This window comes from Ovis aries, chromosome X (assembly GCF_016772045.2).
Source record: "Ovis aries strain OAR_USU_Benz2616 breed Rambouillet chromosome X, ARS-UI_Ramb_v3.0, whole genome shotgun sequence".
NCBI classification, from domain to species: Eukaryota; Metazoa; Chordata; class Mammalia; order Artiodactyla; family Bovidae; genus Ovis; species Ovis aries.
In genome coordinates, this window is record NC_056080.1 from 88,748,234 (window position 1) to 88,892,412 (window position 144,179).

At 38.8% G+C, this 144,179-nt stretch overlaps 1 pseudogene; it reads right to left on the reverse strand.

Moving 5' to 3' along the window:
* Positions 1-20,061: 20,061 nt before the first annotated feature.
* Positions 20,062-75,047, reverse strand: LOC114111651 (tRNA pseudouridine(38/39) synthase-like; annotated as a pseudogene).
* Between the last annotated feature and the right edge of the window lie 69,132 nt (positions 75,048-144,179).

Sequence of the window (144,179 nt, forward strand, 5' to 3'; positions counted from 1 at the left end):
TTTTGCCTTACATCGACATGAATCAGCCACAGGTGTACATGTGTTCCCCTGGTGCCAAACCCCCCCTCCCACCTCCCTCCCTATCCCATCCCTCTGGGTTACATTGAAACATGTATATTAGCATATGTGAAATAGATGACCAGTCCAAGTTCATTGCATGAAATAGGGCACTCAAAACCAGTGCACTCAGTTTATTTTTTAAAATTAAAAGCCCTGTAATACTAAGGGTGGGCTTCTCTGGTGGCTCGATGGTAAAGAATCCACATGTAATGCCGGAGATCCAGGTTCAGTCTCTGGGTTGGGAAGATGCCCTGGAGAAGGGAATGGCAACCCAATCCAGTATTATTACCTGGAAAAATCCCACGGACAGAGGAGCCTGGCAGGCTACAGTCCATGGGGTCACAAAGAATCAGACGTGACTGAGCATACACACAATACTAAGTGTGTTAGTTATCACCTGCTGTGTAAAAAAAAAAAAAAAAATTACCTCAAAGCTTCTTGGCTTGCATCAACAGAATCTATTATCTCCGAGTTTCTATGGGTCAAGAATCTACATGCACCTTAGCTAGTCCTCTGGTGCTGGTTGTCTTATATGGCTACCTCATCTCAAGTCTCAGTTGGGAAGGATCTGCATCCCTAGTTGGTTCCTGATAGCATGCAGTTCCTTGCGGTTTCTCACACTGGAAGTTCAGGTACTCAGGACATGTTCCTTGATGTGTAGACCTCTGGGATGAGCATCTCACAACACGATTTTATTAGAACGAGAAGACAAAAAGGCAAGAGACACTGACAGCAGCAAAGTTCTAGCACGAGGAAACTTAACCATGTTAATAACATTCTATGGTTTTTCTCTGGATTCCAGTGATTCAGCTCAGTAGAGGCAAGTCAATAGGTATAGCCCACACACAAGGGAAGTGGATTACCCAAGATGTTAACATCAGGAGACTGGGATTATTGAGAGTCATATTAGAAGTTGCTTCCACACTGAGTATTGAGAATTATGTAGGAAAATAAGTAATACAGCATTCTATTGGGTAGATAGATTTGGTACCATCATTTTGGAGAGCAACCTGACAATATTTAGGAAAAAAATATTGCTTGTAGTCTGAATGTTTGTATCCCTCCAAAATTCATAACTTGACACTCTAACTCTCTACCTGTGATGGCATTTGGAGGTAGGGCTCTGCGGAGGTAATCAGAGTTGGATTATGTCATGAGGATGGGGGTCTTATGATGGGCTTAATGCCTTAGAAAAAGAGGAAGAGACAGGGGATAGTCCTCTCTCTCTTTGTGTACCCACTGAACAAGGCCATGTGATGACATCAGGAGGAAGAAGGTCCTAATAAAAACCCCAGCTATGCTGCCATCCTACTCTTGGCCTTCCAGCCTCCAGAACTGTGTGAAGTAAATGTTTGTTGTTTAAGCCACCAGTCTATGGTGTTCTTTTGTAGCGGCTTGAACAGACTAAGGATATCCATGACATAGAAATTCTATTCCTGAGTATATATTCCAGAAAATATATGCAGAAATCCATAAAGGGACATCAATGAGAATGTTTCTTATAACGTTGCTTGTGGCAGAGGAGTGAAAGTAAACATAAGAGTCCCTCAAGAGAGGAAAGAATGAACAAGGGATACATGGGATATTCATTCTAATGGAACATGATGCAGTATTAGAAACAATGAACTAGGAAAACAGAGAACTGCATAAGTTGAACTTCAAAGTATAAGGTAAGAAACAGAACAAGAACTATGGCACAATGCACCACATTCAAACACACACATATTTAACAGGGCTATATATTTCACAGGAGTACAAACATACATGAGGGTGTAATTCAGACACAATAGAGCAGATGCCTAATGGTGGGAAGGAAATGGGTGGCATACTCCAGGATGAAAGAAAAACAGAAAAAAAAAGAGAGAGAGAGAGAGAGAGAGAGAGAGAGAGAGAGAGAGAACCTTGTAAAACTCAATGATGATAATATGGCTAGAGTCCAAGAATAGAATAAAAGTAAAAATAAAAGCAACCTTCATGACTGGGCAGTTAATTCTAATCCCTGTCTTTAAGTTGCAGAGCTGGCAAAAATAATTTAATCAAAATTAGCAGGCTTTAATGCCAGTTGCCTTAGGTAGGGAGATGATTATTTATGAGAAATGTCTTTTTAGTAGTTTGCAAGGCTCATAGCTCCAACAATATTTAAGTTCAACTATATAGCTTTTGGAGGGATTTTGTGTAAAATATCCAAAACTCTAATAATTAAGGGTGGGAGATATCAGAACAAACCACTCAGTAGGACAGAGCCTTGGAGACTAGCTCGGAGGAAAAGACTCTTTCTCTAGCATATGTACCACCACAATTTAACATGGGGATATGAGGCGGGATGGCGGTTCTGCTTAGGAAGACTGTTGGGGTGTTAAAGAAAGCTGCTTCTCTATTAACTGAGCCATCTTAGCTTCATTATCATCCCCTCCATTCCAACCCCTTGAGGTGTCAGGAATGATTTGCTGAAATGTCTAAGCTACATCTTGGTCTCCCCTGCAACCTGTCCTACACACAACGATGTCATAATTTGTGCTTTGTGATGTCCAAGCCCCTCCATAGCCACCATTGGCTAGGGGAGTGCCTTGCTGACCAATCAAAACTGAAGGGTGTGGCCCCTTCATTGTTCCGGGGGGCCATACATATAGCGTGGTCAGTAGGCCTGGGGTAGACCACTGGGAGGCTTCAGTATGGCCAAGGCGTCCCGAAAACCATCAGAGCCTAATACAGAGACAGACCAACCTACCTCAAGTTCCAAACAGGGGAAGATGAAGAAGGTTCCCGGTCAACCCAAATCCGAAAATGGTGGCAAAGTAAGATGACCCTACTCAAGCTACTCTTTTTTTCACTGATTACCTCTCCCCCAAGAATCTTACCTTTGCCCTGCCTGGCTCATACCCGACCCCTACCGCACCTCAGCCCTGACTCCTTCTCATGAAATCTCCCATTCTGTCAATATCACATTTTCTACCCCCTAAACCACTGTCTTCTTGGCCTCACTCTGTTGTCCTGTTGTCCTTCCAGGCACTGAAGAAAGCCACAAAGGTTAAAAAAAACCTTCAAAGGACTTTGAGTAAAAAGGTCTCTGAAAAACCTACCAGCTCTATAAGAAAGTCGAAAAAAACTAGACAATCAACAAGATTCGGCCATTATCACCGGTTGAATGAGACACTGCGTCAGAATGATCCAGCGCAGAACCAAGAGGAAGTGCCGAAGCCCATCAGTGGAAGAAAAGACCTGGGCAGCCAGGTTACTTCAGAGTGAGACCAGGGACCTCAGAAATATCCATGAAGTCTGAGAAATTGCCAAGTGTGTACACATTGAATTTTACAGCAACAGGGTACACTGATGGTAATTCAATAAAAATCAATTTGTGAAAAGTTGCGTGTGTTTCTCCGAGTTCTCTTGTGGTGGTGGTGGTGGTTGGGGGGGGTGGTGGTGGGGGGGGTGGTGGTGGTAGTGAGGAGGAGCAGGGAAGGAAGGGAAGAGATGACTGTGTGAGGAGGGAGGGACAAGGGTCCTGCAGGGTTGGGGGCCAGACTGGCAGAATCACAGTTAACCAGACAGTGGGGGGAAGAAAGGCCTCAGGACGGAGTGCTGAAGACAAATTTCTTTAACACTTCAACCCACAAGCAAGACCTAGAAGGGCTCAGTGGTTTTGTATCTAGTAGGTGGCTGGAGGAGGGGCACAACAAAGTGTAGATAACCAGAACGTATGTGGTTTGAAGTGTGTGTTTTGCGCAGTCACTCAGGCACATCCAAATGTTTGTGACCCCCTGGACTATCGCCCACCAGTCTCCCCTGTCCACGGGATTTCCCAGCAGGAATACTGGAGTGGGTTTTCATTTCCTTCTCCAGGAAATGTAGATGGCAGTATCATTCCAAGAAATAGACAAATCTCTTCTAGGCCACCCCGCTTCCTAGAAATGTGGGTGATGTTTCACCCTATGACGTCAGCAACTACAGGTCCTCCAAAAGGCCAAAAGATCTCACTCTACTAAAAATTACTGATAGGTCCCTAAGGGCAGGAGGAGAAGGGGACGACAGAGGATTAGATGGCTGGATGGCGTCACTGACTCAATGGACGTGAGTCTGAGTGAACTCTGGGAGTTGGTGATGGACAGGGAGGCCTGGCGTGCTGCGATGCATGGGGTCACAAAGAGTCGGACACGACAGAATGACTGAACTGAACTGACACCTAAAGCAAGAAGAATAGGAAGAAATGAAGAACCCCAAGATTAGTAGAAGGTAAAAAATCTTAAAAGTTGTGTCAGAAATAAATGCAAAGGAAAGAAAGAGACCATAGCAAAATTCAACAAAGCCAAAAGCTGGTTCTTTGAGAAGATCAATGAAACTGACAAACCATTAGCCAGACTCATCAAGAAACAAAGTGAGAAGAATCAAATAAATAAAATTAGAAATGAAAATGGAGAGGTAACAACAGACAACACAGAAATACAAAGGGTCATAAGAGACTATTATTAGCAAATATAAGCCAATAAAATGGAAAAGTTCGAAGAAAAGGACAAAGTCTTTGAAAAGTACAACTTTCCAAAACTGAACCAGGAAGAAGTAGAAAATCTTAACAGACACATCACAAGCACGGAAATTGAAACTTTAATCAGAAATCTTCCAGCAAACAAAAGCCCAGGACCAGATAGCTTCACAGCTGAATTCTACCAAAACTTTAGGGAAGAGGTAACACCTATCCTACTCAAATTCTTCCAGAAAATTGCAGAGGAAGGTCAACTTCCAAACTCATTCTATGATGCCACCATCATCATAATACCAAAACCTGACAAAGATGCCACAAAAAAGAAAACTACAGGCCAATACCACTGATGAACATAGGTTCAAAAATCCTTAACAACATTCTAGCAAACAGAATCCACAAACATACTTAAAAGATTATATATCATGACCAAGTGGGATTTATCCAGGAGATGCAAGGATTCTTCAATATCTGCAAATCAATCAATGTAATACACCACATTAACAAATTGAAAAAAAAAACACATATGATTACTCAATAGATGCAGAGAAAGCCTTTGACAAAATTCAACATCCATTTATGATAAAAACCCTCCAGAAAGCAGGAATAGAAGGAACATATCTCAACATAATAAAAGCTATATATGACAAACCCACAGCAAACATTGTCCTCAATGGAGAAAAATTGAAATCATTTCCTCTAAAGTCAGGAACAAGACAAGGGTGCCCACTCTCACCACTCCTATTCAACATAGTTTTCCAAGTTTTGGCCTCAGCAATCAGAGTAGAAAAAGAAATGAAAGGAATCCCAATTGGAAAATAAGAAATAAAACTCACCCTGTTTGCAGATGACATGATCCTCTACATAGAAAACCCTGAAGACTCCACCAGAAAATTACCAGAGCTTATTAATGAATATACTAAAGTTGCAGGATATAAAATCAACACAAAGAAATCCCTTGCTTTCCTATACACTAAGAAAGAGAAGATAGAAAGAGAAATTAAGGAAACAATTTCATTCACCACGACAACAGAAAGAATAAAACACTTAGGAATATATCTACCTAAACAAACAAAAGACCTATATATAGAAAACTATAAAACACTGGCGAAAGAAATCCAAGAGGACACTAATAGATGGAGAAATACACCATGTTCATGCATCAGAAGAATCAATATAGTGAAAATGAGTATACTACCCAAAGCAATCTATAGATTCAATGCAATCCCTATCAAGCTTCCAACGGTATTTTTCACATAACTAGAAGAACTAATTTCACAATTTTTGTGGAAATATAAAAAAACCTCGAATAGCCAAAGCAATCTTGAGAAAGAAGAATGGAACTGGAGGAATCAACCTGCCTGACTTCAGGCTCTACTACAAAGCCCAAGTCATCAAGACAGTATGGTATGGTACTGGCACAAAGACAGAAATATAGATCAACAGAACAAAATAGAAAGCCCAGAGATAAATCCACACACCTATGGATGCCTTATCTTTGACAAAGGAGGCAAGAATATACAATGGAGAACAGACAATGTCTTTAACAGGTGGTGCTGGGAAAACTGGTCAACCACTTGTGAAAAAATGAAACTAGAACACTTTCTAACACCGTACATGAAAATAAACTCAAAATGGATTAAAGATCTAAACGTAAGACCACAAACTATAAAACTCCTAGAGGAGAACCTAGGCAAAACACTCTCCGACATAAATCACAACAGAATCCTCTATGACCCACCTCCCAGAACATTAGAAATAAAAGCAAAAATAAACAAATGGGACTTAATTAAAATTAAAAGCTTCTGCACGACAAAGGAGACTATATGCAAGGTGAAATGACCGCCTTCAGAATGGGAGAAAATAATAGCAAATGAAGCAAATGACAAAGAGTTAATCTCAAAAATATACACACAACTCCTGCAGCTCAATTCCAGAAAAATAAATGACCCAATCAAAAAATGCGCCAAATAACTAAACAGACATTTCTCCAAAGAAGGCATACAGGTGGCTAAGAAACTTATGAAAAGATGCTCAACATCACTCATTATCAGAGAAATGCAAATCAAAACCACAATGAGGTACCATTTCACATTAGTCAGGATGGCTGCTATCCAAAGTCTACATGCAATAAATGCTGGAGAGGGTGTGGAGAAAAGGGAACCACACTGTTGATGGGAATGCAAACTAGTGCAACCACTATGGAGAACAGTGTGCAGATTCCTTAAAAAACTGGAAATAGAACTGCCATATGACCCAGCAATCCCACTGCTGGGCATACACACCGAGGAAACCAGAATTGAAAGAGATACGTGTACCCCAATGTTCACCACAGTACTGTTTATAATAGCCAGCACATGGAAGCAACCTAGACGTCCATTAGCAGATGAATGAATAAGAAAGCTGTGATACATACACACAGTGGAATATTCCTCAGCCATTAAAAAGAATACCTTTGAATCACTTCTAATGAGGTGGATGAAACTGTAGCCTATTACACAGAGTGAAGTAAGCCAGAAAGAAAAACACCAGTACAGTATAATCACACATACATATGAAATTTAGAAAGATGGTTATGATACCCAGTATGTGAGACAGCAAAAGAGACACAGATGTATAGTGCAGTATTTTGGACTCTGTGGGAGAGGGCGGGAGTGGAATGATTTGGGAGAATGGCATTGTTTAAACTTGTATATTATCATATGTGAGACGTATCACCAGTCCAGGTTCGATGCATGATACAGGATGCTCGGGGCTGGTGCACTGGGATGACCCAGAGGGATGGGATGAAGGTGGGGGAGGGGGGAGGGGGGGTTCATGATGGGGAACACAAGTAAACCCGTGGTGGATTCATGTCAATGTATGGCAAAGCCTATACAACATTGTAACGTAATAGACTCCAATTAAAGTAAATTTATATTTTAAATTTTAAATATAAATTTTAAATAAATTTATATTTTATATTCCAACCTAGGAATAGCAGGAAATGCTTTTAACATGTTAAAAAAGTCTCTGTAACAAATAAAATAAGACAAAACCTAGAAAAGCTCCTCCTAATAGTTACCACAACATATTAATAATGTAATGATTGTTGCTCAGTTGTGCCTTACTCTTTGCAACCCCATGGGCTGTAGCCCGCCAGGCTCCTCTGTTCATGGAATTCTCCAGGCAAGAATACTGGAGTGGGTAGCCATTCCCTTCTCTATGGGACCTTCCTGACAAGGGATCAAACCTGGAGAGTTCTGAATTACAGGCAGATGGTTCACAATCTGAGCTACCAGGAAGCCCCATAACACATTACTAACCACGTAAATTTCAGGATACCCATGTATGAGATAGCCTCTATGTCAACCTAGTACTAGAGGCCAAAATCAATGAAATCACTTCAGTTCAGTCGCTCAGTTGTGTCCGACTCTTTGTGACCCCATGGACTGCAGCACGCCAGGCTTCCCTGTCCATCACCAACTCCCAGAGCTTGCTCAAACTCATGTCTATCGAGTAGGTGATGCCATCTGACACTCTCATCCTCTGTCATCCCCTTTTCCTCCCACCTTCGATCTTTCCCAGCATCAGGGTCTTTTCAAATGAGTCAGTACTTCACATCAGGTGGCAAAAGTATTGGAGTTTCAGCTTCAGCATCAGTCCTTCCAATGAATATTCAGGACTGATTTCCTTTAGGATGGACTGGTTGGATCTCCCTGCAATCCAAGGGACTCTCAAGAGTCTTCTCCAACACACAATTCAAAAGCATCTATTCTTTGGCGCTCAGCTTTCTTTAGAGTCCAACTCTCACATCCATACATGACTAGTGGGAAAACCGTAGCTTTGACCAGACAGATCCTTGTTGGCAAAGTAATGTCTCTGCTTTTTAATATACTGTCTAGTTTGGTCGTAGCTTTTCTTCCAAGGAGCAAGCATCTTTTAATTTCATGGCTGCAGACACCATCTGCAGTGATTTTGGAGCCCCCAAAATAAAGTCTCTCACTATTTCCATTGTTTCCCCATCTATTTTGAACAATTCGTGAAACAACACCCCTAAAAGTAGGAGGTGTATGAAAAAGGAATCATATGGTGCTGGAAAACTATGTGGAGGATAACACAAGTATTGGACTTACATATTTAATATTTATCCAAAGCATATCAAAGATAAAATTCACTAACAAATAATTATTAACCATAAAATACAAAGGAATGGTAATATCAACATGAAAAAGACAAGAAATCCAATAGAATGAGAAATAATTTTAACCAAAACAAAAACACTAAATATTGAAACTTTAAATGTCTGAAACATTTGTAGTCATAGAAGTGAAAGGAGATTACACTAGCCACATTTTTTTTCCAAGTGAAACAAATGTCCTTCTTTAAAAAAATTATTTATTTTAATTGGAGACTAATTACTTAACAATATTGTGGGTTTTGCCTTACATCGACATGAATCAGCCACAGGTGTACATGTGTTCCCCTGGTGCCAAACCTCCCCTCCCACCTCCCTCCCTATCCCATCCCTCTGGGTTACATTGAAACATGTATATTAGCATATGTGAAATAGATGACCAGTCCAAGTTCATTGCATGAAATAGGGCACTCAAAACCAGTGCACTCAGTTTATTTTTTAAAATTAAAAGTCCTGTAATACTAAGGGTGGGCTTCTCTGGTGGCTCGATGGTAAAGAATCCACATGTAATGCCAGAGATCCAGGTTCAGTCTCTGGGTTGGGAAGATGCCCTGAAGAAGGGAATGGCAACCCAATCCAGTATTATTACCTGGAAAAATCCCACGAACAGAGGAGCCTGGCAGGCTACAGTCCATGGGGTCACAAAGAATCAGACGTGACTGAGCATACACACAATACTAAGTGTGTTAGTTATCACCTGCTGTGTAAAAAAAAAAAAATTACCTCAAAGCTTCTTGGCTTGCAGCAACAGAATCTATTATCTCCGAGTTTCTATGGGTCAAGAATCTATGTGCACCTTAGCTAGTCCTCTGGTGCTGGTTGTCTTATATGGCTACCTCATCTCAAGTCTCAGTTGGGAAGGATCTGCATCCCTAGTTGGTTCCTGGTAGCATGCAGTTCCTTGTGGTTTCTCACACTGGAAGTTCAGGTACTCAGGACATGTTCCTTGATGTGTAGACCTCTGGGATGAGCATCTCACAACATGATTTTATTAGAACGAGAAGACAAAAAGGCAAGAGACACTGACAGCAGCAAAGTTCTAGCACGAGGAAACTTAACCATGTTAATAACATTCTATGGTTTTTCTCTGGATTCCAGTGATTCAGCTCAGTAGAGGCAAGTCAATAGGTATAGCCCACACACAAGGGAAGTGGATTACCCAAGATGTTAACATCAGGAGACTGGGATTATTGAGAGTCATATTAGAAGTTGCTTCCACACTGAGTATTGAGAATTATGTAGGAAAATAAGTAATACAGCATTCTATTGGGTAGATAGATTTGGTACCATCATTTTGGAGAGCAACCTGACAATATTTAGGAAAAAAATATTGCTTGTAGTCTGAATGTTTGTATCCCTCCAAAATTCATAACTTGACACTCTAACTCTCTACCTGTGATGGCATTTGGAGGTAGGGCTCTGCGGAGGTAATCAGAGTTGGATTATGTCATGAGGATGGGGGTCTTATGATGGGCTTAATGCCTTAGAAAAAGAGGAAGAGACAGGGGATAGTCCTCTCTCTCTTTGTGTACCCACTGAGCAAGGCCATGTGATGACATCAGGAGGAAGACGGTCCTAATAAAAACCCCAGCTATGCTGCCATCCTACTCTTGGCCTTCCAGCCTCCAGAACTGTGCGAAGTAAATGTTTGTTGTTTAAGCCACCAGTCTATGGTGTTCTTTTGTAGCGGCTTGAACAGACTAAGGATATCCATGACATAGAAATTCTATTCCTGAGTATATATTCCAGAAAATATATGCAGAAATCCATAAAGGGACATCAATGAGAATGTTTCTTATAACGTTGCTTGTGGCAGAGGAGTGAAAGTAAACATAAGAGTCCCTCAAGAGAGGAAAGAATGAACAAGGGATACATGGGATATTCATTCTAATGGAACATGATGCAGTATTAGAAACAATGAACTAGGAAAACAGAGAACTGCATAAGTTGAACTTCAAAGTATAAGGTAAGAAACAGAACAAGAACTATGGCACAATGCACCACATTCAAACACACACATATTTAACAGGGCTATATATTTCACAGGAGTACAAACATACATGAGGGTGTAATTCAGACACAATAGAGCAGATGCCTAATGGTGGGAAGGAAATGGGTGGCATACTCCAGGATGAAAGAAAAACAGAAAAAAAAAGAGAGAGAGAGAGAGAGAGAGAGAGAGAGAGAGAGAGAGAGAGAGAGAGAGAGAGAGAGAGAGAGAAAGAACCTTGTAAAACTCAATGATGATAATATGGCTAGAGTCCAAGAATAGAATAAAAGTAAAAATAAAAGCAACCTTCATGACTGGGCAGTTAATTCTAATCCCTGTCTTTAAGTTGCAGAGCTGGCAAAAATAATTTAATCAAAATTAGCAGGCTTTAATGCCAGTTGCCTTAGGTAGGGAGATGATTATTTATGAGAAATGTCTTTTTAGTAGTTTGCAAGGCTCATAGCTCCAACAATATTTAAGTTCAACTATATAGCTTTTGGAGGGATTTTGTGTAAAATATCCAAAACTCTAATAATTAAGGGTGGGAGATATCAGAACAAACCACTCAGTAGGACAGAGCCTTGGAGACTAGCTCGGAGGAAAAGACTCTTTCTCTAGCATATGTACCACCACAATTTAACATGGGGATATGAGGCGGGATGGCGGTTCTGCTTAGGAAGACTGTTGGGGTGTTAAAGAAAGCTGCTTCTCTATTAACTGAGCCATCTTTGCTTCATTATCATCCCCTCCATTCCAACCCCTTGAGGTGTCAGGAATGATTTGCTGAAATGTCTAAGCTACATCTTGGTCTCCCCTGCAACCTGTCCTACACACAACGATGTCATAATTTGTGCTTTGTGATGTCCAAGCCCCTCCATAGCCACCATTGGCTAGGGGAGTGCCTTGCTGACCAATCAAAACTGAAGGGTGTGGCCCCTTCATTGTTCCGGGGAGCCATACATATAGCGTGGTCAGTAGGCCTGGGGTAGACCACTGGGAGGCTTCAGTATGGCCAAGGCGTCCCGAAAACCATCAGAGCCTAATACAGAGACAGACCAACCAACCTCAAGTTCCAAACAGGGGAAGATGAAGAAGGTTCCCGGTCAACCCAAATCCGAAAATGGTGGCAAAGTAAGATGACCCTACTCAAGCTACTCTTTTTTTCACTGATTACCTCTCCCCCAAGAATCTTACCTTTGCCCTGCCTGGCTCATACCCGACCCCCACCGCACCTCAGCCCTGACTCCTTCTCATGAAATCTCCCATTCTGTCAATATCACATTTTCTACCCCCTAAACCACTGTCTTCTTGGCCTCACTCTGTTGTCCTGTTGTCCTTCCAGGCACTGAAGAAAGCCACAAAGGTTAAAAAAAACCTTCAAAGGACTTTGAGTAAAAAGGTCTCTGAAAAACCTACCAGCTCTATAAGAAAGTCGAAAAAAACTAGACAATCAACAAGATTCGGCCATTATCACCGGTTGAATGAGACACTGCGTCAGAATGATCCAGCGCAGAACCAAGAGGAAGTGCCGAAGCCCATCAGTGGAAGAAAAGACCTGGGCAGCCAGGTTACTTCAGAGTGAGACCAGGGACCTCAGAAATATCCATGAAGTCTGAGAAATTGCCAAGTGTGTACACATTGAATTTTACAGCAACAGGGTACACTGATGGTAATTCAATAAAAATCAATTTGTGAAAAGTTGCGTGTGTTTCTCCGAGTTCTCTTGTGGTGGTGGTGGAGGGGGGGTGGTGTTGGTAGTGAGGAGGAGCAGGGAAGGAAGGGAAGAGATGACTGTGTGAGGAGGGAGGGACAAGGGTCCTGCAGGGTTGGGGGCCAGACTGGCAGAATCACAGTTAACCAGACAGTGGGGGGAAGAAAGGCCTCAGGACGGAGTGCTGAAGACAAATTTCTTTAACACTTCAACCCACAAGCAAGACCTAGAAGGGCTCAGTGTTTTTGTATCTAGTAGGTGGCTGGAGGGGGGGCACAACAAAGTGTAGATAACCAGAACGTATGTGGTTTGAAGTGTGTGTTTTGCGCAGTCACTCAGGCGCATCCAAATGTTTGTGACCCCCTGGACTATCGCCCACCAGTCTCCCCTGTCCACGGGATTTCCCAGCAGGAATACTGGAGTGGGTTTTCATTTCCTTCTCCAGGAAATGTAGATGGCAGTATCATTCCAAGAAATAGACAAATCTCTTCTAGGCCACCCCGCTTCCTAGAAATGTGGGTGATGTTTCACCCTATGACGTCAGCAACTACAGGTCCTCCAAAAGGCCAAAAGATCTCACTCTACTAAAATTACTGATAGGTCCCTAAGGGCAGGAGGAGAAGGGGACGACAGAGGATTAGATGGCTGGATGGCGTCACTGACTCAATGGACGTGAGTCTGAGTGAACTCTGGGAGTTGGTGATGGACAGGGAGGCCTGGCATGCTGCGATTCATGGGGTCACAGAGTCAGACACGACTGAGCGAATGAACTGAAGGACAAAAGCAATGGTTATAGGAAGCCACAAATGCAACACCGATTAGCCCACTTTATAAGGAACATGATTGGAGAAATGGCTTTCCAAGGGCAGGTCAGTGGCAGCTGTCTCTTTTCAGGGCAGGCAATGATCTACATTAAGAAAACGAAGATCATTGCATCCAGTCCAATCACCTCATGGGAAATAGATGGGCAAACAGTGGAAACAGTGGCAGACTTTATTTTCTAAGGCTCCAAAATCACTGCAGATGGTGACTGCAGCCATGAAATTAAAAGACGCTTACTCCTTGGAAGAAACGTTATGACCAACCTAGATAGTATATTCAAAAGCAGAGACATTACTCTGCCAACAAAAGTCCATCTAGTCAAAACTATGGTTTTTCCAGTGGTCATGTATGGATGTGAGAGTTGGACTTTGAAGAAGTCTGAGTGCCAAAGAATTGATGGTTTTGATCTGTGGTGTTGGAGAAGACTCTTGAGAGTCCCTTAGACTGCAATGAGATCAACCCTGGGATTTCTTTGGAAGGAATGATGCTAAAGCTGAAGCTCCAGTACTTTGGACACCTCATGCAAAGAGTTGACTCATTGGAAAAGACTCTGATGCTGGGAGGGATTGAGGGCATGAGGAGAAGGGGACGACCAAGGAATGAGATGGCTGGATGGCATCACGGACTCGATGGACGTGAGTCTGAGTGAACTCTGGGAGATGGTGATGGACACGGAGGCCTGGCGTGCTGTGATTCATGGGGTCGCAAAGAGTTGGACACGCCTAAGCGACTGAACTGAACTGAATGGTCTCCAGAGAACACTAGAACAGTGTTATCTCTCCCTCAAAAAATATTTTGTCTTTATTCCTTCCAAAGTTGCTTTTTTTCTCTGAAGAGACGACCCTTTTAGAGGGTTTTTTCCAAAGTATAATTGACATAAAATATGTTGCAGATATTATAATAATAGTTTCTTAAAGTAACAGTTTGATGAATTTGGTCATATGTGTACATTTGTTAAACCATCACCACAATTTTAAGTGAGAAAATACTCATCACTCTCAGACATCTGCCCTTCCCCTTTGAAAATTGTTCCCACTTGCCCCTTTCTGCATGCCCATACTCATATGATCACTGATTTGCTTGCTGTCTCCATGGATTACATTTTCTAGAATTTTATACAAATGGAGTCAATATGTACTCATTTTTATCCAGCTACTCTCACTCAGCCTATTAGAGTCAATGTCCTTGGGTACATCAGTAGGACATTTCTTTTTAATATTATGATTGTTTTTTTTGAGAATTTAGTAGCATGTAAATGATGCCACAGACTTGCTTTACTTTTATTAAAAAAAAAAAAAAGATCATTGTAAAGCTGTGTGCAGTCCTAAAAAATAGAGAAATACCTTATTCCCTTTACCTTAGTTTCTCCCAATGGTACTATCTTGCATATCTATAGTACAATATCACAGTCAGGAAGTTGAAAGTGTTAGGATCCATTTACCTTATTCAGCTTCACCAGTTTTACGTATACAAGCTTGTGTACATCTGTGTGTATAGTTCTATGCAATTTTATCACCTGTGTAGATTCCTGTGGTTATCACCACCACAGTCAAGATACAGAAAGTTTCCCTCCCAAGGCTCTGTCATAGTACTCATCTATATCCACCACTACCTCCTTCCCTCATGATCCCTAGAATCCAGTAATTTGTTCTTTATCTAATTTTGCTATTATAAGAATGCTACATACTTGAAATCATGTTAAATAAATGAAATCATTTAACACGTTCCTGATTATATTCTTAAATTTGGTATAAATCCCTTGAGACCCATTCAAGTAGTTGTATGTTATCATTTTTTTTTTTTTTTTTGCTTTCTGTATTGGTAATATTCTATGGTAAGAATGTACCACAGTTACAAAAACAACAACAACAACAACAACACTCACTCACTGAAGAACATTTTGGTTGGTTTGCTTTTTTGACTCATAAATAAAACTAATATGATTGTTCCTGTCTAGGTTTTTCTGTGAAATTAAATTTTTTATTTCACTGAGATAAATGCCCATAAGAGCAATTGCTGGGTCATATGGTAATAGAGTGTTCAGTTTTGTAAGAAATGTCCATACTTCTTTCCAGAGTCGCTATACCAGTTTACAATGCCACCAGTGAGAGAGTCAATTCCTAGGCAGATTGATAAGAAGTTCAGGGTCCCTAAGGAGGAGAAAGGGGTCTGAATCTCTCAAAGTGGAGATTAGTGGTCTGGAATTCTCAAGGAGGAGAAAAGGACAAACTTTTTTTTTTTCCTCTGCATTTCTTCAGTTCAGTTCAGTTGCTCAGTTGTGTCAGACTCTTTGCAACCCCATGAATCACAGCACGCCATGCCTCCCTGTCCATCAACAACTTCCAGAGTTTACTCAAATGCATGTACATGGAGTCGGTGATGCCATCGGTTCAGTTCGGTTCAGTTCAGTCGCTCAGTTTTGTCCGACTCTTTGCGACCCCATGAATTGCAGCATGCCAGGACTCCCTGTCCATCACCAACTCCCTGAGTTCACTCAGACTCGCGTTGAACGAGTCAGTGATGCCATCCGGGCATCTCATCCTGTTGTCCTATTCTCCTCCTGCCCCAAATCCCTCCTAGCATCAGAGTCTTTTCCAATGAGTCAACTCTTCTCATGAGGTGGCCAAAGTACTGGAGTTTCAGCTTTAGCATCAGTCCTTCCAAAGAAATCCCAGGGCTCGTCTCCTTCAAAATGGACTGGTTGGATCTCCTTGCAGTCCAAGGGACTCTCAAGAGCCTTCTCTGACACCACAGTTCAAAAGCATCAATTCTTCAGCACTCAGCCTTCTTCACAGTCCAAATCTCAAATCCATACATGACTACTGGAAAAACCATAGCCTTGACTAGACGGACCTTAGTTGGCAAAGTAATGCCTCTGCTTTTGAATATGCTATCTAGGTTGGTCATAACGTTTCTTCCAAGGAGTAAGCATCTTTTAATTTCATGGCTGCAGTCACCATCTGCAGTGATTTTGGAGCCCCAAATAATAAAGTCTGCCACTGTTTCCACTGTTTCCCTATCTATTTCCGATGAGGTGATGGGACCGGATGCCATGATCTTTGTTTTCTGAATGTTGAGGTTTAAGCCAACTGTTTCACTCTCCACTTTCACATTCATCAAGAGGCTTTTTAGCTCCTCTTCACTTTCTGCCATAAGGGTGGTGTCATCTTCATATCTGAGTTTATTGATATTTCTCCCAGCAATCTTGATTCCAGCTTGTGTTTCTTCCAATCCAGCATTTCTCATGATGTGCTCTGCATAGAAGTTAAATAAGCAGGGTGACAATAGACAGCCTTGACATACTCCTTTTCCTATTTGGAATCAGTCTGTTGTTCCATGTCCGGTTCTAACTGTTGCTTCCTGACCTGCATACAGATTTCTTAAGAGGCAGATTAGGTGGTCTGGTATTCCCATCTCTTTCAGAATTTTCCACAGTTTATTGTTATCCACACAGTCAAAGGCTTTGGCATAGTCGAGAAAGCAGAAATAGATGTTTTTCTGGAACTCTCTTGCTTTTCCCATGATCCAGCGGATGTTGGCAATTTGATCTCTGTTTCCTCTGCCTTTTCTAAAACCAGCTTGAACGTCAGGGAGTTCATGGTTCACGTATTGTTGAAGCCTGGCTTGGATAATTTTGAGCATTACTTTACTAACATGTGAGATGAGTGCAATTGTGGGGTAGTTTGAGCATTCTTTGGCATTGCCTTTCTTTGGGATTGGAATGAAAACTGACCTTGTCCAGTCCTGTGGCCACTGCTGAGTTTCCCACATTTGCTGGCATATTGAGTGCAGCACTTTCACAGCATCATCTTTCAGGATTTGAAATAGCTCAACTGGAATTTCGTCACCTCCACTAGCTTTGTTCATAGTGATGCTTTCTAAGGCCCACTTGACTTCACATTCCAGGATGTCTGGCTCTGGATTAGTGATCACATCTTCATGATTCTCTGGGTCACGAAGATCTTTTTTGTACAGTTCTTCCATGTATTTTTGCGACCTCTTCTAAATATCTTCCGCTTCTGTTAGGTCCAGACCAGTTCTGTCCTTTATCGAGCCCATCTTTGCATGAAATGTTCCCTTGGTATCTCTAATTTTCTTGAAGAGATCTCTAGTCTTTCCCATTCTGTTGTTTTCCTCTATTTCTTTGCATTGATCGCTGAAGAAGGCTTTCTTATCTCTCCTTGCTATTCTTTGGAACTCTGCATTCAGATGCTTATATCTTTCCTTTTCTCCTTTGCTTTTCACCTCTCTTCTTTTCACAACTATTTGTAAGGCCTCCCCAGACAGCCATTTTGCTTTTTTGCATTTCTGTTCCATGGGGATGGTCTTGCGGCCAAGAGGATGTACCCTGCGTCCGAGGTCAGTGGCCGGCGCCTGGGAGGAGCTACCCCGCATCGGAGGTCAGGGGCGGCCAGGAGAAGCCACCTAGCAACTGAGGCCAGGAGTGGTGACCTTGAGGAGCCACCCTGAGCCTGAGGCCAGGGGCGGCAGCTGGAAGGAGCCACCCATGCCCGAGACCAGGGCTGGCGGCTGGGAGGAGCAACCCAAGGAGTGGTGGCTGCACAGGCGCAGGAGGGCCTATAGGAGCAATCCCACTTTGAAGGTCAGGAACGGCGGCGATAAGGAGATACCCCTCGTCCAATGTAAGGAACAGCGGCTGTGCCTTGCTGGAGCAGCCGTGAAGAGATACCCCACGCCAAGGTAAGAGAAATCCAAGTAAGATTATAGTGTTGCAAGAGGGCATCAGAGGGCAGACACACTGAAACCATACTCACAGAAAACTAGTCAATCTAATCACACTGGGACCACAGCCTTGTCTAACTTAATGAAACCAAGCCATGCCCGTGGGGCAACCCAAGATGGGTGGGTCAAGGTGGAGAGGCCTGACAGAGCACGGTCCACTGGAGAAGGGAATGGCAAGCACTTCAGTATTCTTGCCTTGAGAACCCCATGAACAGTAGGGAAAGGCAAAATGATAGGACACCAAAAGAGGAACTCCCTAGGTCATTAGGTGCCCAATATGCTACTGGAGATCAGTGGAGAAATAACTCCAGAGAGAATGAAGGGATGGAGCCAAAGCAAAAACAACACCCAGTTGTGGATGTGACTGGTGATAGAAGCAAGATCCGATGCTGCAAAGAGCAATATTTCATAGGAACCTGGAATGTCAGGTCCATGAATCAAGGCAAATTGGAAGTGGTCAAACAAGAGATGGCAAGGGTGAACGTCGAAATCCTAGGAATCAGCGAACTAAAATGGACTGGAATGGGTGAATTTAACTCAGATGGCCATTACATCTACTACTGCGGGCAGGAAATCCCTCAGACGAAATGAAGTAGCCATCATGGTCAACAAAAGAGTCTGAAATGCAGTACTTGGATGCAATCTCAGAAATGACAGAATGATCTCTGTTCATCTCCAAGGCAAACCATTCAATATCACAGTTATCCAAGTCTATGGCCCAACCAGTAACACTGAAGAAGCTGAAGTTGAACAGTTTTATGAAGACCTACAAGATCTTTTAGAACTAACACACAAAAAAGATGTCCTTTTCAGTAAAGGGGACTGGAATGCAAAAGTAGGAAGTCAAGAAACACCTGGAGTAACAGGCAAATTTGGCCTTGGAATGCAGAATGAAGCAGGGCAAAGACTAATAGAGTTTTGCCAAGAAAATGCACTGGTCATAGCAAACACACTCTTCCAACAATACAAGAGAAGACTCTACACATGGACATCACCCAGATGGTCAACATCGAGATCAGATTGATTATATTCTTTGCAGTCAAAGATGGAGAAGCTCTATAAAGTCAACAAAAACAAGACTGGGAGCTGACTGTGGCTCAGATCATGAACTCCTTATTGCCAAATTCAGTTTTAAATTGAATAAATTAGGGAAAACCGCTAGACCATTGACGTATGACCTAAATCAAATCCCTTATGATTCTCACCAGTATTCGGTGTTATCATTTTAAAAAATATATTTTACGTCATTCTGGTTCACGTGTAGTGACCTCTCACTGAAGTTTTCATTTGCATTTCCCTTATGGTAAGTGTTGAACATCTTTTTATGTACTCTTTTGCCATCTGTATATCCTTCATTGAGATTCCTATTCATGTCTGAGTGAGTGAGTGAGTAAGTTAAGTTGCTCAGTCATGTCCGACTCTTTGCAACCCCATGGACTGTAGCCTACAAGGCTCCTCTGTCTATGGGATTTTCCAGGCAATAGTACTGAAGTGGATTGCCATTTCCTTCTCCAGGGGATCTTCCCAACCCAGGGATTGAACCTGGGTCTCCCGCATTGTAGGCAGACGCTTTACCCTCTGAGCCACCAGGGAAGTCCTTATTCATGTCTACAGCCTACTTTTTTTTAACACTGGTAGTATCAGACTTTCATGAATTTGAACACAAAGCATAGGTTTCCAGGTATACAGACATACATCTCCATTTTACAACTGCTTTTAAAAAAAATCTCAATCTTTTGGACAGGGATTTAAGAATAAACTGTTTCTTATTTAAGCAACAAGACCTTTCTTACTGTAATCTTATGGGCTTTTTAAAGAGCTTATAATCTGAAATTCTAGAACTTCTTGTAACAGTATATACACTTTGCTTTCTACACCCACTTACCAACTAGGTGGTTGTTGCCTCCTGGATTGTGGTAAGTTTTTCCATGGTTAAATGCTGTCTTAATTTCTGTATCAACACAGAGCCTCTTTGTTGGCCTCGATAAGTAATATTTTCTTCCTCTAGTCTGGCATTATAGTCCCTTTAGACTTTTTGTTTCCTCTTCATGAAATACATGTAGATGCTCATGTACATCCCCTGCTTACAAGATGCTGGATCGGGAGTCCTATCCTTGACATGTAGGATCATCTATTAGAGGCTTATAGTGTGCATTTCCTTCTACTATAATTGCAATGGTCTCCATTATGACAGAGTTTTTAACTTTTCTTTATTCTATCACTCCATCCATCTTTGGTCCTTGCCCATGGGGAACTGCAATCGAGTCCAGTCCTTCTAGCACATTCTACAGTATTTGCTGGTGGGTAACACTGAAAGCCTGAAACTCCAGTCACAAAATCCAGTGAGTATCTTGAAACTTAAAGTCTCATAGACAAGAGAAAATTCTACAGCCATACCATATTGAGGTTTCAAGGGATATTTCTCTATGCTCAGCAGCTCATCAATAGTCTGTCTTCTCCATTTCTTGGCCAATTAGCAAAAGGAGAGCTATCATACAACAGACATGATGATAAAGGAACACCTGGCCTATAATTTCAAGTTGATATATTGGAAAAGTTCTTGCCCTCTCCCTTCACTCAGGCCCTGGACTACTAGCTGTACTTGAGCAGAGAGAATAGTCCAGTGAAAATCACTCAGTTGGCTACATCCATTTACATAAGTTCCTGAAGTCTTATGTGTCATCATACTTTTGATGTTTATAATATCTAAGTCAGCACAAGGGGAAAATGGCAGTAGGTCCACTCATGATAGCTGAACATCACACTGAAGCTGAGTTCTACAGGGGCACAGACCAGTATATGGAGGTCTTGAGGGTGCACCTGATTGAAAATGTGAGGATAATGAACCTCTTTATCAGCATGGCTGACCTTGTTCCAATAAACATCCTCTGAATCCAGCTCCTTGGAAAGTAAAAACAAAGGCCAAGAGAAATCACCTTTCAGATTCACTTAATACCTTTCTTTATTCACTCTTATCAGTGAGAATTGGAAGTCAGCCTATTTTCTCCTAGTCCAATGTTGTTTAGGGCCTCCATTTCTCTTCAGTGGTTTTGTGTTCTCCTGACTGGTAGAGCCTTAGTATCCTTAGTCCAAACCAGATAGACTATCCTTAGGGCTGCATGTCTTTGGTAATGAGAACTGAAATTAAACAAACAAACAAACAAAACCAACCAAACAAAATAGCACACTTAGGGTTTCCAGTTCTCAAATAATTTTCTCTAGTGTGTGAGTCCTTCTTGTTGTTAGCCTGTTCCTTCTTAAGCCATTTTGCCTCCTTCTCCAGTTTATATACTCTTTTTAAGAGTTTCTCTGTCTGATTTCTGTCTATAATGTTTTTAGCAATAAAATGATAACCCAAGGAATAAAGGAATCATACAGGTTCACCACATGTACTTATTGTGGGTCACAGATGTAGTCCATTTTCTAGTCGGATTTTTAAATTTTATCACTATTGAATGTCAAGAGTCCATTATATATTTTTGGCCTCCCTGGTGACTCAGACAGTAAAGAATCTGCCTGCAGTGTGGGAGACCTGGGTTTGATCCCAGGGTCAGGAAGATCCCTTGGAGAATGGAATGGCAACCGACTCTAGTATTCTTGCCTGGAGAATTCCATAGACAGAGGAACCTGGAGGGTCACCATCTATGGGGATGTAGAGTTGGACATGACTGAACAACTAACACTTTATACATTTTGTATATAAGTCCTTTGTCATATAATGTTATTTATATTTTTCCCAGTCTGTAGCTTATGTTTCATCATCATTACAGTATGTTTCACAGAGTAAAAGTTATATATATGATGCTTTTGGTGTCTAAGGTCTTTCACTTGGTCTTAGGTACTGAACATCTCTAAAATTATAGAGTTTTACATTTAATCCATGATTTTTTTTAAGGTATAAGATTTGGGCTAAGGTTCTTAAAAAAAAAAAAAAAAAAACAAACTATAGATGTCCAATTGCTCCAGGAAAATCTGTTTAAAAAGGCTACTCTTCCTCCATTTTCCTTTTTATCAAAAATAGTTAAGAATATTGTTTTGAGTCTATTTCTGGGTTCTTTATTCTGTTCCATTAATATATGTCTCCATCCCTCAGCAAACACCATGCTACCTTCAGTATTGTGACTATATGGTAAACCATAATACGAGGTAGAGAGACTCCTTCCACTTTATTCTTGTATTCTTTGTAGTTTTATTATCAGAGTAATACTGGCTTCATAAAATGAGATAAGAAATTTTCTCATCCTCTTTGATTCTGTGATAGAAATTGTAAATTGACATCTACTCTTCAAGTATTTGGTAGAGTTTTCCAGTGAAATCATGTGGGCATGGGCATATTTCAGGACATAAACTACAAATTCAATCTGTTTATTGGTTATAGGACTAATTATATTGCCTGTATAACCTGGTTGGGGCAGGGGTTATGGTAATTTGGGATTATTTCAAAGGACTGATTCATTTCTTCTAATTTTTCAAGTTTACTAGTTAATAACAGCATCTACCTATTATCCATTTAATGACTGTAGGATATGTGGTGACATACCCTGTTTTATCCCTGATATCCATCATTGTCATCTCAAAGTTTCTCTTTTCAGTCTTGCCAAAGGTTTATCAATTTTATTGTTTTGGGGGGAAGAAATAGAGAAAGTCAATAAGAAAAAAAAATTCTTCCTTTCAATTTCATTGATTTCTTCTCTTTATTAATTTCCCTCCACTCACTTTGGGTTTTTTCTCTTTCCCCTATATTCTTTAGGTAAGAACTTAGGTCTCTGATTCAAGGCCTTTCCTTTTTTCTAATGTAAGCATTTAATGTGATAGATTTCTCAGTGCTACTTTAGTTGCATTCCATATATTTTGATATGTCTTTCATTTTCATTCAGTTCAATGTCTTTCTTAAAAGTTTTCCTTTGAGATTTTGTCCTTAACCTATGGATTAATTAGAAACAAACTTAATTGCCAATTGTTTAAATATCTTCCTGTTGTCTTTCATATTTACAGAATTCTAGTTTGATTACATTATGCTCTTAAAATATATTCTATAAGATTTCATTGTCTTCAACTTGTTGAGGCTCATTTTATGGCCCAGCATAGAGACTATCATGGTATGTGTTCTGCAGACTCTTGAAACGAGTGTGTACTTTGCTGTTATTGAGAGGAGTGTTATATATATATATATATAAATAAATTAGATCCTGTTGCTCTTTGTATTTTTCAGTCATTCTCTTTGCTGATTTTCTGCCTAGTAGTTCTATCATTTGCTGAGTGTTAGGTGTTTGAAGTCCAAGTATAACTGTGGCTAGGTCAATGTCCTCTTTCAACTCTTGTCAGTCTTTCCTTTATATGTATTTGGAAACTCTGTTGTTTGCTTGATACACATTCAGTTATATCTGTGGTGGATTGATACTTTAATAATCATGTAACGTCCCTCTTTGCTCTTAGTAATTTTTATTGCTATGATGTCTACTTTAAATACTAATATAGTTATTCCTACTTTTTATTTTTAATTGTGATAAAATACACATAACAAAATTCATCATCTTAACCATTTTAAAGCATGCATTTCAGTAATATTAAATCCATTTACATAAGAAATCTCAAAACTGTTTTCACCTAGGAAAACTGAAATTTTACCCATTAAGCAACAACTCCTTAGTCCCCTTTCCTCCATTTCTCCATACAACTTTCTGTTTCTATGAATTTAACAACTCTAGGTTGTTGTTGTTTAGTTGCAAAATTGTTTCCAACTTATTGTGACCCCATAGACTGCAGTATGCCAGGCTTCCCTGTCCTTCACTATTGTCTGGAGTTAGCACAGTCTCATGCCCATTGAGTCCATGATGCCATTCAACCATCTTATTCCATTGCTCCCTTCTCCTCCTGCCCTCAATCTTTCCCAGCATCAGGGTCTTTTCCAATGAGTTCGCTCTTCACATTAGGTGGCCAAAGTATTGGATCTTCAGCATCAGTATTTCCAATGAATATTCATAATTGATTTCCTTTAGGATTGACTGGCTCAATCTCGGATCGTCCAACAGACTCTCAAGAGTCTTCTTCAGGAAAGAACAAGATGGCTGAGGAATAGGTGGATGTGAAGTACATCTCTTTCCACTGATACATCAAGAATACACCTTAGACACTGAAGTGCATGCAGAACACCAGCTGAGGGCAGACAGGAGTATCTGATGAGCAGAAAAGAATATACAGAACCATGCAAAACTCAGCAGGACAAAGGAACTAGGGGGAAACACAGGAGTGTTAGTAAGAATGGACCTGCACTTGGCGGGTGAGGGAACTGAAACAGGGGTCTGATCCCCTTACTAGGGCAATGGTCTGAGTCAGAGGAGAAACATTTAAGGCTGAGAGTGAAACAGCTGATCTATGGCAGCCTAAATGGAATGAGAATCAGACAGTCCTTGGTGCAGCCATACATACAGCGGACTGGGACACAGGTCCCCTGAAAAGTGCAGCTGTTGGGAGCTGGAGTTTAGGTATTGTGTAGCAATCCCAGGGCAAGGGTTGCCACTGAATGTGGACAGACAGATCGAGGGAATGTGAGTAAGGGGATTGTGGTTGGAAATGCCTGTGGAGGAAGGCCAGACAGCCAGGGAAGCAAGGTGATACTACTGAGTCATGCATAAGGGGAAGAGCCATCACCATAGCCTTTCTCTCCCCACACTAGCATCGGGAGCTGACAAATAGAGAGGCTGGCCTGTCAGGCACCTGACTCACCGAACTACAGAGTAAGAACCCACTCAGGGTGCCCCTTTAAGTGCCTGATGTGCCAATCTACAGAGTAGGACCCCAGCCAAGGGGGCTCTTCTATATGCCTGATGCACAGAACAACAGAGAAGGACCCCAGGCACGGGAGCCCTCTAGGTGCCTGAACAGGCAGAGCTACAGAGAAAGACTGGCCAAAGAGGCCTTCTGATAGCCAGCTGCAAGAGGCTCAAAACAAAACTCTGATAGGGCCAAAACTCCTGCGGCAGAGGCAGTCTGTGTCCCAGCACACTTGGCACTGCCAGGGTCCCCGTAAGTCAAGCAGCTGTGCTACCTTTATGCTCAACTCTCACTGGGCAGAGCTGCCACAGGCAAAAAATTTCTTGCACCTATGCACACAGGGTCACTTTGGTCATGTCTGATTCTTTGTGACCCTGTACACTGTAGCCTGCCAGGCTTCTCTTTCTGGGAGGGGGTTTCTCCAGGCAAGAATACTAGAGCGTATTGGCCAATACTGATTGCCATACCCTTCTAGAGCACTATATTTCCTGCTGCTCTAGCCACCAACTCCCCTGAGTACTTGGTGCTGCCAGAACTCCTGTGACCCAAACAGCTGTACCACCTCCATGCCCAGCCCTCACAAGGGCAAACTCAAATCCTCCAGGGAAGCTTCAGAAGCAGTCCCCCGTGGACAACCCACATGCAGAGGTGCAAATAAAACCACAATTGAAACCCAGGGGCAGTGTGGTTAAGGAAGACCTGAAACCTTCCCACCAGCTGTATAACCTGTAGATTAAATCCCAGACTCTGTCTTTGGAATATATAAAAGGACACTGAAAGCACTCACAAAAGAAAATGCACTAGTTCTGATACCTGTGGACACTGTAGGCAAGAATATACAGGAGTAGGACCAGATCAGAATCTGAGCTGCCCCCACAGCAGGTCCAGAAATCAGCACAGTGTTGAAAGTATCCTAAGGAGGTGAGGTAGACTGTAACTCCCAGTGAGAGAAATGACTCTAACAGCAGTGACTCAAGAAAAACATTTATTATTCTTATGTTTAGACTTGTACTGTAGATGCTTTTGGACTTTTTTTTTTCCTTTTATCCCCCTCTGTTATCAGTTCAGTTGCTCAGTCATGATCAAGTTGGCTTTATTCCAGGGATGCAAGCATTCTTCAATATTCTCAAATCAATCAATGTGATACAGCATATTAACAAATCAAAAGATTAAAACCATATGATCATCTCAACAGATGCAGAAGAAGCCTTTGACAAAATTCAGCACCCATTTATTATTAAAACTCTTCCAACAATGGGCATAGAAGGAACCTACCTCAACATAGTAAAGACCATATATTATAAGCCTACAGCAAACATTATTCCCAATAATGAAAAACTGAAAGCATTCCTCCGAAGACCAGGAACAAGACAAGGGTCTCCAATTTCACCTCTATTATTCAACATAGTTATGGAAGTCCTAGCTATAGCAATCATAGAAGAAAAAAGAATTGAAAGGAATACAGATTGGAAAATAAGTGAAGCTCAGTGTTTGCAGATGACATGATACTGTACTTAGAAACCCTAAAGATAGCATCAGAAAATTACTAGAGCTAATCAATGAATTTAGCAAAGGTGCAGGATACAAAATCAATACACAGAAATTATCTGTATTTGTATATTCAGTTCAGTTCAGTCATTCAGTCGTGTCCGACTCTTTGCGACCCCATGAATCGCAGCACGCCAGGACTTCCTGTTGCTGGCGACGGAATGAAACACCAACAATGCAGAGTGGTTTAAATCTTTATATTTTAACACTTGATTCTTACAGCTGCTTTATTTTATATCCCTTGCACAACAACCTACAGGGCAAGCTGCCAAGCACTACGATTTAGAGACTATACAGTGCACAGGCGCAGGGCGAGATAACCTTTACCTTGACTTATTTACTGCAGTTAAGACTTTGTTTTGGGGAACTTCCTTATTAACTTAGAATCCATTTTGTCCCAGGGTCTGTTCCTTTTGAGGAATCAGAGAAACATCCTTGTGTGCAAGCAATGTTCTTTTCCCATGGGAACAAACAGGATTCTTAGCTGAACATCTCATTTGCAAGAATGTTCAGCCCTGGTTGAGTCTCATTTGCAAGCACTTCTCAACATTCCTTAAACTTAGTTCCCTACACTGGGCAGAACATCTCGTTTGCAAGAATGTTCAGCTCAGGTTGAGAGTCTCATTTGCAAGCACTTCTCAACCTTCCTTAAACCTAGTTCCCTACACTGGGCAGAACATCTCATTTGCAAGAATGTTCAGCCCTGGTTGAGAGTCTCGTTTGCAAGCACTTCTCAACCTTCTTTATACCTTGTTCCCTACATCCTGTCTATCACCAACTCCCAGAGTTCACTCAGATTCATATCCATCGAGTCAGTGATATCATCCTGCCATCTCATCCTCTGTCGTCCCCTTCTCCTCCTGCCCCCCAATCCCTCCCAGCATCAGAGTCTTTTCTAATGAGTCAACTCTTCGCATGAGGTGGCCAAAACACTGGAGTTTCACCTTTAGCATCATTCGTTCCATAGAAATCCCAGGGCTGATCTCCTTCAGAATGGATTGATTGGATCTCCTTGCAGTCCAAGGGGTTCTCAAGAATCTTCTCCAACACAACAGTTCAAAAGCATCAATACTTCGGAGCTCAGCCTTCTTCACAGTCCAACTCTCACATCCATACACGACCACAGGAAAAATCATAGCCTTGACTAGACGGACCTTAGTTGGCAAAGTAATGTCTCTGCTTTTGAATATGCTATCTAGGTTGGTCATAATGTTTCTTCCAAGGAGTAAGCGTCTTTTAATTTCATGGCTGCAGTCACCATCTCTAGTGATTTTGGAATCCCCCCAAAATAAAGTCTGACACTGTTTCCACTGTTTCCCCATCTTTTTCCCATAAAGTGATGGGACCAGATGCCATGATCTTCGTTTTCTGAATGTTGAGCTTTAAGCCTACTTTTTCACTCTCCTCTTTCACTTTCATCAAGAGGCTTTTTGTTCCTATTCACTTTCTGCCATAAGGGTGGTGTCATCTGCATATCTGAGGTTATTGATATTTCTCCTGGAAATCTTGATTCCAACTTGTGTTTCTTCCAGTCCAGCATTTCTCATGATGTGCTCTGCATAGAAGTTAAATAAGCAGGGTACAATACACAGCCTTGATGTACTCCTTTTCCTATTTGGAACCAGTCTGTTGTTCCATGTCCAGTTCTTTTGTTTTTTTTTTTAGTTTTTTATTTTTTAAATTTTAAAATCTTTACTTCTTACATGCATTCCCAAACATGAACCCCCCTCCCACCTCCCTCCCCATAACATCTTTCTGGGTCATCCCCATGCACCAGCCCCAAGCATGCTGCATCCTGCGTCAGGCATAGACATGTCCAGTTCTAACTGTTGCTTCCTGACCTGCATACAGATTTCTCGAGAGGCAGGTCAGGTGGCCTGGTATTCCGATCTCTCTCAGAATTTTCCACAGTTTATTGTGATCCACACAGTCAAAGGCTTTGGCATAGTCAAGAAAGTAGAAATGGATGTTTTTCTGGAACTCTCTTACTTTTTCCATGATCCAGCGGATGTTGGCAATTTGATCTCTGGTTCCTCTGCTTTTTATAAAACCAGCTTGAACATCAGGAAGTTCACGGTTCACGTATTGCTGAAGCCTGGCTTGGAGAATTTTGAGCATTACTTTACTAACATGTGAGATGAGTGCAATTGTGGGGTAGTTTGTGCATTCTTTGGCATTGCCTTTCTTTGGGATTGGAATGAAAACTGACCTTGTTCAGTCCTATGGCCACTGCTGAGTTTTCCAAATTTGCTGGCATATTGAGTGCAGCACTTTCACAGCATCATCTTTGAGGATTTGAAATAGCTCTACTGGAATAATATCACCTCCACTAGCTTTGTTCGTAGTGATGCTTTCTAAGGCCCACTTGACTTCACATTCCAGGATGTCTGGCTCTAGATGAGTCATTACACCATCATGATTATCTGGGTCATGAAGCTCTTTTTTGTACACTTCTTTTGTGTGTTCTTGCATTCTCTTAATATCTTCTGCTCCTGTTAGGTCAATACCATTTTTGCCCTTTATCGAGCCCATCTTTGCATGAAATGTTCCCTTGGTATCTCTAATTTTCTTGAAGTGATCTCTAGTCTTTCCCATTCTGTTGTTTTCCTCTATTTCTTTCAATTGATCACTGAAGAAGTTTTCTTATCTCTTCTTGCTATTCTTTGGAACCCTGCATTCAGATGTTTTTATCTTTCCTTTTCTCCTTTCCTTTTCACTTCTCTTCTTTTCGCAGCTATTTGTAAGGCCTCCCCAGACAGCCATTTTGCTTTGTTGCATTTCTTTTCCATGGGGATGGTCTTGATCCCTGTCACCTGTACAATGTCACGAACCTCATTCCATAGTTCATCAGGCACTCTGTCTATCAGATCTAGGCCCTTAAATCTATTCCTCACTTCCACTCTATAATCATAAGCGATTTTATTTAGGTCATACCTGAGTGGTCTAGTGGTTTTCCCTGCTGTCTTCAATTTCAGCCTGAATTTGGTATATGGAGTTCATGATCTGAGCAACAGTCAACTCCTGGTCTTGTTTTTGTTGACTGTATAGAGCTTCTCCATCTTTGACTGCAAAGAATATAATTAATCTGATCTCGGTGTTGACCATCTGGTGATGTACATGTGTAGAGTCTTCTCTTGTGCTGTTGGAAGAGTGTGTTTGCTATGACCAGTGCATTTTCTTGGCAAAACTCTATTAGTCTTTGCCCTGCTTCATTCCGCATTCCAAGGCCAAATTTGCCTGTTACTCCAGGTGTTTCTTGACTTCCTACTTTTGCATTCCAGTCCCCTATAATGAAAAGGACATCTTTTTTGGGTGTTAGTTCTAAAAGGTCTTGTAGTTCTTCATAGAACCGTTCAACTTCAGCTTCTTAAGCATTACTGGTTTGGGACATAGACTTGGATTACCGTGATATTAAATTGTTTGGCTTGGAAACGAACAGAGATCATTCTGTCGTTTTTGAGATTGCATCCAAGCACTGTATTTCAGAATCTTTTGTTGGCCATGATGGCTACTCCATTTCTTCTGAGGGATTTCTGCCTGCAGAAGTAGATATAATGGTCATCTGAGTTAAATTCACCCATTCCAGTCCATTTTAGTTTGCTGATTCCTAGAATGCCGATGTTCAGTCTTGCCATCACTTGTTTGACCACTTCCAATTTGCCTTGATTCATGGACCTGACATTCCAGGTTCCTATTAAATATTGTTCTTTACAGCATCGGACCGTGCTTCTATCACCAGTCACATCCACAGCTGGGTATTGTTTTTGCTTTGCCTCCATCCCTTCATTCTTTCTGGAGTTAGTTCTCCACTGATCTCCAGTAGCATATTGGGCATCTACTAACCTGAGGAGTTCCTCTTCTAGGATCCTATCATTTTGCCTTTTCATATTGTTCATGGGGTTCTCAAGGCAAGAATACTTAAGTGGTTTGCCATTCCCTTCTCCAGTGGACCGTGCTCTGTCAGGCCTCTCCACCATGACCCACCCATCTCGGCTTGCCCCACGGGCATGGCTTGGTTTCGTTGAGTTAGACAATGCTGTGGTCCTAGTATGATTAGATTGACTAGTTTTCTGTGAGTATGGTTTCAGTGTGTCTGCCTTCTGATGCCCTCTTGCAACACCTACCATCCTACCCGGGTTTCTCTTACCTTGGCATGGGGTATCTCTTCACGGCTGCTCCAGCAAAGTGCAGCCCCTGCTCCTTACCTTGGATGAGGGGTGTCTCCTCACCACCGCCCTTCCTGACTTTCAACATGGGATAGCTCCTCTAGGCCCTCCTGCGCCCGTGCAGTCACGGCTCCTTGGAGGTGGGGTTGCTCCTCCTGGCCTCCACTCCTGGCCTTGGGCTTGGGGAGGCTCCTCACAGGTGTCACCCCTGCCCTCAGACGCGGGGTGGCTCCTCTCGACCCTTCCTTTGCCGTTGCAGCCTGACACTCCACAATGAGGTGCCATTTCACACCAGTCAGAATGGCTGCTATCCAAAAGTCTACAAGCAATAAATGCTGGAGAGGGTGTGGAGAAAAGGGAACCCTCTTACATTGTTGGTGGGAGTGTGAACTAGTACAGCTACTATGGAGAACAGTGTGGAGAGTCCTTAAAAAACTAGAAACAGAACTGCCATATGACCTAAGAATCCCACACTGGGCATACACACCAAGGAAACCAGAATTGAAAGAGACACATGTACCCCAATGTTCATTGCAGCACTCTTTATAATAGCCAGGACATGGAAACAACCTAGATGTCCATCAGCAGATGAATGGATAAGAAAGCTGTGGTTCATATACACAGTGGAGTATTACTTAGCCATTAAAAAGAATACATTTGAATCAGTTCTAATAAAGTAGATGAATCTGGAGCCTATTATACAGAGTGAAGTAAGCCAGAAAGAAAAACACCAATACAGTATACTAACTCATATATATGTAATTTAGAAAGATGGTAACAATAACCATGTATGGTAGATAGCAAAAGAGACACAAATGTATAGAACAGTCTTTTGGACTCTGTGGGAGAGGGCAAGGGTGGGATGATATGGGAGAATGGCATTGAAACATGTAAATTATCACGTGTGAACAAATCACCCATCCAGGTTCAATGCATGATACAGGGTTATCAGGACTAATGCACTGGGATGACCCAGAGGGATGGGATGGGGAGGGAGGTGGGAGGTGGGTTCAGGAACACATGTACACCCATGGCTGATTCATGTCAATGTATGGTAAAACCAATACAATATTGTAAATAAATTAAAAAATATTTTTTAAAATATCGTATTTTAACACACATATATGGAATCTAGAAAAATATCACTGAAGAATCTATTTACAGGGCAGCAATGGAGGAACAAGCCTATAGAGTAGACTTATGGACATAAAAATACAATATGTTGTGGGAATTTGCTGTATGGCTCAGGAAACTCAAACAGGGGCTGTGTATCAACCTACAGTGGTGGGATGGGGAGGGAGATGGGTTCAGTTCAGTTCAGTCGCTCAGTTGTGTCCAACTCTTTGCGACCCCATGAATCACAGCACGCCAGGCCTCCCTCCATCCCATCCATCCCTCCTTCCCTCCCGCCATCACCAACTCCCGGAGTTCATCATCATAGGGTGATGCCATCTCTCATCCTATCATTCCCTTCTCCTCCTGCCCCCAATCCCTCCCAGCATCAGAGTCTTTTCCAATGAGTCAACTCTTCGCATGAGGTGGCCAAATTACTGGAGCTTCAGCTTTAGCATTATAGTCCTTCATACAGTCCAGACTACTGGACATTTCATGGATTCATAGGTTTGACAGAAAATGGGGAAGGCAGCAGAGGAGTCATAGCTTTGACTACACAGCTCTAGGTACCTCATATAAGTGGAATCATACAATATGTCTTTTTATAACTAGTTTATTCATTTGGCATAATGTTCTTAAGGTTCACCAATGTTGTAACGTGTCACAATTCCCTTCCTTTTTATGGCTATATCACATTGTATGTACAGACTATATCTTTTATCAATTCACTTATTAATAAAAACTTGAGTTACTTCTATCATTTGCCTATTGTGAATACTGCTGCTATGAGCATGGGTATTCAAATGTGTCTTCAAGATTCCTGCTTATAGATCCTTTTGTGTATATAGCCTGAAATAAAATTGCTGGAATATATGCCAAATTCCACTTTTTTCTCTTTTTTTTTTTTTTTGCAAAACCTCCCTATTATTTTCCATAGTGGCTGCACCAATTTATAGTCTCACCAACAGTATACAAGTGTTCAACTTTCTCCACATCAGCTTGTGCTGAGATTGAGTGCTTGGAGTTGCTGAAGTTTTTCACAATGCTGGTTTGCTATTCTTAGTTTTTGGTTGTCCCCAAATGTCTGCTCCATACAGAGAGTCTCATGATTTTGCCAGTCGCCTAGTGCCAAATGCTTTTATTTCTTGTTCATTGGTAGGTTAGCAGTATGGAGAGAGAGTTCTCTATTCTCCTACTAAAACTTCAGTCTTAGGTAGGCCCTGTAAGCATGGTCTTCATAATCGGGCTCTTCAGCATTCCTACCCTTACTCTTTGTGATGGTTAGATTGTACCTTGTTATATATCTTTTGTGGGAGATTGATTCTACCTCATCACACAGCAGTAGATGCTTACTGCATATTTTTTTTATCACCTATAAACAATTTTTTTGGGGGGCAGGAAATCATGCTGGATAACTCAGAGAAGGCAATAGCACCCCACTCCAGTACTCTTGCCTGGAAAATCCCATGGACAGAGGAACCTGGAAGGCTGCAGTCCACTGGATTGCTGAGGGTCAGACACGACTGAGCGACTTCACTTTCACTTTTCACTTTTATGCATTAGAGAAGGAAATGGCAACCCACTCCAGTATTTGTGCCTGGAGAATCCCAAGGATGGGGAACCTGGTGGGCTGCCGTCTATGGGGTCACACAGAGTCGGATATGACTTAGTGACTTAGCAGCAGCAGCATGCTAGGTAATCTTGGTGGTAGGCAAGGTTACAGTTCTGAATGAACATGTAAAAGAAAGAAAGAAAATGAAGTTGCTCAGTCATGTCCAGCTCTTTGAGATCCCATGGACTGCAGCCTACCAGGTTCCTCCATCCATGGGATTTTCCAGACAAGAATACTGGAGTGAGTTGCCATTTACTTCTCCAGGAGATCTTCCTGACCCAGGGATTGAACCCAGATCTCCCACACTGTAGGCAGACGCTTTATCGTCTGAGCCACCAGGGAAGAATGAATGTGTACCTGTGTGCTATTCGTGGAAACATCTGTATGGCCTGAAAAGTCCTTCAGTGTCACATTTAGCTTGAAACTGCTACTTTGGATACTGCTAGATACATTAGTATCTGAGAGCTATTACTGCTGTCATTATTACTGTCTGGAACACTCCAGGAGGATGGCACTTGACATTAGTTGCTTGGACTGGCGTCTTCTCTGATAGAATGTGTTTGGTACATTAATTTCTATTCATTTACTGATGATTCTATCTGCACCTATGTGCACAGAAAGAATCAAAGGCAAAAAAAAAAAAAGCTAGTGCATGCTGTGATCAGGCCTATTTAACCATTTGAGTAGTGCAGCTTTGTTGTTGTAAAAAGCAACAGTAACCTGGAGACACATTTTCCACACTTCCGTCATAAAGTTATCTCTACCATCAAGATAAGATGGTAACCACTGATCTGCCTATATAAAAGTGGCCTCCCTCATTCACCATGCATGCATTCAGTCCTTATCAGGTGGCAAGTACTCTTTGGGGTGCTGGAAACAATTATACTACAGAAATGACTGTCAAGTAACTTTGCAACTAAAAGGAAACCAGGTTCTTCAAGGCCCCCTGAATTTCACCTAAACCTTTCAGTTCAGTTGCTCAGTGGAGTCTGATTCTTTGTGACCCCATGGACTGCAGCATGCCAGATTTCCCTGTCCATCAACAACTCTCAGAGCTTGCTCAAACATATGTCCATCCAGTCAGTGATGCCATCCAACCATCTCAATTTCTGCCATCCCCTTCTCCTCCTGCCTTCAATCTTTCCCAGCATCAGGGTATTTTGCAATGAGTCAGTTCTTTGCATCAGGTGGCAAAAGTATTGGAGTTTCAGCTTCAGCATCAGTCCTTCCAATGAATACTCAGGACTGATTTCCTTTAGGATGGACTGGTTGGATCTCCTTGCAGTCCAAGGGACTCTCAAGAGTCTTCTCCAACACCACAGTTCAAAAGTATCAATTCTTCAGAGCTCAGCTTTCTTTATGGTCCAACTGTCACATCCATTCAAGACTACTGGAAAAACCATAGGTTTGACTAGATGGACCTTTGTCAACAAAGTCACATCTCTGCTTTTTAATATGCTGTCTAGGTTGGTCATAGCTTTTCTTCCAAGGACAAAGAGTCTCTTAATTTCATGGCTTCAGTCACCATCTGCAGTGATTTTGGAATCCAAAATAATAAAGACTGTCACTGTTTCCACTGTTTCCCCATCTATTTGCCATAAAGTGATGCCATGATCTTAGCTTCCTGAATGTTGAGTTTTAAGTCACCTTTTAAACTCGCCTCTTTCACTTTCATCAAGAGTCTTTTTTGTTCTTCTTCACTTTCTACCATAAGGGAGGTATCATTTGCATATCTGAGGTTATTGATGTTTCTCCCAGCAATCTCGATTCTAGCTTGTGCTTCATCCAGCCTTGCATTTCACATGATGTACTCTGCATATAAGTTAAATAAGCAGTGTGACAATATACAGCCTTGACATACTCCTTTCCCAATTTGGAATCAGTCTGTTCTTCCATTTCTAGTTCTAACTATTGCTTCTTGACCTGCATACAGATGTATCAGAAGGCAGGTCAGGTGGTCTGGTACTCCCATCTCTTGAAGAATTTTCCACTGTTCATTGTGATCTGCATAGTCAGTAAAGCAGAAGTAGATGTTTTTCTGGAACTCTCTTGCTTTTTCTATGATCCAACTAAAACTCTCTTGCTTTTTCTATGATCCATCTAAACCTTCAGAATTCCTTAAAGCTGCCATCATATCCACTTTTGAGCAGTGTGATACTCAATCTCTGGCCCAAAGCTGTTTCTTTGTTTCACTTAATCTAGTTGGTCCAGGCTGGCATTTTTAAAAGTAGTAATTTTTTTTTTCAGAATTAATGGAAGAAATACATCAGAATAAGTTAGGAAGTAAAAAGTTGTCAAACTTGCCAATTCAACGTTTCTATTCCAAATATTGTCACATTCTAAGGACTACAACAACATCCTCAGGACCTGACCATCTTCCTACTTCCTCACCTCTTGTCATCTTCTTCACTGACTGAAGTGTCAGCTAGCTGTTCACACAACCTTCTTCTCAGAGAAATACAAGGAACCATATTTTAGCTACATGACTCAGTCTTTTTATGTGGTTTTGGTCTCCAAAAACCTACATTTTTCAGAGGCAAATGATGGGATAGCGATTTTTCATCATCAATTATATCCATCATTATGAATAATTGTGTTACTTTCCAAATTTCTGACAGCATATCTTATCTCTTCTCTAATTAATAATTAGATTTAACCAAATTGTCCATTTTGATTCTTTTCAATATGACAATGTTTGGAACACTTTTAATCTATATTTTCAATCCAATAATTTATGTTTAACAATTCATCTCTCATGGTTCCTTTTGTCCTTTTAGTATTTTTAACTTTTGGAATTTTATCTTCAGTTCACTTATTTTCTTCAACTTTAATGATGCAATTCTTTTGGACTATGTATTTTCTCATATGTACAGCTTGCCCTTATTTAATAGTAATACTATTAAAGGGCTTACTATATTTCACCTTTATAAATATTCTAATATATTTATTTAATCCTCCAAGAATCTTATTGAATAGGAAACTGCATAGAGGTTTTACATTTTCTCATATTTACACAAGATCACACTAGCAGTGGATGGCAGAGCCAAACTGGAATTCAGGCAATCTGTATGCAGGTATTGTTCTCCAAATTATCATTATTTAAAAAGTACTCTAGAGCAGTTTCTGTGTTTCCCTTTGCCCCACAGAAAATTCTGGCTATGATGTGGTGGCTAATTACATTATCCTGGTGCAAATCAAGACAAATAGCAATATAAAATCCCTTTGAGTCTTCATAAACTGTTAACAACTACATTTTGGAAACCTATTTGTCAACAGGAAGAATATTTCTTGTAAAGTGTGATCATGAGTAAATATTTCAAGGAAATCTTAACACTAAATAGCAATCATCAAATTAGCTATCAAACGATCATTTCTCCTCACTTCAGACTGTGCGACCCTAAAACCCCTCCACCTGAAATATCCTCAATACATTCAATATATTATTAGGTGGTTTCAACCAGGTTTTAAGAAAAATTTCTGTTCTGCAGTAACCTATAACAAATATTGTAAATAAATATATTACTGAATTTTGAAAAACACTTTCAATGATTAGAAGCAAGGAGATATTTCTAGTCTTAAAAAAATTTAGATATTTTTTCCACTTAAAATTAACTTCCTATCAATTCTCCTTCTTGGAGAATTATGAAAGCAATGATTCAGATTTATGTAGGTAATATATCCTTCACAAAGAAGCTAAATGAAGATTTTTGTGATGAATAGCATCTAAAACAGTTTTTTTTTTCCTGTCAGTAGAAAAGAACCTACAATTGAGTGTACAGATCTATAAATAAGCTCACATTGGATTCAGTTGAATACAAATAACAATTCAACAAACATTAGCATTTATCATCATATGTGTATGCCAAGATATGGTAAGGTTCAACACTGTTTCATTCGCATGAAATTAAAAGACGCTTCCTCCTTGGAAGGAAAGTTATGAACAATGTAGACAGCAGATTAAAAAGCAGAGACATGTTCTGCTTTTTAAGCCAACAAAGTTCTGTCTAGTCAAGGTTATGGTTTCTCCAGTGGTCATGTATGGATGTGAGAGTTGGACTGTGAAGAAAGCTGAGTGCCGAAGAATTGATGCTTTTGAATTGTGGTGTTGGAGAAGACTCTTGAGTGTCCCTTGGACTGCAAGGAGGTCCAACCAATCCATCCTAAAGGAGACCAGTCTTGGGTATTCATTGGAAGGACTGATGCTGAGGCTGAAACTCCAATCCTTTGGTCACCTGATGCAAAGAGTTGATTCATTGGAAAAGACTCTGATGCTGGGAGGGATTAGGGGCAGGAGGAGATGGCTGGATGGCATCACTAACTCGATGCACATGAGTTTGGATGAACTCCAGGAGTTGATAAGGGACAGGGAGGCCTGGAGTGCTGCAATTCATGGGGTCGCAAAGAGTCGGACACGACTGAGCAACTGAACTGAACTGAATCTTTGTTCTCTTAGAGGGCTTGTATTTGTACCTTATGAGTATGATTTTTTAAATTTATTGATTTTTTAATTGAGGGATAATTGCTTTATAGAATTCTGTTGTTTTCTCCCCAAAATAAACATGAATCAGCCTCAGCTGTACATATGTCCCCATATGATGCCTTTTTAGGATACTATAACTGAAGCCAACTTATTCTATCATTATCATTACCCCAAAACTAAACCTTCCTGACATATTATAAAAGTAAATTTTCTTAAAATGGCACATAGCATTGCCTAAAAAGCAGTATTTACAAGACTATTTGCAATGTTTTATGTAAATATCTAAATAAGGAGACCAAGAGACTGACCCTTCAACCACATAAAACATGCTTTGAGATGTCTCTCTTACTACTTCCTTTCTGCTGTATTGGGCAATTCCCCTGGTACCATCTAGAAAAACATTTGCTTCCCTTCTTGTCTGTACCATTATCATTTCACTATTTGCTCTATTCCAAACAAATATTGAACAAAAATTGAAAATCAGTATATTCCAAATTGGCCTTTCAATTCTTCCTCTTTTTCAAATCAGAGAGTGGACAGAATGAAAACATCTATCAATGCTAAGTCAATAACGCTTGGAAAAAAATGTTGTTTCTTGTTTCCTTAATCACTCTTCTTCTAATTACTTCCCGAACAAAAGTCTGACTTTGAGGACTATGATATGACATTCATTTTTACTTTATCCTGAGTCAAATCAGAAGTTTCATACACTTGGTATGTCAGCTCCCACTACCTGAAAAAGTAATTTTGATAGTGGCAGCCTGAGTGATTGCTTTTAACTAAGGGTAGGGAAAGTTAAAGGGAAGTCGCTCAGTCATGCCTGACTCTTTGCGACCCCATAGACTGTAGCCTACCAGGCTCCTCTGTACATGGGTTTTCCAGGCAATAGTACTAGAGTGGATTGCCATTTCCTTCTCCAGGGGATCTTCCGGACCCAGGGATCGAACCCAGGTCTCCCACGTTGTAGACAGACACTTTACCGTCTGAGCCACCATTTCTTAGTTCAGTCCAATGCGCTGTTTTTTCACAGTCACATAAGTGAAATATTTGGCTGAGGACCACCACTGCAAATCAGTTACCCAAACCTACATGTTGTGGTCTGTTTTCTTTCTGGCCTGTAGACAGTCATGTCTTATATTGAACCATTTTGATTTGATGGAAGTTTCCTATTCATATTACAGTATTGCATTTGAATCTCTATACTGCATTTTATGAAAGAATATTATTTAGAACTTATTTTGAGCACTTCTGTAGTACCCTACTACATAAAGATTCTATCAACCACACAACATTCCCTTTTTTCAATATCACATCCATTATTCACACTCAAAAAGGCACTGAAGATAAGGCTCAGCATTCTGTGCGAGTCCTGGCTTCTACTGAGTATTGACCTTAAACATTTCTCCTGTACTTTTTGTACACAGGCCTGGACTTCATTATCCTACAAGATATTAAATTATGCATATAGAACTTTAAAATTACTCTTTTTAACCGTAATAATAATTCATTCAGAACAAGATATTTTTGTAGGTTTTCCTCCAAAAGTTATATGTTAATATGGCAAAAGAATGTCTTCATTTTGGAAGAACTTAAATACCAACTTACCTAAGTGATTAAGATGATTATCACTAACAAAAGAAAAACTGACATCTACTATACCTACTGACAGGGTGCAATAAGAAGAACACAGAATTTTTTCAGTGTTAATCCTGCCTAAAATGTTTAACCTAAATCTATCATGAGGTAATATCAGATAAATTTATATTAAGAGATTCTACAAGTGGCTTTTATTCTTTAAAAAAATTCAGCATCATTAAAGACTAAAGAAACAACTAAATGCTATGAGAGATCGAAGATGTGTCCTAAATGAGGAAATTTAACTATGAAGATTATTATTTGGATATGTGCAATTTTGACAATGGAGTTTGAGTTAGAAGAAAGATCAGAAAACTTTTTCTGCAAATGATCAATTATTAAATAGTTATAGCCTTATGGGTCATATAGCACCTGCTATAATCACTTAATTGTGTTGTTGTAGCTCAGAAACAGTCATATACAAAATGTCTCTAATATTGAATAAATAAAAAATCCCAACAATACCCTGCTTTTAAAAGATATACTTAGAGCAAAAAATAAAAATTGTTATAAATAAGGGTATGAGGAAACAAATGAGGCACATACAAACCACAAGACTTAACAGCACACAGAAACAAGTTCTTTGAACACAGTATGACTAAGGTAGTATTTAAACATGACCACAGATTATTAGACTCTTTCATTCAAGAGTAGAGTGCTATTTCCCCTCTCCTTGAATCTGCACTAACCTGGGATGCCTTCAACCAATAGAGGACCATGGATGCCACTCTATGTGCCTTCTGACTGACTCATAGAAAAAGGCAAGTCTAATTAAATCTTGAATCTCCAGGTCTTTTAGAATACTTGATGTCCAGATGCTTCCTCTGGGAACCCATCTGTCAGGATGTGAGAAGCCAAATACAGAGTCCACATAGTCACTACAGTTTACTATCCCAACTAAGCCCAGCCCATGGCTCAAATTTGAGAGAAAGTTCTAGAAGATCTTATAGATGCCTTCCTCCAGATACTCTAAGCTCTGGGCTCATGTTGTTCAATCAGTGGTATTTGCACATGGACAAGTTTGCCTCGTTTTCCACAGAATGATCCACCTAAAACCTGATTTGAAACAACATTTAGCATTTCTGGAGAATTCATTTGAGAAGAATCTATCTGAAGAGGGTTGCTATATTGATTAAAAATTAAGCTGAAGATAAGTGCCCTCTCATATGTCCTTCTTAGAATTCAATGTCAAGAAAACAGCCATTTGGGTAGCTGAAATTGTTACTTCTTTTCATCAGAAAATCACACAATATTATCTAGTGGATCCAGCTTTTTGTTTGGGCTGCTAAATTTATTTTTCTCAGATTCTATACCTCATTCATCCCAGATTCCAACCTGATTCTCTCTCCCTTCTTTATTTTTTTTTAATTTTTATTTTTACTTTATTTTACTTTACAATACTGTATTGGTTTTGCCTACATTAACATGAATCCACCACGGGTGTACATGCATTTCCAAACATGAACCCCCCTCCCACCTCTCTCCCCATAACATCTCTCTGGGTCATCCCCGTGCACCAGCCCCAAGCATCCTGTATCCTCCATCGGACATAGACTGGCTATTTGTTTCTCACATGATAATATACACCGAGGAAACCAGAATTGAAAGAGACACATGTACCCCAATGTTCATTGCAGCACTCTTTATAATAGCCAGGACACGGAAACAACCTAGATGTCCATCAGCAGATGAATGGATAAGAAAGCTGTGGTACATATACACAATGGAGTATTACTCAGCCATTAAAAATAATACATTTGAATCAGTTCTAATGAGATGGATGAAACTGGAGCTGATTATACAGAGTGGAGTAAGCCAGAAAGAAAAACACCAATACAGTATACTAACACATATATTTTGGAATTTAGAAAGATGAAAATGATGACCCAGTATGCAAGACAGCAAAAGAGACACAGATGTGTAGAGCAGACTTTTGGACTCAGAGAGAGAGGGAGAGGGTGGAATGATTTGGGAGAATGGCATTGAAATATGTATACTATCATGTAAGAAACGAATCTCCCTTCTTTAAAATAGGTTCTTGCATGTACATTAATTTATATTTGTGTGTACTAATGTTTTTCTTTTTGCATTTTAACTGTACTTCTCAAGAAATATTTTCATATTGTATCATAATCCTTTTAGAAATAGGCATGGTATAATTTTAAGTAATTCAAATCTCTTAAATACCACCTGGAAAATGAGTTATTGCCAGGCTTAACCTTCAGATAAATTTGCACAACCTTTAATCAAATCCACCAAGTCATAAGCAATGGATTTGGTTTACTCTATAGGCTGAACTGACACTTGTTTCCAAAAGAAATAAGTGATTTAAAAAATCTACTAAGCTCTTTATAGCTAATCTCAGGGTACAACAAAAATAACACAGATTCATGAGCTTATTCATCAATATTGAGCTTTGAAATATCTTGGACAAATTAGACAGCTGTGTACAACATAACTCTGAGAATTAAAATGGTGCAAATAAAATGATGTATAAAGCAATTTATTCCAAATGAACTTGCAGTGACTGCCTGAGTCTTTATTCTTTTGAGCCTTTGATCTTGATACCTGAAATGACTCAGCCTGCACATTAATAAGGTTTGATCAAAAACAATAACCTAGAAGTCCAGACAGGGGTAAATACAACTACTACTAAGAGCAGGCTTCAGTCACCCTTGAGACATTTCTGGAGATAAGAGGCATTATGAATTTTAATCAATTATTTAATTTTTTTTCAAAAAATACGTAGAGCCCTAATATCAAAAAGAGGAAAAAGCAAAATAACCTGAAGCACAGATAAGAGGCCCTAAAAAATGGTTCAAACAGATCCCATCTGACTATCTCTGTTCTGATGACTCACTGTTCTTGGTGTATTTGGTTCTACTGAGGAAAATACTGATCAGAGAGATCCAACCAGCACCCAGGAATTCATATGTAAGAAATTACATATAGAGATTAATATGAAATATTAATATGAAAGAAAGAAACCTGAAAAATATGTAAACAAGCTTTTGAAGATCTCTAAATGTAAACAAAAGTGACTTCCTTATAGGATTAAATGAAGTATTCTGTATATTGAAGCACAAAAGAGGTTCAACAACTTCTAGGAGAAAATCAAAATAGAATATTCTGTAAAATTAGTTCTTAAATTATAAACAGGTTACAGTTGACATAATTCACCATTATTTTTCACTTTAAAGTTAAAAATCACTAAATGAGTTGAAACTACTTTCTGATTTTATTGAGATATGTAAGTATAGAAATACATGTAAGTATATAAATACATTTATTATAATCTGTATAAGTATACAAATATATAATAACATATAATAACATATAACATATAAATAACATATAACATATATGATAACATATAACATATAAACATATGATCTGTATAGTATAATATATAAATATTTAAAATTGCATATATTTAAGGTTTACAATGTGATTATTTGATATCCTATACACTGTAAGAATATTTGATATCCTGCTGCTGCTACTGCTAAGTCACTTCAGTCATGTCCGATTCTGTGTGACCCCATAGATGGCAGCCCACCATGCTCCCCCGTCCCTGGGATTCTCCAGGCAAGAACACTGGAGTGGGTTGTCATTTCCTTCTCCAATGCATGAAAGTGAAAAGTGAAAGTGAAGTTGCTCAGTTGTGTCCGACCCTCAGTGACCCCATGGACTGCAGCCTACCAGGCTCCTCTGTCCATGGGATTTTCCAGGCAGGAGTACTGGAGTGGGGTGCCATTGCCTTCTCCAACTTGATATCCTATAGATCCTCAAAAATGACAGAATGATCTCTGTTCATTTCAAAGACAAACCATTCAATATCACACTAATCAAGGCCTATGCCTAACCACTATTGCCAAAGAATCTGAAGTTGAATGATTCTAGGAAGACCTACAAGACCTTCTAGAACTAACACTAATTAAAGATGTCCTTTTCATCATAGGGAACTGGAATGCAAAAGTAGTAAGTCAAGAGATAACCTGGAGTAACAGGCAAGTTTGGCCTTGGAGTACAAAATGAAATGTGGCAAAGGTTAACAATTTTGTCAAGAGAACACACTGGTCATAGCAAACACTCTCTTCCAACAATCAAGAGATGACTCTATACATGGACATCACCAGATGGTCAATACCAAAATCAGATTGATTATTATATTCTTTGCAGCTGAAGATGGAGAAGCTGTATATAGTCAGCAAAAACAAGACTGGGAGCTCACTGTAGCTCAGATCATGAACTCATTGCAAAATCCAGACTTAAAATGAAGAAAGTAGAGAAAACCACTAGGGCATTCAGGTATGACATAAATCAAATCCCTTATGATTATACAGTGGAAGTGAGAGAGGTGGGAGGGGGGGTTCATGTTTGGGAACGCATGTACACCCGTGGTGGATTCATGTCAATGTATGGCAAAACCAATACAGTATTGTAAAGTAAAATAAAGTAAAAATAATTTAAAAAAAGACAATAGATTCAAGTGACGAGATCTGATAGACAGAGTGCCTGAAGAACTATAGATGGAGGTTCATGACATTGTACAAAAGTGGTGATCAAAACCATTCCCAAGAAAAGAAATGCAAAAAAGGTAAAATTGCTGTCTGAGGAGGCCTTACAAATAGCTGAGAAAATAAGAGAAATGAAAGGAAAATGAGAAAAGGAAAGATATATCCATCTGAATGCAGAGTTCCAAAGAACAGTAGAGATATGAAAGCCTTCCTAAGTGATCAATTCAAAGAAATAGAGGAAAACAATAGAATGGGAAAGACTAGAGAGATTTCCTCAAGAAAATTAGAGGTACCAAGAGAACATTTCATGCAATGATGGGCACAATAAAGAACAGAAATGTTATGCACCTAAAAGAAGCAGAAGATATTAAGAAGAGGTGGGATTTCCCTGGTGGCTCAGACAGTAAAGTGTCTGCCTACAATGCAGGAGACCTGTGTTCAATCCCTGGGTCAGGAAGATCTCCTGGAGAAGTAAATGGCAACCCACATCAGTATTCTTGCCTGGAAAGTCCCATGGACGGAGGAGCCTGGTAGGCTGCAGTCTGTGGGGTCATAAAGAGTCAGACACGACTGAGCAACTTCACTTTCACTTAAAAGAAGCAGAAGATACTAAAGGAGAGGTGGTAAGAAAACACAGAAGAATTATACCAAAAAGTCTAATGATCAAGATAACCATGATGGTGTGATCACTCACCTAGAGCCAGACATCCTGGAATGTGAAGTCAAGTGGGCCTTAGGAAGCACCATTATGAACAAAGATAGTGGAGGTGGTAGAATTCCAGCTGAGCTTTTTCAAATCCTAAAGATGATGCTGTTTAAAGTGCTGCACTCAACATGCCCAGAAAAGTTGGAAAAATCAGCAGTGGCCACAGGACTGGAAATGGTCAGTTTTCATTCTAGTCCCAAAGAATGTTCAAACTACCACACAATTGCAGTCATTTAACAGGCTAGCAAAGTAATGCTCAAAATTCTCCAAACTAGGCTTCAACAGTATGTGAACTGAGAAGTCTTAGGTGTTCCAGTTGGATTTAGAAAAGGCAGAGGAACCAGAGATCCAATTGCCAACATCTGTTGGATCATTAAAAAGGCAAGAGAATTTCAGAAAGCAAACATCTACTTCTGCTTCACTGACTACGCTAAAGCCTTTGGCTCTGTGGATCACAACAAACTGTGGAAAATTCTTAAAGAGATAGGAATAGCAGACCATTTTACCTGTACCCTGAAAAACCTGTATGAAGGTCAAGAAGCAACAGTTAGAACAAGACATGGATTAACAGACTCATTCAAGTTGAGAAAGGAGTATGTCAAAGCTGTATATTGTCACCCTACTTATTTATTACTTATGTAGAGTACATCATGCAAACTGCCAGGCTGGATAAAGCACAAACTGCAATCAAGATTGCTGGGAGAAATATCAGTAACCTCAGATATGCAGATGATACCACCATTATAGCAGAAAATGAAGGGAGCTAAAGAACTTCATGAAGGTGAAAGAGGCTAGTGAGAAAGCTGGCTTAAAACTCAACACAGAAAAACTAAGATCATGGCATCTGTTCCCATCACTCCATGGCAAAAAAAAAAAAAAAAAAGGGAAACAATGGAAACAGTGACAGACTTTATTTTCTTGGGCTCCCAAATCACTGCAGATGGTGACTGCAGCTATGAAATTAAAAGTCGCTTGGTCCTTGGAAAGAAAAACTATGACCAATCTAGACAGCATATTAAAAAGCAGTGATATGTCTTTGCTGACAAAGGTCCATCTAGTCAAAGCTATGGTTTTTCCAGTCGTCATGTATGGATGTGAGAGTTGGACCATAAAGAAGACTGAGCGCTGAATAATTGATGCCTTTGAACTGTGGTATTGGAGAAGACTTTTGAGGGTCCCTTGGACTGCAAGGAGATCCAATCAGTCTATCCTAAAGGAAATCAGTCCTGAATATTCATTGGAAGGACTGATCCTGAAGCTCCAATACTTTGGCCACCTGATTCGAAGTGTTGACTCACTGGAGAAGACCCTGATGCTGGGAAAGATTGAAGGCAGGAGAAGAAGCAGACGGCAGGGGACGAGACGTTTCGATATCATCATCAACTCAATGGACACAAGTTTGAGTAAGCTCCAGGAGCTGGTGAACAACAGGGAAGCCTGGAGTTCTGCAGTCCATGGGGTCACAAAGAGTCAGACAGAAATGAGCGATTGAACAGCAACAATACACTGTGACAAGATTACTACCAGCAGGTTGATTGATTGATGAGAAAACAGTTATTTTGAGTTGCTCCTTAGGCATTTGACCGTATGACAACCCTACTCACAATCAAATTCTCCAAGTTTCTGCTTTGATTTTCCTTGAACATTTTTTAAAATAACAACTTAGAGATGAGTCCACAAAAAGTTAGTTATGTCCACTCCTACCATCTAGTAAGTACTAGGTGCTTGCTACCCTGTTCTCAATCTCCTGCTTGCTGATTGCTGGGGACTGTCCTGCCATTACCATTTATACTCTATAATATATAGAGAGGGGGTCAGGGGGAGTCACTCAGTGCATTTTGTAATAATCCTCAAGAATAGGTTTGTGGTTGGCCTAGTCTTCACCTTCTCCAACTTTTCCAGGATTATAGGCAATATGATCAATACAGTCCTTCTTACCACAGAAGTATTTAAGTAAAATATGAATTAATCATTGGAAACACGTGACAATTGTACCTGGAGAATTTTCACATGGTCTGCCACACACACTTGGATTCAAGACCATAACCACTGGGTGTCCACCCTCACCTGTGCAGGTAAGTGGCCATTGCATCCATTTTCCCCCAGGGCTTCAGTTTCTGTACATCACTTCTAACCCTACTGCAATATACAGAGGAATTAAATCATCTATAGCATAACTGATATATTCTTGACCAGTTATGCTACAGACGCTACTCATCCTCCTCCCCTTTTGGGCATCCTCTAGTCTGAGGTGTGGGTAACCACTGAATCACAAAGTTTGAAGAACAGTGAATGACTATGAATTATAATCCCATCAACAAAGATGAGGACCCAAGCAGAATTCAATATAGTACAAAGGAAACATATAGCAGCAGAAGGTGCTCCGATAATTATATTTCAGCTTGTTGGAAAAATGGGCATTCTCTCTCTAGTGGTGCTTCTATTTGGCACTAATAAAACAGTCAAGTGCAGGAAGCATTTCCCACAGCCATCGCTGCAGTGTGCTTTATGTCAATCCTCGCTGCCTTTTGTGTTCATTAAACTTCAGGAAACAAACACAAACATATAAAATGCTTTCGGACAGCTTCCCAGTTTACCATTTGGAACCTAGATGTTTCAATCACCTCACTCTCTGTCTGCATCAGCTGCCATGTAGTACAATGAATGAGACCAGCTGCAATAACAAATTGAGAAAAAAAAAAAAAAAAAAAAACTCCTAACATTTGCTTTGGGCTGCCTGTTCTATGGGCAAGAGCAGATGACAGCCTCTGCACCTAGATTTTTTTTAACTCCTGAAAAACTCTGACAAAAGCTTTGGTGGACAAGGAAAATATCAGGAATTGATCAAGGCTTACATCCATTTGGCATTGTTTTATGTAAAATGCACACTGGAAAACATGCTAAGATCCTTTTTGCTTCTATCCTAATATGCAGTTCAGTGACTGAAATTTCTCTCCTTCTGGTTGGGATCATAAAAACCAAAAACCTAGAGAGCAAATGTTTTGTTTGACAACTGCATTACTAAAAGATCTATGAAAAATATTAAGAACAAGTACTTTTTTATACTCATAAAAGGGCAGTGAAAAAAACTGCAAAATCACTTTTTATTTCTTGCCAAGGGCAAGAAAACATAAGTATAAAGAGCAAACCAACCACAAACAGCATGGCTATCACTACACATTCTTCAAGTTTATGCATTATGTAATGAAAAAGGCTTTCCAGAAAAACAAACTGTAAATACATCTCAGAGAAAAATGGAAATGAGGAGGAAAAAAAGCTAAGATATTCTTTTATGTAGGAATCTCTTTTCCTTCTTGGCTTCCTATCAAAGGAGAAAACCCATACAAAGGAAAGTAAATCTTTTTGAAGGGTTCTATTTAATCTAAAGAGATGATATTTCTTAATGACAATGTTGAATCAAAGATAACAAGCCAGAGAGCATGATGTACTGAAGCTCAGGGCTAGGTTCAACATTCCCGAGGCAAAAGGAATTCAGTGATAGGAGGGAGATCATGAGCTGACTGTAGCTAAGCTAATTAATTCCTTATTACCAAATTCAGACTTAAATTGAAGAAAGTGGGGAAAACCATTCGACCATTCAGGAATGACCTAAATCAAATCCCTTATGATTATAGAGTGGACGTGAGAAATAGATTTAAGGGCCTAGATCTGATAGATAGAGTGCCTGATGAACTATGGAACGAGGTTCGTGACAGTGTACAGGTGACAGTGATCAAGACCATCCCCATGGAAAAGAAATGCAACAAAGCAAAATGGCTGTCTGGGAGACCTTACAAATAGCTGTGAAAAGAAGAGAAGTGAAAAGGAAAGGAGAAAAGGAAAAATATAAGCATCTGAATGCAGAGTTCCAAAGAATAGCAAAAGAGATAAGAAAGCCTTCCTCAGTGATCAATGCAAAGAAATAGAGGAAAACAACAGAATGCGAAAGACTAGAGATCTCTTCAAGAAAATTAGAGATACCAAGGGAATATTTCATGCCTAGATGGGCTCGATAAAGGACAGAAATGGTATGGACCTAACAGAAGCAGAAGATATTAAGAAAAGGTGGCAAGAATTCACAGAAGAACTGTACAAAAAAGAGCTTCACGACCCGGATAATCACGATGGTGTGATCACTCATCTAGAGCCAGACATCCTGGAATGTGAAGCCAAGTGGGCCTTAGAAAGCATCACTATGAACAAAACTAGTGGAGGTGATGGAATTCCAGTTGAGCTATTTCAAATCCTGAAAGATGATGCTGTGAAAGTGCTGCACTTGATATGCCAGCAAATTTGGAAAACTCAGCAGTGGCCACAGGACTGGAAAAGGTCAGTTTTCATTCCAATCCCAAAGAAAAGCAATGCCAAAGAATGCTCAAACTCCCACACAATTGCACTCATCTCACATGCTAGTAAAGTAATGCTCAAAATTCTCCAAGCCATGCTTCAGTGATACATGAACTGTGAACTTCCTGATGTTCAAGCTGGTTTTAGAAAAGGCAGAGGAACCAGAGATCAAATTGCCAACATTCACTGGGTCATTGAAAAAGCAAGAGAGTTACAGAAAACATCTATTTCTGTTTTATTGACTATGCCAAAGACTTTGACTGTGTGGATCACAACAAACTGTGGAAAATTCTGAAAGAGATGGGAATGCCAGACCACCTGACCTGCCTCTTGAGAAACTTATATGCAAGTCAGGAAGAGACATATAGAACTGGACATGGAACAACAGACTGGTTCCAAATAGGAAAAGGAGTACATCAAGACTGTATATTGTTACCCTGCTTAATTAACTTATATGCAGATTATATCATGAGAAATGCTGGACTGGAGGAAGCACAAGCTGGAATCAAGATTGCCGGAAGAAACATCAAGAACCTCAGATACGCAGATGACATCACCCTTATGGCAGAAAGTGAAGAAGAACTAAAAAGCCTCTTTAAAGAGGAGAGTGAAAAAGTTGGCTTAAAGCTCAACATTCAGAAAACTAGGATCATGGCATCCGGTCCCATCATTTCATGGCAAATAGATGGGGAAACAGTGGAAACAGTGGCTGAATTTATTTTTACAGGCTCCAAAATCACTGCAGATGGTGATTGCAGCCATGAAATTAAAAGATGCTTACTCCTTGCAAGGGAAGTTATGACCAACCTAGACAGCATATTAAAAAAGAGAGACATTACTTTGCCAACAAACGTCCATCTATCAAGGCTATGGTTTTTCCAGTAGTCATGTATGGATGTGAGAGTTGGACTATAAAGAAAGCTGAGTGCCAAAGAATTGATGCTTTTCAACTGTAGTCCTGGAGAAGACTCTTGAGAGTCCCTTGGACTGCAAGGAGATCCAACCAGTCCATCATAAAGGAGATCAGTCCTGGGTGTTCATTGGAAGGATTGATGTTGAAGCTGAAACTCTAATATTTTGGCCACCTGATGCGAAGAGCGGGCTCATTTGAAAAGACCCTGATGTTGGGAAAGATTGAAGGCCGGAGGAGAAGGGGAAGACAGAGGATGAGATGGTTAGGTGGCATCACCGACTCAATGGACATGAGTTTGGGTAAACTCCGGGAGTTGCTGATGGACAGGGAGGCCTGGAGTGCTGAGGTTCATGGGGTCGCAAAGAGTTGGACATGACTGAGCGATTGAACTGAATTTGTAAACCATGAAAGTGAGCATTCTGTCTCCTTTGATGTGTAAGTACTATCAACTTTTATAAATTTAAAGTTTGCCTTAATGAGCTAAGAAGCCTATTAAACCAAGAATAACATGACCCTTCTCCTAGATTCTGATACATTTGTGGAAGAGGGGGAAACATGCATTTAAAAGATCTGAATATTTTTTTAGCCAAAGAAGCTGCCACTGAGTAGGAAAGTCCAAAATTGTGCTTGCTGTTGACATGCCGCTCTTCACATTATTGTGGCTATTTACACAAATTTTTATATTGATTTTGATAAAACAAATGTGCTTTATTTCTGTATTTATAAAATGTAGCTTTATTTCAAAATAGTCTCTTATCATGTTTTCCCTAACTCTTAAATGATAAATAAATATAAAAAAGTATTTCAAAGATGGTTAGCTTTGCTATTTTCCCATTGCTTAACTCTTATCACCCTCCAGAGTGGAAGGGTAGAAAGTGGGAAAACAAGTGAAAATGAACGGACTCTCTAGAGACCAATATTGGACACTGGTGATACTGCTTTCTGTACGTCCCTTTCTTCTACTGTAGCAATAGTTCTATTCTCCTGTTCCACTTTAAAATGTCAGTTATTTATTACTATTATTATTATTATTGGTGACTGAGACTATCAAAATCCAAATGTGTTCACTGTAAAAAATACATACAGCTTTATATAGCTAAATCTTATTAACCACTTATCATGCGGTAGTCACTGACCTAAACTATGCACTCACTCACTTCTAATTTAACCCTTACAACAAATTTAAGAGGTATGGGCCCTTTTCAAATTTTTTTAGATTTTATTTTTAATCAGAGAATAATTACTTTACAGTAAATATAGTGATGGTTTCTGCCATACATCAACATGAATCAGCTACAGGCATACACATGTCCCCTTCCTCCTGAACCTCCTTACCGAACCCAAAGCTGGTGCCCTTTTCCATTTTATAGATGATAAAATTGAGGCAAAGGAAGATTAGGAAATTTGTACTATACGGAAATAAAATTGGAATAAAAAAGACCTTGGGCTCTGTGCTGTGAAGTATTGAAAAATGTTATAATCTATCAGATAAACCATGACAGGCTAAGTTGCTTCAGTCGTGTCCAACTCTTTGCAACCCCATGGACTATGCAGTCCATGGAATTCTCCAGATAAGAATACTGGAGTGGGTTTCCAGTTCCTTCTCCAGGGGACCTTCCTGACCCAGGGATTGAACCTGGGTCTCCTCATTGCAGACAGATTCTTTACTGTCTGAGCCACTAGGGAAGCCCAATCATGACAACTATATATAAATTATGACACAAAGACCTATGTATAAAAGAATGAAATATAGCCATAGATATAAACTGAAAAGTTCCAGTCCAAATTAAGCAACTGCTTAGTCAATCAGGTGCCTGCACAAACATATAGAGCAACACACTCAGATCCTTTATATAAGGGGCTGGGGAAACAAATAATTGTGAATGAGGAGGAAAGGGGAATGGGAGAATATTACAGCAAGGAGGCAGATTGGCACACATATTGTCAAATGATAAAAATAGTGCTAATGAGTAATAGATGTGATGTCCTTTATTTAAGGGAAAACAATCCCAGGATTGGGGGAGCACAGTACCTCACAAGCAGTAGAATACCATTTCAAGGGGATTTGGGGCAAGAGCCAATTTTTTCCCCTAAATTTCTGGCCACACTGTGTGGCATGTGAAATCATGGTTCTCCGACCAGGGTTCGAACTTATGTCCCTTGCAGTGAAATCACAGAATCTTAACCACTGGACTGCCAGGGAATCATTTTTAATTTTTTTAAAATACTTTGTTTTAAAGAACATTAGAAGATGCAATGAGCTTCCCAGGTGGTGCTAGTTGTAATCAATCCACCCACCAGTGCAAGAGACATAAGAGATGCAGGTTCAATTCTTAGATAAGGAAGATCCCCTGGAGAAGGAAATGGTAACCCACTCCAGTATTCTTGCTTGGAGAATCACATGGACAGAGGAGCCTGAGGGGCTACAGTCCATGAGGTCATAAAGAATCGGACACGATCGAAGCAGCCAAGCAAAGAAGTCACAATATGGAAACAGTGTGATTGGCTAGGAGGTTGGGATTTCCTTATAAGGTTAGCAAGTTGTATTTTCTAGGGTTAAAGTGAACTAGCTAATACTGAGTTGGAAGATTGGGATTGGTATATGTTAGGTTTCCCTAGACAGGTGTTTCTAGTAAGTGCAGGCTGACTCTGCTTTAGATTTGTGATGTGGACAGGACCACTTGTGTGGTCTCCATTTTGAGGTACTGATATATAAATTAACCTTATCACTATTTATAGATTCTATGTCCCATTGCAATTGCTAGAGCTGGGCTAAGATTTATCGCTAACAATACAGAAACCAAAACAGGGTGCAAGCTAAACAACAGCACTACTGACATTTTTGACATGACATTTTTGATATGACAAATCTGTGTTTTCAAGTCTATTCTGTGCACTTGCAGGACATGTAGGCACTGTCCTCTAAATCATAGATTGGTTAACTGTAGCAGACCTCAGCCTTTGTGACAACCACGATGTGTCAACCCATTTCAAAATTCTCCCAGTTGAGGATCTCCAAATTACACAATTTATGTCACTCACCATCTTCTATTTAGAAAACAGTAATCAACTACTACAGAGTATATCTGATTCTCAATGCTTTTTTCATTGTAATGTTACTTAAATGTACATAAACAAAACTAAGTACAAATTTATTTTGTTAATTCTTACAGTACTGTAAAACAAAGTAAACTTTATAATTAAATGATAAAATCATAATACTTATGAAAGCACTGTGTGAAACACATATAATGATATTGACTGCCATGGCCTACGTCTTAGGGGCTTCTAAATACATATAATACCAAGAATTGTGTTACATCAAAATTTTTCCCATAATTTTTCTCTTGTCAACCCATTTTCAACATTTTTCTATTGTCAAGTCATTTTCAACTTTTCATTAGTACAGTATGCCATTGCATAATTTGGTCTACATTGGTGAAAATGCATAATTTAGATATGAAAACCACACCTAATGTCTCCTCAATAGTTCAAGGCTAAGTAGTAGTACTTGGTGCCAAAACAATTACAAAACTGAACACAAGTACTGACATAATATGGCAATATTCAATTAAAAGGTGGTTCATCAGGAAATTTGGAGGTCTCCAAAGGAAAAAAAAAACTTTCACAGATTCACTTGCTTCATTAATGGAATTTTTCTAAGCGATTGTTAACTCTTTATTTGTCCCTCATATGTGCAACCTAAGATAAATTACATAGTTCTTTGTGGAGATATATACCAACTTTCCAATTTAAAGACTAAGGGATACTGCTGCTGCTGCTGCTGCTAAGTCACTTCAGTCATGTCCAACTCTGTGCGACCCCATAGATGGCAGATGGGAGTGGGTTGCCATCTCCTTCTCCAATGCATGAAAGTGAAAAGTGAAAGTGAAGTCACTCAATTGTGTCTGACTCTTTGCGACCCCATGGACTGCAGCCTACCAGGCTCCTCCGTCCATGGGATTTTCCAGGCAAAAGTACTGGAGTGGGATGCCACTGCCTTCTCCAATAAGGGATACTAATAAATACTAAAAACTTAACTGAGCTATCATCAGTGTCACCAATCACATCATGTGGTAAGCATCCTTTGTATCTTTACATATACACTGCAAACAGCCCTAAACATAAAAATTGGGTTTATGTTGTTGTCATCTCCTCCTTGCATACAGCCTGACCTTATTCCTGCATTATTTTTATTTAAAGGATTCCAGTTGGCAAGAACATTCTTGACTCTAGAATAGTTTAGACTCCAGCATATTTTATACATAATCCTCTGAGACTTTAGTTAAGTTTACACAAAGCTTACTTTGTGTTTTATTTCTATAGACTAGTGAGCACTTCCCAAAGTGTATTCCTCAGAATCCTAGCTTTGCTGCAAACCAGTTGGTATTTGCAATATTATGATCTGTAAGAAAGTATATACTTTGATCATATATTTCTCATACATAGTAGTCTTTGTCTACATTTCCTTTCTCACAGCTCCCTAAACCCTTGGAATTTCCTGAGTGATAAGAATAATGGGACCATCTTTTGTTATAATATCTTGTCTCTTGTTCCCCATTCCTGAAAATGCTTCAGGGGCATGAAAGTGAAATGCCTATCTTGTTATTTACAAGAAGCTCCTTCCCACCACTACTGGCTTTATATTTAATGAGGTGACTTCTGGAAAGCACCTGAAGATGGGGGCTGCTTGCCAAGGGAAACTAACCAATGAATAGAGGGTGGAATGTTAAGTCCCACTCCCTGATTTCCAAGGAGGAGAGAGGGGCTGGAGGTTGAATCAGTCACTGATGGTCAATGATTTCATCAATTGTGAATAGATAAGATGGTTGCTATTTAGCTGCTAAGTCCTGTCCAACTTTTTGCAACCCCATAGACTGTAGCCCACAGGCTCCTCTGTCCATGGGATTTCCCTGTCAAGAATACTGGAGTGGGTTGCCATTTCCTTCTAAAAACCCACAAGGAGCTTATAGGTTGGTGTACATATAGAGGTATGGGAGGGGGTGTACCTAGAGAAGGCCAGCAAGCCCCACACCCCTCCCCCATGCCTTGTCCCACACATCTCTGCTATGTGGCTGTTCCTGAGTTACATCTTTTTATAATCAACTGGTGATCTAATAAGTAAAATCTTTCTGAGTTCTGTGAGCCACTGTAGGAAATTAGTTTAAACCAAATAAGGAACCTCTGATTTATAGCTAGTTGTTCAGAAACACAGATGATAACCTATGCTTTCCACTGGCATCTGAAAAGGAGGTCAGTTTTGTAGGACTGAGCCCTTGAGGAATGTGAGGGAAAGTGATGTTGTCTTTGGGTAGTGTCAGAATTAAGTTAAATTGTAAGACACCCCACCAGGGTCATAGAATAGGTTGTTGGATGTGTGGGTGATCCTCCTGTGGACTTGGTGACCAGAACCCCTTTTTAGTGTTCTCCTGAAAAAAATATCAATTGAAGCTGTGTAAGAAAGCAATATCAACAACCTCAGATATGCAGATGACAGCACTGTAAAGGCAGAAAGTGAAGAACTAAAAGAGCCTCTTGGTCAGGGTGAAAGAGGAAAGTGAAAAAGTTGGCTAGAAACTCAGCATCAAAAAAAACTAAGATCATGAATTCACTCCTGGCACTTCATGGCAAATAGAAAGAGAAAAGTGGTAGCAGTGATATATTTTATTTTCCTGGGCTCCAAAATCACTGTGGATGGTGACTGCAGACATGAAATTAAAAGACACTTGCTCCTTGAAAGGAAAGCTATGACAAACCAAGACAGCATATTAAAAAGCAGACATCACCTTGCCAACAAAGGTCTGGATAGTCAAAGCCATGATTTATCCAATAATCATGTGTGAATGTGAGAGTTGTATCATAAAGAAGACTGAGTATCAAAAAACTGATTCTTTTGAACTGCAGTTCTGGATAAGACTCTTGAGAGTCCCTTGGACTGCAAGGAGATCAAACCAATTGATCTTAAAGGAAATCAACCCTGAATATTCATTGGAAGGACAAATGTTGAAGCTCTAATACTTTGGCTATTTGATGCAAAGAACTAACTCATTGGAAAAGACCCTGATACTAGGAAAGATTGAGGGCAAAAGGAGAAGGGGACAGCAGAGTTAAGATGGTTAGATAGCATCACCAACTCAATGGACATGAATTTGAGAATTCATGAATTTGCTATCTCCAGGAGATAGCGATGGACAGAGGAGCCTGGCATGTTGCAGTCCATGAGTTCACAAATAGTCAGACAAACTTGGCAAATGAACAAGAAAGTAATTAAGTCCTTTATTACAGGACATTTTAGAGTTTTGAACATGCTATAGTATATTGTACATCTCAAAAGGAACATGTATTCTCCACTTTATTTGACCATAAAACTTTAGTATTTCTATCATTTTATCATAATACATTTCAAATATCATGATTCTAAAACAATGTTGCTGTAGCTAGCTAAAGCTCAAATAGTGTGATAAAGCAAGAAATAATTCGGGAGCAATGTTTGGCTCGACCACTTACTGGCTTACTATCCAGAAAAAAAGCTTAACTTCTTCAAGCCTCATTTTCCACTTCTGAAAACATGGATCATAATAAAAGTTATCTAGTAGGGTTGTTAAGCAGATTAAACATAGTATGTACAAGAAGCTAGCAATCAGCATTAGCTACTACTATTTCTCATAGGCAATTTGATTGCCTCCTTCTCTCTTTACTACAGTACTAATTCACCCACTCATCTGTGTAATTGCTGAAAATTAACCAAAAACAGTTATGAAAGATGCTAATGAAAATATTCATTTATTCACCTATTCATTCAACAGATAATTACTGGAAACCTATTATGCATTGTGAAGTGAAAGTCGCTAAGTTATTTCTGACTCTTTGAGACCCCCATGGATGGTAGCCACCAGGCTCCTCTGTCCATTGGATTTTCAGGCTAGAATACTGGAGTGGGTAGCCATTTCCTTCTTCAGGGGATCTTACAGATCCAGGGACCAAACCTGCATCTCCTGAACTGACAGGCAGATTCTTTACTGTCTGAGCTACCACTGTGCATTACTGACTGTGCTAAATTGTGAAGGTGGAGAGATGAGTGTGACATCTACTTACCATCCTTGAGATGCTCGTGACTTAATATGAGACAGGGCCATGGAAACAGATCAGAACACAGTGGTGGTTCACAGAATTCCACTCTCTGCAATGTGCAGATCTTATACAGAAGAAGGTGTAATTGACTACATAGGGGGAAAGAGAAGCAGATATGGCTTCCTGGAGAGGTGCTAGATGAACCTGAATTTGAAAGAAAACTCATGGCGTTGAAGGTAAGACAAATGGGGCAAGGGAGGCACTCTAGGCTCAGGAAATACCACAGAGGCTTGAAATAATATTGTGTGTCCTAGACATTTTGTTTCACTATTCTATAGCAAAAAGCATGAGGGAAATGGTAAACAGGACTGCAGAAACCACCATTTCTGTACAATAAACACATACAGGCTCTCTCAAATGTTGCCTTGCTTTGCATTTCATTTTACAATTTCCTTCTTGGTGATTCATATAATCAAATCTCAATTATAATAAGGAAAGCTGAGTTACTGGATACTTACTATGTGCCAGGCAGCATCCTAAGCTCCTTATATTCGGAAACATTGAATTCTCATGAGTCTGTGGGTCTTCCCCAATGGCTCAGCAGTAAAGAATCTGCCTTCCAAACAGGAGATATGGGTTCGATCCCTGAGTCAGGAAGATCCCCTACAGAAGGAAATGGCAACCCACTTCAGTATTCTTGCCTGGAAAATCCCATGGACAGAGGAACCCAGAACGCTACAGTCCATGGGGACACAAAGAGTCAGACAGAACTGAGCATGCATGCAAGAGTCTCTGAGGTATACACCGGTAACACTACTTTACAAATAAGAGAATCATCCAGGAAGCTGTTAAAAGGCTTGTTCAAGTTCATGAAGCCAGTCAATGAGGTCAGCCAGAATTAACATGGGCTCCAGAGCCTATGCTTGGAAAGACTGAAGGCAAAAGAAGAAGACAGCAACTGAGGATGAGATAATTGTATGGCATCACCAAATAAATGGACATGAACTAAGCAAACTCTGGGATATACTGAAGGACAGGGAAGCCTGGATTACTGCAGTCCATGCAGCTGCAAAGAGTTGGACACGACTTAACGAATGAACAACAACCACCAGAATCTATGTTCTTATTCCAAGCCATTCTCTGTCTTCCTGGCATTTTATGCACTCTGCCCATCTTCCCTAGCAAATGTGACATGCTAACTTTTCAATGTTGTTTCTCAATGCTTTGCCTGTTTCCTTCATGGCATCTATTCCAACTTGTAATTACTTTTATTCTCTCGTGATTTCTAAAAAATATCTCACTCTCTATATAGCCTGATCCCTGGGTCAGGAAGATCCCCTGGAGAAGAAAACGGCAATCCACTCCAGTACTATTGCCTGGAAAATCCCATGGACAGAGGAGCCTGGTAGGCTACAGTCCATGGGGTAGGAAAGAGTTGGACATGACTGAGTGAATTTCCTTTCCTTTCCTTTTTCTATATATACACTGGCTTCCCAGGTGGCCCTGGTGGTAAATAATCCACCTGCCAATGGAGGAGACATAAGAAATGTGAGTTTGATCCATGGGTCGGGAAGATCCTCTGGAGAAGGGCATGGAAACCCACTCTAGTATTCTTGCCTGGAAAACCGCATGGACAGAGGAGCCTGGTGGGCTATAGTCCATGGGGTTGCAAAGAGTTGGACACGACTGAAGCTACTTAGCATGCAGTCTATACACAGGGTCTTTAACTCTAGTTCACCACTGAACTCCAAGTCTTGGTAAAATATTTAATATATAGTAAGCATTCAGTGACTGTGCTAAGTGACTTTCCATTCTAAAAAGACAATGGGGAGGGGTGGCAGAAAAGCTGTGTTTCTAGCACAGCATTTTCTAATCCAAGACTGCTAATGGCATAATTTGAATGCCTTTAAACAAAGCATCTGTTCTACCATAAGATGTATATGCACCATGGATTTGCCCACTTTAACCACTACTATTCAACATAGTTCTGGAAGTTTTGGCCACAGCAATCAGAGCAGAAAAAGAAAGAAAAGGAATCCAAATTGGAAAAGAAGTAAAACTCTCACTGTTTGCAGATGACATGATCCTCTACATAGAAAACCCTAAAGACTCCACCAGAAAATTACTAGAGCTAATCAGTGAATATAGTAAAGTTGCAGGATATAACATCAACACACAGAAATCCCTTGCATTCCTATACACTAATAATGAGAAAGTAGAAAAAGAAATTAAGGAAACAATTCCATTCACCATTGCAATGAAAAGAATAAAATACTTAGGAATGTATCTTCCTAAAGAAACTAAAGACCTATATATAGAAAACTGTAAAACACTGGTGAAAGAAATCAAAGAGGACACTACTAGATGGAGAAATATACCATGTTCATGGATTAGAAGAATCAATACAGTGAAAATGAGTATACTACCCAAAGCAATCTATAGAGTCAATGCAATCCTTATCAAGCTACCAGCGGTATTTTTCACAGAGCTAGAAAAAAAAAAAATTCACAATTTGTATGGAACTACAAAAAACCTTGAATAGCCAAAGCAATCTGATAAATAAGAATGGAACTGGAGGAACCAATCTGCCTGACATCAGGCTCTACTACAAAGCCACAGTCATCAGGAGAGTATGGTACTGGCACAAAGACAGAAATACAGATTAATGGAACAAAATAGAAAGCCCAGAGATAAATCCACACACCTATGGACACCTTATCTTTGACAAAGGAGGCAAGAATATACAATGGATTAAAGACAGTCTCTTTAACAAATGGTGCTGTGAAAACTGGACAACCACTTGTAAAAGAATGAAACTAGAACACTTTCTAACACCATACACACACACACACACAAACACACACACACACACACACACACAAACTCAAAATGGATTAAAGATCTAAACGTAAGACCAGAAACTATAAATCTTCTAGAGGAGAACATAGGCAAAACACTCTGTGACATAATCACAGTAGGATCCTCTATGACCCACCTCCAGAATATTGGAAATAAAAGCAAAAATAAACAAATGGGACCTAATTAAACTTAAAAGCTTCTGCACAACAAAGGAATCTATAAGCAAGGTGAAAAGACAGAATTTGGAATGGAAGAGTTCCGTTCAGTTCAGTTGCTCAGTTGTGTCCGACTTTTCGTGAGCCCATGAAGCGCACCATGCCAGGCCTCCCTGTCCATCACCAACTACCAGAGTTCACTCAGACTCACGTCCATCGAGTAACTGTTGCCATTCAGCCATCTCATCCTCTGTCAACCCCATCTCCTCCTGTCCCCAATCCCTCCCAGCATCAGAGTCTTTTCCAATGAGTCAACTCTTCGCATGAGGTGGCCAAAGTACTGGAGTTTCAGCTTTAGTATCATTCCTTCCAAAGAAATCCCAGGGTTGATCTCCTTCAGAATGGACTGGTTGGATCTCCTTGCAGGCCAAGGGACTCTCAAGAGTCTTCTCCAACACCACAGTTCAAAAGCATCAATTCTTCAGCACTCAGCCTTCTTCACAGTCTAACTCTCACATCCATACATGACCACAGGAAAAACCATAGCCTTGACTAGATGGACCTTAGTCGGTAAAGTAATGTCTCTGATTTTGAATATGCTATCTAGGTTGGTCATAACTTTTCTTCCAAGAAGAAAGCGTCTTTTAATTTCATGGCTGCAGTCACCATCTGCAGTGATTTTGAAGCCCCCCAAAATAAAGTCTGACACTGTTTGCACTATTTCCCCATCTATTTCCCATGACGTGATGGGACCAGATGCCATGATTTTCATTTTCTGAATGTTGAGCTTTAGGCCAACTTTTTCACTCTCCACTTTCACTTTCATCAAGAGGCTTTTTAACTCCTCTTCACTTTCTACCATAAGATTGGTGTCATCTGCATATCTGAGATTATTGATATTTCTCCCAGCAATCTTAATTCCAGCTTGCGTTTCTTCCAGACCAGCGTTTCTCATGATGTACTCTGCATATAAGCCTAATAAGCATGTTGACAATATACAGCCTTGACAGACTCCTTTTCCAATTTGGAACCAGTCTGTTGTTCCATGTCCAGTTCTAACTGTTGCTTCCTGAACTGCATACAGATTTCTCAAGAGGCAGGACAGGTGGTCTGGTACTCCCATCTCTCTCAGAATTTTCCACAGTTGATGGTGATCCACACAGTCAAAGGCTTTGGCATAGTCAGTAAAGCAGAAATAGATGTTTTTCTGGAACTCTCTTGCTTTTTCCATGATCCAGCGGATGTTGGCAATTTGATCTCTGGTTCCTCTGCCTTTTCTTAAACCAGCTTGAACATCAGGAAGTTCAGAGTTCACATATTGCTGAAGCCTGGCTTGGAGAATTTTGAGCATTACTTTACTAGCATGTGAGATGAGTGCAATTGTGTGGTAGTTTGAGCATTCTTTGGCAGTGCCTTTCTTTGGGATTGGAATGAAAACTGACCTTGTCCAATCCTGTGGCCACTGCTGAGTTTTCCAAATTTGCTGGCATATTGAGTGCAGCACTTCCATAGCATCATCTTTCAGGATTTGAAACAGCTCAACTGGAATTACATCACCTCCACTAGCTTTGTTCATAGTGATGCTTACAAGGCCCACCTGACTTTACATTCCAGGATGTGTGGCTCTAGATTAGTGATCACACCATCATGACTACCTGGGTCATGAAGATCTTTTTTGTACAGTTCTATGTATTCTTGTCACCTCTCCTTAATATCTTCTATTTCTGTTAGGTCCAGACCATGTCTGTCCTCTATTGAGCCCATCTTTGCATGAAATGTTCCCTTGTTATCTCTAATTTTCTTGAAGAGATCTCTAGTCTTTCCCATTCTGTTGTTTTCCTCTATTTCTTTGCATTGATTGCTGAAGAAGGCTTTCTTATCTCTCCTTGCTATTCTTTGGAACTCTGCATTCAGATGCACTTCTCTTTTCACAGCTATTTGTAAGGCCTCCCCAGACAGCCATTTTGCTTTTTTGCATTTCTTTTCCATGGGGATGGTCTTGATCCCTGTCTCCTGTACAATGTCATGAACCTCATTACCTGTTCATCAGGCACTCTATCTATCAGATCTAGGCCCTTCGTGGTCTGAGCCACAGTCAGCTCCTGGTCTTGTTTTTGTTGCCTGTATAGAGCTTCTCCATCTTTGGCTGCATAGAATATAATCAATCTGATCTCAGTGTTGACCATCTGGTGATGTCCATGTGTAGAGTCTTCAAGAGGGTGTTTGCTATGACCTGTGCATTTTCTTGGCAAAACTCTATTAGTCTTTGCCTGCTTCATTCCATTCCAAGGCCAAATTTGCCTGTTACTCCAGGTGTTTCTTGACTGAAAAGGACATCTTTTTGGGTGTTAGTTCAACTTCAGCTTCTTCAGCATTACTGGTCGGGGCATAGACTTGGATTACTGTGATATTGAATGGTTTGCCTTAGAAATGAACAGAGATCATTCTGTCATTTTGAGATTGCATCCAAGTACTGCATTTCGGACTCTTTTGTTGACGGTGATGGCTACTCCATTTCTTCTGAGGGATTCCTGCCCACAGTAGTAGATATAATGGTCATCTGAGTTAAATTCAACCATTCCAGTCCATTTTAGTTCGCTGATTCCTAGAATGTCGACGTTCACTCTTGCTATCTCGTTTGATCACTTCCAATTTGCCTTGATTCATGGACCTGACATTCCAGGTTCCTATGCAATATTGCTCTTTACAGCATTGGACCGTGCTTCTATCACCAACCACATCCACAGCTGGGTATTGTTTTTGCTTTAGCTCCATCCCATCATTCTTTCTGGAGTTATTTCTCCACTGATCTCCAGTAGCATATTGGGCACCTACTGACCTGGGGAGTTCCTCTTTCAGTATCCTATCATTTTGCCTTTTCATACTGTTCATGGGGTTCTCAAGGCAAGAATACTGAAGTGTTTGCCATTCCCTTCTCCAGTGGACCACATTCTGTCAGACCTCTCCACCATGACCCTCCCATCTTGGGTTGCCCCACGGGCATGGCTTGGTTTCACTGAGTTAGACAATGCTGTGGTCCTAGTGTGATTAGACTGACTAGTTTTCTGTGAGTATGGTTTCAATGTGTCTGTCCTCTGATGCCCTCTTGCAACACCTACCATCCTACTTGGGTTTCTCTTACCTTGGGCATGGGGTATCTCTTCACGGCTGCTCCAGCAAAGCATAGCTGCCACTCCTTACCTTGGATGAGGGGTATCTCCTTACTGCCGCCCTTCCTGACCTTCAACTTGGGATAGCTCCTCTAGGCCCACCTATTCACACACAGCCACCACTTCTTGAGTGCTACTCCTGGCCTCCGCCCCTGGGGCAAATGAAGCAACTGATAAACAACTAATCTCAAAAATATACAAGCAGCTCATGCAGGTCAATTTCAGAAAAATAAACGACCCAATCAAAAAAATGGGCCAAAGTACTAAATAGACATTTCTCTAAAGAAGACTTACAGATGGCTAACAAACACATGAAAAGATGCTCAACATCACTCATTATCAGAGAAATTCAAATCAAGACCACAATGAGGTACCATTTCACACCAGTCAGAATGGCTGCGATCCAAAAGTCTACAAGCAATAAATGGAAGAATAATTTTTAAAATAAAATACTTGTTGTTCATAAGATCAACACTCTCCAATCTCTAATCCTGCCCGAAATAAAACCCAGCATCACAGGTAACTGTGTGAGTCATTCTTGCTGTCCCTTGTTGTGAAATAGGAAAAGTCTCCATTCACTTGGCTAGGCGGTTTTCTGGTCTATGATAGATATTCCTTTTAAACCAGGGAAGTCAACTCTAGCTGCTAGAGATGTTTTATTTGGCCAACATAGTAGCCTTTTAAAGGACTGAACTTCAAGATCTTTATATTGAGCAAGCATTCCCCAATCTGACAGAGGTTCGGAAATTCCCTGCTGTCTTATACCTGACTCTGTGAAATAGTTAACTGAAATACTGGCAGCAGAGCAAGATGATGCAAGCCATATACCTGTTTGAGAAATCAATCTGGCATTGTCTTTTAAATACCAAGACACCTACTCTTTGACCCAGCATACTTCCATAATTTGGGGTCATTTTATAAAAAACAAACAAACAAACAAAAAACATGGCTTCCAGCCAATTGACTAATTGACCTCCTTCTAGCATTCAGTAAATGTTAAGCATTATTTGAGTTTTTAATTGTTGGCCATAGGAAATGCTGTGGTACACTACCTAGATAACTCTTTAGGACCAAGGCACTATGTCCCCAGCTTCCAGGAGCATTGGCTGTGGATGGCTCACAGCTGCAGTCCCCTCTGAACATTGGTCTTGGTCTAAAAGAGTTGCCTCCCTGAAGGTTATGTCTTTCCCCCAAGGGCAGTCAACATCCAATAACAGATTAGTACAGGACTACAAAGGCCCAGGCCCCCAGCCTCACTTGTGGACCACTGTGAAAGGCCAGCCCAGCAACAAAGCTGCTTGTCGGGTCAGATGAGAATCTGGTATAACTCCATCATGACTTGCCTTCTCCCTCTGCTCAATCGTGCCTCCCTACCCCTCCCTCCCTCGCAGGTGTTGTTTCATACTATGTATCCTTTCCAGTCAATCTCCCAAAATGCAAATTTCCTTCCTGGAGTCTGTTTCTCAGGAACCCAATCTAACACACTAGTGATGCAGAGTAACATTTTAAAATAAAAACCTATCTTTTTAGGTGTTTGCCAACTGCAAAAGAAATATATACTTGCATCTCCTGAAACAACAAAGATGTCTCTTGTTCCATAGAACTAAAGGTTCTATCGCCTAAAAACACAAAGCCATTTATTACAACTATTCTCATGGGATCACAAACCTGGGAACGACCCTCCACTCTCTAAGTGAGAGAAATAAATAAATGACTCTGATGCACTAATACCATGGACTACTACTCATAATTTTGAAAACTTGACTTGGTGGGATTTTGTGAAGTTTTGCTAAGCAAGATAAAACAAAGATGGAAAGAAACATGTTACTTTATGATCCCATGTTTAAAGCAGAGAATGATAAACTAGATGCCTATGAGTGCTGTGGGTGTACAAGTACACGTATGTATATCCATGTGAACGTGGAGAAAAGTAGAGGAGCTACCATGGATTTGTGGGTGGGACCATACAGATGGAGTATGTTGTTTGAAATGTTATAAGAAGCACAATCATTTGTAATTTGAAAAACATCTGACCAAGATAAATTATAATTGAAGTTTAAATTTCCATATCTCTAAATGCAAAGTTAAGCACAACGAGTTTACAGTCATTAAGTCCTGGGAGCAGGTCCATTTGCTGGAGAGCAATTTACCGAAATTCAGCCTACCAGATGAAAAATTTGCCAAATTGTTGTTTAAGTTCTAGATGGATGTTGTTTAGTTTCTTTTTATTTTGTACCTGATTCCATGTGGCTCTTTTTTACAATTTTGGTTGTACAGGAGTCTGACAATTTCCAGTTGGTTTTCAGTGAAAAGTATTCTACATACAGATGTATTTTTGATGTCTTTGTGGGAGGAGGTGGGTTACATGGCCTGCTATTCTACCATCTTGATGTTCTCCTCAAAACGTAATTTATATATTTAAAAAATGTACAGGTCTTACATGAAGCTTTATACCTTTTGTCAATTATATGTGCCTACATAACCAACACCCAAGACAGGATACAGAACACTCAATTACTCCTTCAAATCCTTGGCGCTCCTTTCAGTTTGATTCTCATCTCTACAGTCAGGCAACTACTTTCTGATTTCTTGTACTTTGCACAGATAGAAACTTACAATATTATCTTAGTGTTTAGATTTTCTCACTCAAAGTTAAATTTCTGAAGTTTATCATCATTATTCCAGGTATTAATTGTTAACTTTTTTTTTTGAAATAGCATTCCTTTGTGTGAATTTCCCAAAATGTATCGATTCTCCTGTTGAGGATCATTTTTTTCTTTGTATTATGAATAATGCTATGAATATTGTGTACAAGTTTTTATGCGAATATATAAATTTCCTTTTGATAAATACTTAGGAGAAGAATTTTGGGGTCATAGGTAGATGTAGGTTAGCTTTATAAGAACTTTCCAATCTATTCTCTAAAACAGTTGCACAATTTTTTACTACGATTGTTAAACTGAGCAAGCTCCTTTCTGGTGTTTTCAGTCTATCCAACTTTAGACATTCAAGTAGATGTGAAATTGCATCTCACGCTGGTTATAAGTTCTGTTTCACTGGTGATATTCAGCATCCTTTCATGTGTTTATTTGCCATATATATATATATATATATATATATATATATATTCTTTTGTCAAGGATTTGTTAATGTTTTTGTCCTAATACTAACTTCTAATAATTATTTTTGTATCTTTTACACAACTTGTAAACTATTAAAAGAAAAAAGCATTATACAGAAATTAATCCCAAGTTAATAAGGCTTTACACAAAGCCTATACTTATAATTATTATTATTATTTTTTAAAGCATGAAGGGTTTTTATTTCTAGCTCGAGCTAGGGCTCCCGTCACATCCAATGTAGTGGAGTGAAGCAAGGAGCCCCGAGCCCAGATTTACAGCAGTATTTGTAGGTTTTATTTTTAATTTTTATTTATTTATTTATTTATTTTTTAGTTTTTTATTTTTTTAAATTTTAAAATCTTTAATTCTTATATGCGTTCCCAAACATGAACCCCCCTCCCACCTCCCTCCCCATAACATCTCTCTGGGTCATCCCCATGCACCAGCCCCAAGCATGCTGCATCCTGCGTCAAACATAGACTGGCGATTCAATTCTTACATGATAGCTATACTTATAATTAAAATAATAGTTACCTGGCATACTACCTCACCACTCACAGGGCTTTATCAACTCTTAGCTCTTTCTTGCAGTATTTTCTTCATATATCTAAATGATATGCATATACTGCTATTGTTTCTCACCAAGTGTAAACATTTTCTATTTTCTGTCCTATTAGGGAAAAAATGAGGATTTTTGTTTCTTCTACCATGATCACACACTGAAATTTTCCTGTCATAAACATAAATCTGTCACAATTTCATTAAATCAATATTCAGCATTTATATTACAACTATGTAAGTTGTTTATGACACACCATATTCAGTACACTGATTACTTTTTGTTATAGTTTTCTTTTTTTAATATAAATTTATTTATTTTAATTGGAGGTTAATTACTTTACAATATTGTATTGGTTTTGCCATACATCAACATGAATCCACCACAGGTATACATTTTAGAGTTTGTAACTGCCTTATTTTTTTACTTTGCAATTTTCTATGAAATTATCCCTATCAACCCCCCTCCCTAGTTTTTAACTATACTATATAAATTCTTCAATGAGAATAAATATATCAGGTAATCACTTTTTTTTTTTTTTTTGGACAGTACAGCATGTGAGATCTTAGTTCCCCAACCAGGGATCAAACCATAGCCCTTGCATTCTAAGTGTGGGGTCTTAACCACTGGACCACCAGAGATGTTCCTATCAGATGATCAATTAACTCAACTTTGTGGGGGAGGGGAGCTGTCCCTCCCCTAGAGAATGATATTCACTTGCTCCACTCTGAGCTGCTTTTTGGGAGGCCTAATACACAGTTCTCAACATACAATTCTCATTCAACAGCACCCATTTTCTCTCAGGTTGTCTCTGATATGTTATTCTTTTAAGCAATTTTTTGATATATTCTTCATTCTTGGTTTAATCTCTACTTTCAGAGGAATACTTTTCAGAAATTCCTGACAAAGAGGCTGTGAGAGGAAATTATTTGAGATGTGTACATTTGAAAATATATTAATTCTATCTTTATATTTGTATGAGAATTTGGCTAATATACAATTCTAAGTTAGAAGTATTTAACCTTGGGAAGTATTAGGACATTTTCAGTTGTCTTGTATATCACAGTGCTGTCACAGAAAATTCTGATGGCATTATGATTACAAGGTACAAGTACTTTAGAAAGCTATTTTTCATTATTGACTAAGGATAACCACTAAATCCAGGCAAATACACACACTCTGACCTAGCAGTATACACCATAAAACATGTTAATGAAAATATATTTTGACATGGATATTCATAACAGTATTTTAAACAGCCAAAGATTGCAACTTACTCAAATGCATTTTAGTAGTTCAACATATAAATTGTGCTATAATTATATAGTGGAACACTATACAGCAATAAGAATGAACAAACTATAACACAATGACACAGACAAGTCTCAAAATGTTAAGCAAAAGATTTCAGACACAAAAAGATATATGCTATCTGATGCCATTGTAAAAGCTGCAAAAGCTGGTGACTTTGATATTTTCAGTTAAAAATAAGGATAGTGTTGGCGTTAGCCATGGGCAGTGATCGGGAGGGCATCATGGTGGTGGTGGTGGTGGGGCTTTTGTGAAACTGCTAATGGTCCACTTCTTGATCTGGGTGGTAGTTACATGCAAGTGTTAAATTTTGAAAATCAAGCTTTACATTTATAATTTGTGCACTTTCTTATATAGAAGTTATACTTCATTCAAATTTCTCCCCAAGGTTGACAACTTTGACCAAGGTTTTTAAGTTTTATATTTTAGGTTTACAGATGAGGTTTTGAGATAGCACAGAGATCCTCTTCACCGTGGTTCCTATAAAATTTACTTCTTATATAAACATATTTTTCAAAACTAAAAGATTAATAAGGGCAAAGCACTATTAGCTAAATTATAGATATTATACTTCAGTTTTTCTTCTAATATCCATTTTTTAGGATGTGATTGAGGATACCACATTGCATTTGACTAAGTAATTTTTAATACATTTGATAAACGTTTCCTATATAAAATTTTAAACACAGTTTGTAAAAAAACAAAGAAATCACTTCAATACCCAACATGAACAGAATTGTTAAATTTTATGATGAAAGAGGATCCAGCAATTATAAATGAAGGATGTCTCAGTTCACTTCTGTTACACAGTCGTGTCCGACTCTTTGTGACCCCATGAATCGCAGCACACCAAGCCTCCCTGTCCATCACCAAATCCCAGAGCTTACCCAAACTCATGCCCATTGAGTCAGTGATGCCATCCAACCATCTCATCCTCTGTTGTCCCCTTCTCCTCTTGCTCCCAATCCCTCCCATCATCAGGGTTTTTTTCAATGAGTCACTCTTCACATCAAGTGGCCAAAGGATTGGAGTTTCAGCCTCAGCATCAGTCCTTCCAATGAATACCCAGGACTGGTCTCCTTTAGGATGGACTGGTTGGATCTCCTTGCAGTTCAAGGGACTTGCAAGAGTCTTCTCCAGAACGACAGTTCAAAAGCGTCAATTCTTCAGTGCTCAATTTCTTCACAGTCCAACACTCATATCCATACATGACCATTGAAAAAACCATAGCCCTGACTAGACGGACCTTTGTTGGCAAAGTAATGTCTCTGCTTTTGAATATGTTCTCTATGTTGGTCATAACTTTCCTTCCATCCTTTAATTTCATGGCTGCAAAAACCATCTGCAGTGATTTTGGAGCCCCCAAAAATAAAGTCTGCCACTGTTTCCACTGTTTCGCTATCTATTTCCCATGAAGTGATGGGACCAGATGCTATGATCTTAGTTTTCTGAATGTTGAGCTTTAAGCCAACTTTTTACTCTACTCTTTCACTTTCATCAACAGGCTTTTTAGTTCCTCTTCACTTTCTGCCATAAGGGTGGCATCATCAACATATCTGAGGTTATTGATATTTCTCCTGGATATCTTGATTTCAGCTTGTGTTTCCTCCAGCCCAGCATTTCTCATGATGTACTCTGCCTATAAGGTAAATAAGCAGGGTGACAATATTCAGCCTTGATGTGCTCCTTTTCCTATTTGGAACCAGTCTGTTGTTCCATGTCCAGTTCTAACTGTTGCTTCCTGACCTGCATATAGGTTTCTCAAGAGGCAGGTCAGGTGGTCTGTATTCCCATCTCTTTCAGAATTTTCCACAGTTTATTGTGATCCACATAGTCAAAGGTTTTGGCATAGCCAGTAAAGGAGAAATAGATGTTTTTCTGGAACTCTGTTTCCCTTTTGATGATCCAGAAGATGTTGGAAATTTGATCTCTGGTTCCTCTGCCTTTTCTAAAACCAGATTAAACATCTGGAAGTTCAAAGTTCATGTATTGTTGAAGCCTAGCTTTGAGAATTTTGAGCATTACTTCACTAGCGTGTGAGATGAGTGCAATTGTGCAGTAGTTTAAGCATTCTTTGGCATTGCCTTTCTTTGGGATTGGAAGGAAAACTGACCTTTTCCAGTCCTGTGGCTACTGCTGAGTTTTCCAAATTTGCTGGCACATTGAGTTCAGCACTAAGAGAACTAAAATGGACTGGAATGGGTGAATTTAACTCAGATGACCATTATATCTACTTCTGTGGGCAGGAATCCCTTAGAAAAATGGAATAGCCATCATGGTAAACAAAAGAGTCCAAAATGCAGTACTTGGATGCAATCTCAAAAATGACAGAATGATCTCTGTTCGTTTCCAAGGCAAACCATTCAATATCACATTTATCCAAGCCTATGCCCCAACCCGTAATGCTGAAGTAGGTAAAGTTGAATGGTTCTATGAAGACCTACAAGACCTTTTAGAACTAACATCCAAAGAAGATGTCCTTTTCATTATAGGGGACTGGAATGCAAAAGTAGGAAGTCAAGAAACACCTAGAGTAACAGGCAAATTTGGCCTTGGGATATGGAATGAGGCAGGGCAAAGGCAAATAGAATTTTACCAAGAGAACGCACTGGTCATAGCAAACATCCTCTTCCAACCACACAAGAGAAGACTCTACACATGGACATCACCAGACGGTCAACACTGAAATCAGATTAATTATATTTTTTGCAGCAAAGATGGAGAAGCTTTATACAGTCTGCAAAAACAAGACTGGGAGCTGATTGTGGCTCAGATCACGAACTTCGTATCGCCAAATTCAGACTTAAGTTGAGATAGTAAGGAAAACCTTTATATCATTCAGGTATGACCCAAATTAAATCCCTTATGATTACACAGTAGAAGTGAGAAATAGATTTTAGGGACTAGATCTGATAGACAGTGTACCTGATGAACTATGGACAGAGGTTCGTGACATTGTACAGGAGACAGGGATCAAGACCATCCCCATGGAAAAGAAATCCAAAAAAAGCAAAATGTCTGTCTGACGAGGCCTTACAAATTGCTGTGAAAAGAAGAGAAGCCAGAAGCAAAGGAGAAAAGGAAAGATATTCTCATTTGAATGCAGAGTTCCAAAGAATAGCAAGGAGAGATAAGAAAGCCTTCCTCAGCGATCAATACAAAGAAATAGAGGAAAACAACAGAATGGGAAAGACTAGAGATCTCTTCAAAAAAACTAGAGATATCAACGGAAGAGTTCATGCAAAGATGGGCTTGATAAAGGACAGAAATGGTATGGACTAAAGATATTAAGATAGAGGTGGCAAGATTACACAGAATAACTGTACAAATAAAGAGCTTCATGACCCAGATAATCACGATGGTGTGAACACTCACCTAGTGCCAGACATCTTGGAATGTGAAGTCAAGTGGGCCTTAGAAAGCATCACTATGAACAAAACTAGTGGAGGTGATGGAATTCCAGTTGTGCTATTTCAAATCCTGAAGAATGTCTAATTACATAGTTATACGTGCTGTGATGCCAATGTTACATGGTGAATATTATTAATTTGATAAAATTGGATGAATACTTTTATCTCAATGGTATTAATGTTACATTAGTATTATATATGTAAGCATATCAAAACTCTTTTGTGCAAGTGTATTGAAAGGACAGTGGTAGCTATATTTGAGTTGCATGAATATGTGAGATTTTTATATTCCCTTTATGATTTCCTGAGTGGTGACTCCTCTCAACAAGATCACTAAAGAGTATTCATAGTTAATGTTCCAATGTGGGAGTTAGTCACTGTTTTCTGTAAAGGGCCAGATAGTAATTATTGTAATAGATTTTACAGACTGTATGGTCTCTGTCACAATGACTGCTCAACTCTGCCATTGTGTGAAAGCAGCCACAAACAATGGCATAAAGACTCATAAAATTAGTGGGCATGACTTTGAATGTTGTTGCTGACCCACAAAAAGATGCCAGGATTCTTGGCCTCTGGAAGAGAAGAATTTAATCTGGGGCCAGAGACGAGGCTTGATCACTCAGAGCTTTTGTGCAACAGAATTTTATTAAAGTATAAAAGGGATAGAGAAAGCTTCTGACGTAGACATCAGGAGGGGCAGAAAGAGTACCCCCTTGCTAGTGTTAGCAATGGATTTATATACTTTTTAATATTATAATGAATCAAAAGAATGCCTCATTTGTGAAAATTTTACCAGACCTACTCCAGCAATTTACATTTTAGTATAACAAGATTATAGTGAAGTCACTCAGTTGTGTCTGACTCTTTGCGACCCCATGGACTGTAGCCTACCAGGCTCTGAGGAGCCTCTCTGTCCATGGAATTTTCCAGGCAAGAGTACTGGAGTGGGTTGCCATTTCCTTCTCCAGGGGCTCTTCCCAACCCAGGGATCGAACCCGGGTCTCCCGCACTGCAGGCAGACGCTTTACCATCTGAGCCACCATTTAACAATAGAAATATCCTCCAGACCCACTCCCATAATATCAGTTCAGTTCAGTCGCTCAGTCATTTCCAACTCTTTGTGACACCATGAATTGCAGCACACCAGGCCTCCCTGTCCATCACCAACTCCCGGAGTTTACCCAAACTCATGTATATACATTCTCAGATATCAGGATTAGTCAGAAGGTTTTCAGGAAGGAGAAACTGTCCTCCAGCTGGATACACTGTTGTTGTATAATCCCTAGTACAGAGTTTAAACTGAGTTGTATAATTGACTGAAACTAAGGAATGCAGAGGAAAAAAAAAAAACCACACAAACATTTATCCTTTTCTCCTTGAGAATTCCAGACCGCAATCTCCACTTTGAGAGCCCCAGACCCCTTCCTCCTCTGAACTTATCAATCTGTCTAGGAATTGACTCTCTCAACTTCTTCTAACAAAACTTTATTTACAAATATTTGGCCTGCAGGCTGCAATTGCTCAGCCTTTTTCTAAAACATTTCTCCTATTCACCCAGAATGATAGTTACTATATACTGCCCTTTGAAAACTGAGAAGTTACTCCAATAACTTTTATTGGGCTTAATTCTTTCATGGAACTCTGAGAAAGTTTGCTTCATATTCTAAATTCTTAGAAACCAGCAGTTATTTCCTATATAATCAGTGTTTTAAGTAACATGCATTTTTAAATAAAATTGATTATCATATAGAGGAGGGACAAGAAGAGTTCAAGATGAGAATGGATGCAAAAATTGAACCGAAAGTAATATCCAGAAGTAAGGAGGAATACCGGGTATTGAAAAGCACAAATAGATCTTAGATATCAAGAAAGCTTGACGAAGGGATGACTCATTGATAGTGAAGGGAGTGGAATTACTTCACTGATTCTGACTTGTGTATTTGGTAGATGGTGGAAGCATCTACTCTAAATGAGAAATATGGACATAGAGGAATAGAGTATAAGTACAAATTGAAGGATTTCTCTAAGTGCCTGTTTTAGAGACGCCATTGATGGTATTATCTAAGTGTTCTCTGGTAACAGCCCATTACTTGAGTCTTGATAAATTGATAGATGGCTATGAGCCAGGACTCCTTATGTTATATATTCTATTAGATGAACACTTTAAAGACTTTTGAACAAGTATGAGATCAGGCTAATTAACTATAACATACATATTTTTGGGCAGTGGAAAGCAGAGTCATTTTGGTATCTACCAAGATAAGAACAAAAGCATCCCACCTATCTTTATTTCCTTGTAATATCACCTTTATAAAAATCCTCTATCATTCCTTCTATCAAGTGAAAAGTTGGACAAGATATGAATTACTTTTAACTGGAAAATCTTATGTCTGTATTAATGACATTTCACATTTATTAATATATATCTTAAATATTTTATGATTAAACTAGGAAATGTATACAATAAACATGTATAAATTCATTATATAATCTCTCAATGTATGAGAATTTCCATGAAAACAGAAAGATACATTGATAAGAGAACCCAAACAAGCAATATATATATATATATATATATATATATATATATATATATAACCATGACAAAAATCACAGAAATACAGAAATAAATCAACTTTGTCATCAACATTCTCTTTCAAATGCATTCTGGATCCAATCAGTTGTCACAGATCGTTCTCCATCCCTTTGACATCTGCCCCTCATCCCCATTCCCAGAGCCCCTGTAGCAGCACAGGCTCACATTTCTTTTATGACACACACTCTCCATACCTGTTAATCCACCTGCTCTATTGCTGCCAGAATTCATGTTGAAGCGTTCAGTGATGACGTCACTCCCTCACTACAAAAGCTCATCTCCCCACCTGCTGCAGCCAAATTAGATCACTTGCACTTCCCAGAACACTCCCTTATTCATCAATATCTGGCAATGCTCCATTTCTTAATGCTATGCATTCTTTCCCATTAATCTCCTTCTCCCTTTGTCATTACCTGTACCTGTCAAAATCCTTCACAACCCTCAAGACGTCTCAAAACTCTCTAAATTTGTTCTTTATTGGAGCCTTTGTAACTAGGTTGTCTCATTGTAACTTGTATTACTGGTGAAACTGGAGAGTGAGCCTGGACAGCATAGAAGGGGACTTCCTCAACCTGGGGAAAGCTTTGAAAGTAGAAATGTTAGTTGCTCAGTTGTGAACACCTCTTAGTGACTCCATGGACTCAGGAGTGGGTTGCCATTCCCTTCTCCAGGGGATCTTCCCAACTCAGAGATCGAACCTGGGTCTCCCACATTGCAGTAGATTCTTACTGTCTGAGTCACCAGGGAAGCTTTAGATGGCACATAAGAGACATCAGTCAAATAAGCACAGAAGAAAAATGATATGACCTACATGAAAGCTACTTTCCCTGCATCCTTTCCCTCGACTATAGTTGTCTGAGTCTTGCTATATCGTAAGCCTCAAGAGAACCTAGACTGTGCTTTAAACCTCTTGGTGTACCTGGACCATGTTTGGACAGTTAGCCACACATACTTCACATGGTTCTGACACTTGCATAACTGCTTCTTCTGGGTTACTGGACATCATACACATTGTTTTCTAAGTGTCCTTTCCTATTTCTAACCAGCATCCTTGGGTTGTATTACAATGGGCCACAGAAGGACTGAGGTCAATATCAGTTCAGTTCAGTTGCTCAGTCATGTCAGACTCTTTGAGACCCCAGAGGTCAATATAACACATGGCAAAAAGGCTAATTAGTGAGAAATTTTTCACATATATTTCTTTATGATTAACTGGCAGAATGAGACACCTGTATGCAAAATGAACATAGGCAGGAGCACCAACTACTGATCAGAACAATACAGTAGTGGAAAAAGACATGGCAGAAATGTGTTGAAATATATATATATATATATTTTTTACTTCAGCTAATGAAGCTGCATCCCACAGAGGCTGAAAAGAGAAGCTAGTTTATTTATTAACTTATTATGCTTTCTTTGTGAATAAAAACAAAATAAACAGAAATAACAAATAGGAAAGAAATTCTTTAATTAAGTAGAAATATAATGTAGAAAAGCAGACTCTCATTACAGCCCAATGACTAAATGGGCTGTATATATGGGCTATATGCCTTTGGCCAAAAATAGCATATGCTCACACTGCTCAGGTCATGTTTAATATTACATGGTTGAACCTTCCATTCCCAAATGATTTTTAAGTTTCTATAGTGTTTACTTAGCCATCTGAAAACACATGAATTATCTATTTGGGCTTGATACTAGTCAGAACAGATAGAAAGCAATCATGGCTAAATGTAGTTATTGATAATGCCCATCCATAGTGTGGAAAGAGTTCTCTCGCTAAATGTCTTATTTCCTCTGTTTCAAGCCAATGTGAAAAATTTTTAGTTTTAGTGAGGACTGAGCCCTACATCATTACAGAAAATTGTCTACTTTGTTGTACTAATCTTCACAAAAATCAAAATGAAAAGGATTTTAGGAATTCTGAGAAAACTTGACTCAAAATTTTAGAGTTAGGAGGAATCCCAGGTATAAATATATCAATTCCTTTCTCATACGTCACCTGAATCATGAGAATGTCTGAGCCAGGATAAGAGACCAAGTTTGTGGCACTGAGGACAGTGCTGTTTCCAATTAAATTTTCTGCAGAGAGCAAACTTTGTCTCTTGGTTTCAGGACCATTATTTAAATAACTCAAGTAAAAATAAAGGGCTTCAAATTTAAAAGGACTTTCAAGGTACTCAATTTTTCTGTACAAATATATCAATTTTTTAAAAAACGTGGCCCCTGATACTCCTGTTATGAATCTTGGCTTTTATGTCTTTCTTGCACGTGATCACCTTTCAGTCACAGGAATAGATAGCAAACCTATAACACAGTTATCTGGATGCATTTTCCAAATGTTCTAATCCCTTTTCAGCTCAAAATGAAAGCTACCACAACTAGAAAGATTTTTCTGAGAAATTTATGCATAGTTCTTAATTATGCCACTAAAACCTATTGACTTGGGGGGGAAAGGCCTTATCACTCAGATTCTTGACAGTGCTGTATTAGTCACTCAGTCGTGTCTGAGTCTTTGCAACCTCAGACTATAGCCCACCAGGCTCCTCTGTCCATGGGATTCTCCAGGCAAGAATACTGGAGTGGGTTGTCAGTTTCTCCTCCAGGGAATATTCTTGAATGAGGGACTGAACCTGGGTTTCCTACATTGCAGGCAGATTCTCTAACATCTGTGCTACCAGGGTAAGTCTGAAAAAAAAATTAATTATAGTCACAAGCCATTTCCCCACAAAACTACAGATTATAGGCCTCCTCTACGTCACACCACAAATGCCTTCCCTGGCATCTAGATCACTCAAAGAAACTCCTGGATGTCAAAGCAGTCCTATTGGTTTCCTAGATAATAGCTGAAAACTCCATTGAAAATGTAGGGGTATTCTTTCTTAGAAAGATTCACGGCCAGCTGACAGGGCCTAAGAATGCCAATGTTTTGCCAGAGTCTAATGTGTTTGAGGAGTTCCATAGTACATGAAGATTATGGAAGGAGGAGAGCGCTTAAAGTCACTTTTTTTGTTTTTGGCTGCACTGTGAGCCATGTGAGATCTTAGTTCCACAACCAAGGATTAAACCCATGCTCCCTGCAGTGGAAACAGTCTCAACCACTGGGAAGTCCCTAAAGTACATTTCTATAACAGGGATAACATGACCTTCAATTCTCTTAACAAAAAAAATTAGTCACCTGTGCTTTTTAAGGTTTTCAAAATACTTTCCCTTATCAGTTTTATATGACTCATGCACTAAGTTAAGATAAGCCTGTTTTATTATCTCCAGGTCTAGATAAGGAACTTAGGTTCAGAGAGATGAAATGACTTGCTAAAGGGCATGGCAGAAATGGGACTAAATAATTTTATAATACTGCTGTCTCTTAAAAATATTGAAAGGAAATAGTGAGAAGACAAATGTATTTGATAATTGACAGGATAAGAGAATACTTCAAATATATGTTATTGATGAAGTCTGTTAATTCCACATCTGTTGAAGTCCTTTAATGGATCGGAACCTGGTGGTCCAGAGTTGACCAATAGGAAAGTAAAGGAGATAGAAAGAGGCTGATATTCCTTGGTTTATGCAGAAAGCCAATAAAGCCCCTGCACAGCACTTGCTCTGTTCACGAAGGCCTCAGGCACCCTCTCGAGGGGGTGAAGGCGCAGAGCGCCTTCTCTAGAGGGTCTTAGAAGCCAGGGCAGGAAACTGAACCCAGAGGGCCTCTGAGTTCCAGGGGATCAGCCTGAAAAAGAGAGAGATAGAGAGAGAGAGGGGGGGGGGAGAGAGAGACAGAGAGAGAGAGAGAGAGAGAGAGAGAGAGAGAGAGAGAAAGCAAGACACGGGGACCAAAGCTCTGATGGAGCAGAGGTGTTTTAATCACCATGGTGTGGGCATATATACTGTAGTTATTCTCAGCAAAGATAAAGATTAAAATTCCAGACTTACAAAACATAAGCGACTCATATTAAAGAGAGAGAGAGAAAGAGAGAGAGAGAGAGAGAGAGAGTTGTAAATAATCACTTTTACCATATCGTTCATGAAAAGGAAGAGGGTACTTATCACCGTATAGGAAAGCTAAGGAAGGAAATGCCTGGATTCCTCAGCCCCCAGGAGAGGCTTGCATCTCCTCTTAATTCTTGAATATTCAGAAATTAATAAGGAACAGAGAATTCCTAACAGATCCAAAATGGTACACAGGAAGTGTCCTGTTAAATGCTTCCTGACACACATCCATTAGACATTTCCCAATGGTATCATCATCAGTAGCATTACTGTTAATATTATTACCCACATAGCCAAACATTTTCATAAGTCTCCAGCCTGTAAGTCCTTATCGCACTGAATGACTGACTACTCAGCTTGCCCATCAATCAGTAAACACTCAGCTTCTCTTTCTCCTACACCCATGACATTTGATCATTCACAAACCCCTGCCAATTCTGTCTCTTCAATAGCTCTCTCTATGTTCTGGTCTTCATCCTGACACTCAGAGACCTAGTTCAATCCCTACCTTTCACCAGAAATCGTATCACACTTGAACTGCTCCCCTCAGACCCTACTTTTACCCTCTCTCAATGCCCTTTAAACTTCTGTCAGAATGTTCTTTCTGAATTCAGACCTTCTCTTCTCACCCCAAAACAAACACAATAACACTTAATCACAATCACCTTTGATTACTTCCAGGACAAAGTACCAACTCTTGAGTGTGAACAAAACCAACAAGTTCTTCATATTTCAATCCAAGCTAACTTCCTATTCTTATCTATGAAAATTTATTTTTTTTCTATATATTGCAGGAATAGATGATTTCTAAGATTCCCTTCCAGGCCTGACATGCCATGATTTGATAAAGGAAATGGCTCTTGAGACATCACAAAAAAACCCTGTTTCTGAGCTTTCAGAAATATCTATGTTAGGGCAGAGTAGCAAGTTTTAAACACAAATCAAGAAAGTGTTACCAGACAAGAGAGGAGGCCAGCTATTGACCCAAGTGGAGTAAATCAATCCAAAGATAACTTCATTTATCCTGCAAGCTACAGCCCCAAATTGGCATTAATATGATTTCCTACCCAGGAGCCCTGTGTATTCAAGGGCCATTGAGTTGGGTTCTCTAAGGGGCTGAATTTAGAGGTGAAGCTATTACTTGCATTAAAAATTAATTAGTTGTGGTAGGAAAAAGAAGAATGTGAAACAGTACATCTGCAGAAAGTAGCTTGAGAAGGCTATTCACTGATAGGGGCAGCCACGGAAAAAGACAGAAAACTCCCTCACTCTCCCTTCCCATCCATTCTTCACCCGGCAGCTTGAAGAACCTTTTTTTCCAAATGCCATTTCCCTCATGATAACCTGCAGTTGCTCTGAATTAGATGCATTTAATAGTGACTTAATGAGATCTATTTCATGGCTAATGTGATTGGCCAGGCAAAAACTGATTATTATTTTAGATTAATCAGCTTTTCAGTAAGTTCTGTGACCACATGTAGACACAGTAGGCTAGTGTAACTGATCAAACTGGAACCTCATTTAAACTATAGACTGATTGATTCTCTTCCTTCTTGGCTTCTCTAGGTCTTTCCTTTCAAAGGCAGCCTTGAGCCCTTAGCCCCTCAGGCACACTGCCAGACTGAAGTAGACATTGTTACAAAGCTCTGAGAACTCTGGGAATCTCTGCATTTTATGCTCAGAGAAATCCAGCAACATTTTCCCAAGCTGATGTATCATTCAGAGAGAAAACAAAGAGGAACAGACTACAGCTCAAGTTTGTGGGAAAAAAGGTCATTCAAAATAGCCAAACCTTACTTGGATGGGAAATCATAGACTCTGTTTGCATGAGGCAAGAGAATGAAATGGAGATATTTTGGAATAAGTTACTGAGGAAATTGTTAAATGTTAGGAAAAAAGTAATCAACTTATTGGATTCAGAGACTTGCATTTACTACTCTGCTCAAGAGAAAGGCAGAGCTGTAAGTTCCAGATTTGGGGTTTTCCCTCATTACTAAAAACAGATAATTTAGGCACATTTGACTATTGGTAAACATCAGTTTCTTATTAGTTTTATTTAAATTGGCTTTTTCAAAGATCGCTTACAGCTAAAAAATTTAAACACAGCTTAATATTAAAGTGCAACACTGATATCAGAACATGTTTTACTTGAACAGGACAAAACAATTAGTGAAAAATTCTAGAAAATAGGCTTAGAAGCTCATTCGTCTCTGAATTTTAGTGCTTAAATCTCACCAAAAGTTAAAAGCTTTATTTTATCTTAGGAAAAGCCTGATCAAGACTCATATATTGAATTGTAAGCATGAGCAGTGAGCAATGGTTACTCATGTAAAATCCCTTGACGATTTAGGGGTAGTGCTAGAAACCATGCTTATCATGAAAAGTCTCTTCTTTTTATGGCACATTTTCTGACATGGGATAGCTGACAGAAAAAGAGGGTTTTAGATGTTATGACTGAATTTCAGGGATTTGATCCATTTCTTTTGAGCCATGAAAATGAGTTTTCTTAGTTTCAAAAAGTTGGAGACATCTTCATATGTTAGCCTTTCTTTTCCTCTGGATTTTCAACTACTTACAACTAGTGTTCCAAATTTTGATATGATTACTCACCTCCATTGTAATTTTCCAAGTTAAAGTAAATAGTAATTAAAAAAAAATCTTATTAGATTCTGTTCACAAAAGTATGAGGACTGGATGTAGAATAAATGAGAAAACTTAAACTTAATATGTAAAACATGGAAAAATAATTTCATTAGATGAGATAACTCTAATCTCTAATCAGTATATCTGATTAGATATACAGAGATAACTCTAATCAGTATATCAGATAAATGTCACTAGTTGACAATGATAGCAAATAGAATAAATTCAGATATTACCCTTTTAAAACATATTTATTCAGATATAATTCCCCCCTTTAAAGTGCAATTCACTGCTTTTTGCTGTATTGACCAAGTTGTGCAACTGTTACCAAAACCTGTTTAGAACATTTTCATTAACCCAACAGGAAATGCTGTACACATTAGTAGTCACTTGAGAATTACCTGTCAAAACATCAGGCTGCTGCTAAGTCACTTCAGTCGTGTCTGACTCTGTGCGACCCTGTAGACGGCAGCCCACCAGGCTCCACCGTCCCTGGGATTCTCCAGGCAAGAACACTGGAGTAGGTTGCCATTTCCTTCTCCAATGCATGAAAGTGAATTCGCTTAGTCGTGTCCGACTCTTAGTGACCCCATGGACTGCAGCCCGCCAGGCTCCTCCATCCATGGGATTTTTCAGGCAAGAGTACTGGGGTGGGGTGCCATTGCCTTCTCCATCAAAACATCTTACAAAGACCCAAAGTGCAGAATTATTTTCTTAATGCATGCCATTCAAATAAATAGCTGATCCTATTGGTTTGGTAATTTTTAAAGTAATCTGGCTGGTTTAGGGAAAAGATCATAGCTAGCCAAGATTACCTGTAAATTTTTTGTCAAAATTTCTTTTTAATGAATAAACTAAAGAAGAAAAAAACCTTATATTTAGAGATGCTTGAAAAAGTCTTAAGACTCATCTTACATTTAGCAACAGGAAGAACCACCAACCAATTGTAAAATATTGAATAAAGCGAAAAAGTTCCTTCATCTCTACTTGAGTGTTATGGAGGTTTCTGTGTTCATCTGACCAAAAAATATGTGTGCGCAGGAGAAATCAATATGATTTTCTGTATAGTCATGGTATTGAATACATAATAAAACAGAAGCAGCCAATGTTAAGGACTAAATTGTGTCCCCAAGAATTCATGTGCTGAAGCCCCAATTCCCAGTGTGGTTGTTATTGGGAGATATGGTCTTTAGAGAGATAACTAAGGTTAAGTGAGTTCATAAGAGTGGGGTTGTAATCCAATGTAACTGGTATCTATTGAAGAAGAGGAAGAGATATCAGGGTGTGGCTGTCCACAATCCAAGGAGAGAGGCCTCAAGAGAAACCAAACCTGCCAACACCTTGGTCTTGGGATTTCCAGCCTCTAGAACTGAGAAATTTCTGTTGCCTAGACAACCGATTTGTGGTATTTTTATATGGCCACCTTAATCAACTAATACAACTATAAAAAACAAAACATTTTATAGTTTTTGAATATGGTATCTGTGACATGGATATAATACTGTTCTTAGTTTTACAAAGATTCTAAAACTAAAGTAGTGGCAATTCTAAGGTCATGCGAGCTATGTCAAATAATATTTAACTTTTTTACTAGGTAATGTAACAGTAGATATCAAGGATAAACGGGAATACAATTTAATAAATGAAATGAAACCACTAGTTATGGAAACTCTTAAACGGAGAGTTATTTTCTTCAAATCACAATTTCACTCACTTAATAGATTTTCATTGAGAGCCTACCACGTGTTTAGATACTATGCTAGTGGATGGAGATACATAAATGATTACACAGCCAATTCAGTAACTAATGTGTGCTCAGTTGCTAAGTCATGTCTGACTCTTTGTGACCCCATGGACTGTAGCCCATCCAAGGCTCAGACTCTGTCCATGGGATTTCCTAGGCAAGAATACTGGATTGGGTAGCCATTTCCTTCTCCAAATACATATTACAGTGAGAGAAACAAAAAGTAAACAAGCACATAAATTACAGTTAAAATATTTGCTGAGGTCATAAAGTAAAGTGAAAGTGAAGTCGCTCAGTCATGTCCGACTCTTTGCAACCCCATGGGCTGTAGCCTTCTAATATGAGTATGACGTCAAGGGCTATTTCAAAATGTAGGGTTCAAGAAATATTAATTTTAATGAACTTCAGGTGAAAAATAGAAACAGTTTATCCCCTACATATGAATGATTACTGTTCTGAGAGCATGTTTGCATGTCTAATTTCTTTGTTCAGTCCAACAAAGTTAGCATAGCTGCCCAACTAACACACTTGGCTATATAGTACTCTACTACAATAGGCTTATAATACATTTCACACAAATAATACATAAACAAATACAAATATAAAGGAAACATTTTACAGCACAGTACCTTGAAAAGTACAGTAGTTCAGTACAACAGCTGGCATACAGGGGCTGGCATCAAGTGAAAAGGCAAGAAGAGTTACTGACTGGAGGAGGTGGGAGATGGTAGAGCTGAGTGTTCATCAGCATAAGAGATGGAGGGCAAGCTGCAATTTCATGCACGACTGAAATTGATGGCACAGGTTCTGGTTCCTTGCTGGAATCAGATGCACGTTTGTGTTTTTGCAAGTTCACAACTTGTAAGATTATATGTAGGCAACTTACTGTGTAATATTAGTCTTGCTAAGAATGGAGGAGTAAAGTGTTATAGCTGTAATGAAGAAGCAAAAATGGGACAGGTTCCTTTTTTTCCTTCTCTGATTGCTAAGGCTAAAACTTCCAAAATTATGTTGAATAGTAGTGGTGGGAGTGGGCACTCTTATCTTGTTCCTCACTTTAGGGGAAATGCTTTTAAATTTTCACCACTGAGGATAATATTTGCTGTGGGTTTGTCATATATAGCTTTTATTATGTTGAGGTATGTTCCTTCTATTCCTGTTTTCTGGAGGGTTTTTATCATAAATGGATGTTAAATTTTGTGAAAGGCTTTCTCTGCATCTATTAAGATAATCCTATGGTTTTTAATCTTTCAATTTGTTAATGTAGTGTATTACATTGATTGATTTGTGAATATTGAAGATCCTTGCATCCCTGGGATAAAATCCACTTGGTCATGATGTATGATATTTTTACCATGTTGTTGGATTCTGTTTGCTAGAGTTCTGTTAAGGATTTTTGCATCTACATTCATCAGTAATATTGGCATGTAGTTTTCTTTTTTTGTGGCATCTTTATCTGGTTTTGGTATTAGGGTGATGGTGACCTCATGGAAGAATTGATGCTTCTGAACTGTGGTGTTGGAGAAGACTCTTGAGAGTCCCTTGGACTGCAAGGAGATCCAACCAGTCCATTCTGAAGGAGACGAGCCCTGGGATTTCTTAGGAAGGAATTATGCTAAAGCTGAAACTCCAGTACTTTGGCCACCTCATGCGAAGAGTTGACTCATTGGAAAAGACTCTGATGCTGGGAGGGATTGGGGGCAGGAGGAGAAGGGCATGACAGAGGATGAGATGGCTGGATGGTATCACTGACTCGATGGATGCAAGTCTGAGTGAACTCCGGGCGTTGGTGATGAACAGGGAGGCCTGGCATGCTATGATTCATGGGGTCGCAAAGAGTCTGACACGACTGAGCAATGGAACTGAACTGACCTCATAGAATGATGTTTGGAAGTTTACCTTCCTCTGCAATTTTCTGGAAGAGTTTGAGTAGGATAGGTGTTAGCTTTTCTTTAAATTTTTGGTAGAATTCAGCTGTGAAGCCGTCTGGTCCTGGGCTTTTTTTACTGGAAGATTTCTGATTACAGTTTCAATGTCCATGCTTGTGATGGGTCTGCTAAGATTTTCTATTTCTTCCTGGTTCAGTTTTGGAAAGTTGTACTTTTCAAAGAATTTGTCCATTCCTTCCAAGTTGCCCATTTTACTGGAATATAGTTGCTGATAGTAGTCTCTCATGATCCTTTGTATTTCTGTATTGTCTGTTGTGATTTCTGCATTTTCATTTCTAATTTTCTTGATTTGATTCTTCTCCCTTAGTTTCTTGATGATTGTGGCTAGTTGTTTGTCTATTTTATTTATCTTTTCAAAGAACCAGCTTTTAGCTTTGTTGATTTTAAAAGAAGTAAAAGGCATCCAGATTGGAATAGAAGAAGGAAAACTCTCACTGTTTGCAGATGACATGATCCTCTGCATAGAAAATCCTAAAGACTCCACATGAAAATTATTAGAGCTAATCAATGAATAGAGTAAAGCTTTAGGATATAAAATTAACACACAGAAATCACTTGCATTCCTATACACTAACAATGAGAAAACAGAAAAAAAAAAAAAAGGAAACAATTCCATTCACCATCACAAGGAAAAGAATAAAATACTTAGGAATAAATCTACCTAAAGAAACAAAAGACCTAGATATAGAAAACTATAAAACAGTGATGAAAGAAATCAAAGAGGACACAAATAGATGGAGAAATATGCTGTGTTTATGGATTGGAAGAATCAATATAGTGAAAATGAGTATACTACCCAAAGCAATCTATAGAGTCAATGCAATCCCTATCAAGCTATCAACAGTATTTTTCAGAGAACTAGAACAAATAATTTCACAATTTGTATGGAAATACAAAAACCTCGAATAGCCAAAGCAATCTTGAGAAAGAAGAATGGAACTGGAGGAATCAACCCGCCTGACTTCTGGCTCTATTACAAAGCCACAGTCATCAAGACAGTATGGTACTGGCACAAAGACAGAAATATAGATCAATGGAAAAAAATAGAAAGCCCAGAGATAAAGGAGGCAAGAATATACAATGGAGAAAAGACAATCTGAAACTAGAACACTTTCTAACACCATACACAAAGATAAACTCAAAATGGATTAAAGATCTAAATGTAAGACCAGAATTATAAAGATCCTAGAGGAAAACATAGGCAAAACCCTCTCCGAAATAAGTCACAGCAGGATCCTCTATGACCCACCTCCTAGAATATTGGAAATAAAAGCAAAAATAAACAAATGGGACTTAATTAAAATTAAAAGCTTCTGTACAACAAAGGAATCTCTAAGAAAGGTAAAAAGACAGCCTTCAGAATGGGAGAAAACAATAGCAAATGAAGCAATAGACAAAGAATCAATATCAAAAATATACAAGCAACTCCTGCAGCTCAATTCCAGAAAGATAAACAACCCAATCAAAAAGTGGGCCAAAGAACTAAACAGACATTTCTCCAAAGAAGACATACAGATGGCTAACAAACACATGAAAAGATGCTCAACATCACTCATTATTAGAGAAAGGATATAAAATTAACACAAAACCACAATGAAGCACCATTTCACACCTGTCAGAATGGCTGCTATCCAAAAGTCTGGAGAGGGTGTGGAGAAAAGGGAACCCTCTTACATTGTTGGTGGGAAAGCAAATTATTACAGCCACTACGGAGAACAGCGTGGAGATTCCTTAAAAAACTGTAACCGGAACTACCATATGACCCAGCAATCCCATTGCTGGGCATACACACTGAGGAAACTGGAATTGAAAGAGACACGTGTATCCCAATGTTCATCACAGTACTGTTTATAATAGCCAGGACATGGAAACAACCTTGATGTCTATCAGCAGATGAATGGATAAGAAAGCTGTTGTACATATACACAATGGAATATTCCTCAGCCATTAAAAAGAATACATTTGAATCAGTTCTAATGAGGTGGATTACACTGGAGCCTATTATACAGAGTGAAGTAAGTCAGAAAGAAAAACACCAATACAATATATTAACGATATATATGGAATTTAGAAAGATGGTAACGATGACCCTATATGTGAGACAGCAAAAGAGACACAGATGTAAAGAACACACTGTTGGACTCTGTGGGAGAAGGCGAGGGTGGGATGATTTGAGAGAATAGCATTGAAACATGTATATTATCATATGTGAAACATCACCAGTCCAGGTTCGATGCATGAGACAGGGTGCTCAGGGCTAGTGCATTGGGATGACCCTGAGGGATGGGATGGGGAGGGAGGTTGGAGGGGGTTCACAATGGGGAACAGATGTACACCATGACTGATTCATGTCAATGTATGGCAAAAACCACTACAATATTGTAAAGTAATTAGCCTCCAATTAAAATAAATAAATTTAAAACAATGGGATGGGGTTTGAATGCACTCTAGATGTTCATTAGAACATGGTTACATCCCCCAAAGAAGAATTAAATGAACAGCATATATACTCTCATATCATAGGAAACCTGTTGGGAGGGGAATCTCTCAGGTAGTACTGACTGTTATGAGTTGACATAACCTGGGAGCTATGGCAAATTAGATATAGAATCCAGGAGGTCATCTCTTGGGTAGTTTCAGACAGCTGCCATTAGAAGTATGTGTGCATGTGTGTATGCTGTCATTAAGTCGAGTCCAACTCTGCAACCCTATGGATTATAGCTCATCAGACTCCTCTGTCCACAGAATTTTCCAGGCAAGAATACTGGAGTGGGTTGCCATTTCCTTCTCTATTGGAATTATAAGCATTTCAAAACTGTATGTTAAAAACCAGCTTAAAATGAGACTGGCTATATTTAGAATCTATAGTGATAGTGATAATAAATAGTGATAATTCCTGACTCTACATTGATTTTAAAAAACATATAAGTGAATACAGAAATGGGGACAAAAATATTCTTCCTAACTGTACAATTTCAACAACTAGCATATTTATTTTTTATTTTTTAATTTTAGTTTTTTATTTTTAAATTTTAAAATCTTTAATTCTTACATGCATTCCCAAACATGAATATAACAACCGCGATTCAATTCACATGATAGTATACATGTTAGAATGTCATTCTCCCATATCATCCCACCCTCTCCCTCTCCCTCTGAGTCCAAAAGTCAGTTATACACATCTGCATATTTATAAGGAACAAAGGGATTAGAAAATGAGCTCTGACAATTATAGTAATAATTCAAGCATAAAAACAATAAATGTTCATATTGAGTTAAAAAAACTCGGATTGTATATGGTCTGAACACTGAAGAATTGATGCTTTTGAACTGTGGTGTTGGAGAAGACTTGAAAGCCACTTAGACTGCAAGGAGATCAAACCAGTCAATCCTAAGGGAAATCAACCCTGAATATTCATTGGAAGGACTGATGTTGAACCTGAAAATCCAATACTGTGGCCACCTGATGTGAAGAACTGATTTTTTGGAAAAGACCCTAATGCTGGGGAAGATTGAAGGCAGGAGGAGAAGTGTATGATAGAGGATGAGATGGTTGGATGGCATCATTGACTTGATGGACATGAGTTTGAGCAAGCTCCAAGAGTTGGTAGTGGACAGGGAAGCCTGGTGTGCTGCCGTCCATGGGGTCACAAAGAGTCAGACACAACTAAGCGACTGAACTTAACTGAAAATATCTACCCATAAAATACTTAAAGCTAATTCTGCAGTGGAGAAACTTGTATCCTCCATCTAAATGATGTGACTAATCAAGTGATAAAGAGTTTCCCAGGTGGTTCAGTGGTAAACACTCACCTGCCAATGCAGGAGACACAGGAGGCATGGGTTCGATCCCTGGGTCAGAAAAACCCCGTGGAGGAGGAAATGGCAACCCACTCCAGTATTCTTGCCTGAAAAATCTTATGGACAAAGGAGCCTGGTGGGATACACCCCATGGGCTGCAAAATATCAGATACAACTAAGCATCACCAATCAAAATGATAAAAGTTAACACCGTCAGTAATAAGAGAAACGGATATTATTTCCCACCTAATTTGCAATAAGAAGAAATAGACTCTATGACAAAGACCCTGGCCAAACATGCATAACCTAAATCTAAGAATAAAAAACAGTGTTGGGAGACTTCCCAGGTGGTCCAGTGGCTAAGACTCTGCAACTTTCCCTGCAAGAAGCACAGGTTCGACCCCGGGTCAGAGAATTAAGATCCTGTATGCCATGTAGCATGGCCAAAAAATAGAAAAACAATGGGTAAATCCAATCTGAGAGACATATTACAAAATGCACTCTTCAAAGTGATATCAAAATGATCAAGTAAAGATTGAGAAATAAACTGCTCTAGATGTAAAGAAACTAAAAGCCATAATGACTGGGTGAATCTCATGATTTTAAAATCCTTTTCCTATAAATGATACCACTGTAACAAATGGTAAAAGTTGAATAAGGTTTCCGGGTAGCTACAAGAGTTCTTTGTACTAACCTTAAAACTATTCTACAAACTTGCCATTTTTCAAGAAAAAATGGTAAAGGAAACAATGACACCAACAGTGTCTTTTTTTTGTAATTTGCAGACTTTTATTTATTTTTTAATATAAATTTATTACAGTGTCTTTCTGGCTGTCTACAGGAGATAGTTCTGAAGCAAAAATTGGAACTGTGCTAAATTTTTTTTTAAGCCAACGTGGATAAACTATGAGTACAGGGGATGGTTGGCAATTCACAAGTAGCTCAGGGCTTCCTAAGTCAAGATAAAGTATATGAAATTTTAAGATCACTTACAAACCACTGAAAGTTCGTAATCTAGGGTATGATAAAGACTATTGGGCAATATACAAAGAATATAACTGGAGGAAGTGGAGAGAATGAAATCAAGGAGATCAGATAGGTTTGCAATTGTCAGTGTGAGAGGCAATTATAGTCTTCAGGAAACAGAGGCAGTGTAGATGGAAATTTTAAAGGTACGAGAATATTATACTTAGTGAAATAAGTCCGATGGAGAGGGACAAATACTGTAGGTTATCACTTACCTGTACCTAAAAACTGGAATAAATGAATATAACAAAACTGATACAGACTCACAGATAGAAACTAGTGATTGCTAGTTGGGAGAGGTGAATATTGGAGTGGGGAATTAAGAGGTACAAACTATTATGCTTAAAACAAGATACAAGGATGTATTTTATAGCACAGGGAATACAATCAATATAATTGCTTTAAATGTAATCTAATGTGTGAAAATATTGTGTCACTATGCTGTAACCCAAAACTAATATTCTAAATCAACTATAATTCAGTTAAAAAACTGCTAAATTTAAATTATAGAAGTGGAAAGTTCAGTATCTTAAATATCAAAAAGACCACTGAGTTTGACTCATTGAAAAGACCCTGATGTTGGAAAAGATTGAAGGCGAGAGGAGAAGGGGACAGAGGGTGAGAGGGTTGGATTGCATCACCAACTCAATGGACATGAATTGAGTAAATTCCGGGAGTTGGAGATGGGCAGGGTGGCCTGGCATGATGTAGTCCATGAGTTTGCAAAGAGTCCGACGTGACTGAGTGATTGCACTGAACTAAACTGAAAACCAAGATTAAAGTATCAACTTATAAATTCTTCTTATGAGTAAATGAAAATAAATTCAACCATGGTTTGCAGTGTGTAAGTGAAGTAATAGTGAATCTTAAACATTCAACTTGAGTAAAATCAATTTAATGGTTCTTTTACCATATTTTCACTTTGTTCCTCATATATATTTTGGCATATACAATAGTAATATAAAAGAAAAAGAGGTTGGGATTACTTTTCAATTGTTAGAATTTCTCCTTTTAAATAGTAATTGAAAATAATCAATATAAAGCATACCCTAATGTTAATTTTATTTTTTAAATGATTAAATCACATTAGTTTTTTATTAAGAAAAAAATTTTTTCTATTAACTTAAAAATTATTTATTTATATTTTACTTTACAATATTGTATTGGTTTTGCCATACATCAACATGAATCTGCCTTGGGTGCACACGTGTTCCCCCTCCTGAAACCCCCTCCCACCTCCCTCCCCGCACACTCCCTCTGGGTCATCCCAGTGCACCAGCCCCAAGCATCCTGTGTCCTGAATCGAAGCTGGACTGGCAATTAGTTTCTTATATGATATTAAAAAGACCACTGAGTTTTAAAAGTGCATTAGTATATTCTTGCCTCCTTTGTCAAAGATAAGGTGTCCATATGTATGTGGATTTATCTCTGGGCTTTCTATTTTGTTCCATTGATCTATATGTCTGTCTTTGTGCCAGTACCATACTGTCTTGATGACTGTGGCTTTGTAGTAGAGTCTGAAGTCAGGCAAGTTGATTCCTCCAGTTCCATTCTTCTTTCTCAAGATTGCTTTGGCTATTCGAGGTTTTTTGTATTTCCATACAAAGCTTGAGATTATTTGTTCTAGTTCTGTGAAAAATGTGGCTGGTAGCTTGATAGGGATTGCATTGAATTTGTAAATTGCTTTGGGTAGTATACTCATTTTCACTATATTGATTCTTCCAATCCATGAACATGGTATATTTCTCCATCTATTAGTGTCCTCTTTGATTTCTTTCATCAGTGTTTTATAGTTTTCTATATATAGGTCTTTAGTTTCTTTAGGTAGATATATTCCTAAGTATTTTATTCTTTTCGTTGCAATGGTGAATGGAATTGTTTCCTTAATTTCTTTTCTACTTTCTCATTATTCGTGTATAGGAATGCAAGGGATTTCTGTGTGTTGACTTTATATCCTGCAACTTTACTATATTCATTGATGAGCTCTAGTAATTTTCTGGTGGAGTCTTTAGGGTTTTCCATGTAGAGGATCATGTCATCTGCAAACAGTGAGAGTTTTACTTCTTCTTTTCCAATTTGGATTCCTTTTATTTCTTTTTCTGCTCTGATTGCTGTGGCCAAAACTTCCAGAACTATGTTGAATAGTAGCGGTGAAAGTGGGCACCCTTGTCTTGTTCCTGACTTTAGGGGAAATGCTTTCAATTTTTCACCATTGAGGATAATGTTCGCTGTGGGTTTGTCATAGATAGCTTTTATTATGTTGAGGTATGTTCCTTCTATTCCTGCTTTCTGGAGAGTTTTTATCATAAATGGATGTTGAATTTTGTCAAAGGCCTTCTCTGCATCTATTGAGATAATCATATGGTTTTTATTTTTCAATTTGTTAATGTGGTGAATTACATTGATTGATTTGCGGATATTGAAGAATCCTTGCATCCCTGGGATAAAGCCCACTTGGTCATGGTGTATGATCTTTTTAATGTGTTGTTGGATTCTGATTGCTAGAATTTTGTTGAGGATTTTTGCATCTATGTTCATCAGAGATATTGGCCTGTAGTTTTCTTTTTTTGTGACATCTTTGTCAGGTTTTGGTATTAGGGTGAAATCTGCAAGCAATAAATGCTGGAGAGGGTGTGGAGAAAAGGGAACCCTCCTACACTGTTGGTGGGAATGCAAACTAGTACAGCCACTATGGAGAACAGTGTGGAGATTCCTTAAAAAATTGCAAATAGAACTACCTTATGACCCAGCAATCCCACTTCTGGGCATACACACCGAGGAAACCAGAATTGAAAGAGACACATGTACCCCAATGTTCATTGCAGCACTGTTTATAATAGCCAGGACATGGAAACAACCTAGATGTCCATCAGCAGATGAATGGATAAGAAAGCTCTGGTACATATACACAATGGAGTATTACTCAGCCATTAAAAAGAATTCATTTGAATCAGTTCTGATGAGATGGATGAAACTGGAGCCGATTATACAGAGTGAAGTAAGCCAGAAAGAAAAACACCAATACAGTATACTAACACATATATATGGAATTTAGGAAGATGGCAGTGACGACCCTGTATGCAAGACAGGAAAGAGACACAGATGTGTATAACGGACTTTTTGGACTCAGAGGGAGAGGGAGAGGTGGGATGATTTGGGAGAATGACATTCTAACATGTATACTATCATGTGAATTGAATCGCCAGTCTATGTCTGACGCAGGATGCAGCATGCTTGGGGCTGGTGCATGGGGATGACCCAGAAAGATGTTATGGGGAGGGAGGTGGGAGGGGGGTTCATGTTTGGGAATGCATGTAAGAATTAAAGATTTTAAAATTTAAAAAATAAAAAAAATAAAATAAAAATAAAATAAAATATAAATTATTTAAAAAAAAGTGCATTAGTAAAGACAGAGTCAGTAGCTTGAGTACAAAACTGCAGAACGTCAAATTTAAAGAAAAGCAACAGCAAAGAAAGACACTCTGACTTGTACACAAAGTATTAAGCAGTGGAACACCTCATTGCAAACTCAGAAGAAAAAAAAGAGGGGTAGAAAAATAATGGTTGAGAATTCCCATTATGGTAAAATTCAACTATTTGCAGATTCAAGATGCTCACTGAAATTTAAGCAAGTTAAATACAAAGACAACCACATCTGAGCACACTGTAGTCAAACTGATAAAAACCAAAGTTAAAGACAAAATTTTGAAGGCAATCAGAGGAGACAAAAACATACAAGAAACAAAAATAAAAACCATGAGAAATTTTTAATAAGAGATATTAGAAGAAAAGGAAAGGACATATTTAAATGATAAATGTAAAAAGGTATTTACATTTTCAAATTAGTAATTTCTTTCTTTCTGAATGAATACACAGAAGTTGAATCGTTGGATCATCAGTTCAATTCAGCTGCTTAGGCATGTCTGACTCTTTGCGACCCCATGGACTGCAGCAAACCAGGCCTCCCTGTCCATCACCAACTCAAGGAGTTTACCCAAGCTCATATTCATTGAGTCAGTGATACCATCCAATGATCGCATCCTCTGTTGCCCCTTTCTCCTCCAGCCTTCAATATTTCCCAGCATCAGGACTTTTCAAGTGAGTCAGCTATTCACATCTGGTGGCCAAAGTATTGGAGTTTCAGCTTCAGTATCAGTCCTTCCAATCGATACTCAGGATTGATTTCCTTTAGGATGGACTGGTTGGATCTCCTTGCAGTTCAAGGGACTCTCAAGAGTCTCCTCAAACACCACAGTTCAAAAGCATCAATTCTGCAGTGCTCAGCTTTCTTTATAGTCCACCTCTCACATCAGTACACGACTACTGGAAAAATCATAGCTTTGACTAGACGGACCTTTGTTGGCAAAGTAATGTATCTGTTTTTATTATGCCATCTAGGTTGGCATAACGTTTCTTCGAAGGAGTAAGCATCTTTTAATTTCATGGCTGCAGTCACCATCTGCACTGATTTTGGAGCCCCCCAAAAGTAAAGTGAGTTATTGTTTCCACTGTTCCTCATCTATTTGCCATCAAGTGATGGGACCAGATGCCATGATCCTAGTTTTCTAAATATTGAGTTTTAAGCCAACATTTGCACTCTCCTCTTTCACCTTCATCAAGAGGCTCTTTAGTTCTTTGCTTTCTGACATAAGGGGGGTGTCATATGCATATCTGAGGTTACTGATATTTCTCCTGGCAATCTTGATTCCAGCTTGTGCTTCATCCATTCCAGCATTTCTCATGATGTACTCTGCATATAAGTTAATTAAGCAGGGTGACAATATACAGCCTTGATGTACTCCTTTTCCTATTTGGAACCAGTCTGTTGTTCCATGTCCACTTCTAACTGTTGCTTCCTGACCTTCAAATAGATTTCTCAGGAGGCAGGTCAGGTGGTCTGTTATTTCCATCTCTTGAAGAATTTTCCACATTTTGTTGTGATCTACAAAGTCAAAGGCTTTGGCATAGTCAATAAAGAGAAGTTGATGTTTTTTTTTCTGGAACTCTCTTGCTTTTCAATGATCCAGTGGATGTTGGCAATTTGATCTCTGGTTCCTCTGCCTTTTCTAAAACCAGCTTGAACATGTGGATGTTCACTGTTCACATACTGTTGAAGCCTGGCTTGGAGAATTTGAGCATTATTTTGCTAGCGTGTGAGATGAGTTCAACTGTGTGATAGTCTGAGCATTCTTTGGCATTGCCTTTCCTTGGGACTGGAATGAAAACTGACCTTTTTCTTTCCAGTCCTGTGGTCATTACTGTGTTTTCCAAATTTGCTAGCATATTGAGTGCAGCACTTTCACAGCATCATCTTTTAGGATTTGAAATAGCTCAACTGGAGTGCCATCAGCTCCACTAGCTTTTCTCGTAGTGATGTTTCCTAAGGCCCACTTGACTTTGCATTCCAGGATGTCTGGCTCTAGGTGAATGATCATACCATCATGATTATCTGGGTCATAAAGATCTTTTTTTGAATAGTTCTTATGTGTGTTCTTGCCACCTCTTTTTAATATTGTCTGCTTCTGTTAGGTCCATACTATTTCTGTCCTTTATTGTGCCTATCTTTACAGGAAATGTTCCCTTGGTATCTCTAATTTTCATGCGAAGATCTCTAGTCTTCCCTATTCTATTGTTTCCCTCTATTTCTTTGCACTGATCACTGAGGAAGGATTTTTTTGTTTTATCTCTTCTTGCTATTCTTTGGAATGCTTCATTCAAATGGGTATATCTTTTCTTTTCTCCTCTGCTTTTCACTTCTCTTCTTTTCATAGCTATTTGTAAGCCCTCCTCAGACAATCATTTTGCTTTTTAGCATTTCTTTTTATTGAGGATGCTCTTGATCCCTGTCTCCTGTACAATGTCATGAACCTCCATCAGCAGTTCTTCAGGCACTCTGTCTATAAGATCTAATCCCTTGAATCTATTTCTCACTTCCACTGTATAATTTTAAGGGATTTGATTTAGATTATATCTGAATGGTCTAGTGGTTTTTCCTACTTTCTTCAATTTAAATCTGAATTTGAAAATAAGCAGTTCATGATATGAGCCACCATCAGCTCCCGGTCTTGTTTTTGCTGATTGTACAGAGCCTCTCCCTCTTTCACTGCACACGATATAATCAATTTGATTTCAGTATTGACCATCTGGTGATGTCCTTGTGTAGAGTTTTCTCTTGTGTTGTTGGGAGAGGGTGTTTACTATGACCAGTGCATTCTCTTGGCAAAACTCTATTAGCCTTTGCCCTGCTTCATTCTGTACTTCAAGGCCAAATTTGCCTGTTACTCCAGGTGTTTCTTGACTTCCTACCTTTGCATTCCAGTCCCCTAAAATTAAAAGGACATTTTTTGAGGGGTGTTAGTTTTAGAAGGTCTTGTAGGTCTTCAGAGAACCATTCAACTTCAGCTTCTTTAGCATTCCTGGTGAGGGCATAGGCTTGGATTACCGTGATATTGAATGGTTTGCCATGGAAACGGAGATAGATCATTCTGTTGGTTTTGAGGTTGCATCCAAGTACTGCATTTCAGACTCTTTTCTTCACTATAATGCTACTCCATTTCTTCTAAGGGATTCTTGCTCACAGTAGCAGATATAATGGTCATCTGAGTTAAATTCACCCATTCCTGTCCATTTTAGTTCACTGATTCCTAAAATGTCGACATTCACTCTGCCATCTCCTGTTTGACTACTTCCAGTTTGCCTTGATTCATGGACCTAACGTTCCAGGTTCTTATATTGCTCTTTACAGCATCAGGCTTTACTTCCATCACCAGTCACATCCACAACTGGATGGTGGTGTTGCTTTGGCTCTGTCTCTTCATTCTTTTTGGAGTTTTTTATCCACTGATCTCCAGTTACATATTGGGTACCTACCGACCTGGGGAGTTCATCTTTAAGTGTCCTATCTTTTTGCCATTTCATTCTGTTCATGGGGTTCTCTAGCCAAGAATACTGAAGTGGTTTGCCATTCTCTTCTCCAATGGATGACCTTTTGTCAAGGATCTGTTGGATCATATAGTAGTTCAATTTCTAATTTCATGAGAAATCTCCATACTGTTTTACATAGTGGCTGCACCAAATTATATTCCCACCAACACTGTATGAACTGTGGTACTGGACAACATTCTTGAGAGTCACTTGGACTACAAGGAGATACAAGTCCATCCTAAATGAAATCAGTCCTGAATATTCATTGGAAGTACTGACGCTGAAGCTAAAACTACAATATTTTGGCCACCTGATATGAAGAACTGACTCATTTGAAAAGAGCCTGATGCTGGGAAAGTTTGAATGCAGGAGGAGAAGGGGATGACAGAGGATGAGATGATTGGCTGGCATCACTGACTTAATGGACATGAGTTTGGATAGATTCCAGGAGTTGGTGATTGACAGGGAGGCTTGGCATGCTGTAGTCCATGGGGTCGCAAAGAGTTGGACACAACCGAGAAACTGAACTGAACTGTGTATGAGTGATTCCTATTCTCTACCTCTTCACCAATATTTGTCATTCATAGACTTTTTGATAATGGTCACTCTGATGCATGTGAAGTGATATTTCTTTGTTATTTGATTTGCATTTCTCTAATAATTAGATGTGGTGAGCATCTTTTCATGTACCTGTTAGCCATCTGTCTTCCATGGAAAAACATCCATTCAAAGTTTATTACTACAGCTAATCACTGCATATAGTAAGGTTGCAGGATATAAAATTAAGAGAGAGGGGACATATGTATACCTATGGCTAATTCTTGTTGATGTTTGACAGAAAACAACAAAATTCTGTAATGCAATTATCCTTCAATTAAAAAGTAAATAAAATTTTAAAATACACAGAAATCCCTTTCATTCCTATATACTAAGTATAAAAAAATCAGAAAGAAACTAAATAAATAATCCCATTGACCATTGTAACAAAAAGAATAAAATACTTAGGAAAAAATTTACCTAAAGAAAAAGACCTTTATACAGAAGACTATAAAACACTAATGAAAGAAATCAAAGATAACACAATTAGATGGAGAAATATACCATTTTCTTGGATCATAAGAATCAGTATAGTGAAAATGAGTATACTATCCAAAGCAATCTATAGATTTAACACAATCCCTATCAAACTACCAATGGTATTTTTCACAGAACAAGTAATTTCACATTTTGTATGGAAATAGAAAATACCTTGAATGGCCAAAGCAATCTTAAGAAGAATGGAATTGCAGGAAACAACCTACCTGACTTCAGACTATACTACAAAGCTACAGTCATCAAGATAGTATGGTACTAGCAAAAAGACAGAAATAGAGATCAATGGAAAAGAAGTGATAATCCAGGGATCAATGAATGTACCTATGAATAGCTTATCTTTGACAAAGGAGGCAAAAATACATAGTATAGAAAAGATAGTCTCTTCAATAACTGGTGCTGGGAAAACTGGTCAACTATGCGTCAAAGAATGAAACTAAAACACTTTCTCACACCAAACACAAAAATAAACTTAAAATGGATTAAAGACCTAAATGCAATACCAGAAACTACAAAACTCTTAGAGGAAAACATAGGCAGAATACTCTCCAACATAAGTCATAGCAAGATCCTCTATGACCCACCTTCCAGAGTAATGGAAGTAAAATAAAAAATAAACAAATGGGACCCAATTAAACTTAAAAGCTTTTGCACAACAAAGGAAAATATAACCAAGGTAAAAGACAGACCTTAGAATGGGAGATAATAATAGCAAACAAAACAACTGACAAAGAATCAATCTCCAAAATATACAAGAAGCTCATGCAGCTTAATACCAGAAAAACCCAATCAAAAACTGGGCAAAAGAACTAAACAGACTTTTCTCCAAAGAAGACATACAGATGGCTAACAAACATGTGAAAAGATGGTAAACATCACCCATTATTAGAGAAATGCAAATCAAAACCACAGTAAAGTATCATCTCACGCCAGTCAGAATGGCTGCCATCAAAAAGTCTACAAACAATAAATGCTGGAGAGGCTGTAGAGAAAAGAGAACTCTTTTACACTGTTGGTGGGAATGTAAACTAGTACAGCCACTATGGAGAATCCTTAAAAAAACTGGAACTAGAACTGCCATATGACCCAGAAATCCCACTGCTGGGCATACACACTGAGGAAACCAGAATTGAAAGAGACACATGGGAGGAGGCAGTCTTAAGATGGTGGAGGAATAGGACACAGAGACCACTTTCTCCCCCCACAAATTCATCAAAAGTACATTTAAACACTGAGTAAATTCCACAAAACAACTTCTGAATGCTGTCTGAGGACATCAGACACCCAGAAAAGCAGCCCATTGTCTTCAAAAGGAGGTAGGAAAAAACATAAAAGACAAAAAAAAAAAAAAAAAAAAAAGAGAGAGAGATAAAAGAGGTGGGGATGGAGCTCCATCCCGGGAAGGGAGTCTTAAAAAGAGAGCAGTTTCCAAACATCAGGAAACCCTCTCACTGCCGAGTCTGTGGCAAGCCTTGGAAGCACAGAGGGCAACATAACAGGGAGGAAAAATAAATAAATAATTAAGACCCACAGATTGCATGCCCAATGGTAACTCCCCCAGCAGAGAAGCAGCACAGATGCCTACATCTGCCACTAGCAAGCGAGGGCTGGGCAGGGAGGCGCAGGCTGCATTGCTTAAAGTAAGAACCGGGCCTGAATGTCCTGAGGTCGATCTGAGGAAATTAACTTGGGCTAGCTAACCAGACTGTAGAATAGCTACCACATGAAAAGCCCTAACATAAGACACCACCAGGCCCACTCACAGAACAAAGGGCTGACTAGAGCTACGCGGAAAGCCCTAATCTAGACACCATCAGTCCTGCTCACAAAACAAAGGACTGAACAGAGCTAGCAGGATGCAGACCATCCCCCTCTGGTGACAGGCAGTCAGAGCTGGAAGGGGACAATTGCAACCTCAGAGAGGCATTATCTACCAAACTGCAAGCAGGCTTCTTTGCTAACTAAGACTTCTTTGGATTCTGGATGGTCAACATCTGCCTAAGAAGATGCGCCAATTGTATACCCAGAAAACCCAGGGGCAGGGAGGGAGGAGGCAATAAGTCACAGCAACTGTGCTCACCAAACACCTCATCACCTGAGCTGCTCGGACCTGAAGTAGAGTCGCTCAGTTGTGTCTGATTCTTTGCGACCCCATGGATTGTATCCCACCAGCCTCCTCTGTCCATGGGATTCTCCAGGCAAGAATACTGGAGTGAGTTGCCATTTACTTCTCTAGGGGATCTTCCCAACCCAGGGATGGAACCCAGGTCTTCCACATTTCAGGCAGATGCTTTAACCTCTGAGCCACCAGGAAAGCCCTACCTGGGAAGGCCCCAAAATGCAGGCCCAACCGAGTCTGCACTGCTGAGGACTACCCAAGTGCCTGAACCTGAGCGGCTTAGACCTGGGAGGTTCATGCAGCCCAGGGTCAGCCTAGGACGGTTCCTGGCAGAGCAACATAGAGCCTGAGCAGTGCGGGCAGGGAGGGCACATGTGCCATGAGCGGGGGCAGGCCCAGTGGGGCTGAGACACGGCAAGCACACACCAGTGTTATTTGTTTGCAGCATCCCTCCCTCCCCACAGAGCAACTGAACAAGTGAGCCTAAAAAGTGTCCACCACTGCCCCTTTGTGTCAGGGCAAAAATCAGACACTGAAGATACCAGCAAACAGAAGAAGATAAAACAGAAGGAACCGCCTTGGAAGTGACAGGTGCAATAGATTAAAACCCTGTCATTAGTACCGACTACATAGAAAGGGGCCTATAGACCTTAAGAAATATAAGCTGGACCAGGAACTATCCGAAAATGAACTGACCCCACACTGCCCACAAAAACACCAGAGAAAGTCCTATGTATATTTTTACAATTTTTACTATTAGTCTTTAATTTTTAAAAAAAAAATTTAAATCCTCTATTACTTCTTTAATTTTCATTTTTATAACCTACTATTTCATTGCAAAAAAAAAAAAGAGAGAGAGGCCCTTCAACATTCAGAAAAATTAAAAAAAAAACTTTATATATATTTCTATAACTTTTGTAACTTTGTTTTTTTCTTTTCTTTAATATTATATTTTTGAAAATCCAACCTCTACTCTAGATTTTTAATCTTTTCTTTTTGGTACTTGTTATCAATTTTGTACCTTTAAGAACCCAATCTTTAGTACCCATTTTTACTTGGGAGCATGATTACTGGCTTGACTGCTCTCTCCCCCTTTGGACTCTCCTTTTTCTCCACCAGGTCACCTCTATCTCCTCCCTCCCCTTCTCTTCTCTACTCAATTCTGTAAATCTCTTTGTGTGTTCCAGACCACGAAGAACACTTAGGGAAGTGATTACTGGCTGGATCTGTCTCTCTCCTTCTGATTCCCCCCTTTATCCTCCTGGACACCCCAGTCTCCTTCCTCACTCTTCTCTTCTCTGTATAACTCTGTGAACATCTCTGAGTGGTCCAGACTGTGGAGCACACATAAGGAAGTGATTACTGGGTAGTTTCCTCTCTCTTCTTTGGATTCCACCTCATCTCATTCAGGTCACCTCTATCTCCCTCCTTCCTCTTCTCTTCTCCATGTAACTCTGTGAACCTCTCTGGGTGTCCCTCACTGTGGAGAAACTTTTCATCTTTAACCTAGATGTTTTATCAATGGTGCTGTATAGAAGGGGAAGTCTTGAGGCTACTGTAAAAACAAGACTGAAAACCAGAAGCAAGAGGCTTAAGTCCAAATCCTGAGAACACCAGAGAATTCCTGACTCCAGGAAACATTAATCAACAGGAGCTTATCAAACACCTCCAACCTACACTGAAACCAAGTACCACCCGAGGGCCGACAAGTTCCAGAGCAAGACATACCATGCAATTCTCCAGCAACACAGGAACCCAGCCCTGAGCTTCAATATACAGGCTGCCCAAAGTCACTCCAAACCTACTAACATCTCATAACTCATTACTGGACACTTCGTTGCACTCCAGAGAAAAGAAATCCAGCTCTAACCACCAGAACACGGACACAAGCTTCCCTAACCAGGAAACATTGACAAGCCACCTGTACAACCCCACCCACAGTGAGGAAACTCCACAATAAAGAGAACTCTACAAATTGCCAGAATACAGAAAGGCCACCCCAAACACAGCAATATAAACAATATGAAGAGATAGAGGAATACCCAGCAGGTAAGGGAACAGGATAAATGCCCAGCAAACCAAACAAAACAGGAAGAGATAGGGAATTTACCTGATAAAGATTTCTGAATAATGACAGTGAAAATGATCCAAAATCTTGAAAACAAAATGGAATCACAGATAAATAGCCTGGAGACAAGGATTTAGAAGATGCAAGAAAGATTTAACAAGGACCTAGAAGAAATTAAAAAAAAGAGTCAATATATAATGAATAATGCAATAAATGAGATCAAAAACACTCTGGAGGCAACAAATAGTAGAATAACGGAGGCAGAAGATAGGATTAGTGAAGTAGAAGATACAATGGTAAAAATAAATGAATCAGAGAGGAAAAAGAAAAACTAATTAAAAGAAATGAGGACAATCTCAGAGACCTCTGGGACAATGTGAAACACCCCAACATTCAAATCATAGGAGCACCAGAAGAAGAAGACAAAAAGAAAGACCATGAGAAAATACTTGAGGAGATAATAGTTGAAAACTTCCCTAAAATGGGGAAGGAAATAATCACCCAAGTCCAAGAAACCCAGAGAGTCCCAAACAGGATAAATCCAAGGTGAAACATCCCAAGACACATATTAATCAAATTAACAAAGATCAAACACAAAGAACAAATATTAAAAGCAGCAAAGGAAAAACAACAAACAACACACAAGGAGATTCCCATAAGGATAACAGCTGATCTTTCAATAGAAACTCTTCAGGCCAGGAGGGAATGCAGGACATACTTAAAGTGATGAAAGAAAATAACCTACAGCCCAGATTACTGTACCCAGCAAGGATCTCATTCAAATATGAAGGAGAAATCAAAAGCTTTACAAACAAGCAAAAGCTGAGAGTATTCAGCACCACCAAACCATCTCTTCAACAAATGCTAAAGGATCTTCCGTAGACAGCAAACACAAAAATGGTGTATAAACTAGAACCCAAAACAATAAAGTAAATGGCAATGGGATCATACTGATCAATAATTACCTTAAACATAAATGGGTTGAATGCCCCAACCAAAAGACAAAGACTGGCTGAATGGATCAAAACAAGACCCCTATATATGTTGTGTACAAGAGACCCACCTCAAAACATGGGACGCATACAGACTGAAAGTGAAGGGCTGGAGAAAGATATTCCACGCAAATAGAGACCAAAAGAAAGCAAGAATAGCAACACTCATATCAGATAAAATAGACTTTAAAACAAAGGCTGTGAAAAGAGACAAATAAGGACACTACATAATGATCAAAGGATCAATCCAAGAAGAAGATATAACAATTATAAATATATATGCACCCAACATAGGAGCACTGCAATATGTAAGGCAAATGCTAACAAGTATGAAAGGGGAAATTAACAATAACACAATAGTAGTGGGAGAGTTCAATATGTCACTCACACCTAGGGATAGATCAACTAAACAGAAAATTAACAAGGAAACACAAACTTAAAATTACACACTAGACCAGTTAGACCTATTTGATATCTATAGTACATTTCACCCCAAAACAGTGAATTTCACCTCTTTCTCAAGCACACACAGAACCTTCTCCAGGATAGATCAAAGCCTGGGCCATGAATCTAGCCTTGGTTAATTCAAAAAAAAAAAAAAAATTAAAATCATTCCAAGTACCAGAATTGAAAGAGACACATGTACCCCAATGTTCATCGCAGCACTGTTTATAATAGCCAGGACATGGAAACAACCTAGATGTCCATCAGCAGATGAATGGATAAGAAAGCTGTGGTACATATACACAATGGAGTATTACTCAGCCGTTAAAAAGAATTCATTTGAATCAGTTCTGATGAGATGCATAAAACTGGAGCCGATTATACAGAGTGAAGTAAGCCAGAAAGAAAAACACCAATACAGTATATTAACACATATATATGGAATTTAGAAAGATGGCAATGACGACCCTGTATGCAAGACAGGAAAAAAGACACAGATGTGTATAACGGACTTTTGGACTCAGAGGGAAAGGGAGAGGGTGGGATGATTTGGGAGAATGGCATTCTAACATGTATAATATCATGTAAGAATTGAATCGCCAGTCTTTGTCTGATGCAGGATACAGCATGCTTGGGGCTGGTGCATGGGGATGACCCAGAGAGATGTTATGGGGAGGGAGGTGGGTGGAAGGGGGGTTCATGTTTGGGAACACATGTAAGAATTAAAGATTTTTAAATTAAAAAACTAAAAAAAAAGCAAGCAAAAAAAATCATTCTAAGTATATTTTCTTACAACAATGTAGTAAGATTAGATCTCATTTACAGGAAAAAAAAACTATTAAAAACTCCAACATATGGAGGCTGAACAACATGCTGCTGAATAACCAACAAATCACAGAAGAAATCAAAAGAGAAATCAAAATATGCATAGAAATGAATTAAAATTAAAACACAACAACCCAAAACCTGTGGGACACTGTAAAAACAGTGCTAGGGGGAAGGTTCATAGCAATACAGGCAACCTCAAGAAACAAGAAAAAAGTCAAATAAATAACCTAACTCTACACCTAAAGCAACTAGAAAAGGAAGAAATGAAGAAGCCCCGGTTAGTAGAAGGAAAGAAATCTTAAAAATTAGGGCAGAAATAAGTGCAAAAGAAAAAAGAGAGACCATAGCAAAAATCAACAAAGCCAAAAGCTGGTTCTTTGAGAGGATAAATAAAATTGACAAACCGTTAGCCAGACTCATCAAGATACAAAGGGAGAAATATCAAATCAATAAAATTGGAAATGAAAATGGAGAGATCACAACAGACAACACAGAAATACAAAGGATCATAAGAGACTACTATCAGCAAATATATACCAATAAAATGGATAACTTGGAAAAAATGGACAAATTCTTAGAAAAGTACAACTTTCCAAAACTGAACCAGGAAGAAATAGAAAATCTTAACAGACCCATCACAAGCACGGAAATTGAAACTGTAATCAGAAATCTTCCAGCAAACAAAAGCCCAGGTCCAGACGGCTTCACAGCTGAATTCTACCAAAAATTTAGAAAAGAACTAACACCTATCCTACTCAAACTTTTCCAGAAAGTTGCAGAGGAAGGTAAACTTCCAAAATCTTTCTATGAGGCGACAATTATCCTAATACCAAAACCTGACAAAGATGCCACAAAAAAAGAAAACTACAGGCCAATATCACTGAGGAACATGGATGTTAAAATTCTTAACAAAATTATAGCCATTGGAATCCAACAACAAATTTAAAAGATCATACACCATGACCAAGTGTGCTTTATCCCAGGAATGCAAGGATTCCTAAATATCTGCAAATCAATCAATGTAATACACCACATTAACAAACTGAAAGTAAAAGCCATGTTATTATCTCAATAGCTGCAGAGAAAGCCTTTGACAAAATTCAACATCCATTTATGATAAAAACTGTCCAGAAAGCAGGAATAGAAGGAACATACCTCAACATAATAAAAGCTATATATGACAAACCCACAGCAAACATTATCCTCAATGGTGAAATATTGAAAGCATTTCCCCTAAAGTCAGGAACAAGACAAGGGTGCCCACTTTCAGAACTACTATTCAACATAGTTTTGAAAGTTTTGGCCACAGCAATCAGATCAGAAAAATAAATAAACGGAATCCATATTGGAAAAGAAGAAATAAAACTCTCATTGTTTGCAGATGACATGATCCTCTACATAGAAAACCGTAAAGACTCCACCAGAAAATTACTAGAGCTAATTAATGAATATACTAAATTTTCAGTATATAAAATCAAAACACAAAAATCCCTTGCATTCCTATACACTAATAATGAGAAAATAGAAAGAGAAATTAAGGAAACAATTCCATTCACCATTGCAACAAAAAGAATTAAAAAAAAAATAGGAATATATCTAGCTAAAGAAACAAAAGACCTATATACAGAAAACTATAAAACACTGGTGAAAGAAATCAAAGAGGAAACAAATAGATGGAGAAGTATACTGTGTTCATAGATTGGAAGAATCAATATAGTGAAAATGAGTATACTACCCAAAGCAAACTATAGATTCCATGCAATCCCTAAAAGCTACCAACGGTATTTTTCACAGAGCTAGAACAAATAATTTCACAATTTGTATGGAAATTTAAAAAAAAAAAAAAAAAAAAAAAAAAACCTTGTATAGCCAAAGCAATCTTGAGAAAGAAGAATGGAACTGGAGGATTCAACCTGCCTGACTTCAGGCTCTACTACAAAACCACAGTCATCAAGACAGCATGGTACTGGCACAAAGACAGAAATATATTTCAATGGAACAAAATAGAAAGCCCACAGATAAATCCACACACCTATGGACGCCTTATCTTTGACAAAGGAGGCAAGAATATACAAAGGATTAAAGACAATGTCTTTAACAGGTGGTGCTGGGAAAACTGGTCAACCACTTGTGAAAGAATAAAACTAGAACACTTTCTAACACCATACACAAAAATAAACTCAAAATGTATTAAAGATCTAAACATTAGACCAGAAACTATAAAACTCCTAGAGGAGAACATAGGCAAAACCCTTTCCAACATAAATCACAGCAGGATCCTCTATGACCCACCTCCCAGAATATTGGAAATAAAAGCAAAAATAAACAAATGGGACCTAATTATACTTCAAAGCTTTTGCACACCAAAGGAAACTCTAAGCAAGGTGAAAAGACAGCCTTCAGAATGGGAGAAAATAATACCAAATGAAGTAACTGACAAAGAATTAATCTCAAAAATATACAAGTAACTCCTGCAGCTCAATTCCAGAAAAATAAATGACCCAATCAAAAAATGGACCAAAGAACTAAACAGACATTTCTCCAGAGAAGAGATATAGATGGCTAAAAACATATGAAAAGATGCTCAACATTACTCATTATCAGAGAAATGCACTTCAAAACCACAATGCAGTACCATTTCAAGCCAGTCAGAATTGCTGCTATCTAAAAGTCTACAAGCAATAAATGCTGGAGAGGGTGTGGAGAAAAGGCAACCCTCTTACACTGTTGGTGGGAATGCAAAGTGGTACAGCCACTATGGAGAACAGTGTGGAGTTTCCTTAAAAACTGGAAATAGAACTGCCTTGTGACCCAGCAATCCCATTGTTGGGCATACACACCAAGGAAACCAGAATTGAAAGATAAACGTGTCCCCCAATGCTCATCGCAGCACTGTTTATAATAGCCAGGACATGGAAGCAACCTAGAAGTCCATTAGCAGACAAATCGATAAGAAAGCTGTGGTACATATACAGAATCGAGTATTACTCAGCCATTAAAAAGAATAAATTTGACAGTCCTAATGAGGTGGATGAAAGTGGAGCCTATTATGCAGATTGAAGTAAGCCAGAAAGAAAAACACCAATACAGTATCAGTTCAGTTCAGTTCAGTCACTCAGTCATGTGCAACTCTTAGCGACCCCATGAATCGCACCACGGCAGGCCTCCCAGTTCATCACCATCTCCCAGAGTTCACTCAGACTCAGGTCCATCGAGTCCGTGATGCCATCCAGGGATCTCATCCTCGGTTGTCCCATTCTCCTCCTGCCCCCAATCCCTCCCAGCATCAGAGTCTTTTCCAATGAGTCAACTCTCTCATGAGGTGGCCAAAGTACTGGAGTTTCAGCTTTAGCATCATTCCTTCCAAAGGAATCACAGGGTTGATCTCCTTCAGAATGGACTGGTTGGATCTCTTTGCAGTCCAAGGGACTCTCAAGAGTCTTCTCCAACACCACAGTTCAAAAGCATCAATTCTTCAGTGCTCAGCCTTCTTCACAGTCCAACTCTAATATCCATACATGACTACTGGAAAAACCATAGCCTTGACTAGACGGACCTTAGTCGTCAAGTAATGTCTCTCTTTTTGAATATACTATCTATGTTGGTCATAAATTTTCTTCCAAGGAATAAGCGTCTTTTACTTGCATGGCTGCAATCACCACCTGCAGTGATTTTGGAGCCTCAAAAAACAACGTCTGACACTGTTTCCACTGTTTCCCCATCTATTTCTCAGGAAGTGATGGGACCGGATGCCATGATCTTCATGTTCTGAATGTTGAGCTTTAAGCCAACTTTTTCGCTCTCCTTTTCACTTTCATCAAGAGGCTTTTTAGCTCCTCTTCACTTTCTGCAATAACGGTGGTGTCATCTGCATATCTGAGGTTATTGATATTTTTCCCAGCAATCTTGATTCCAGCTTGTGTTTCTTCCAGTCCAGCGTTTCTCATGATGTACTCTGCATATAAGTTAAATAAGCAGGGTGATAATAGATAGCCTTGATGTACTTCTTTTCCTATTTGGAACCAGCCTGTTGTTCCATGTCCAATTCTAACTGTTGCTCCCTGACCTGCATACAGATTTCTCAAGAGGCAGGTTAGGTGGTATGGTATTCCGATCTCTTTCAGAATTTTCCACAGTTGATGGAGATCCACACAGTCAAAGGCTTTGTCATAGTCAATAAAGCAGAAATAGATGTTTTTCTGGAACTCTCTTTTTCCGTGATCCAGTGGATGTTGGCAATTTGATCTCTGGTTCCTCTGCCTTTACTAAAACCAGCTTGAACTTCAGGGAGTTCACGGTTCACGTATTGCTGAAGCCTGGCTTGGAGAATTTTGAGCATTACTTTACTAGCATGTGAGATGAGTGCAATTGTCCTGTAGTTTGAGCATTCTTTGGCATTGCCTTTCTTTGGAATTGGAATGAAAACTGACCTTTTCCAGTCCTGTGGCCACTGCTGAGTTTTCCAAATTTGCTGGCACATTGAGTGCAGCACTTTCACAGCATCATCTTTTCGGATTTGAAACAGCTCAATTGGAATTCCATCACCTCCACTAGCTTTGTTCGTAGTGATGCTTTCTAAGGCCCACTTGACTTCACTTTCAAAGATGTCTGGCTCTAGATTAGTGATCACATCATCATGATTATCTGGGTCATGAAGATCTTTTTTGTACAGTTCTTCCATGTATTCTTGCCACCTCTTCTTAATATCTTCTGCTTCTGTTAGGTCCAGACCAGTTTTGTCCTTTATAGAGCCCAACTTTGCATGAAATGTTCCCTTGGTATCTCTAATTTTCTTGAAGAGATCTCTAGTCTTTCCCATTCTGTTGTTTTCCTCTATTTCTTTGCATTGATTGCTGAAGAAGGCTTTCTTATCTCTTGCTATTCTTTGGAACTCTGCATTCAGATGCTTATATTTTTCCTTTTCTCCTTTGCTTTTCACTTCTCATCTTTTCACAGCTATTTGTAAGGCCTCCCCAGACAGCCGTTTTGCTTTTTTGCATTTCTTTTCCATGGGCATGGTCTTGATCCCTGTCTCCTGTACAATGTCATGAGCCTCATTCCATAGTTCATCAGGCACTCTATCTATCAGATCTAGGCCCTTAAACCTATTTCTCACTTCCACTGTATAATCATAGGGGATTTGATTTAGGTCATACGTGAATGGTCTAGCAGTTTTCCATACTTTCTTCAATTTGAGTCTGAATTTGGTAATAAGGAGTTCATGATCTGAGCCACAGTCAGCTCCTGGTCTTGTTTTTGTTGACTGTATAGAGCTTCTCCATCTCTGGCTGCAAAGAATATAACCAATCTGATCTCGGTGTTGACCATCTGGGTGATGTCCATGTGTAGAGTCTTCTTTTGTGTTGTTGGAAGAGGGTGTTTGCTATGACCAGTGCATTTTCTTGGCAAAACTCTATTAGTCTTTGCCCTGCTTCATTCTGCATTCCAAGGCCAAATTTGCCTGTTTCTCTAGGTGTTTCTTGACTTCCTACTTTTGCTTTCCAGTCCCCTATAATGAAAAGGACATCTTTTTTGGATGTTAGTTCTAAAAGGTCTTGTAGGTCTTCATAAAACCATTCAACTTCAGTTTCTTCAGTGTTACTGGTTGGGGCATAGACTTGGATAACGGTGATATTGAATGGTTTGCCTTGGAGATGAACAGAGATCATTCTGTCCTTTTTGAGATTGCATCCAAGTACCGCATTTCAGACTCTTTTGTTGACCATGATCGCTACTCCATTTCTTCTGAGGGAGTCCTACCCACAGTAGTAGATGTGATGGTTATCTGAGTTAAATTCACCCATTCCAGTCCATTTTAGTTCACTGGTACCTAGAATGTCGATGTTCACCCTTGCCATCTCTTGTTTGACCACTTCCAAATTTGCCTTGATTCATGGACCTGACATTCCAGGTTCCTATGCAATATTGCTCTTTACAGCACCGGATTTTGGTTCTATCACCAGTCACATCCACAGCTGGGTATTGTTTTTGCTTTGGCTCCATCCCTTCATTCTTTCTGGAGTTATTTCTCCACTGATCTCCAGTAGCATAATGGGCACCTAATGACCTGGGCAGTTCCTCTTTCAGTATCCTATTATTTTGCCTTTTCATACTGTTCATGAGGTTCTCAAGGCAAGAATACTAAAGTGCCTTGCCATTCCCATCTCCAGTGGACCATGCTCTGTCAGACCTCTCCACCATGACCCACCCATCTTGGGTTGCCCCGTGGTTATGGCTTGGTTTCATTGAGTTAGACAAGGCTGTGGTCCTAGTGTGATTAGATTGACTAGTTTTCTGTGAGTATGGTTTCAGTGTGTCTGCCCTCTGATGCCCTCTTGCAACACCTACCATCTTAACTTGGTTTTCTCTACCTTGGGCGTGGGGTATCTCTTCACTGCTGCTCCAGCAAAGCACAGCCGCTGCTCCCCAGCCCGGACAGAGGTATCTCCCCACAGCCGCCACTCCTGACCTTCAATGTGGGATAGCTCCTCCAGGCCCTCCTGTGCCTGTGCAGCCGCTGCTCCTTCAGATGCTGCTCCTGGCCACCGGCCCTGGCCTTGGGCATGGGTGGCTCCTCGAGCTGCCTGTCCCTGGCCTCGGGCTCCAGGTGGCTCCTCTGGGTTATCCCCCCGGGCCTCGGGCACGAGGTGTCTCCTCCCAGCTGCCGCCCATGGCCGCGTGTGCGAAGTGGCTTCTCCCTGCCGCCCCTGACCTCGGACGTGGGGTGTCTCCTCCTGGCCGCCGCACCTGACCTCACACGTGGGTTGTCTCCTCCTGGCCACTCCTGACCTCGGACCTGGGGCAGCCGCCGGCGCTCAGTGCACTGTATACTAATGCATACATATGTAAATTAGAAAGATGGTAATGATAACCTTATATGCACGACAGCAAAATAGACACAGATGTATACAACAGTCTTTGGGACTCTCTGGGAGAGGGATAGGGTGCGATGATTTTGGAGAATGGCATTGTAACATGTTTAATAACATATATGAAAGGAATTGCCAGTCCTGGTTCAATGCAAGATACAGGATGCTTGGGGCTAGTGCACTGAGATGACTTAGCGGGATGGTATGGGAAGGGAGGTGGGAGGGGGGTTCAGGATGGGGAAGACGTGTACACCTATGGTGGATTCATGTTGATGTATGGCAAAACCAATACAATATTGTAAAGTAATTAGCCTCCAATTAAAATAAATAACTTTATATTAAAAAAAAGAAAGAAACATGTACCCCAATGTTCACTGCAGTATTATTTATAATAGCTAGGACATGGAAGCAACCTAGAGGTCCACTGGTAGATTAATGGATACGAAGTTGCGGTACATATACACAAGAGAATACTGCTACTGCTAAGTCGCTTCAGTCGTATCCAACTCTGTGCGACCCCACTGATGGCAGCCCACCAGGCTCCCCCGTCCCTGGGATTTTCCAGGCAAGAGCACTGGAGTGGGTTGCCATTTCCTTCTCCAATGCATGAAAGTGAAAAGTTAAATTGAAGTCACTCAGTCTTGTGCGACTCTTCGCGACTCCATGGACTGAAGCCTACTAGGCTTCTCCGCCCACGGGATTTTCCAGGCAAGAGTACTGCAGTGGGTTGCCATTGCCTTATCCAAAAACAGAATACTACTCAGCTATAAAAAAGAATGCATTTGAGTCAGTTCTAATGAGGTGGATGAAACTAGAGCCTATTATACAGAGTGAAGTAATTCAGAAAGAGAAACACAATTACTGTATATTAACACATATATATGCAACTTAGAAAGATAATAATGATGATCCTACATGCAGGGTAGCAAAAGACATACAGATGTAAAGAACAGACTTTTGAACTCAGTGGGATGATTTGAGAGAATAGCATTGAAACATGTGCTTTTTGTTAAAATAGACAGCCAGTGCCAAATCAGATGCATGAAGCAGGGCACACAAGGCCAGTGCTTCAGGACAACCCGGAGGGATAGGTTGGGGAGGGAGGTGGGAGAGGGGTTCAGGATGGGGGGAACACATGTATACCTGTGGCCAATTCATGTTGATGTCTGGCAAAAAAAAAATCACAATATTTTAAAGTAATTATCCTCCCATTAAAATATTTAGTTTTTTAAATTTATGCCAATTAAAATTTTGTTTTATTTTTGACTAAGTTGTAGGTATTCTTTGCATATTTTGAACAGTAAACCCTTATCAGTCACATCACTTTCAAATATTCTCTCCCACTTCCTAGGTTGTCTTTTTCATTTTGTTGATGGTTTCCTTTGCTGTGGAAAAGCATTTATTATGTCCTGTTTATTTTTGTTTTTATTTATTTTGCCTTAGGATACTGATCTAAAGGCACACGCTACAATTTATGTCAAAGAGTGTTGAGTTTAAGTTCTCTTCTAGGAATATTACAGTTTCAGGTCTTACATTTATGTTTTTAATCCACTTTGACTTATGTTTTCTTTTAATATGGTGTAAGAGAATGCTCTAATCTCACTGTTTTACATATTGCTGTCTAGTTAGTTCTCCCAGCACCACTTCAAGAGATTGTCTTTTCTCCTTTGTGCATTCTTGCCTTTGTTGTAGATTAATTGAAATTAAGTGCATAGATTTATTTCTGAGCTTTATATTCTGTTCCATTGATTCATATGTCTGGTTTTGTGCCAGTATCATACTATTTTGATTACTGTAGCTTTTCAGTACAGACTGAAGTCTGAGAAAGCTATACTTCCATCTATAGTCTCGTTTCTCAGGATTACTTTGGCAATTCAGATCTTTGTGGTTCTACAGAAGTTTTAGGATTATTTGCTCTAGTTCTGTTAAAAAAAAAGACCCTGGATATTTTGATAGAGATCGCACTGAATCTGTGGATTGATTTGAGTGGTATGGCCATTTGTAACAATACTGATTCTTCCATTCCAAGAACATGGACTATCTTTACATTTATTTGCATCTTCTTAAATTTCCTTCAGTGTTTTATAGTTGTGAGTATTGGGCTTTTCCCTCCTTGTTTAAGTTTACTCCTAGGCATTTTTGTGATATGATTTTAAATAGAATTTTCTACTTTCTCTATGATATTTCTTAGTATATAGAAATGTGACAAGCCTCTGTATGTAAATCTTGTATCTGTGATCTTGGAAAATTCATTTATTAGTTGAAATACTTTTGTGGAGGAGATTTTTGGGTTCTCTATATGAAGTATACTGTCATTTGCAGAGAATAATAATTTTACATGCACACCAATGTTCATAGTAGCACTATTTGCAATAGCCAAGACATGGAAACAATATATGTACTCATCAAAAGAAGACTGGATTAAGAAGATATGATATATATACAATGGAATATTCATTTCAGTTGCTCAGTCATATCTGACTCTTCGGGACCCCATGGACCACAGCATGCCAGGCCTCCCTGTCCATCACGAACTCCTGGAGTTCACCCAAACTCACGTCCACTGAGTTGGTGATGCCATCCAACCATCTCATCCTCTGTCACCCCCTTCTCCTTCCACCTTCACTCTTTCCCAGCATCAGGGTCTTTTCAAAAATCAGCTCTTTCCACCAGGTGGCCAAAGGATTAGAGTTTCAGCTTCAGTATCTGTCCTTCCAGTGAACATTCAGGACTGATTACCTTTAGAATGGACTGGATGAATCTCCTTGCAGTCCAAGGGACTCTCAAGAGTCTTCTCCAATGCCACAGTTCAAAAGCATCAGTTCTTTGGTGCTCAGCTTTCTTTATAGTCCAACTCTCACATCCATACATGACTACTGGAAAAACCAAAGCTTTGAATAGATGGGACTTTGTTGGCAAAGTAATGTCTCTACTTCTTAACATGCTGCCTAGGTTGGTCATAACATTCCTTCCAAGGAGTAAGCATATTTTAATTTCATGGTTGTAGTCACCATCTGCAGTGATTTTGGAGCCCCCAAAATATAAAGCCTGTCACTGTTTCCACTGTTCCCCATCTATTTGCCATGAAGTGATGGGACCAGATGCCATGATCTTAGTTTTCTGAGAGATGAGTTTTAAGCCAACTTTTTCACTCTCCTATTTCACTTTCAAGAGGCTCTTTATTTTTCTTCACTTTCTGCCATAAGGGGGGTGTCATCTGCATATTTGAGGTCATTGATATTTCTCCTGGCAATCCTAATCCCAGCTTGTGCTTCATCCAGCCTAGCATTTCTCATGATGTACTCTGCATATAAATTAAATAAGCATGGTGACAATATATAGCCTTGACATACTCCTTTCCCTATTTGGACCAGTCTGTTGTTCTATGTCCAGTTCTAACTGTTGCTTCTTGACCTGCATACAGATTTCTCAGGAGGCAGGACAGGTGATCTGGTATTTCCATCTCTTGAAGAATTTTCCAGAGTTTGTTGTGATCCACACAGTCAAAGGCTTTGGCATAGGCAAAAAAGCAGAAGTAGATGTTTTTCTGGAACTCTCTTGCTTTTTGATGATCCAGCAGATGTTGGCAATTTGATCTCTGGTTCTTCTGCCTTTTCTAAAACCAGCTTGAACATCTGAAAGCTCATGATTCACATATGGTTGAAACCCTGCCTGGAGAATTTTGAGCATTATTTTGCTAGTGTGTGAGATGAGTGCAACTGTGAAGTAGTTTGAGCATTCTTTGACATTGCCTTTCTTTGGGATTAGAATGAGAACTGACCTTTTCCAGTCCTGTGGCCACTGCTGAGTTTTTCAAATTTGCTGGCATATTGAGTGCAGCACTTTCACAGCATCATCTTTTAGGATCTGAAATAGCTGAACTGGAATTCCATCACCTGCACTAGCTTTCTTCGTGATAATGCTTCCTAAGGCCCACTTGACCTCTCATTCCAGAATGTCTGGCTCTAGGTAAGTAATCACACCATTGTGATTATCTGGATCATGAATATCTCTTTTGTACAGTTCTTCTGTGTATTCTCACCAGCTCTTCTTAAGATCTTCTGCTTCTGTTATGTCCATATCATTTCTGTCCTTTATTATGTCCATCTCTGAATGAAATGTTCACTTGGTATCTCTAATTTTCTTGAAGAGAACTCTAGTCTTTCCCATTCTGTTGTTTTCCTCTATTTCTATGCCTTGATCACTGAGGAAGGCTTTCTTATCTCTCCTTGCTATTCTTTGGAACTCTGCATTCAGGAGTTCACTATTTAGAGCTGCGGTTTCCACCTTCTTGGCACCAGGGACTGATTTTATGGAAGACAATTTTTCCATGTACAGGAATGGGAGGTGAGAAAGTTGGTTTAGCAGTAATTGAAACATTTTTCTGTGACACAGGGTTTGGGGAGCCCTGCTGTACATAATACCCCATCCATTGGAAATATAAAACAATCCACATTTATAATTAAAATTTTTCTGGTAACTACCAAAGCAGGTGGGTGGGGGAGCTGGATGCATTGTGCTTCAGTGGTGGCTACACAGTGCTGGAGCAACTGTGAGGATATATCCCATATCCAAGGGCGGAGACCCCAGAAAGTTGATAGAGCTGCAGCTGTGTGCCGCTGCAGTGACTTTGAGGAGATACCCCACATCCAAGGGCAAAGGAGAAGCCCCAGCAAGCTGGTAGGATGGGCAAAATAACATTTAAAATCAAACCACATACCCGTCAGAGACACTCAGAGGGCTCAAACATAACTTATGCACACCAGGACCGAGAGTCTCCACAGAGACTGAGACAGAACTGTGTTGAGTGTCTCCTGAGGAGATGGACTGCTGCAGGGGCAGGCATGCTGGCGGGGCAACCCAAGATGGGCTGGTCATGGTGGAGAGGTCTGACAGAATGTGGTCCACTGGAGAAGGGAATGGCAAACCACTTCAGTATTCTTGCCTTGAGAACCCCATGAAAAGTATGAAAAGTCAAAATGATAGGATACTGAAAGAGGAACTCCCCAGGTCATTAAGTGCCCAATATGCTACTGGAGATCAGTGGAGAAATAACTCCAGAAAGAATGAAGGGATGGAGCCAAAGCAAAAATAATACCCAGATGTGGATGTGACTGGTGATAGAAGCAAGGTCCGATGCTGTAAGGAACAACATTGCAAAGGAACCTGGAATGTCAAGTCCAAGAATCAAGGCAAATTTGGAAGTGGTCAAACAAGAGATGGTAAGAGGTATCAGTGAACTAAAATGGACTGGAATGGGTGAATTTAACTCAGATGACCATTATATCTACTACTGTGGGCAGAAATCCCTCAGAAGAAATGGAGTAGCCATCATGGTCAACAAAAGAGTCCGAAATGCAGTAGTTGGATGCAATCTCAAAAGGACAGAATGATCTCTATTCGTCTCCAAGGCAAACCATTCAATATCACAGTTATCCAAGTCTATGCCCCAACCAGTAACACTGAAGAAGCTGAAGCTGAATGGTTTTATGAAGACCTATAAGACCTTCTAGAACTAACATCCCCAAAAGATGTCCTTTTCATTATAGGGGACTGGAATGCAAAAGTAGGAAGTCAAGAAACACCTGGAGCAACAGGCAAATTTGGCCTTGGAATGTGGAATGAAGCAGGGCAAAGACTAATAGAGTTTTGCCAAGAAAATGCACTGGTCATAGCAAACACCCTCTTCCAACAACACAAGAGAAGACTCTACACATGGACATCACCAGATGGTCAACACCAAAATCAGATTGGTTATATTCTTTGCAGCCAAAGATGTAGAAGCTCTATACAGTCAATAAAAACAAGACCGGGAGCTGACTGTGGCTCTGACCATGAACTCCTTATTGCCAAATTCAGACTCAAATTGACGAAAGTAGGGAAAACCACTAGACCATTCAGGTATGACTTAAATCAAATCCCTTATGATTATACAGTGGAAGTGAGAAAAAGATTTAAGGGCCTAGGTCTGATAGAGAGAGTGCCTGATGAACTAGGTAATGAGGATCATGACATTGTACAGGAGACAGAGATCAAGAGCATCCCCATGGAAAAGAAATGCAAAAAGCAAAATGGCTGTCTGGGAAGGCCTTACAAATAGCTGTGAAAAGAAGAGAAGTGAAAAGCAAAGGAGAAAAGGAAAGATATAAGCTTCTGAATGTTGAGTTCCAAAGAATAGCAAGAGATAAGAAAGCCTTCTTTAGCGATCAATGCAAAGAAATAGAGGAAAACAACAGAATCGGAAAGACTAGAGATCTCTTCAAGAAAATTAGAGATACCAAGGGAACATTTCATGCAAAGATGGGCTCAATAAAGAACATAAGTTGTTTTGACCTATAGAAGCAGAAGATATTAAGAAGAGGTGGCAAGAATACACAGAAGAGCCATACAAAAAAGATCTTCAAGAGCCCGATAATCACGATGGTGTTATCACTAATCTGGAGCCAGACATCCTGGAATGTGAAGCCAAGTGGGCCTTAGAAAGCATCACTACAAACAAAACTATTGGAGGTGATGTGATTCCAGTTGAGCTGTTTGAATTCCTGAAAGATGATGCTGTGAAAGTGCTGCGCTCAATATGCCAGCAAATTTGGAAAACTCAGCAGTGGCCACAGGACTGGAAAAGGTCAGTTTTCATTCTAATCCAAAAGAAAGGCAATGCCAAAGAATGCTCAAATTACCGCACAATTGCCTTCATCTCACATGCTAGTAAATTAATGCTCAAAATTCTCCAAGCCAGGCTTCAGCAATACATGAACCATGAACTTCCTGATGTTCAAGCTGGTTTTAGAAAAGGCAGTGGAACCAGAGATCAAATTGCCAACATCCGCTGGATCATAGAAATAGCAAGAGAGTTCCAGAAAAACATCTATTTCTGCTTTATTGACTATGACAAAGCCTTTGACTGTGTGGATCACAATAAACTATGGAAAATTCTGAAAGAGATGGGAATACCAGACCACCTGACCTGCTTCTTGAGAAATCTGTATGCAGGTCAGGGAGCAACAGAACTGGACATGGAACAACAGACTGGTTTCAAATAGGAAAAGGAGTACATCAAGGCTGTATATTGTCACTCTGCTTATTTAACTTCTATGCAGAGTACATCATGAGAAATGCTGGACTGGAAGAAACACAAGCTGGAATCAAGATTTCCAGGAGAAATATCAATAACCTCAGATATGCAGATGACACCACCCTTATGGCAGAAAGTGAAGGCGAACTGAACAGCCTCTTGATGAAAGTGAAAGTGGAGAGTGGAAAAGTTGGCTTAAAGCTCAACATTCAGAACATGAAGATCATGGCATCTGGTCCCATCACTTCATGGGAAATAGATGGGGAAACAGTGGAAATAGTGTCAGACTTTATTTTTGGGGGGCTGCAAAATCACTGCAAATGGTGATTGCAGCCATGAAATTAAAAGACGCTTCTCCTTGGAAGAAAAGTTATGACCAACCTAGATAGCATATTCAAAAGGAGAGACATTACTTTGCCAACTAAGGTCTGTCTAGTCAAGGCTATGGTTTTTCCAATAGTCATGTATGGATATGAGAGTTGGACTGTGAAGAAGGCTGAGTGCTGAAGAATTGATGCTTTTGAACTGTGGTGTTGGAGCAGACTCTTAAGAGTCCCTTGGCCTGCAAGGAGATCCAACCAGTCCATTCTGAAGGAGATCTGCCCTGGGACTTTTTTGGAAGGAATGATGCTAAAGCTGAAACTCCAGTACTTTGGCCACCTCATGCGAAGAGTTGACTCATTGGAGAAGACTCTGATGCTGGGAGGGATTGGGGGCAGGAGGAGAATGGGACGACCGAGGATGAGATGGCTGGATTGCATCACTCACTCGATGGACAGGAGTCTGCGTGAACTCTGGGAGTTGGTGATGGACAGGAAGTCCTGGCGTGCTGTGATTCATGGGATCACAAAGCGCTGGACATGACTGAGTGACTGAACTGAACTGAACTGAACAGGGGAGACAGACTCTTGGAGGGCACATATAGAACTTTGTGCACACCATGACCCAGGTGAAAGGAGCAGTGACCCCATAAGAGACTGTTCCAGACTTGCCCATGAGTGTTCAGGAGTATTAATCAGTCAGAAAAAAATGAAATACTGACATTAGTAGCAATGTGGATGGACCTAGAGAATATTATGTTTAGTGAAATAAGTCAGACAAACATTGTATGATATCACTGATATGTGGAATCTAAAAAATACAAATGAAGTATATACAAAACAGAAACAGACTCACAGACATAGGAAATGGACTGTGGATACCAAAGAGGAGAGGGACAAATACAAGGTATATAATTAATATAAGCTACTATGTATAAAATAATCAATAAGGATTTGCTTTATAGCACAAGCCATTATACCCATTATACTGTAATGGGCTATAACAAAATATAATATGCAAAAGTGTCACCAGGGAATCACTATGCTGTCAATGAAACTAACACAGTATTGTAAATCAACTATATTTCAATAAAAATAGTAAAAATATATTCATCCATAATTGCATATATAACAAAGTCTATCATTCAAAAATATTCGAGGCTGAAGACATTTTCAGATAAGCAATAGCAGAAAAAAATTGCCACAAGCAGACTTGTACTAAAAAGTGCTTAAAAAGCCGTAGAAACTGATATTAGATGGAAAGAAGACTTAAATAATTGGAAAAGGTACAATGTGTCAATGTGTTGGGAAACAAAATAATCAATTGTTCCCAAATTGATCCATAAATTCAATACCAACACCACTCCCCCCCCCCAAACAAATCAGAAGTTTTATAGAAATTGACACGTTGGTTCTACAATTCTATGAAAATGAAATGCATGTAAAATAACCAAGAATTCTTGAAAAAGAATAGAGTTGGAGGCCTCATATAGCTTGAAGACTTAATATAAAACTGCAGTAACCAAGACAATGTGGTCATGATGTCCAGAGAAAGAGAAAAAAAATCATTGAAACAGAATAGAGATTACAAAATCAGAACCAGCCATATATGTTCAAATATTTTAATAAATTTGCCAAAGTAATTCAATGGAGAAAAGGCAGCCTTTGGAATTAACAGTGGTGGAGCCTCTGGGTATTTGTATAGAAAAAAAAGAACCTCAAACCGTACCTCACACCACATAATCAAACTGATTCAAAATGGACTGCAGAGCACAATTAGTGTCTTTTTTTTTTTTATTGTTTAATAGATGCTTTATATTAAATACATAGTTGAATATATTGTACTATCACAGTTATTGTAATTTTACATTTATTAGGTGTTAGAAGGAAGATTTTACATCTCTCAGAAACAGAAGGAAGAAGCCCATTCTCACTAATACTTATTGTCACAGATAATTTTGAGATCAAGAAAAAATGGTTCATATTGCCATGCACCTCTGACATTTTATCATCAATAAGTAGATTGGATCTGCAATTGGTAATCAATTCAATTAGTGTCTTTGTCAACAATGGCAAGGGTGTGCACAGCCCGAGCAGAACCTCCAGTGAATATTTTTCCCCCCTTAAGTAATATCATGAGGTATTCTAGAAGTTATCTAGGGCTTCTTGACTTTCTTAACCCTCACCCTAACCTTTCATATTAAGACAATTGAGAATAATGCCAAAAATCTCATGATGAAATAGAGAAGGGACATTTTAAAATCAACATCACTTACACCCTGATCAGAGATTTGCATGGCTGACTTAAGTTCTCTTTGCGTACTTCCATGACACTGGTTGTTTATGTTCAGGATGTCCACCAATCTGACCAATATATTTTCAATTATTTGGCCTACCATTTTTAAACCTAAAAAAGTAGAAAACAAAGAATCTAAGGAAAAATTCTTATAAAGATATTATATTATGTAGACAGTTTACAGTACCAGCCTAATAACAATGATCTCTTTTATAGTAAGATTTTAAACATTCTAGTATTCTAAAAATTCCCTTGGATTTTACCAGATTTTCAAAGGAATAAAAATAGAAATAAAAAAAAAGTATATGTAAACTTCATGGGCATTTTTCTATCCCCTAGGAAAAAACATAAATGTCACAATAAAAAAGAATTTCTGTGGTTTCATATTCAATAACACCACCACCACCTTTAAAGACAGAAATTAAGTTATATTTATCTCACCTGAAAAAAATGAAAATGCCATTGAAATCTAAAGTACAGTGTGATTTCCATGTGGGAGTTTTAAATTATTTTCTGACTCTCAGATAAGAATTTATCTAATGATTTAAACTGTATGTTTTAGAGTAGCCTTCACACTGAGGTGGGCTTTAAAACAGTGTTCAAGTAATTACAGAACTAAACTAGTGATCCAAGGAGTCTCTGAACCAAAAAATGATAACTTACATCTTATACTTGTAAAAGTGGGACAGGATGATCTTTAAATACTGTATTAATTGATGATTTTATGCTTTTGCATTTCTGTGAATTATTTTTAGGAACCCACAATTTCTTTTTGCCTTCAAAGGCACCTAAGACACCAGGATTCTTTGATCCTAGTGTGAAGGAACTCAGAAAGTGAAAGACTTTGTTAACTACAACAAAAAATAGTACTTTGAGGGCCGTTTTCTCTCTAGGAGACTTATTATGGTTTATCATATATCTTATATCCAACACAATGAGAACTGGGAATTGAGTAGAAAGACTTTCTCATTTTATTCACTGGTAGTTGAATCGAATTCTAGCATTGTCTCATGTAATTCACACAAACAAGACTTTTGTGTAGAAATACTGTGGTTGTTCATATATTCAGACAGTAGACATATTAGCAGCATCTCTTCCATCCCTGTCTTGGCCATGAGAAGTTACTCCTTGCACTATACCATGCCCCAGATTGGAGATGGGCTTTACTAGTAGCACAGTCAGTATTTTAGGTATTAGGTTGGCTGAAAAGTTAATTCAGGCTTTTCTGTGTGATGTTACAGAAAAACCAGAATGAACTTTCTGGCCAACCTGATATTTTACACATACCCTTTTGAGTGAAAAGCAGGTAAATAAAGTCAATCAACTATTTAGCAAGTAATCACCAACACACTGAAGTTTGACTGAACTTGCCACACTTTTACTGGTTTTATGGACATTATGTAGACAAACAGACAATTTCAGGTAAAATAATACTAGATCTACACTAGTAAGATCCAGATTTACTGGCACTTCAATCACAAAATCCTGAAATAACTCGTGAGTTTGCAAAGGGAAGGAGAAGGAAATTCAACACTGATTAGACTAAATCACAGTTCAAGGGGGAATTGTGATTATAGAAAGGCTTTGTGTACCGACAACACTTACTTTATACCAGTAATCTACTCTTAAAAGTAATTTCCCCTGAAAACACTAACTAGGAACTAATTTTTCATCATTTAAATGGGAAACAATATAATGTCTTTCATATTAAGCCCAAGCTCCTAACCAGCTTCCTTAAAAGTGATTAAAAATGGTAATACATAAATAACTGATGTGCTATGTGAAATGCTTAAAACATGGCTTCCTGGTCACCAAAGTAAAATGGTTTTAAATGTTAATAACTGCTGTTACATGGCCTCTTTTTGTACAAAGAACTTTCATGACTCACATTCCCTTGGTTGACAATTGGTATGGTTTTAAAGATTTCAATATGTGACTAATATTCTACAAATTATGTCTAGAATGCAACTCAAAAGATGTTTAAAATATAGTACTGGGTTTTGGTGACATTGTTTTCCTATAAAAGCAGTAGCCAGAAAAACAAACAAACAAACATTGAATTGAGAAATAAATATAGTCCATGCATTTTGTGTATTAAAAACCAAGCAGTATTCTGTGGAAAAACCTTAACAGGAAGACATTCTGTGGGAGATGCCTACAGAATAAAAACTAGTTGTTTGTGACAAGTCATGTCTTACTCTTTGCGACCCCATGGACTATAGCCTGACAAGCTCCTCTATCCATGGAGTTGTCTAGGTAGGAATGTTAGAGTGGGTTGCCATTTCGTACTCCAAAACTAGTCCTGTAGGTCTTTGTACACAAGAGGAAAGGGAAACAAGAGAAGAAAACTCAGCTAATATAAAAATAAAATAGAAATTAATATGAGAGGCAAAAATAAAACACGCTTAAAATTTGTGATCACACCCTCAGTGATCTGTGCAAAGAAAAAGAGGAAAATAGTAGAATGGGAAAGACTAGAGATCTCTTCAAAAAATTAGAGATACAAAGGGAACTTTTCATGCAAAGATGGACACAATAAAGGACAGAAATGGTATGGACCTAACAGAAGCTAAGATGAGTTGACAAGAATATACAGAAGAACTGTACAAAAGAGATATTCATGACCCAGATAATCACAATGGTGTGATCACTTACCTAGAGCCAGACACTCTTGAATAAGAGGTCAAATGGGCCTTAGGAAGCATAATTACGAACAAAGCTAGTGGAGGTGATGGAATTCCAGCTGAGCTATTTCAAATCCTGAAAGATGATGCTGTGAAAGTGCTGCACTCAATATGCCAGCAAATTTGGAAAACCCAGCAGTGGCCACAGGACAGGAAAAGGTCAGTTTTCATTCCAATCCCAAAGAAAGGCAATGCCAAAGAATGTCCAAACTATTGCACAATTGCACTCACCTCACACAGTAGTAAAGTAATGCTCAAAATTATCCAAGACAGGCTTCAAAGATACATGAACTTCCAGATGTTCAAGCTGGTTTTAGGAAAGGCAGAGTAACCAGAGATAAAATCGCCAACATCTACTGGATCATCAAAAAAGCAAGAGAGTTCCAGAAAAATATCCATTTCTGCTTTATCGACTATGCCAAAACCTTTGACTGTGTAGATCACAACAAACTGTGGAAAATTCCTCAAGAGCTGGAATACCAGACCACCTGACCTGCCTCTTGAGAACTCTGTATGCAGGTCAGGAAAAATAGGTAGAACTGGACATGGAACAACAGACTGTTTCCAAGTAGGAAAAGAAGTATGTCAAAGCTATATATTGTCACCATGCTTATTTAATTTATATGCAGAGTACATCATGAGAAATGCTGGGCTGGATGAAGCACAAGCTGGAATCAAGATTTCCGGGAGAAATATCAGTGGCCTCAGATATGCAGATGCCACCACCCTTACGGCAGAAAGTGAAGAAGTACTAAAGAGCCTCTTGATGAAAGTGAAAGAAGAGAGTGAAAAATTTGGCTTAAAGCTCGTCTTTCAGAAAACTAAGATCATGGCATCTGGTCCCATCACTTCATGGCAAATAGTTGGGGAACAGTAGAAACAGTGACTGACTACTTTTTTGGGGTTCCAAAATCACTGCAGATGGTGGCTTCAGCCATGAAATTAAACATCTTGGAAGGAAAGTTATGACCAACCTAGACAGCATATTAAAAAGCAGAGACATTACTTGGTCAACAAGGTCCATCTAGTTAAGGCTATGGTTTCTCCAGTAGTCATGTTTGGATGTGAGAGTTAGACTATAAAGAAAGCTATGCACTGAAGAATTGATGCTTTTGAACTGTGGTGTTGGAGAAGACTCTTGAGAGTCCCTTGGACTGCAAGGAGATCCAACCAGTGCATCCTAAAGGAGATCAGTCCTGAGTGTTCATTGGAAGGACTGATGTTGAAGCTGAAACTCCAATCTTTTGGCCACCTGATGTGAAGAGCTGACTCATTTGAAAAGACCCTGATGCTGGGAAAGATTGAAGCCTGGAGAAGATGGGGACAACAGAGGATGAGATGGTTGGATGGCATCATCGACTCAGTGGACATGAGTTTGAGTAAACTCCGGGAGTTGGTGATGGACAGAGAGGCCTGGCATACTGTGGTCCATGGGGTCATGAAGAGTCAGACACAACTGAGTGACTGAACTGAAAATTTGTGAAGAACAAAATGTAAGGAAATTTTTGACTTCCTACTGTGCATGTGCACATGCGCGTGTATACACACACACACACACACACACACACACACAGATATCCTCTTTAACTCCCTTGTCTTGTTATACTCTCAATGCACCTGCTCTACACATGGCAAGTCTTGGATCAAGCCAGCTATTTACCCTCCATATTTATTTTGCATTATAATAAATATTATGAGATAATGCATTTATAATGAATAGTTGTTGATTTTGTTTGGCTTAGATTCTGCTTCAGTTGACCCAGACAATAACAACAAAAATGTCTTATGCCAGTTTATCTCATATAAATTATTCAATAGGTAGTTATACTCCAAATCTAAACCCATGAATTCAAAGTCTTGATTCAAGTCAGCTACTTAAGTTCTAGCCATTATGTCCACATTGCAGCCTGCATGAAGAAGGTTGGGCAAATAAGGTTGTGCCTTCTCCATTTGAGGACATGTCTAGAAAATTTCTCATTACATTTTTTTAACTGAGAATAAAATTCATTTTATTGGCTTTTTTAAACTTTATTTTATTTTACAATACTGTATTGGTTTTGCCATACATCAACATGAATCCGCCATGGGTGTACACGAGTTCCCAATCCTGAACCCCCCTCCCACCTCCCTCCCCATACCATCTCTCTCATTACATTTTTATGTACATTCAGTTATCAAAAAGTCATGTGTTCACATTTAGGTTTAAAATAGTCTAAAATGTAGTACTTATTCTGGATAGCTACATAGAAAAAGAAAAATCAAGGTTTCTACCAGTAAATGAAGTGAAGAGACACATTTAGGGACAACTAGGATTTTCTCTAATAGCACTGTAAGTTCACTATCTTAGAATTTGGCAAATGATAGTCCACAGTCAAATTCAACATGGGTTTAAAGTTTTATTCCCACAGCCATACCTATTGTTCCTATATCATACATGACTGTGTTTGGGCTACAATGGCAGAGTTGAATAGCTGTGGCAGAGACTATAATGGGCCTGTGAAGGGTAAAGTATTTACTGCCTGGCCTTTAAGGCCAAAAATATTCTGACTACTTATGACGAAAAGTCAGCTTTTTCAGTCCCTGCTACTTTTCTTTCATCTCTACATCTTTTATGTGGAATTTTCATAATTCTTAAACAATGATGTTCCCAAGGCATTGGCCTTTGTTTTAATCTTGCTCTGTATAATCTACTAGGGCAATCTCATTTGCCAAACAAGGAAAATGCCTTTGCTTGGAGCTGATGGTATTGTTCTGATGAGAGGCAAGCAAAGTAGAAACATATCACTTCCTATTTTAATTTGGCATTCTCTATTAAGCAAAGTGTACTGAAAGAAAAAACCTTAAAGATGGTTAAAAAGATTGTAAGATGGTACAGAGCTCTTCTTAAGGCATCTCTTGGCCTATTCAAATCATATCTCAAGGGATTGAAAGAATATATACATGAGTTTACTTAATTATTATAGCTGATATTTGAATAATCAAGGATAATGAGATTTTGAAATGCTTGAGACTTATGATATTCTAATTTTCCAGAAGAAAAATGTGCTTTCTACCAAGGTTATCCAAGCAATATTTACACTATTTCCACAAAGATTCTGGAATGATATATTAAAGATATGGCATGTGAGGACCAAAATGTTAAAAGTGAATAAAAGGTCTAAATATGAACATTAGATTTAATATTTTACTCTGACATTAAGCACTGTCTATATAATATCTAATACTGCCAATAAAGTCAAAATTAATAAAAATTAATAATTAAGATATATGAAAGTTTATTTTCATTTTCAGTAGGCTTTTGGAATATACATATTATGGTATCAGTTTAAGGTAAGTTTTTTTGATTGGGTTGGCTAAAGACTTTATTCAGGTTTTTCCATAAGCTGATATGAAAAAAATTGGACAAAGGTTTTGGCCAACCCAACAATACTGACAACTGAAAATCCTTTTTGATATGAAGTTTTTTACCTGTTTCATAGTATCAAGCAGCACTTATTTTCATCTGTGAAAATTGAGGAAATAAATTTTGTAGGAAAGTTATAATCTAAACATGCAAAGTCACATGAGTAAATAAAATATGCTTATAATAACAAAAAAAATAATGAGGGTATGTCAAGGTGGCTCAGATGGTAAAGAATCTGACTGCAGCGCAGGAGATGTGTGTTCAGTCCCTGGGTTGGGAAGATCCCCTAAAGAAGGGAATGGCTAGTCACTCCATTATTCTTACCTGGAGAATTCCATGGACAGAGAAGCCTGATAAGCTATAGTCCATGGAGTCAAAAAGAGTAGGACACAACTGAGCAACTAACACTTTCACTACCCTTCCACTTTCATGTAAAAATAAAGCACTTTTTATGGATCATTTCTAATTGATTATCTCCTGTCATTTAGTTGAGCTTGGGTTTGATGCATGAATTACCAAAATATAAGTCCTTGCAACTATATTTTAGTTCTGCAATTTTGGCAGCTCACAGTAGCATAGCACATTATCACTAGCATTTGTATTGAGGGCAACTAGAATCGATGTGGAGACGGCAATGGCACCCTACTCCAGTACTCTTGCCTGGAAAATCCCATGGACAGAGGAGCCTGGTAAGCTGCAGTCCATGAGGTCGCTAAGAGTCAGACACGCCTGAACGACTTCACTTTGACTTTTCACTTTCATGCATTGGAGAAGGAAATGGCAACCCACTCCAGTATTCTTGCTTGGAGAATCCCAGGGACGGGGGAGCCTGGTGGGCTGCTGTCTATGGGGTCGCAGAGTCGGACATGACTGAAGCGACTTTGAAGCAGCAGCAGAATTGATGTATCAAACGTGCCAAAAATAGTGCACCTAGAATGTTATGGCAATGACCATCATCAAAAAATTTTTTAGTCAGAACAGAGTTTTTTCATTGATGACCTAGATTTCTTCAATTTTATTGATGTAGTTACAACTCCAGTTGAAAATACTACACTTTGAGAGAACATAACTCATGAACGAACTGAGAATTAAATGAATAACTTCAGATATTTGGTCTCATTTATTTTGTGTAATTGCAGAATGGCAACTTGGCTTTACTGGTCCTTAGGTAGTAATATCTTTTAAATCAACAACATGGTGATACCCACTGAAATAAAGGCACTTAAGGAGTCCACACTGAAGCTAAGCATGTGATTGATGTGTTTACTGCTACTGAAGTATAGGTGTTAGACATAGTAAGAACCACTTATATCATTTCCTATGGGCCAGGAACTGCCTCAGGCTTTATATGCATAATCCCCTAATTCCTCAAAAGTCTATAATGTAGGTTCTACTGGAACTATACTTTTTCTCATTTTACAGATGAGAAAATACAGAGACTCACTGCTCTCACAGGTAGTGATAGAACGTAGATTCAACCCATATACATCTTCTGATCTCAAGACTCATACTCATAATATGCTATGAAATAACACAATACTTACCAGAAAAAAAAGTGCTGAATTCCAAAGATAACATTACAAACAGAAATGTATGTTATTTCAATGATGAGTTTTGTTGAAAGACAAACAGGGGTGTCTTTTTTAAACTTCTGAAAATATCCAGTTCTCTATATGTTGTGACCTTGCCTATTCTTATAGTTGTGTCTCCTGCCACTTTTCCATCCTTACTATTGCTTCAAGCATTTCAGAGATTGTATTTCCTCCAAAACATGATGTTCATTCCTATCTCCATATCTTTCCACAGGGCATCCCTTTTGTCTAGGATATTCTTTCCAAGATTTCTCAAGATGGTAAATTCCTAACCATCTATTAGAATGCAGTCAAACTGCCTCATCCTCCAGCAACTAGCAGAGTTTAGAGGGTTACAAATGGGTGTGACCTCCTTCCTGCCTATCTTAGATATTTGGTACCTTCAAGTATCTTTGTTTATAAAATCCTTCCTCTGCTAGCACACTATACTACATCTTTCCTTGCTTACCCAGAACCTCACTTGCCACAATTTTTTCTTCACTTTCCACATCTATGTTTCTTCTCCACTAGAGCATTCCCATCAGCATGAGAAAGTTCAATTATTTCTTCTACAATTACTTAAAAGAAAGTTCTTTTGACCTAACTTCACTCACCGGTCATTGCATTCTCTGCCCCCTTTTATGACAAACTCATGAAAAGTTGTCTATACTTGGTATTCTATTCTTGCCTGCTAAGATACCTGAATCCCTTGCTTTGTCCACTCCAAGACCATCAGTCATTGCATTCCTCCAAGGTTCCAGAGTATTCTCAACACAGAGCCTTTGCACTTGTTCCTTCTAACTAGAGTGCTCTCTCCTAGGCATAAGCCTCCTCACTCCCTTTTGGACTCTGCTCAAATTTCACCTTCCTAGTGAGTGATGGACTCAGTGCAATTAAAAAACAGCATCCAGCCCCAAGTATTCTATAACTTCCCTTTACCTGCTTAAATTTTCTCTCTAGTAATTGCCATCTTATTAACTGTATGTTTACTTTTATTTTTTAATTTGGTCATATGCAACCATTAGAATTCAAGTTATTTGAAAAGGGGCACTTGGTTTTATTTTTATTATTTTACTTTATTTTTAATTTTATTTTTACTTTATTTTACTTTACAATACTGTATTGGTTTTGCCATACATTGACATGAATCCACCACGGGTGTACATGCATTCCCAGACATGAACCCCCTCCCACCTCCCTCCCCATAACATCTCTCTGGGTCATCCCGGTGCACCAGCCCCAAGCATGCTGTATCCTGCATCAGACATAGACTGGCTATTCGATTCTTACATGATAGTATACATGTTTCAATGCCATTCTCCCAAATCATCCCACCCTCTCCCTCTCCCTCTGAGTCCAAAAGTCCGCTATACACATCTGTGTCTTTTTTGCTGTCTTGCATACAGGGTCATCATTGCCATCTTTCTAAATTCCATATATATGTGTTAATATACTGTATTGGTGTTTTTCTTTCTGGCTTACTTCACTCTGTATAATCAGCTCCAGTTTCATCCATCTCATCAGAACTGATTCAAATGTATTCTTTTTAATGGTTGAGTAATACTCCATTGTGTATATGTACCACAGCTTTCTTATCCATTCATCTGCTGATGGAGATCTAGGTTGTTTCCATGTCCTGGTTATTATAAACAGTGCTGCGATGAACATTGGGGTACATGTGTTACCTACTTCTCTATCTCCAGTGGCTAAAGTCATCCATGGCACACAGTATATCCTCAAAACTTGAACTAAATATTTTATTGACTAATTGAATAATGGCTTTTTAATGTTTATCAAATGCAAATTAAATTTTATAGAATTTTATTCCTTGATGTATAAGTTATTCATCCCTTTTCCCATAGTTTTCTCATAAGTAATAAAACTTTGTATTGAATAGACAGAAAAGGAAATGTAAGTCTTGAAATAGTGAGCCTTTGTTGGATTGTCATCTTCAACACAAAACTTTTCTCCCTCTTAATCCAAATGTAAAAGAAATTAATAACATTTATGAAGCACTTACTATGATTAAGGTATTGAATCAGTTTGCCTGCATGATATCAGGACACAAAACAACTCTACTATAAGTCCTATTTCACAAATGAAAAAGGCGAGGTTCAAGGTGGATGCAATAACTTCCCCAAGGTTACAAAGATGAGAAATGCTGAACTAGAACTTGAACACAAGTTCTCCTGGAATCTAGAGACTAAACTCACAACCATCAAGATGAGTGGTTGATTAGCAACTCATACTACACCACTATATTCTAAATAATAAGATGATATAAATATGATTTATAAATATAGGGGTATAAGTGGAACCTACTTGTATTATAAAACAATGTTATGATTTAAAAAACTTGATAAGACTTCTTTCAAAAATATGAAATCTTTGGAGGAGTTAAAGGTATCTTATTACCATTTAATTTTTAAATAGTGACATATCAAATTTTCATAGCACTTTAGAACTTAAGTTATTCTTGATACTTATTTTCCTCTCAAAAATCTTGTGATATAAATAGCCCCATTTTTCAGCTGGGAAAACAATGGCTAAATGAGTCAGTATCAGCCAACTACAAATCCATGGATTTTTATTTACTTCAAACTCAAACATTACAAATCCAGAGTAAGGTAGGAGAATCATTCAATATAATGCTGGAACTTCTAGGCTGGGTATAGAGTCAGGCTGGGTATAGAGTGACAGGTTATCTCAAGTATATATTATATAGTGATAACCCATCAACAGTAAATTAATTTTTAATTTGCCTTGATTCAATAGCTTTAACACTATTATTTATTAGGAGTGTTGGGCAAAAAATGGAATAGATACAAAAAAGCTAATATAGTGTGGAAGGATTTAACATCTCTTGTATGCAATAGCAGATATGGAAAGCAAAGTTGGTAATGGTCACACTCACATATTTCATTCTGGGCTTCCCTGGTGGCTCAGAGGGTAAGGAATCTGCCTACAATGCAGGACACCAGGGTTTGATCCCTGGGTTGGGCACATCCCCTAGAGTAGGGATGGCAACCCAGTCCAGTAAAATCCCTGTAAAATCCCATGGACTGTGGAGCCTGGTAGACTACACTCCATGGGGTAGCAAAGAGTCAGACATAAGTAGTAACTAAAAATGAAGAAATTAGACATCTTCATTTCCTAATCTTTTATCTAAGGGCTTCTCTGGTGGCTCAGATAGTAAAGAATCTGTCTGCAATGCGGGAGACCTGGGTTCAATCCCTAGGTTGGGAAAATCCCCTGGAGGAGAAGGGAATGACTACCTCTCCAGTATTCTGGCCTGGAGAATTTCATGGGCAGAGGAGCTCTCAGGCTACAGGCCATGGGGTCACAAAGGATCAGACAATACTGAGCAACTTTCACTAAAGATAAAGAATTTTCTCATGATTTACATATAATCAAGGATAATATTTCATTGAGAAATTTATATCTAAATCACATGTACCTATAGCTTGAGTTCCATCTCAAGAACACTCTTGGAAGTTAGATTAAAATCTCCTTTGGCCCTTGCCTAAATTGCCAGCAATACAGAACTTTTTAAAATCCTGGCATTTTCTATGAAGTTTACTTTTGTGTTACATTTTGAGCTATCTGAAAGCATTCTTCACAGATTACTATTAACTAGTTATGGTCAGAAGCACTCTCTGCCAGCAGCTATACCTTGTATTCTGTTGAAGTGCTATACAAATTCCTGAGAACGCTGGGCATAATTTCTAACCTTATTTTATTACTTTTTAATATAAATTTATTTATTTTAATTGGAGGCCAATTACTTTACAATATTGTATTGGTTTTGCCATACATCAACATGAGTCTGCCAAGGGTGTACACTTGTTTCCCATCCTGAAACCGCCTTCTACCTCCCCCCCATACCATCCCTCTGGGTCATCCCAGTGCACCAGCCCCGAGCATCATGTATCATGCATTGAACCTGGACTGGCAACTCATTTCACATATTATATTACACATATTTCAATGCCATTTTCCAAATCATCCCACCCTTGCCCTCTTCCACAGAGTCTAAAAGACTGTTCTATACATCTGTGTCTCTTTTGCTGTCTTGCATACAGGGTTATCGTTACCATCTTTCTAAATTCCATATATATGCATCTAACCTTATTTTAGTGGGATCATATACAATAATAAAAAGGTCACCCAGGTCATTTGAGCAGATGGTGTACAAATGACAGTGTCGTTGACATTGTGTGGTAATACAGATATATCTAAATCTTGTATGCTTCAATTTTTAAAGCAGAGCAATTTGGATAGAAGAAACAAAGGTAATTCCAAAACTTGGAAACAATTGAGGTAGCTGATCAAAAGCTTGAGTGAACACTTCAAGAGGTGATAGTGATTTGAGTTCCTTCAATACTTAGCACTAGGTGAAAAGCATGTATGACAACAACTTGAACTGCCATTCATTCATACATCAACTCACTCACTCATTCATGTATTTCATGAACATTACCCACACACAAGGTACTTTGACCTGTGGCCAAATAATATGCTATAAATAAAATGCACTTTAAAACATAAAATTAATAAATCAAACATTGACGTATATCTCCTACATGATTACTTAAATATTAATACACAAATTAAACAAGGCTATGCCATTCCATTCCATGAGAGAAGAGGTGAAAAAGAAAGCTGTGAAGACAGCCAGCCAGTTATTGCGGAAAGGATAGTGCACAAGGATATGCCAAGTGAAATTAGTCCAACTCTTAGTTCAAATGCTAACCCATTGCCTTCTCCTGAAAAGACATCACAGTTGTCTGACTATCAGTGTTCTTATGAAGAACAAAAGTGTACAAAAAAATGTAAAATGAAAGCACTTTATAAACCATGTCACTATATAAATCTCTTTATTAATGTAATGCCATGATAGTACAGTTAAAAGAGTATATGTTAGTATTTTGATATCAGAAGCAAGAATATTAAAAAGGGATATTGAAACAAGATCCATTAAAGTGGGATCAAGAAAGAAGACATATCCAGTGTCAATATCTTGGGTGCTGTGGAGTCAGGGTTATGGATCATGGTTTTCTACTGGGTTCAGATCTCTATATTATTATATATATAATAATACATATTATTTTGTAATGTTTAGTGAATAAACGTGCAAGTAATATAAAAAGGTAGTACAAAAACTAAATCCAATTTGTTTAATTAATGATAATGTAACAAGATTCAACAATGGTTTATGTCAACAGCTCAGTTTTGATTTCAGGAGGCACCAAAATGTCATGATTAAGTACAAAGTCAAGCCAGAGTGCCTGGGTTCAAATCTCACAGTCACTACTGAATTTCTCTGCCTTGATTTTCTTACCCTTATGTAACAGGTCAAAATAGCCCCTATCCTACTGAGTTAATACAAAGATGAAATGAGTTAGGGTTTGAAAATTGCTTAGAATAGTGCCATGCATGCATGCTAAGTGGCTTCAGTCATCTCTGACTCTGTGACCCTATGGACTGTAGCCTGCCAGGCTCCTCTGTCCATGGAATTTTCCAGGCAAGACTACTGAAGTGGGTTGCCATGCCCTCCTCCAAGGGATCTTCCTGACTCAAAGATTAAAACTGTGTTCTTATTGGCAGGTGGGTTCTTTACCACTAGTACCACCTGGGAAACCATAGAACAGTGCCAAATAATACTAAATATTATGGAAATTTCTGTTATTATAACTCTATTATTTTCCAAAGTCCTAAATTTTATCTACATCTGTGATGATAGATGACATGCTTATTTAACTTAAATGAAGAGTACATCACACAAAATGCTGGGCTAGATGAATCACAAGCTGGAATCAAGTTTGCTGGGAGAAATATCAACAACCTCAAATATGCAGATGATGCCACTCTAATGGCAGAAAGTAAAGAGAAACTAAAGAGCCTCTTGATGATGGTGAAAGAGGAGAGTGAAAAAGTTGACTTGAAACTCAACATTCAAAAAATTTCTCACTTTCAATCTTTCCCAGCATCAGGGTCTTTTCCAATGAGTCAGTTCTTCACATCAGGTGGCCAAAGTATTGGAGTTTCAGTTTTAGCATCAGTCCTTCCAACGAATATTCAGGACTGATTTCCTTTAGGATGGACTGGTTGGATCTCCCTGAATTTCAGGAGACTGTCAAGAGTCTTCTCCAACACCGCAGTTCAAAAGCATCAATTCATCGGTACTCAGCTTTCTTTATAGTCCAACTCTCACATCCATACATGACTATTGGAAAAACCATAGCTTTGTCTAGATGGCCTCTAAGATCATGGCATTTGGTCCCATCACTTCATGGCAAATAATAAAGGGGGAAAAGTGGAAGCGGTGGCAGATTTTATTTTCTTTGGCTCCAAAATCACTGCAGTAGATGGTGACTGTAGCCATGAAATTAAAGGATCCTTTCTCCTAGGAAGGAAAGCTATGGGAAATCTAGACTGCATATTAAAAAGCATAGACATCACTTGGCCAACAAAGGACCATATATAGTCAAAACTATGGTTTTTCAAGTAGTCATGTATGCATATGAGAATTGGAGCACAAAGAAGGTTGAGTGCCAAAGAACTGATGCTTTCAATTTTTGGTGCTGGAAAAGGCACTTGGGAATCCCTTTGAATGCAAGGAGCTCAAACCAGTTAATCCTAAAGGAAATCAACCCTGAATATTTGTTGGAAGGACTGATGATCCAACAAATTTGGTGACCTGATGCAAAGAGCTGACTCATTGGAAAAGACCCTGATGCTAGGAAAGATTTAAGGCAAAAGGAGAAGAGGGTAGCAGAGGATGAAATGGGTTACATAGCATCACCGACTCAATGGACATGAATTTAAGCAAGTCTGGGAGATGCAGAGGACAGAGGAGCTTGGAATGCTACTATCTTTGGGGCCACAGAGAGTCAGAAAGGATTTAGTGACCAAACAACAACAACAATTTATTATTATTGAAAAGAAAATATTTCACTGCCAAGAATAAATACTAAAAATTACTTAGAGTTCCTGTATTAGTTGAGATGTGCAGAGAACCATTGGTACCAACCAGCTGTTAAAACAAACAAACAACACTTCCATATTTCCAAGTACAGGCCAGGAGAAAATAGTGGCATTACCAAAGTCTTTATTGCTTAGATATAAAACAGTTAGACTGACTTTTGGTATGCATACCACTGATTACTCCGTATGCAGTTATGCAAACTATTATCTGATGTCAGCACCTGCTGTTTAACAAGTGGCCATCTGCTTCTAAAAGTCTTGGTTGCTGCTGCTGCTGCTGCTGTTGCTGCTGCTGCTAAGTTGCTTCAGTCATGTCCGACTCTGTGTGACCCCATAGATGGCAGCCCACCAGGCTAGCCCATCCCTGGGATTCTCCAGGCAAGAACACTGGAGTGGGTTGCCATTTCCTTCTCCAATGCATGAAAGTGAAAAAGTGAAAGTGAAGTCGCTCAGTCGTGTCCGACTCTAAGTGACCCCATGGACTATAGCCTACCAGGCTCCTCCCATGGGATTCTCCAGGCAAGAGTACTGGAGTGGGTTGCTATTGCCTTCTCTAAAAGGACTTGGTTAGGTTTGAGAAATAGGTTAGGTTTTGCCCTGCTGCAGATTTTGAAAATGTTTTCAGAGTGGGTCCCCTTTAGCAGATAGTATTTGTAAAACCCTAATGTAAGATTAGAACCTAGAAAACATTAAAAAGCAGAAACATTGCTTTACCAACAAAGGTCTGCCTAGTCAAAGCTATGGTTTTCCAGTAGTCATGTACGGATGTGAGAGCTGGACTATAAAGAAGGCTGAGCGCCAAAGAAAAGATGCTTTTGGACTGTGGTGTTGGAGAAGACGCTTGAGAGTCTCCTGAACTTCAAGGAGATCCAACCAGTCCATCTTAAAGGAAATCAGTCCTGAATATTAATTGGAAGGACTGATGCTAAAGCTGAAGATCAGTACTTTGGCCACCTGATGTGATGAACTGACTCATTGGCAAAGACTCTGATGCTGGGAAAGATTGAAAGCATGAGGAGAAAGGGACGACAGAGGATGAGATGGTTGGATGGTATCACCAACTTGATGGGCATGAGCTTGAATAAGCTCTGGTAGTTGGTGATGGACAGGGAAGATTAGTGTGCCCCAGTCCACAGGGTCGCAAAGAGTCAGACATGACTGAGTGACTGAACTGAATGTAAGATTGAACCCACCTATAAACCCAAGATATGTTTCTTTATTGTAATGTTCTGAATGAAATAGAGGACTTGATATATACTGCAATTAAAAATAAAATGTGTGGCTGTCTAAAATATAGTTAGTAGGCAGAATAACTAAACTCATTTTTTTTAGTTTTCAAAGTTGTTTGAGAATTCACATATACTCTGATAGTTAATTTTTAGTAGCACCATTCTCTAAGGAGAACTCCAAAATCAGGAACTAAAGATATAGCTTAACCCTCAAAGCAAACAGGAGACTCAGGTCAGCCTAGCATAGACAAAAAATTGTGCCTGTGACAAAGATACAATGACACCAAGAAAGCTACTTCTTTTGTGTGTGCAGGTCATCCAAGCCTCTATTTAAGCAGAACTTTTGCAAACTTAAGAAACAAAATTTTACAAACCAAATTTTTTTATAAGCACAATATTTCAGTTTATGTTGAAAAAAAAATTTTAAACTAACCAGGACTTCACTTTTAGATGGCCTGCAAATTGTTTAATCAACATACAGAGTATATTTTTTCATGAGCAGTTTCTTTATCTGAAGAATGGCAATAAAAAAGATAACTTGACTAATGGCTATAAGCTGTAATATCCTGCTATATCAACAAAAAGAGGTAACCCAGAATGGACACCATGGATCTTAGATGGGATCCAAGGAAACTGGTCTATCCTTTTTCCAAGTTCCAGAATTTAGGTATCCTAATATCATATATAAGGCTCTAATCATAAACTTGTTTCACCATAAACTTGCTTTCTCTGCTTCTGGTCCAGAAAACATTTTATAACAATGGTGAAATTTACATTGACTCCATGCATTTATGTGTTGACCATAAAATCATTTCCTTTGACTTTTATACAAAAGATGACAGTCAAATAAGTCTCCAATTCTCAAATGAAATATTTATAAAATCCCATAAAGCTATCAAGATGTATTACAAATGCAAGTCAAGAATATTAATTCAGGTCCTGATAATCTCAGAAAAAAAAATCACACAAAATAGGCATGAGGAACTCATACATAATACAAGACAACAGGTAAGAAGATAGGAAGAGATTCCCAGTTATATTCCATAAAATACAAATTCCATTGACTGAGGACATCAGAACTGATTTCTAAAGAGGCATACAAGGGTCTTTTTCCTCTTCAGCTCCATTATGACCATTAATATTTCTCCCCTTTTTGTTCTTGAAATGCAGTGAAATAAGCAGCAGAATATATAGGATATGTCTCACAGTATTCTCAAACTTCTCCTGCAAACGTATTGACAGAATAAATCCTGGGAAAGGGCCATCTGTACTGTAGTTTGTCTTTCATGACTTTCTTCAAGGGAAAAATTATAGACTCTAAATATTCAGACATTATTATTCCGGTGTAGAACCAGATAGCTGGGCCCCAAAAGTTAATATCCCTCTGTAGAATCAGATAACCAGGCAATAGAGGGAAATAAGATACCTCCCCCTCAGTCTAGCAGTACCAGGCCACTAAAGTACACCAGACTTCAGAAATAATAGTAAACAGCAAAGTACCTCAAGAAAAACATCAATGTAATATCAAAGAGAAAGAATGCTAGGAGCATTCAAGTGGAACCTGAGGGTAATCAAAGAGAGATAATCTGTATTGTTTAATGGAAAATCATAGATGTGAATAAAACTGATTATTTCAAAACTAATGAAAGAGAAACGACAAATAATGAAACTTTCAAAAAAATTCATAGCCAAGGGATAAGGAAAACAAACCTATGCTTGAGAAAAACTTCATCTAATAAGGACGTTTTAGTGACCATCTGCTTTGTATAATCACTTTAAATCAAGAAAAAGGCAACTTAGATAAGCAAGTGAAAAAATGAAATAAAATGTGTAAGAGACTAATGGGAAAAAAGTCACTTCAAGGTACAGAATATTAAAGAAAAATGGGTATCAGAAGAGTTCAACCAAGCCAAATAACAATGCTGGAATAAAAATTTGCATCCAAAACCAGAAACAACAAAAGTGACTCTATAGATTGTTAAATCGATGATGCAACATTCAAATCCTAGATAATAACATTATTAATAAAGTACTTTGATTCAAAAAAATTTTGATAGGAGTTTAAAGTTGTATAGCATTTTGGAAGGCTATATCCATTCAGGTCTTCTTCTCTTTTTTGTGATGTTTGTTTTTTAATATTGAGTTGTATGAGTTGTTTATGTATTTTGCATATTAATCCCTTGTTGGTCATATCACTTATAAATGAAAGATTACACATCATGCCCAAGATTCCAAAAAATTATATGATGGTAGACGCCAAACCAAAACCTTCCCTGGTGGCTCAGAGGTTAAAGCGTCCGCCTGGAATGCAGGAGACCCGGGTTCGTTTCCTGAGTCGGGAAGATCCCCTGGAGAAGGAAATGGCAAACCCACTCCAGTACTCTTGCCTGGAGAATCCCATGAAGGGAAGAGCCTGGTTAGGCTACAGTCCACGGGGTCACAAAGAGTCAGACACGACTGAGCGACTTCACTTCACTTCACTTCACTTCAGTGTTTTATCCTATAGCAGTGTGGTACATTCTAAAATGCTTTGCATCTAGACAGAATAAATCTAAATTCCAAGATTCTCTTTTATAGCTGTATGGCTATGGCCATATGAAATAAATTGCAGTTAACTCATTTTAAAACAGGAAAGAAATAATTACTTCAGAGTATTATGGTGAAGATAACATATGAAGTACCACCCACAGTTGTTATAATCTTGTAAGTACTCAAATATTTGTTGTTTTAAGTCAACAACTGTTCAGTTAACACTTACTATGATCCAGGCACAATGGCTAGATGTTGAGGCTTTAATGCTCTGCAAGACACATGTAGATTCTATCCATAAAAAACTGAAAACCCAATAAGAGAGATAATAAAAGCAATTACTATGAAGAAACAGATGGATTGCAGTGGTAGAGAATAATGACAGTGGGAGATGGGTAGTGATAAAGGAGTAACTGAAGTAGTTAATGATGGTACTCCAGCATGAGCAGATTGACCAGTCTAGATTTGAACCATTACAGCTTGAACTAGTATATTGACAATGAGGAGAGAGTTGACAGAAGGTGAGGTTGGGAAATAGAGTAAATATGATTTCTTGATAAGACAATAAGAGAGACTGAAAATAGTGGATGAGTCAGATTTCTGGCTTTATTAACTGGGTAGATTTTTGAGATCCCTATTAAAAAGTCCAAGTGAAGACCTCTGAGAAGCCTTTTGGATTTCAATCTGTAACTCAGTGAAGAGATAAAGCACAAGATGTAACTTTAGGTATTTATTAGTATATAGATGGTAGCTGAAGCAACGGAGATACACAGATCACTTAAGGATAGAAAGCACAAGTATGAAGAGGGATCAAGGTATAGCCCTGGAGCATTTGAATAGTGAGTTAAAAAAAAAAAACAGTGCAAGACAGATAAAGGTTTTATGAAGTTGACAAATCTTGAGTATGATATCACTTTAGTCAAGAGAAGATCATTTCTAGAGGAATTGGTTCATTGTGTTTAATAATCCATGAATATTTTTTAATCATAGTGAAAACAATGTTTGAAATTCATGTTTCTTTTCTTTTTGTCAGTGCAGATGGCTACCTCCCATTCTTATGGGCTACATTTGTCGATCTGGCCATTAATTAAAGAAACAAAAACCTACCAATGAATTCAAAATTAATTATATGGGGGAAACTTTCTATTCCTCCATAAAAAGATCTTCTTTCACTGCATTCTTTTTTTATTGTGGTAAAAACACAAATTTACACTTTTAACAACTTCTACTTGTACATTAAATTGTTAAATATGCTCATTATTGTACAATAGATCAAGAATTTTCATCTTGCAAGATGGATACTCTATATCCATTGAACAACAATTCCCTATATCCCCCTCTACCTAGTCCCTGGCAACCACCATCCTACTTCGTTTCCATAATTTTACTACTTTAGATGTCTCCTATGTGGATTCATACAGTACTTGTCCTTTTGTGATTGTCCTTTTATTCCACTTAGCATAATGTTCTAAAGGTTCATCCATATTGTCACATGTGACAAGATTTAAGATTAACATCCCAGTGTTTGTATATACTACATTTTCTTTATCCATTTATCCATTAATGTCTGGTGTGTCCGAGGTCATCTCTTTGTGATTTTGATTCTATTTCCCTGATGCTTAATAATGTTGAGCATATTTTTATGTGCTTGTTATCCATTTGCATATCTTCTTTGGACATATGTCTATTCAATCCCTTTGCTCAACTTTTAATTGGGTTATTTGATTTCTTAGAGTTGTAGGGGTTCTTTATAGATTCTGAATATTAGTCTCTTATCAGACATGGTTTGCAAACATTTTTTCCCATTTCATAGGTTACCTTTTCACTCTATTTTTTTTCCCCTTATGCTCAGCAGTTTATAAGGCTGATGTGCTCCTAGTTAATTCATTTTACTTTTGCTACCTGTGCTATTGAGGTCATGTTGAAGTTTCACTACACAATTTTTAATCTATTAACATTTCACTAAGCTTTTGTTTTTACTATTTTGAAAATCAGGACACTTAAATGTTAAACTGACATGTCCAGCGTACTTTTCATCTCTATTGAAAAATCGCAATAAGATTTTTGATTTTATGTTCAGTACAGGGTTTCAGTAATCCTTGGCCATAAACCCAGGCCTGTCTGGCCTACTCTAGCACAACTATGGTCTGCTTACATAATGGCCACTCTGTGGTGACATCAATAACAGGTGTTCTACAATTCAGCGACTTGAGCAATCAACAGGATTTTACCGAGATCAAGAGATCAAGGACTGATTAAACTTAAAGTATGAAAAATTAGGAAAAAAAGAATTAATATCACTTACAGATAGTTTATTCTTTGAATGCACTGAAAGACAAATCCTAAGTCTACTACAACAAAAGTGTTCATCAAGGTCATTGTCCTGACCAATATACAGAAATCAATAGTCTTTCAATTGATAAATGATAGATAGCTTAAAAATTAAATAAACCTCTAATTTCTAAATAAACAAATGTGAAACATACAGAAGTAAACTCAATATGAAATGTAAAACTGTACTGAAGAAAGCTATAAAACTGAACTAAGACAGAAGAGAAGACATGAGTAAATAGAGAAACATATTTTGCTTTTGGATTGGAGATACAACATAGTAATAGTGCCAATCATTCAAAATTAAACTATAAATCTTATACAATAGCACTTGAAATTTAAACATTTTGGGAACTTGAAAAAATGAGAGTAAAATTTATGTGGAAATAAACATTAGAGCTTACCCAGCAAAATTTTGAGAAAGGAGACTGACTGGGCCCATCAACTCTACTAGATATTAAAATTAATTACAAAGCTGCAATAATTAAGGCAGTATGTTAGTGGCTCAAGAATAGACTTGACAGATTGTTCTAACTGAAAAGAGTATAGAAATAAGTTTTCCTTTAAATATAGAATCATTTAAAAATAGAAACTTGAGTTGTACCTGAAGTTAAGCCTCTTAGAGGCTCAATGAAGACTGAACTAAAAATCTCATTTCTTGGTTGGCCATCAGCCCAAAATTTAATTAAGGCAACTCTTAATATTAAGTGGCAATCCCTACCAAAGTACTGATAATCCCTTTTACTCAATACAATTTTTATTTCCACTGCCATACATCTAGACTTTATTCATATGCTGTTTCTCTCTCGCTTGATAGAGAGAGAGAGAGACATACATACATGTGTATATATATAGTTGCAAGAATATAAAAAGATAAATATGCTCAATATTAATAGCATTTCATGAACATTTTCCCATTTTTCCATATAACCCTAATAATGAGTAATTTAACAGTTCTATATCATTCTAGTGAAAATGTTTTTCAAATTTAATTTGTTCTATATTCAATTTTTTCAGTTCATTAAATAAACAGCATAAAGCTGTTTATCTCTTCCAATTATTCTCTTGTAATATATTTTGGAAGGTACATTTCTATAACAAATGTTTAAGTAAATTACCATCTGAAATGATGGTATGAATGTACATTAAGGTGTTTAACTATATTTTCATCATGTATTTACTTTTTCCATTTCCATAGTGAAAAGATCTTGATTGTATCTTAATCCAAGTTGCACAAATTGATAGTGATGCTGACCAATTTTATATTATATATGTAGATAATTTTGTTTTAGTTATTATCCACATATGCATTTGTTTCTCTATATATTAGAGGTTAAGTACTAATCATTCACTGTTAAACCAGAAAACTTAAGTCATGTTATATCTGATAGAAAACTTTTCAATTAACCAGTGATGAGCCCAATAAAAATTAACATGATCCAAAAGGATACACGTACTCCAACATACCTTGCAGCGTTGTTTACAATTGCCAAGACATGAAAGTAATGTAAAAGTCCATCAACTGCAGAATAGATAAAGAAGATGTGGTACAATTATACAATGGAATATGACTTAACCATTAAAAAAGAATGAAATAATGCCATCTGCAGCAACATGGATGGACCGGGAGACTGTCATAATGAGTGAAGTCAATCAGAAGGAGAAATATCATATGGCATCCCTTAAATGTGGGATCTAAAAAATTATACAAATGAATTTATTTACAAAACAGAAAGACTCAGAGTATGAACTTATCATTGAGGTAGTGGGAGGGAGCAGTGGGAAGGACAGAGGGAAGGGATAGTTAAGCGTTTGGCTGAACATGTATACACTACTATATTTAAACTGGAAAACCAACAAGGACCTATACCATATAGCACATGGGACTCTGCTCAATGTTATGTGGCAGCCTGGATGGGAGGGGAGTTTGGGGGAGAATGGATACATGTATATGTATGGCTGAGTCCCTTCACTGTTAATCTGAAACTATTACAACATTGTTAATCTGCAATGCATATGTGCATGCTGTCACTTCAGTCATGTCCAACTCTTTGTGACCCTGTGAACCATAGCCCACCAGGCTCCTCTGTCCAAGAGATTCTCCAGGCAAGAATACTGGAGTGGGTTGCCATGCCCTCCTCAAGGGGATCTTCCGAACCCAGGAGTTGAATCTGTGTCTCTTATATCTCCTGCATTGGCAGATGAGTTCTTTACCACTAGTGCCACCTGGGAAGCCCTAATTAGCAATGTTCCAACAAAATATAAAGTTTTAAAAAAACTTAACTTTATAAAAAATATTAATGGAAATTACAGATTTCCAATAAATATATACAAATGCTTTAAAAAAAATCAAACAGCAAAAAGCTAAAAATACCTAAGTGATGAAAATGTAGGAGGGGAATGGGAAGACAAAACCTTAAGTAAAGGGTTCTCAGGAGTAGCCCTGACAGTTTGTCCTTATAATAAAGAGACATCTGGGAAAGAGCAGCAAGAGAACAACAAACTGTTTTCTAGAAAAAGTTGAATTACTAACACTGACTCAAGGACAAACAGAAAATCCGGAGACCTATAATCATTTTAAAATTTCATTAGTATTCAAAAGTCACTAATAAAGCACCATACTATTGTTAGCAAACATTCTAAGGATAAATAATTTATGTAGGATAGAGTTTAAGAGCAGAGATACTGAAGAGCTGCTAGATTCATTTTATGAAGCCAATTCAACCTCCATACAAAACCAGATAAGCATAATATATGAAAGGAAAATTGGCAAACTTCATAGTAATTGAACATTTTTGCAAAAATCTAATGTGCAGAATACCCAGTAACACATTTATGTAAATTTTGGCCATAAACCAAATATAGGACTATTTGTGCTATGTATAACTGCCAATATAATACATGTATTTAAAAATGTGGATATGAAGGCTCATCTTAGCTTCAGGAGAGTGGTTAATTTGGACAGAGATGAAGAAAGGGATCAGGGAAGGTAATAAAGTAGGTTTCAACTGTGTATCTACTTTTTAAAATAAATAAAATTCCGATGTAAATACTGCAAATGTTAACATTTGTCCAACATGAGTTAGGTCACATATGTTTATTATTCTTTGAGCTTTTCTACAAGTTTGAAAACTTTCATAATGAAAATTGTGAATACAGACTGTTGATCTCCATAACAAGAGAAACCTCAAATGATTTCTCTCCTGATCCCACTCCAGTCAATT